Source organism: Pleurodeles waltl, chromosome 6, assembly GCF_031143425.1.
Source record: "Pleurodeles waltl isolate 20211129_DDA chromosome 6, aPleWal1.hap1.20221129, whole genome shotgun sequence".
NCBI classification, from domain to species: Eukaryota; Metazoa; Chordata; class Amphibia; order Caudata; family Salamandridae; genus Pleurodeles; species Pleurodeles waltl.
The window spans coordinates 1915641-2057722 of NC_090445.1; the positions used below are offsets into that span (position 1 = coordinate 1915641).

The window sequence follows — 142082 nt, forward strand, 5'->3', positions numbered from 1 at the left end:
TGGGATGTTTCCTAAAAAGGCCATTGAAGCACCTTTTTTCCTTGTTGAATGTGCCCTGGGAGTAATGGGCAGTTGTCTTTTTGCTTTAAGGTAGCAGATTTGGATGCATTTAACTATCCATCTGGCTATACCTTGTTTTGATATTGGGTTACCTGCATGAGGTTTTTGGAATGCAATAAATAGCTGTTTAGTTTTTCTGATGTTCTTTGTTCTGTCAATGTAGTACATTAATGCTCTTTTGACATCTAATGTATGTAGTGCTCTTTCAGCCACAGAATCTGGCTGTGGGAAAAATACTGGTAGTTCTACCGTTTGATTTAGATGGAATGGTGAAATAACTTTTGGTAAAAATTTTGGATTAGGTCGTAGGACGACCTTATTTTTATGTATTTGTATAAAAGGCTCTTGTGTTGTGAACGCTTGAATTTCACTTACTCTTCTTAGAGATGTAATGGCGATGAGAAAGGCAACTTTCCAGGTTAGGAATTGTATTCCGCAAGAGTGCATGGGTTCGAAAGGTGGGCCCATGAGTCTTGTTAGAACCACGTTTAGGTTCCATGAAGGAACAGGTGGTGTTCTTGGTGGTATAATTCTTTTAAGCCCTTCTATAAATGCTTTGATAACTGGTATCCTATACAAGGAAGTTGAATAGGTAGTTTGCAGGTATGCAGATATTGCTGCAAGGTGTATTTTAATAGAAGAGAAGGCTAGCTTTGCTTTTTGTAAATGGAGCAAGTAATTTACTATATGTTTTGGAGTTGCATCTAGCGGTTGTATCTGATTATGATGGCAGTACCAAACAAATCTTTTCCACTTACTTGCGTAGCAGTGTCTAGTGGATGGCCTTCTGGCCTGCTTTATGACTTCCATACACTCTTGGCTAAGTTGTAAGTGTCCGAATTCTAGGATTTCAGGAGCCAGATTGCTAGATTCAGCGATGCTGGGTCCGGGTGTCTGATCTGTTGGTTGTGTTGCGTTAACAGATCTGGTTTGTTGGGCAGTTTGATGTGTGGTACTACAGACAGATCTAGCAGTGTTGTGTACCAGGGTTGTCTTGCCCAAGTTGGTGCTATTAAAATGAGTTTGAGTTTGTTTTGACTCAATTTGTTTACTAGGTAAGGAAGGAGAGGGAGAGGAGGAAAAGCGTAAGCAAATATTCCTGACCAGTTCATCCATAGGGCATTGCCTTGGGATTGCTTGTGTGGGTATCTGGACGCGAAGTTTTGGCATTTTGCGTTCTCTTTTGTTGCAGATAAGTCTATTTGTGGTGTTCCCCAGAGTGTGAAGTAGGTGTACAGAATCTGTGGGTGGATTTCCCATTCGTGGACTTGCTGGTGATCTCGAGAGAGATTGTCTGCCAGCTGATTCTGGATCCCCGGAATAAACTGTGCTATTAGACCAATCTGATGGTGGATTGCCCACTTCCATATTTTTTGAGCTAACAAGCTTAACTGCGTTGAATGTGTTCCTCCTTGTTTGTTTAGATAATACATCGTTGTCATGTTGTCTGTTTTGACAAGGATGTATTTGTGGGTTATGATTGGTTGGAAAGCTTTTAGTGCTTGAAAAACTGCTAATAATTCTAGATGATTTATATGCAGTTTTGTTTGATGTATGTTCCATTGTCCTCTTATGTTGTGTTGATTGAGATGTGCTCCCCACCCTGTCATGGAAGCATCTGTTGTTATTACGTACTGTGGCACTGGGTCTTGGAAAGGCCGCCCTATGTTTAAATTTATACTGTTCCACCATAGAAGCGAGAGGTAAGTTTGGCGGTCTAGCAACACCAGATCTAGAAGGTGACCCTGTGCTTGAGACCACTGTGAGGCTAGGCACTGTTGTAAGGGCCTCATGTGCAGTCTTGCGTTTGGGACAATGGCTATGCATGAGGACATCATGCCTAGGAGCTGTAGTATTGTTCTTGCTTGTATTGTTTTGTTTGGAGACATGTGTTGAATGACCCTGTTGAAATTGTGGATCCTTTGTGGAGTTGGCGTTGCTACTCCTTTTGTCGTGTCTATTATGGCTCCTAGATATTGCTGTACTTTGCTTGGCAGAATGTTTGATTTTGCAAAGTTGACGGTGAACCCTAGTTTGTAGAGGGTTTGTATGACTTGATTTGTGTGGTTTGAGCATTGTGTGAGCGAACTGGTTTTGATTAGCCAGTCGTCTAGATACGGGAACACATGTATTTGCTGCCTTCTGATGTGTGCAGCGACTACTGCTAGGCATTTTGTGAATACTCTTGGAGCGGTTGTTAAACCAAAAGGCAATACTTTGAATTGGTAATGTATTCCTTTGAATACAAACCTTAGATATTTCCTGTGTGATTGATGTATTGGTATATGGAAATATGCGTCCTTGAGGTCTAGGGTTGTCATGTAGTCGTGTTTTTTGAGCAATGGTAACACTTCTTGTAGTGTGACCATGTGAAAGTGGTCTGATTTGATGAATGTGTTTACTACTCTGAGGTCTAGAATTGGTCTCAGTGTTTCGTCCTTTTTTGGTATCAAGAAGTACAGTGAATAAACTCCTGTGTTTATTTGTGTGCTTGGTACTAATTCTATTGCATTTTTTTGCAGTAGTGCTTGAACTTCTATCTCTAGAAGCTGTGAATGGTATTTTGTTAAATTTTGTGATTTTGGTGGTATGTCTGGAGGGAATTGCAGGAATTCTATGCAATAACCATGCTGGATAATTGCTAGGACCCATGTGTCTGTAGTTATTTTGTCCCATGCTTCGTAATATTGACGTATCCTCCCCCCCACTGGTGTTGTGTGGGAGGGGTGTGTGACATGTGAGTCACTGCTTGTTGGTAGTGGTTTTGGGGCTTTGAAATCTTCCCCTATTCCTAGGGAATTGCCCCCCTCTATACTGGCCCCGAAAACCTCCCCTGTACTGTCCCTGGTAGGTGGGCGGTGCGGACTGTGAGGTGCTAGCTTGTGTGGCCTGACCCCGAAACCCTCCTCTAAAAGGTGTTTTGCGGAAGGTGTTATAAGATCCTCTGCTCTGCGGGGAGTAGAGTGCGCCCATGGCCTTGGCAGTGTCAGTGTCCTTCTTGAGCTTTTCTATAGCTGTGTCGACCTCCGGACCGAACAGAAGTTTCTCGTTTACTGGCATGTTAAGCACTGCCTGTTGAATTTCTGGCTTGAATCCAGACGTTCTGAGCCATGCGTGCCTACGGATGGTAACCGACGTATTAATGGTTCTTGCGGCCGTGTCTGCTGCATCCATGGAGGAGCGTATTTGATTGTTGGAAATGTTTTGACCCTCCTCAACAACCTGTTTTGCTCTTTTTTGCAGATCTTTTGGGAGATGTTCAATGAGATGCTGCATCTCATCCCAGTGGGCTCTGTCGTATCGCGCTAGCAGCGCTTGTGAATTTGCGATGCGCCACTGGTTTGCTGCTTGGACAGCAACCCTCTTCCCGGCTGCATCGAACTTCCTACTTTCTTTATCTGGGGGAGGTGCATCCCCAGAAGTGTGTGAGTTTGCCCGTTTCCTGGCAGCCCCTACCACCACAGAGTCTGGTGGCAGCTGAGAGGTGATGAAGACAGGGTCCGTAGGAGGCGCCTTATACTTTTTGTCCACCCTAGGCGTCACTGCCCTACTTTTAACTGGCTCCTTGAAAATGTCCTTTGCATGGCGTAGCATGCCTGGGAGCATCGGCAGGCTTTGGTAGGAGCTGTGGGTTGAGGAGAGGGTGTTAAATAAAAAATCATCCTCTACTTGTTCCGAGTGTAGTTCCACATTATGGAATAGAGCTGCTCTAGCCACCACTTGCGAGTAGGCTGTGCTGTCTTCCGGTGGTGATGGCCTAGTTGGGTATGTGTCTGGGCTGTTATCAGACACTGGTGCGTCGTACAAGTCCCACGCATCCTGATCTTGGTCGTCGTGGCTCATGGCGGTGTGAGCTGGCGAATGTGACGGGGTGTAAGTTGGCGAAGCCGGAGTTACAGGTGGAGGCGAGGGAGGAGGTGTTACCTTTTGTGTTGTTTGTTGCTGAGGAGTAAACTGAAGCGTTCTCTTTCGTTTGACAGGTGGGAGGGTACTGATCTTCCCAGTCCCCTGCTGAATAAAGATACGCTTTTGCGTGTGATCCACGTCAGTGGATTGCAGTTCTTGTTCAAATCTATGTTTCTTCATTTGAGAAGACATAGAATGCTCTTCGGTATAGGAGCCAGAAACAGGGTCTGATGTCGCTTTTTTCGGCTCCGAAAGCCCTGTCGATTGTTTTTTCGGCTCCGAGGTAACCTTCCTCTTTTTCTGTGCCGAAAATTCTTGGCCTCTATGTTCTTCGGCGCCACTGTCTCGGCGTCGATCGGTGTCGACACCGAACTCTCGGTGTCGATGCTTCTGTTTAGCACTCTCTCGGTCCCGAGGAGGCTGCGTGCCGGTGTCTCGACCGAAGTCGGACGATCTCGACACTGAATGGGCCTTTTTCGGTGCCGATTGTTGGTCACCGAGAATTTGGGTGGAGCCATGGCCGGTTGGCAGTGGCGTCCCCTGGGCCTTCTTTCCTTTTTTAAGGTTTGATCTCGACGTCTTACTCACAGTTCTTGTAGAGTGTAGCTCGTCGGAGTCTGAATCCTGGATGGAAAAGGATTCCTCCTGTTCCTCTTCTGTCTCGAACTGTGGACGCTCTTTTGGCGTGGACGCCATCTGGAGTCTTCTCGCTCGACGGTCGCGCAGAGTTTTTCGGGACCGGAACGCCCGACAGGCCTCACAGGATTCTTCGCTGTGCTCGGGTGACAGGCACAGATTACAGACCGAGTGTAGGTCCGTATAAGGATATTTGTTGTGGCATTCGGGGCAGAATCGAAACGGGGTCCGATCCATCGGCGTTGTCCTCCACGCGGTCGGGCCGACTAGGCCCCGACGGGGTGCCGAAATCTACCCCGAAGGGCACCGAGGCGCTTCGATGTTGAACGCGTCGTCGTATGTGTCTATCTCTAACCGGATCGCAACGATACCGTCGAAAATCTTCCGTCTTCAGCTAACTTTCCGTTCCGAAACTCGGAGCGACAGGAACACGTCCGAACCCGATGGCGGAAAGAAAACAATCGAAGATGGAGTCGACGCCCATGCGCAATGAGCACAGAAGGTGGAGTCACTCGGTCCCGTGACTCGAAAACACTTCTTCGAAGAAAAACAACTTGTAACACTCCGACCCAACACCAGATGGCGAGCTCATGCATACCATGTGTATCTACAGCGACAGATGCCATCGAACGTAGGAGGCTAGGGAGTTGCAGAAGTCTTGGGATGGCGGGATGTCGTTCACGTTGAAGCTGGAGAGTTCCTTCACGACGTTGAAGAGCTCCTTGTGGCTTTCTGAGTTGTTGTGGATTCGGTCTTTGAAGGCGGCTCTTTTGGCGGCTCGGATGAGTTGGTGGTGTCTGCGGATGGTGTTTTTGAAGTCTGTGTGGTTGTCCAGAGTCTGATCTTGACGCCAGTTTCTTTTGAGTCTTCGGCAGCTTTGCTTAGATTCGTGGAGGATGGCGGTAAACCAGGCCTTTCTGTCGGTGCGTCTATTGGAGGGATTCTTGATTGGGACGAGAGTATTGGCACAGGTGTTGACCTATTGCCTGAAGTTGCGGGCAGCTACATCAGTGTCAGTGGTGTCGATGGGTGAGTTCTGGGAGAGGATCGCGACAAGTTGGTCTTTGGTGACCTTCTTCCAACTGCGGTGGGGGATCCGTTGTGGGTGGTGGTGTGTTGCGGGTTTCTTGAAGGAGACGTGGATGCAGCGGTGGTCTGTCCAGTGGAGTTCGATGGTGTGGCTGAAAAAGAAGTGATTGCTGGCAGAGAAAATAGGGTCGAGTGTGTGTCCTGCGGAGTGGGTTGGTCATGACAAGCTGTTTGAGGCCGAGGTTGGAGAGATTTGATTCAAAGTCCTGAACTTACCTATGCTAAGTACCTTACATTTAATGTACTTACCTGCAAACTGAATCTTGTGGTTCTAGAAATAAAATAATATATTTCTATATAAATACTTATTGGCCTGGAGTTAATTCACTGAGTATGTGTTTCTTCTATTGCCTGTGTGTGTGTACAACAAATGCTTAACACTACCCTCTGATAAACCTAACTGCTTGACCACAGTACCACAAATAGAGGATAAGTATTATCTATTATTGCCTCTGTCAAGGCTCTGGGGAGCCTCTGGACTGTGCACCTGGCGAACCCCTGGACTCTGTGCACACTATCTGATATAGTATATACAGAGCCAGCTTCCTATATCTAGCCTCCTTGTCTTTAATAAAATCACGATTCTCTAATCATAATTGCTTTGAGAATCTGCATTCTCCGTGTCGAAGACATGTCAGTAGCGAGTCAACAGTAGTATATTGTTTTATCAAATAATTAATGTTGAAAAGAAGAGAAGAAATTATGGAAAGCATTGAACGGAGCCTCAATCGTGGCGCTCTGGTCATCCCATACCAACTCAATGGGGGCAAAACAACAGTTTAACATTAGGGTAGGTGGCCATGCACAAAGCCAGCATATGGAGGACTCACCACATACCCCATGACTGAATATACTTCTCTGAAATAAAACAAGTTGCAAACATCTAAGCCCAGCAGTAGATGGCAGGAGTACGCAGAGCATGTGTTATCCACAGCAGAACATGCTTCAAACATTTTTTTATCACGTTAAACAGTTTGCAGCTTTTGAGGTTCCACCTGATGGCAAGAATTGCTCTACCGTATGAGTCTGGGAAGGATTACTTGGAGAAGAATCATTTATGATCATCAATGAAATCAGAACAAAGATCAATAACAATACATAGCGCTTTGAGACACGAGATAAAGGCAGACAGAGCTGAGTTGTTAAGTTGTTTAATACAGTTCTATGCCAAGATAACATGGTTTGGTTTTGCAGCTTGGAGTTAAAAGTAACAGGCAGGTTGTTAGGTTTTGCATTGATTCATCGCTGCAGTCTACAAATCCCTGGTCATTAGGCAACAACGGTTCGAAAGAGCAGCAAAGAGCAGGTTTACAGCTATTCTCTGACACAATCAAAGAGCAGGTATACAGCTATTCTCTGAAACACCACATCTCAAAATTCAAGCACTCCCAGGGAATCACCTCTCAGAGCCATAACACATTCACACAACCAATTATAAACACTGAAAAACTAGGGACACACAGGGAGAAGACATTCATCTAAGCCCCCAGTGACTGTGTCCAGTGCAGGAAAGTAAACATCGTTCTACGGCCTCCAAAGGATATGGAATAATTAAAGTGCAAAGTGTCCTGTGCTCAGTCAGAGGAGCTGGTCGCTGCTTCCTGCCTCCCTGAGACTCATTCCTTCCTCTCCACTGCCTGCTTTATGTCTGGCGAGGCCAGGACCAGATTCATTCTTGATGTTACTGTCCTGTGAAAGAATCTACCAGCGTGGGATATGCAGACAACACACTCCACGAACCCCATTACAGCCGCAGAGGCAAACACCAGCCTCAAGCTTATGAACATAAAACATTTCAGGGGAATTAGGAACAAGACACGTCAGTATATAAAATAACTTGAAATGAATTACTCTAAATAAATAGAAAATAAATACTCAGTAAAACCTGGCTCTGCTTAAATGGAATGTGCTGATCCCTTCAGTCTAGTAATGGTCCTTACTGACATTTCATTCTGCAATTGAAGGTATCCCCCTTGGAACAAAAAGAGGCGATCAGATGGGCATGGCAGACATCCACACCCCAACACATCAAACAATGCACTAGACACATTCTAGGGCCCAAGGGGCTTGTAGTACTGACCGGCCTCAGATCTGGCCCCAAAGCGAGCCTGTCTTCCACCTCCCTGGGCATACTGTCCGCACGCACCGTCTTCCCTCCACTCTGAGCAGATAGCTTTGAACTCATAACCTGCAGTCTTTGCCTGGGCACAGCATGAAGGGGGCAGACACTGCAACTGGGTGGGCCACGTACAGCATGTGAGTGAGAACTTTGGGAACTGGTCTCTTGGCATGGCCAGGGCAGAGCCGTGAGTGGATGCAGCATGGGCACAGGCTAGGAATGGGTCATGGCAGTGACTGGGCACGAGAGGGCAGGGCCAACCGCAGCATGTAAATGGGCATATGATAAACTAAGCCTGCAATAGGTCACAGTCTTTTCATGCGCACAGAATGGGTAGAGCACAAATGAGGCAGAAGCTGCGACTGGGTAATGCCAGCGACTCGGTACAAGAAGGGGGAGGCTGGGCCAGACAGCATGTGACTAACCACGAGTAACTGGTCTCTTGGCACCGCCTGGGCAGGGACCCTAACTGGACCCCTCAGACAGCAGAGGGGGACACAGCAGAATGGTTTGGGGACACCCAGTGAAAGGGCACATAGGTGAAAGACAACACTGTCTAGTGATGAGCACACTGGGGAACGGGGTGTGCCTTCTGTGACGGGGCACACAAAACCCACAGCTAGGGCCGAAACAAGGTCCACAACTATAGTGCAGGGATGCAAATGTCATCGCAACTGGAACTCCTTGAGGAATTAGAAACCTCCTTTAAATGTGCCAGGCTTCAGAAGGCAGATATTTAAGCATCAAAAATAGACTAAGATTGTCTGGTAGCCGTTCCAACAGGCTGCTGGGGCGATCACATGGCATCGATAGGAAGCCCTAATCACTTGAGGAAAGAACGCACTTGGCAGAACTGGGGTAAGGCGCCTTGCACCCACACCTTGCACTAGGGGGTACCTGGCCCAGGAGCGTCCCCAAGGGCTCTATGACAATCACCGGCTGCAGACAGTGGACCAGGAACGGTCGAACCCTGCCCACAGTGCATGTGCCCACGGATGCTCGGCTCACGGTCAGCCAATCTCACGCTTCTCTTGCTACATCAGTCTCACCCCGCGGAGGTCTCCCCCCAAACACACAGGACTGTCGTCCCACAACCTGCGGCAGTCTTGCCCGACTTCAGCCAATAACAGTGCATCAAGCCAAGGTTGGGAAGTCTGAGGACACTGCACAAGGGGCACAGGACGACGAAAACCCTGGGGTCACCAAGGCACCTTCACACCTAATGTGTCCACGGCAGCAGCACCTTTCAAAATGTTTTAAAATAACATTAACAACATGAAAACATTCTAAGACAACAACAAATGTAAACATAAGCAATAAATATCTGTTGGGACCTCTGTCCCTGAAATGCTCCACGTAGGCAGCAGATGTGTCAGAGCTGAGCGCCCATAGGGCATCAGATGAGGGCCCAGAGGGCACCAGATGAGGGGCATGGTGCGGGCAGCAGCAGAAGTGCCACACTAGAGAGCGCCCTTCCAGCTCCTTCGGCTCAGCGCTCAGTCACTTTAGTGTTCACGCATTCACAGAATGAGGCGGTATTCCATGGGCTTTGTCCACAGTAGGGGGCTCGTCTGGACCCTCACCGGGACTGCACTCCCAGAGATATCTTCAAGTTCTCATACACCACATAGCTGATGCTGACGGCCGGAATCACCTTCATGAAATTGGGGGCCAGGCCGCGGTACAGGCCGAATGCCCCTTCAGTCTTTAGGATATGCTTGAAAAGGCCGGTCATGGTGGCCTGGGGTGCTCCCTCGATGGAGGCTGCGAAGAAACAACACATGGTTAGAGGCCATGACTGAAGGAAGAGGGCTGGGTTCTCTCAGAAGGGTGCGCACCCTCACCTTGGGCCTGCATTCGCGTCCTCACCAGGGCCAGCGGGTAGCTGGCCAGCTGGCCACACGTGCTGGAGATGGTCCCACAGGCCAGGAGGACGAAGACCCCAGGGTCTGCGCTGTTTATGGCGAATCTCTGCAGCCAGGCGTTCTTTAGAGTCTGGAAGGTGAACAGACAACATCTGCTTGAATAACAGAACCGGGCTGAAGGTTAATCTGCCTCTGCACACTACCCCCGCCCCCAAAACAAAGCAGGAGGATCACCTGCCTCCACCCCCACCCCCCAGCAGGAGGATCTCTTTTGCAACTGGTACATCACTTTTTTTATTTACATTGGCACAGCTTTACTTGACAATAAATTGACCAGGGTCTTTTCCCAAGTCTAAGGCATTGTTTCAGAAAAATATTACTTACCTGTAAATCCTGCTTTCACAGTCCAACCACATCAGTTTCAACGTTTAGGGCCGTTAAGGCTCATTTTATTCAGAGCAATTAAAACAAACCAAGCAGTGTACTGAACAAAAAAAACCTCCAATCACGTTGAAAAACACACAAATGCACATTGTGAAGGATCTCCGTGCTCACATCTGGGTGCGGCACCACTCCACTGCCCTCCGTGTCCCAACTTATGTCCTGAAGCAAGAAGAGAGAGCAGTGCTCTGGGAGTGTGGGAGGCGGGCTCGCGTGTGGCCAAGCTAAGCAAGGAGGACACCTGTGGAGGGAATGAAAATGTCACTTACCCAGTGTACATCTGTTCGTGGCATCAGTCGCAGTAGATTCGCATGTTTTGCAATAGCTCGCCATCTGGTGTTGGGCCGGAGTGTTACAAGTTGTTTTTCTTCGAAGAAGTCTTTCGAGTCACGGGACCGAGTGACTCCTCCTTTTGTCTCCATTGCGCATGGGCGTCGACTCCATCTTCGATTGTTTTTCCCCGCAGAGGGTGAGGTAGGAGTTGAATTGTAGTAATAGTGCCCATGCAATGGAGTGACTAAGTATGCACCTATTTAAGGTTGAGATGATACATATATAAATAATTGAAGGTAACTTCCAAACTGCTACAGGCTCCCGGGGAGGCACATGCGAATCTACAGCGACTGATGCCACGAACAGATGTACACTGGGTAAGTGACATTTTCAGTTCGATGGCATCTGTCGCTGTAGATACGCATGTTTTGCATAGACTAGTAAGCAGTTATTTCCCCAAAAGCGGTGGATCAGCCTGTAGGAGTGGAAGTAGTCTGAAATAATGTCCTTAATACGGCTTGACCTACTGTGGCTTGTTGTGCGGATAACACGTCTACACAGTAGTGCTTTGTGAATGTGTGAGGCGTAGACCATGTGGCTGCCTTACATATTTCTTGCATTGGGATGTTTCCTAGAAAGGCCATGGTAGCACCTTTCTTTCTGGTTGAGTGTGCCCTTGGTGTAATGGGCAGCTGTCGTTTAGCTTTAAGGTAGCAGATTTGGATGCATTTAACTATCCATCTGGCTATACCTTGTTTTGAAATTGGGTTTCCTGCGTGAGGTTTTTGAAATGCAATAAAGAGTTGTTTAGTCTTTCTGATGTTTTTAGTTCCGTCAATGTAATACATCAATGCTCTTTTGACATCTAATGTATGTAGTGCCCTTTCAGCTACGGTATCTGGCTGTGGAAAGAACACTGGAAGTTCCACTGTTTGATTTAGATGGAACGGTGAAATAACCTTTGGCAAAAATTTAGGATTGGTCCTTAGGACGACCTTATTCTTGTGTAGTTGTATAAAAGGTTCCTGTATTGTAAACGCCTGAATCTCGCTTACTCTTCTTAGGGAAGTAATGGCGATGAGAAATGCCACCTTCCAGGTTAGGAACTGTATGTCGCAGGAGTGCATGGGTTCAAAAGGTGGACCCATAAGTCTAGTTAGGACAACATTTAGGTTCCATGAAGGAACAGGTGGTGTTCTTGGTGGTATAATTCTCCTAAGGCCCTCCATGAATGCTTTAATGACTGGTATCTTATATAGGGAAGTTGAATAGGTAGTCTGCAGGTATGCAGATATTGCTGCAAGGTGTATTTTAATGGAAGAGAAAGCCAGGTTAGATTTTTGTAAGTGAAGCAAGTAACCCACTACATGTTCTGGAGTTGTGTGTAATGGTTGTATTTGATTAATATGGCAGTAGCAAACAAACCTCTTCCATTTACTTGCATAGCAGTGCCTGGTGGATGGCCTTCTGGCTTGTTTTATGACTTCCATACATTCTTGGGTAAGTTGTAAGTGCCCGAATTCTAGGATTTCAGGAGCCAGATTGCTAGATTCAGCGATGCTGGATCTGGGTGTCTGATCTTTTGGTTGTGCTGTGTCAACAGATGTGGCCTGTTGGGCAATTTGATGCAGGGTACTACTGATAGGTCTAGCAGCGTTGTGTACCAGGGTTGCCTTGCCCAAGTTGGTGCTATCAATATGAGTTTGAGTTTGCTTTGACTGAGTTTGTTTACCAGGTAAGGAAGGAGAGGGAGAGGAGGAAAAGCGTAAGCAAATATCCCTGACCAGTTCATCCATAGGGCATTGCCTTGGGATTGTTCGTGTGGGTATCTGGATGCGAAGTTTTGGCATTTTGCGTTCTCCCTTGTCGCAAACAAGTCTATTTGAGGTGTTCCCCAGAGTTTGAAATAAGTGTTCAGAATTTGGGGGTGAATTTCCCATTCGTGGACCTGTTGGTGATCTCGAGAGAGATTGTCTGCGAGTTGATTTTGGATCCCTAGTATAAATTGTGCTATTAGGCGAATTTGGTTGTGAATTGCCCAACGCCAAATCTTTTGTGCTAGCAGGCTTAACTGCGTGGAGTGCGTCCCCCCCTGCTTGTTTAGATAATACATTGTTGTCATGTTGTCTGTTTTGACGAGAATGTATTTGTGAACTATTATTGGTTGGAAAGCTTTTAGTGCTTGAAAAACTGCTAGAAGTTCTAGGTGATTTATATGCAGTTTTGTTTGATGTACGTTCCATTGTCCTTGTATGCTGTGTTGATCGAGGTGTGCTCCCCACCCTGTCATGGAAGCATCTGTTGTTATTACGTATTGTGGCACTGGGTCTTGGAAAGGCCGCCCTTTGTTTAAATTTATGTTGTTCCACCATAGAAGCGAGAGGTAAGTTTGGCGGTCTATTAACACCAGATCTAGAAGGTGACCCTGTGCTTGTGACCACTGTGATGCTAGGCACTGTTGTAAGGGCCTCATGTGCAGTCTTGCGTTTGGGACAATGGCTATGCATGAAGACATCATGCCTAGGAGTTGTAGTACCATCTTTGCGTGTATCCTTTGTGTTGGATACATGCGTTGTATGATGGTGTTGAAATTTCGAATTCTTTGTGGACTTGGAGTGGCTACTCCTTTTGATGTGTCTATTATGGCTCCCACGTATTGTTGTACCTTGCGCGGCAGAATTTTGGATTTTGTGAAATTGACGGTGAACCCTAGTTTGAAGAGGGTTTGTATGATATGATTTGAGCACTGTATTAACGAATGGGCCTTGATTAGCCAGTCGTCTAGATATGGGAACACATGTATTTGCTGCCTTCTTATGTGTGCAGCGACTACCGCTAGGCATTTGGTAAAGACTCTTGGTGCGGTTGTTAATCCAAAAGGCAGTACCTTGAATTGGTAATGTATTCCTTTGAATACAAACCTTAGGTATTTCCTGTGCGATGGGTGTATTGGTATATGGAAATAAGCATCCTTGAGGTCTAAAGCTGCCATGTAGTCGTGTAGTTTTAGCAATGGCAATACTTCTTGTAGTGTGACCATGTGAAAGTGGTCTGATTTGATGAAAGTGTTCACTACTCTGAGGTCTAGGATTGGTCTCAGCGTTTTGTCCTTCTTTGGTATCAGAAAGTACAGTGAGTAAACTCCTGTGTTTATTTGTGTGTTTGGCACTAATTCGATTGCATTCTTTTGCAATAGTGCCTGCACTTCTATCTCCAGGAGATTGGAATGGTGTGTTGTCAAATTTTGTGCTTTTGGTGGTATGTTTGGAGGGAATTGTAGAAATTGTATGCAATAACCATGTTGGATAATTGCTAGAACCCAAGTGTCTGTAGTGATTTCCTCCCATGCTTTGTAATAATGACTTATTCTTCCCCCCCACTGGTGTTGTGTGGAGGGGGTGAGTGACATGTGAGTCACTGTTTAGTAGTAGGGGTTTTGGGGCTCTGAAATCTTCCTCTATTTCTAGGGAATTGCCCTCCTCTATATTGTCCCCGAAAACCTCCTCTATACTGTCCCTGGTAACTGGACGGTGTTGCTTGTGAGGTGCTGGCTTGTGTGCTCTGACCCCGAAACCCCCCTCTAAAGGGTGTTTTTCGGAATGTGCTGTAATTCCCTCTGCTCTGCGGGGAGTAGAGTGCGCCCATGGCTTTGGCAGTGTCCGTATCTTTTTTGAGTTTCTCAATCGCTGTGTCCACTTCTGGACCGAACAGTTCTTTTTCATTAAAAGGCATATTGAGAACTGCTTGTTGAATCTCTGGTTTAAATCCAGACGTTCGGAGCCATGCATGCCTTCTGATAGTTACAGATGTATTAATTGTCCGTGCAGCTGTATCTGCAGCGTCCATGGAGGAGCGGATCTGGTTGTTGGAAATGGTCTGTCCCTCCTCAACCACTTGTTTTGCCCTATTTTGTAAGTCCTTGGGCAGATGTTCAATGAGATGATGCATCTCGTCCCAGTGGGCTCTGTCATAGCGCGCAAGTAGTGCCTGGGAGTTCGCGATGCGCCACTGGTTTGCAGCTTGTGCTGCGACTCTTTTACCAGCTGCATCGAACTTGCGGCTTTCTTTATCTGGGGGTGGTGCATCTCCAGATGTGTGAGAGTTGGCCCTTTTCCTAGCTGCTCCTACAACGACAGAGTCTGGTGGCAGCTGTGTAGTGATGAAAACCGGGTCTGTAGGAGGCGCCTTATACTTTTTTTCCACCCTTGGTGTGATTGCCCTACTTTTGACCGGCTCCTTAAAGATTTCTTTCGCGTGCCGGAGCATACCAGGGTGCATAGGCAGGCTTTGGTATGAGCTGTGGGTGGAGGAGAGTGTGTTGAATAAAAAATCATCCTCGACCTGTTCTGAGTGGAGGCTTACGTTGTGAAATTGTGCTGCTCTAGCCACCACTTGAGAATACGCGGTGCTGTCTTCTGGTGGAGATGGCTTCGTAGGGTATGCCTCCGGACTGTTATCTGACACTGGGGCGTCGTATAGGTCCCATGCGTCTTGATCTTGGTCACCCTGGCTTATGGTGGTGTGAGCTGGGGAGTGTGATGGAGTTCGTGCTGGTGAGACGTTAATCACGGGCGGAGGAGAGGGTGGTGGGGTAACTCTTTTCACCACTTTTGGTTGTGGTGTCTGTTCAGTCTGGAACTCCAACCTTCTCTTTCTCCTAATGGGGGGAAGGGTGCTTATTTTTCCTGTCCCCTGCTGTATGAAGATACGCTTTTGCGTATGGTCCACATCAGTTGCTTGTAGCTCTTCCTCAAACCTATGCTTTTGCATTTGGGAGGTTAGCGAGTGCTCTTCTGTATAAGAGCCTGAAGCTGGGTCGCTTGCAGTTTGTTTCGGCATCGAAACCCTGTCTGCGTGTTTTTTCGGCTCCGAGGTGACTTTTTTCTTTTTCGGGGCCGAAACCTCTCGGCGTCGATCTTCTTCGGTGCCGCTGTCTCGGCGTCGAGCCGTGTCCACACCGGCATCTCGGTGTCGAGGCTTGTCTCCAGCACTTTCTCGGTCCCGAGAAGGCTGTGTGCCGGTGTCTCGACCGGAGTCGGACGACCTCGGCACTGTTTGGGCCTTTTTCGGTGCCGACGGTCGGTCACCGAATTTATGGGTGGAGCCATGGCCGGATGGCAGTGGCGTCCCCTGGGCCTTGTAAATCTTTCTCTGTGTGGTTTTCGACGTCTTACTCACGGTTTGTGTATCGTCGAATCCTTCGGAGTCCGATTCTTGGATCGAGAAGGTACCTTCCTCTTCCTGCTCCTCGAACTCTCGGTGGGCTGTCGGCGCGGACGCCATCTGAAGTCTTCTGGCTCGACGGTCTCGGAGTGTCTTTCGGGACCGGAACGCACGACAGGCCTCACAGGTGTCTTCACTGTGCTCAGGTGACAGGCACAGGTTACAGACCAAGTGTTGGTCTGTATAGGGGTATTTATTGTGGCATTTGGGGCAGAAACGGAACGGGGTCCGTTCCATCGGCGTTCTTCAGCACACGGTCGGGCCGACCAGGCCCCGACGGGGGATCGAAAAACTACCCCGAAGGGCACGGGAGCTCTTCGATGCGGTGTGGAATCTAAGTACGCCGATCCCGAACGCAACAATACCGACGAAAATCTTCCGAAATTAGCTAATTTTCCGTTCCGAAACTCGGAGCGACAGGAACACGTCCGAACCCGATGGCGGAAAAAAAACAATCGAAGATGGAGTCGACGCCCATGCGCAATGGAGACAAAAGGAGGAGTCACTCGGTCCCGTGACTCGAAAGACTTCTTCGAAGAAAAACAACTTGTAACACTCCGGCCCAACACCAGATGGCGAGCTATTGCAAAACATGCGTATCTACAGCGACAGATGCCATCGAACCTTCAGTTACCCCTCTCCCGAGGACGGACTCCACGTCTGGGTGTGAACAGACTTCCAGGTAGCTGCTTTACATACTACAGCAAAAGATCTAACTGTAAGCACTGTAGAAAAGTACCCTCTTTTCGCATGGTTATCCTCACGTTTTGCCTGTCCGTGGGTTTTGACTGGGATCCTGCTAGCCGGGACCAAAATGACTGTGCTCTCTCCCTCCCGCCTAGCCCAGAGGGCAGGGTGCAGGCACCTGTGTGTGAGGGGCCCCCCTGCATGAGCAGAGGTGCCCCTACGAACTCCAGCTCCATTACACTCTACTTCGTAAACGTAGGGAATCCATTTTTACCCATGTACTAGACACAGGTCACTGCCTGTGTCCAGCTATTTAATGGTTACTCTGAACCTAGGAATGTTTGGTATCAAACATGTTGGAATCATACCCGAAGGCTTTTGCAAGCATTGACTGTATGATTCCATGCACTCTGGGGGGCACCTTGAAGGACCCCCAGCATTGCTTCTACTAGTCTTCTGGAATTTTCTGGGCAGCCCGTGCTGCTGCCACCCCTCAGAGAGGTTTCTGCTCTCCTGCTCTTTGACCAGCTCAGGCAGAGGAAGGCAAACAAAGGATTTCCTTTGAGAGAGGGAGCTAACACCCTCTACCTTGGAAATAAGTGTTACATGGCTTCCCCAAGCCACCGGAATGCTTTGAAGGGCACATTTGATGCCCTCTTTGCATAAACCAGTTTGCACCAGACCAGACCCCCCCCCCGTCCTGCTCTGGCACGAAAATGGAAAAAGGAGAGTGACCACTCCCCTGTGCATCACCACACTAGGGGTGAGGCCTAGAGCTCATCCAGGTGGCCACTCGATTCTGCCATCTTGAATCCAAGGTGGGCAGAGTCCCTTGCGAGTATCTCAGTGGCCAGGTCAGGTAGGGGACCTCACAGCCCCCTCCTGAGGTGGTCCGCCTACTAGGTGACCAATTCCCCTTCCTGGGCTATTTAGGGTCTCTCTCTTGGGTGGATCCTAAGATTCGATGTGCAAGATTCCAGCAGGACTCCTCTGCATCGTTTACTTCATCTTCTGGCCACTGGAACCGTAACTGGACTTCACAGGAACCTACAATCTGCAGCTCCAGCGACGACTTCGCTCTGCAACATTGTTCCTCCGGCTCCTTCCAGCAACAACATTTCTCCGGGTGTGCATCCTCTGAGGGTGACGAGTCTTCAGTCTGCACCAAGAAGCAAGAAGGAATCTCCCTTGGAGTGAGAGAGTCACTCCCCCGCATCCGCAGGCACCTACTGCAACAGCCAGTGGCTGCGTGGATCTGTTCTCCTTCGGAACTGCGTCACAGGTGGTCTGGAGTGGTCCTCTTCGTCCTCTCTACCAGCTGTCTAACCTGGAAGACGGTAAGCCCTTGCCACTCCTTGCAGGACAGTACTCCTGTGCACCGCGACTCTTGTAGCTACCAAGGCTTGTTTGCTCCTGCTCCAAGGGATCTTCAGGCTTTGTGTAGCCCCGGCCACCAGCACTTCTTCCTGCCAACCAGTCTCCTCCCTGCTGCTCCTGAGTTGGCCTCTTTGAAACTGCTGTGCCTGCTGCCAGTGGGTGGTCTGTGGAGGCTGCCTCCTCCTCTTGTGACTATCCCGACTGCTTAGGGTCAGCCTGGGCCACCTTTCTTGGGTCGAGTACCCTGGGTCCTCTTCAGTCTTGCAACTCATCTACTTCTTTTGCATTTTCCCAGGCTTGTTGGTGGTCCTCTTGTACCACTGACCCACTGCAACCTGACAGCCAATGTAGGACACCGGATGCATCACTTCAGGGACTCTTCTTCAGCTCCAGTGCTGCACAGCTGGTCTTCATCCCCGTCAACCTGGTCCTGCATCCACAGAAGGGTGGGTGGTGGCTCCTGCCACAACTGAACACTCCATCGTGGACTGGACTCTGTCCCCTTCCTTTGCAGGTCCTCTTCTGCCAGAATACGCCTCTGGGTTCTTCCAGACTTTTTAGGTCTTGTACAATCCTTTTCCAAAGTCCTCCTGTTGGGTTTGGGGAAAACCCATGTACTTACCTTTGCTCTCCTAGTCCCTGGGGGTCACTCTGGTACTCGCCTCAACGAGTACCTAGTTTGTCCAGCTCCCCTCTAACGATTCCACATCCTTGGGTGAGGGGCTGTATCTCTCATTCCACTTATTTAGTATATGGTTTGGTCCTCCCCTGGGGCCTTCACTATTTTCTATTGCTTTTGCCAATGCTTAGTGCTTTTTATGCTCTGTTCTGATTGCTAATGTGTATATATTAGACGAGACACCCCACATTCTGTAAGGTGTAGTCTCAGGGCTGACGGGACACCCCACATTCTGTATACTCTAGTGTCAGGGCTTCTGATGGGGTGCCAGACATTCAGTCTAGGCAGGACAGTGCTGAAGCTTCCTACAAGACATCTCACATTCAGTAAGTACAGTCTGGCATTGGGTTTTTGATGGGGTGCCCCACATTCAGCATGGGCAGGTTTTGAGGCGTCCGATACGATGTCTCATATTAATCAGGAGCAGCAGTTTGGGCTTCGATTGCGACTTCCGAGGACTGTGTGTGATGACAGCGTGCCCAGTGCCCAGTGCCGCGTTCCTTTAGCTAGCAGCAGGAGGGCGCGAGTGTCACGTTGTTTTGGAAGGTATTACATCGCAGCCAGATCTGTTTCGATCAGGACTATTTTGCCCTGAAGGAGTGATAGGAATACGTTGAGAGCGCGAGGTGGTTTATGTGGTGTTGGTGGTGCTGAAGAGCCCACATTACCCGTATGGTCACGTGGTTGAGATGCTCTCCCCAGCTGGGTAGAGAGGTGTCCGTGGAGATGGTGACTTGTGAAAGGGGTTCCAGGAAAGGCCTGTATTGCAGCTGATTGCTGCTGTTCAATTACTGAAGAAAGTGATGGCTTCATCAAGACCAGATCTTCCCAGTGAACCCTTCACCTGCAACCACTGAGCTGAAGGACATCCCTGTGGTGGACGCATGCAGAGCTGGGAATGGAATACTGTGGTGATCAGAGAGGCCACGGTGTCTAAGAAACGCAGGAAAGGTATGACTGAGTCAACGACTGGACAGGAAGAGGTAAGAGCTGATGGACCGCTAACTGCCTCTGAACCCTGGGATAGGATTCCCCTGTGACCTCGTTCAGTAGCGCCTCTAGGAGGGTTGCAACTGCAGGCAGGATTTGGTGGCATTTATTGTAAAGCCAAGGCCGTGGAGTATGGAGATGGCAGCTTGGGTGTGGGCTAGGCACTGATGCTGGCTTGTGCTCACAATCTGCCAGTTCTCAAGGTCGGTAACAAGTGGCTGCTTCTCCCTCTGCTTGGCCCTCTCTGCAAGCGCTTGGAGAAGTGGCGACTCCGAAGGGATGCGCCCTGAATGGATCATGGAGGCCACTTACCTCAAAGTGTGGGTAGCACCAGTGGGCATGAGGGGGGCCTGGGGCTATGAGAGTAGGTATCCTAGATGTTGGGACAGGAAGTCTGCTGCATGTCTCTGGAGAGCATGCTTACCCTGCCTTATGCTGCTCTCCAGGCAGCTCACTTAAATGTTACTGTATGGTTTCTATGCATTATTGCGCTGCAAGTTCTAAAGCCACAATTGGAAGATGTTCCCTGCCTATCGGCACAGTTGGGCAAAGACTGGCATACGTGTCCAGAGGACAGTGCTTGACTGATGCCGTCTACAGCTTACCTCATACACCGCCAGGTCAATGCCCGCGTAGGGGATGATGCCCAACATGTTGGGCACATAGCCCTTGTAGAAAGCAGTCATGCCCTCCTTCAGGAGAATCTTCTTGCCACAGTCCCGCATGCCCACGTACTGCCCTGTCTTCCTCAGCGCCATCCGAGTCTTCAAAACCTGCAAGATATAAAGCAAAGAGTAAAGACACGTCTCTCCTTGCCAGAGGAGGGCACTGAGCAGGGTTTACTGCTGTCTTCATGCGCGACCCGCTAACAGGTGACAGGTGACAGGCCAGGAGTGATAGAGGACACTGCAGCCTAGGGCAGTGGCGTACACAAAGATCACATCCTACCACACTTGGGCAGGGGGTTAGAGGATACCGCAGCCTGGAGCGTGAGGTTGCACGGATGCCACCTCACTGTAAAGTCAGGAACTCACCTCCATTGGATAAATGCTGCTCTGTGCGATGGCCCCAGCAAGTGACCCAGCCACCAGTCGCTCGTGAATCCGCAGAGTCTCTTGGTCACTCCCAATGAGATGCTTTATCTGAAGAGGGGAAGGGGTGTGTAGCAGAGAGACGGGAAGACATGGGGAGAGAGATCAGTACGGAGGGATTTGAGGAAGCAGTCTATCTAAAGGTTGTTGGGGGAGTTAGCAGCTACAGACGCACTCGTATCACTGCTAAGGGAGTGGAGGCTACTTATACACCAGCACCATCACTGCTCAGGGAGCACAGAGCCTCCGTACACATCGGCACCATGACACCACCAACATAATCATTTCTATGGGAGGGTTTAAGGAAGAAACCAAGAGCGGAGCCTCCCCAAATACTTTCATGTGCCAAAGAAACTGTCAACCTGTCTATAGCAACCCACAACCCCTCCGCGAGATCTAATCAAGCTCCAACCTGTCCATGAAGATCTGAGACCCCACACGGCTGAATTATACAACCCGACAGCTGTCCAGTGGCACACTGCTTGTACTGCCGTTACCTGCTCATAGGCCATGAACTTGATAGCAGACTCTGGGGCGATTTTTAAAACATTTATGCCGTTCCCTCTCCAGAGGGACCGAATACCGCCTTCCCGGAGCATTTGACTGAAGCCGCCGACAATGCACATGTTGTTACTGCGCGTGGCATGAACCTGAAGGGAGGTGAAGAAAATAAGAAGACATTAAAAACGGTGATGTGGTCAGCCACAGCTGTGGAGGAGATCAGAGCAAAAACTGAACAGGCACAGTAGGTCCTGGGATGATCATAAGTACTTGAACTCACTGGCGCCAGAGGGAGGGCAGGAAGGAACGAGCCAACCATAATTGGGCACAATACACACACAAAGCACCAGAGTACACAGCCAAGACGGCCATATGGGCAGAGGAAACTCGAGAACCAGGATGAAAGAGGGCAGCAGAGCAGAAGGCTCTGTGACAGCGGCGTGAGCAGGGGCACAGGGAGTGTGCAGAGGGCCGTGACAGTGTGGGAAACAGTACAGCACCCACGGTAACACACTGGGCAGCAAAAAGCAAGGTGACTGAGTTGGAGTAGTAGTTTATTTTGTATGCAGTTAATTAAAACCATCACAAAAATGTATAATAAAACCAATGTGCAATGATTAAGCCGTTCAGAACTCAATACATAAGAAAACATTACAAATGCTGGCAGATCATTAGAATAATTTGAAAAATTCAAGAATAATGTATCTAAAGTTGGCATTATCCAGAAAATCTTCAGACGCATCCCCTGCGTGGCAGTGGGTAGTGCTGATGGCTGCCCATCGATACTGCTGTGCACCGGAACTGACGTGAGAGACATGGCGCCAGCCGAGAGCAGGGCGACAGTCGAAAGCCCAAGGGCCCAGAAGAGCAGGGCGCCAGCCGAGAGCAGGGCGAAAGTCCAAGGGCCCAGAAGAGCAGGGCGGCAGTCGAAAGCCCAAGGGCCCAGAAGAGCAGGGCGGCAGTTGAAAGGCCAAGGGCCCAGAAGAGCAGGGCGACAGTCGAAAGCACAAGGGCCCAGAACAGCAGGGAGCCAGCCAAGAGCACACCGTCAGGGTGACAGGCGAGAGTACAAGGGCCCAGAAGAGCAGGGCGACAGACGAAAGCAGGGCGACAGCCGAGAGCAGGGCGACAGCCGAGAGCACAAGGGCCCAGAAGAGCAGGGCGACAGACGAAAGCAGGGCGACAGACGAGAGCACAAGGGCCCAGAAGAGCAGGGCGACAGCCGAGAGCAGGGCGACAGCCGAGAGCAGGGCGACAGCCGAGAGCAGGGCGACAGCCGAGAGCACAAGGGCCCAGAAGAGCAGGGCGACAGTCGAAAGCAGGGCGACAGCCGAGAGCAGGGTGACAGCCGAGAGCACAAGGGCCCAGAAGAACGAGTTACTTACCTTCGGTAACGACTTTTCTGGTGGATACATTAGCTACCTGTGGATTCCTCACCTCATGAATACTCCCATGGCGCCAGCATTCTACGGAAATCTTCTTACTAGTCTCTGCACGTCGACGAGGACGTCACTGTCTCGCACGCGACGCCGTCTGACGTCATACAGGCAATAAGAGGTCCTCGACGACGTGCGGACGTCAGTACCAATCATTTTTTACGTGCATGAGAACAACCAGGCAATGCAATGAAAGAACAAAGCAACATCCATTATATTGTAAAAATACACCACATTGTATGAATAACTAAATCTTTTTTTTTTTTTTTTTTTTTTTTATGTACATATATATATATATATATATATATAAAACTCTTTCTTTTAAAAATATATACACACACCAAGTATATACATAAAGATATATACACATATACCTATATATATATATAAACATATTATATATATACATCTATTGCACCCTCAAAGATCAAGAGGAGCGCACTCAAGGATTACTTGGCAAGACCATAAAGGCAACGGGGAGGCGGGTGGGACCGTGAGGAATCCACAGGTAGCTAATGTATCCACCAGAAAAGTCGTTACCGAAGGTAAGTAACTCGTTCTTCTGATGGATACAACTACCTGTGGATTCCTCACCTCATGAATAGAGTCCCAAAGCAGTACCACGCCCGGCGGTGGGTGCCTAAATGGTCAAACCAAGAAATCCTGCAGCACTGACCGTGCAAAATGGCCGTCCCTTCTAACCTCAGAATCTAAACAGTAATGTTTTGCAAAAGTGTGAAGGGACGACCAAGTTGCGGCCTTGCAGATGTCGACCACAGGAACACCTCTGGCTAAGGCCGAAGTGGCCGACTTAGCTCTGGTGGAATGAGCTCTAATGCCCTCAGGAGGATCCTTCTTTGCCAAAGAGTAACATATTTTAATGCAAAGAACAACCCACCTGGATAGTGTTCTCTTGTGGACTGCCTTTCCTCTCCTCTTGCCCACGTATCCAATAAACAGCTGATCCTCCAGCCTGAAATCCTTTGTTCTATCGATAAAGAAACTCAACGCTCTCTTTGGATCCAGACGGTGCAGTCTTTCTTCCTCTTTGGAAGGATGAGGCGGAGGATAGAACGTGGACAAAGTAATTGCCTGAGCCAAATGGAAGGGTGAAACAACCTTCGGGAGGAAAGCAGCCTTGGTCCTCAACACCACCTTATCCCCATAAAAAGTTGTATAAGGGGGTTTTACTGATAAGGCCTGCAACTCACTCACTCTCCTTGCTGATGTTATAGCTATCAGGAAGACTGTTTTTAAAAACAAATACCTCAAGGGGCAAGAATGCATAGGTTCAAAAGGGGACCCCATAAGGAAAGTCAGGACTAAGGACAAATCCCATTGCGGCATAACGAATGGCTTTGGAGGATATTGATTTAGAAGACCTTTCAAGAATCTGATAACAATAGGGGATTTAAATAAAGATGGTTGGTCTGGAAGACATATGAAGGCTGACAAGGCCGATAAATAACCTTTAATGGTAGCCACTGCACAACCTTTCTGCGCCAGAGATAGAGCAAAAGACAAAACGTCCGATAGATGAGCTTGTAAAGGATCAATCTGCCTCTCTCCACACCACGCAACAAATTTAGACCACCTATTAGCGTAGATAGATTTAGTGGAGTGTCGCCTGGCCGCTAATATAACATCCACTACCTCAGGCGGGAGAGAGAAGGAACTCAGGTTGCCCCGTTCAATCTCCAGGCATGTAGGTGCAGACTCTGGAGGTTGGGGTGTAGAACCTGCCCCTGCGACTGCGAGAGGAGGTCTGCCCTGAAAGGGAGACGGAGCGGCGGGCACGTTGAGAGTTGGAGAAGGTCGGAGTACCACACCCTCCTTGGCCAATCCGGAGCTATTACGATTACTAGAGCCCGGTCTTGGCGAATCTTCCTCAATACTCGAGGAATCAAGGGTATGGGAGGAAACGCGTAAAGCAACTGGCCGCACCAGGTCATTTGAAACGCGTCCCCCAATGCTTCCTGCATCGGATACTGAAGGCTGCAGAACAACGGACAATGCGCGTTCTCTCGAGTGGCGAACAGATCTACCCGAGGAAACCCCCACTTCTGGAAGATTAAACGGACTTGATCTGGATGGAGACGCCACTCGTGGTCTGCCGAGAAGTGGCGACTGAGACTGTCCGCACGCACGTTCAAGACTCCGGCCAGATGGTTTGCTATCAAGCAAATCCGATGGTCCTTTGCCCAGGACCATAGTCGAAGAGCTTCTCTGCAGAGAAGGTACGACCCCACTCCTCCCTGCTTGTTTATGTACCACATCGTGGTAGTATTGTCCGTTAGGACCTGTACCGACTGACCACGAAGGGAAGGGAGGAAGGCCTTGAGAGCCAGACGTACAGCCCGTAACTCTAACAGATTGATGTGAAAAATCTGTTCCTCTGGAGACCAAAGACCTTTGATCTCCAGATCCCCCAGATGAGCTCCCCACCCTAGAGTGGAAGCATCCGTTATGACTGTGGCCACTGGTGGCGACTGCTGGAACGGTTTTCCTTGTGAAAGATTGTTGCTTGCAATCCACCACTTCAAATCCACAGCAGCATCTCTGGAGATCTTGACAGTACCCTCTAGATCCCCTCTGTGTTGAGACCACTGCCTTCGGAGGCACCACTGAAGAGCCCTCATGTGCCAGCGAGCATGCGTGACCAACAGAATGCAGGAGGCAAAAAGACCGAGCAGACGAAGGACCTTGAGGACTGGAACTACCGCTCCATTTCGAAACATTGGAACCAAATCCTGAATATCTTGAATCCGCTGAGGCGGAGGAAAGGCCCGACCCAATGTCGTATCCAGTACTGCCCCTATGAACAGGAGGCGCTGAGAGGGCTCCAGGTGAGATTTGGGCTCGTTCACCGAAAAGCCCAGGTCGAACAACAACTGGGTTGTTGACTGCAGATGACGCAACACAAGCTCCGGGGACTTGGCTTTGATCAACCAATCGTCCAAGTAAGGGAATACTGCTATCCCCTTCCTTCTGAGCTCTGCCGCAACCACCGACATCACCTTCGTGAAGACTCGAGGTGCTGAAGTAAGACCAAACGGAAGGACCGCAAACTGGTAGTGTTGCGATCCCACCACAAACCGGAGATACTTCCTGTGTGACTTGAGTATCGGGATATGAAAGTAAGCATCCTGCAAGTCGACAGACACCATCCAGTCTTCCATGTTCAACGCCAAAAGCACCTGTGCTAGGGTCAGCATCTTGAACTTTTCCTGCTTGAGGAACCAATTCAAGATCCTCAGGTCCAGAATTGGTCTCAAACGACCATCCTTCTTGGGAATCAGGAAATACCTTGAGTAAACTCCTTGACCCCTTTCCTGCTCCGGGACCAACTCCACCGCGCCCTTTAAAAGGAGGACTTCTACCTCCTGTTCTAGCAACAGGAGGTGTTCTTGTGAACAATACGAAGGGCGGGGCGGGATGAGGGGCAGAAACTCCCGAAAGGGAAGGGTGTAGCCTTTTCCCACAACACTGAGAACCCAAGTGTCCGACGTAACAGTCTCCCATTTGGTGAGAAAATGCTGTAATCTTCCCCCTACAGGAGAGGAGTGAGTGGGAAATGGTGGAAGCCTAAGGCTGCTTCCCCTGCTGCACCCCGCCAGAGGATGAGGAAGAGGCAGAGTGCTGCTGAGAGGCTCCCCTGGTGCGGACCCTACCCCTCCCCCTAAAAGATCTATAGGGATGGGAAGAGGCAGGTTGCTGATATCTTCCCCGAAAGGAAGAGGAGGAAGAGCCACGCCCAAATCCACGAAACCTCCTGAAGAATCTGGAAGAGGCCGTGGAAGAAGGAGCTTGGAGTCCCAACGACTTAGCCGTGGCCCTGCTCTCCTTAAAACGTTCCAAGGCCGAATCAGCCTTAGCCCCAAACAGTTTGTCCCCATCAAACGGGAGATCCAACAATGTGGACTGTACATCTGCCGAAAAGCCCGAGTTACGTAGCCAGGCCTGTCTCCTTTCCACCACAGTTGTGCCCATTGCTCTGGCTACCGAGTCGGTGGTATCCAGTCCCGTCTGGATAATTTGGGTCGCAGCAGCCTGGGCATCAGAGACAAGATCCAAAAGACCCTGGGGAAGCTCTGTAAACGAAGAGGAGATGTCATCCATCAGAGCATGAATATACCTCCCCAGGATACAGGTCGCATTAGTGGCTTTTAACGCCAGACTGCAGGACGAAAAAATCTTCTTCGACTGCGCCTCTAGCTTTTTTGAGTCTCTGTCCCCAGGCACCGTCGGGAAAGAACCAGGCGCTGATTTGGACGAACAGGAGGCCTGCACAACCAAGCTCTCCGGCGTAGGGTGCCTAGATAGGAAACCAGGATCAGTTGGAGCCGTCCGATACCTCCTGGCCACGGCTCTGTGAACTGCTGGGGAAGATGCCGGCTTCTTCCACACCTCTAAAACCGGATCCAGCAGAGCGTCATTAAAAGGTAATAGAGGCTCCGCCGCGGCTGAGGCCGGATGCAACACCTCTGTCAAAAGGTTTTGTTTCGCCTCCACCACCGGCAAAGGCAGGTCCAAAAAACTAGCTGCCTTCCGTACCACTGTATGAAAGGAAGCAGCTTCCTCGGTATATTCCCCCGGGGACGAAAGGTCCCACTCAGGGGAAGTGTCCAGCCCACTGGCCGACTCCAGTCCACGCAGCCCATCACCCGAGTCCTCTAGCTCTCCTTCCTCTAGGGCTCGTTGGTACTCCTGCTCCTCTAGTACCCGGAGAGCACGCCTCCTTGAATGCAGTCGTTGCTCAATCCGCGGAGTCGACAACACCTCCGCCGAAGTCGGAGATCGGCGCCGATCTTCCGAAGCCACCGACGCCGCATCCGGCGCCACAGGTAACTTCGGCGCCGACTGAAGAGCAGATGAAACGGATGGACCCACCGGAGTCACAGGCCGAAATCTCGACGTCGACGGGATGGAAATCCCTGGGGCCAATCCCTCCGAAGCCATCGGAGCGGCCACCGGCGCCGACACTGGCGCCGAGCCCACGTTCCCAAACGGGAGAAAGGGCATAAAGGGTGCCGGCCGAAGAGGCGCAGGATCACCCAAAGAAAAGGCCAAAGGCCCAGCCGGAGCACCCCCTGGAGCCATCTGTTGGAAGATGGCATACATCGCATTCAAGAATGCGGAACTATCGGCTCCAGGGGTGGGAAAAGCCGGATACTGGGGTGCCTGACTCGGAGGCGACCCCGACGCCGGCCTCGGCGTCTGCGCCGGAGAAAACACCTGAGGCTCCAATACCTCAATCACCGACGCCTGTCCAGGCGAAGTTGGAGACGTCGGAGAGAGCAACGGCGTCGAAGGATGCGGCGTCACCGTGGGGCTGACCTCCCATGTCCTCCGGCGCCGATCCGGAGACCTGGAACGAGCCTCCCTTGAATGACGCCGAGATTCTCTACGGCGCCGGGAGTCTCGATGACGCCGATATCTTGGAGAAGACTTTTTCTTGTGATGCTTCTCCTTTGACTTGGCCATAAACAGCTTCGCCTCGCGTTCTTTAATGGCCTTCGGATTCATGTGCTGACACGAATCACAAGTCGAGACGTCGTGGTCGGAGCTCAAACACCAAAGGCAATCGGAATGAGGATCCGTCACCGACATCTTGCCTCCACACTCACGACAAGGCTTAAATCCAGACTTTCTCTGCGACATTATTTCCACAGAGAAAGAGTACGCAGCAAGATATACACTGTAACCGCAAGAGTAACAGTTGCTCCCTCGAAGATAACCGTTTCGAATGCACGGAAAAAAGGGAACTGACGTCCGCACGTCGTCGAGGACCTCTTATTGCCTGTATGACGTCAGACGGCGTCGCGTGCGAGACAGTGACGTCCTCGTCGACGTGCAGAGACTAGTAAGAAGATTTCCGTAGAATGCTGGCGCCATGGGAGTATTCATGAGGTGAGGAATCCACAGGTAGTTGTATCCATCAGAAGAGCAGGGCGACAGACGAAAGCAGGGCGACAGCCGAGAGCAGGGTGACAGACGAGAGCACAAGGGCCCAGAAGAGCAGGGCGACAGACGAAAGCAGGGCGACAGACGAAAGCAGGGCGACAGCCGAGAGCACAAGGGCCCAGAAGAGCAGGGCGACAGACGAAAGCAGGGCGACAGCCGAGAGCAGGGTGACAGACAAAGAGCACAAGGGCCCAGAAGAGCAGGGCGACAGACGAAAGCAGGGCGACAGCCGAGAGCAGGGTGACAGACGAGAGCACAAGGGCCCAGAAGAGCAGGGCGACAGACGAAAGCAGGGCGACAGCCGAGAGCAGGGCGACAGCCGAGAGCAGGGCGACAGCCGAGAGCAGGGCGACAGCCGAGAGCACAAGGGCCCAGAAGAGCAGGGCGACAGTCGAAAGCCCAAGGGCCCAGAAGAGCAGGGAGCCAGCCAAGAGCACACCGTCAGGGTGACAGCCGAGAGTACAAGGGCCCAGAAGAGCAGGGCGACAGCCGAGAGCAGGGCGACAGCCGAGAGCACAAGGGCCCAGAAGAGCAGGGCGACAGACGAAAGCAGGGCGACAGCCGAGAGCAGGGTGACAGACGAGAGCACAAGGGCCCAGAAGAGCAGGGCGACAGCCGAGAGCAGGGCGACAGCCGAGAGCAGGGCGACAGCCGAGAGCAGGGGGACAGCCGAGAGCACAAGGGCCCAGAAGAGCAGGGCGACAGTCGAAAGCCCAAGGGCCCAGAAGAGCAGGGAGCCAGCCAAGAGCACACCGTCAGGGTGACAGCCGAGAGTACAAGGGCCCAGAAGAGCAGGGCGACAGCCGAGAGCAGGGCGACAGCCGAGAGCACAAGGGCCCAGAAGAGCAGGGCGACAGTCGAAAGCACACCATCAGGGTGACAGCCGATAGTACAAGGGCCCAGAAGAGCAGGGCGACAGTCGAAAGCACACCGTCAGGGTGACAGCCGAGAGTACAAGGGCCCAGAAGAGCAGGGCGACAGCCGAAAGCAGGGCGACAGCCGAGAGCAGGGCGACAGCCGAGAGCAGGGCGACAGCCGAGAGCACAAGAGCCCAGAAGAGCAGGGCGACAGTCGAAAGCACACCATCAGGGTGACAGCCGATAGTACAATGTTAGGGCGACAGGCGAGAGTGCAAGGGCCCAGAAGAGAGTGTACAACAGTCAGGATGGCACAGGGCCAGGATGGTCAGTGCGGACAGAGAGGACAGACTCACGACAAGAGTGTGGGTGACACAGCACGTACAATCTTAGGCACGTGCTAGGACACAGTGATCAGCAGAGTAAGCAACGCACTGCTGGTCAGAGGGGAGTGGCAGAGGCAGAAAAGACGTATCACTGAGAACAAAGTACAACATCGCTTATCAGGACAGCGGGCGGGCTGCGCCTCTTCTTAGAGTTACACTGAAGTGCTCCTCTCTACCAAGAGGGAACAGCGCACGTCATAGTCCAAATGTTATCTACATGCAGAAGCATAGACCGGGAGGGGGGAAGGGAGATGTAAGCACCTGATGGGACATGCAGGGGGGAGTAGACACTCGTCACATGCAGGTCATAAGACACTCTCGCCAGCACACCACACAGAGCCAAGCGCAGATTGCATTCCTATTGCAAAACGTGATTCACAACCTTCCAGCCCTTGGCACCTGGGACATCACCCCCACAAGCAGTGTTACTGAGCATAACTTGTGTGCCAAGCACCAAGACGTTGGAGTCACTGGTACACACCCTCACCAAGGCTCGAGGAGGTGAACGTGTGGTGGAGGGAGGTCAGTACCAGGCCACACGACCAAGGACCACCCTTCCAGCAGCAAAAGCAATGAGCCAGACAAACCAGTAAGCGGCTAGAGATCATCCAGGACTGAGGATCTGAAGGGCACCCCCCCCCTGCCAGCAGCTACCCACCATTCCCCCTCCCCCTGCATGAGTACCCACAGACCGTCCAGGGAGTGAGGAGACAAAAGGACACACCCCTCTCAGCAGGCGAAACCCCCTACAGGAGCCAGACAATGGGAGCGGGAATGAGAGGTCTCAGTCGGTCCAAGGATTTGGGGGGGGGGGGGGGGTGGGCGAAGAACACCCTCCCTTCTAGAAGGTGACTCGTCCACTCCCCAATGAACCGAACAATGGAAACGTGAGCATACAGAGCGTCCACCGAGTGAGAGGGGAGGCAGGGGAGACTTACTGGACAAGCCCTGCCAAAGAACACAACCTTTGATCAGTGGCTAACGTGCATCTGGGGAGCGGGTCGGGGTTTATCACACTGGGGGTACAGCAGCATGGGGGAGGGGGCTTCATCTACTTCCAGCCGGATCCTCACACAGCGAGGGGGTGCTTACTGGTGGGGGGCTCATCAGTCTCGGGGTACAGAAACACGGGGATGGGGGCTTCATCGTCCTCCAGCAGGATACTCACCTGCACACACACCTTCAAGAGGTGTTTACAGGTGGGGGCTCATCTGTGTGGGGGGGTACAAAAACAGAGGGGGGCTTCATCGGCTTCCAGCAGGATACCCACCTACACACGCATCTACAGCAATTCAGCAAGGGGTTTTACTATTGGGGGCTCATCAGTCTTGGGCTACAGAAATACGGGGGGGGGGAGCTTCATCACATGAGGCATGGTGGGAAGTAATCAGGGAATCAGCTCCTTCCAGCAGGATACTCACTTGCATCAGCACTTTCAGCCGGTCTAGGGGGGCCGTGCAGGTCCTTGACACTGCCCCAGCCCCGCCACCTGCCACCAGGTGTCTCCACAACATGCCCATCTGCTTTTCCTCTGCTGTGAACTCGTCGGGCACCGCCAGATTCTCACCAACGTCCAAAATCTAAAGGAAAAGCAGAAGAGGTCAGTGCAAGCCATGGATACAGCAAACTCTGCAAAAGCCTTATGTACACCCGAAGCAGACAGGACCCCAGAACACTGGGCATCGTGGTGCCCGTACCAGTCTACCAAAGCCTAAAGGGCCTGCTGGATGAGTCACGGGGGGAGGGGGCTAGGGGGGAGACAACACACCTTAAGACCTCCCAGGGGTGGGCAGCTCAGGGCGATGCTGCTAGTGTGTGGTACACTGGAGTGAGAGGGCACACACCTTCACACCTCCCAGGGGTGGTCAGCTCAGGGCGATGCTGCTGGTGTGTGGTACACTGGAGTGAGAGGGCACACACCTTCAGACCTCCCAGTAGTGGGCAGCTAAGGGCGATGATGTGGTGTGTGGTATACTGGAGTGAGGGCACACACCTTCAGACCTCCCAGTAGTGGGCAGCTCAGGGCGATGATGTGGTGTGTGGTACACTGGAGTGAGAGGGCACACACCTTCAGACCTCCCAGTAGTGGGCAGCTCAGGGCGATGATGTGGTGTGTGGTACATTGGAGTGAGGGGGCACACACCTTCAGACCTCCCAGGGGTGGTCAGCTCAGGGCAATGCTGTGGTGTGTGGTACACTGGAGTGAGAGGGCACACACCTTCACACCTTCAGATCTCCCAGGGGTGGTCAACTCAGGGCGATGCTGTGGTGTGTGGTACACTGGAGTGAGAGGGCCCACACCTTCACACCTCTCAGGGGTGGGCAGCTCAGAGTGATGATGTGGTGTGTGGTACATTGGCGTGAGGAGGCACACACCTTCAAACCTCCCAGGGATGGGCAGCTCAGGGTGACGATGCGGTGTGTGGTACACTGGAGTGAGGGGGCACACACCGTCAGACCTCCCAGGGGTGGTCAGCTCAGGGCAATGCTGTGGTGTGTGGTACACTGGAGTGAGAGGGCACACACCTTCAGACCTCCCAGGGGTGGTCAGCTCAGGGCGATGCTGTGGTGTGTGGTACACTGGAGTGAGAGGGCACACACCTTCAGACCTCCCAGGGGTGGGCAGCTCAGGGCGATGCTGCTGGTGTGTGGTACACTGGAGTGAGGGGGCACACACCTTCAGACCTCCCATAGGTGGGCAGCTCAGGGCGATGCTGCTAGTGTGTGGTACACTGGACTGAGGGGGCACACACCTTCAGACCTCCCATAGGTGGGCAGCTCAGGGCGATGCTGCTAGTGTGTGGTACACTGGAGTGAGGGGGCACACACCTTCAGACCTCCCATAGGTGGGCAACTCAGGGCGATGCTGCTAGTGTGTGGTACACTGGAGTGAGGGGGCACACACCGTCAGACCTCCCATAGGTGGGCAGCTCAGGGCGATGCTGCTGGTGTGTGGTACACTGGAGTGAGGGGGCACACACCTTCAGGACGATGCTGCTAGTGTGTGGTACACTGGAGTGAGGGGGCACACACCTTCAGACCTCCCATAGGTGGGCAGCTCAGGGCGATGCTGCTAGTGTGTGGTACACTGGACTGAGGGGGCACACACCTTCAGACCTCCCATAGGTGGGCAGCTCAGGGCGATGCTGCTGGTGTGTGGTACACTGGAGTGAGGGGGCACACACCTTCAGACCTCTCAGGGGTGGGCAGCTCAGGATGATGTGGTGTGTGGTACACTGGAGTGAGGAGGATCACACCTTCAAACCTCCCAGGGGTGGGCAGATCAGGGGGACGCTGCGGTGTGTGGTACAGTGGAGTGAGGAGGCACACCTTCAAACCTCCCAGGTGTGGGCAGCTCAGGGTGACGCTGCGGTGTGTGGTACAGTGGAGTGAGGGGATGTAAGAAACTGGCTCTCTAAATAGTGCACTAAATTGAAGTACACTGTGCAGAGTCCATTGGACCCCTAATTGGTATTGTAGAGGCAAAAGTAGATAGGCCGAAAGCACTATTTATGGTAGTGTGGGCAAGCAGTTAGGCTTATCAAAGAGTTGGCATTCGTTATACTCACAGAGGCAAGAAATGAGAGAAACTCAATGAATAAATCAGAGCCCAATCTAGAAAATGAAAATGTCACTTACCCAGTGTACATCTGTTCGTGGCATCAGTCGCAGTAGATTCGCATGTTCTGCAATAGCTCGCCATCTGGTGTTGGGCCGGAGTGTTACAAGTTGTTTTTCTTCGAAGAAGTCTTTCGAGTCACGGGACCGAGTGACTCCTCCTTTTGTCTCCATTGCGCATGGGCGTCGACTCCATCCTCGATTGTTTTTCCCCGCAGAGGGTGAGGTAGGAGTTGAATTGTAGTAATAGTGCCCATGCAATGGAGTGACTAAGTATGCACTTATTTAAGGTTGAGATGATACATATATAAATAATTGAAGGTAACTTCCAAACTGCTACAGGCTCCCGGGGAGGCGGGTGGGCACATGCGAATCTACTGCGACTGATGCCACGAACAGATGTACACTGGGTAAGTGACATTTTCAGTTCGATGGCATCTGTCGCTGTAGATACGCATGTTCTGCAATAGACTAGTAAGCAGTTATTTCCCCAAAAGCGGTGGATCAGCCTGTAGGAGTGGAAGTAGTTTGAAATAATGTCCTTAATACGGCTTGACCTACTGTGGCTTGTTGTGCGGATAACACGTCTACACAGTAGTGCTTGGTGAATGTGTGAGGCGTAGACCATGTGGCTGCCTTACATATTTCTTGCATTGGGATGTTTCCTAGAAAGGCCATGGTAGCACCTTTCTTTCTGGTTGAGTGTGCCCTTGGTGTAATGGGCAGCTGTCGTTTAGCTTTAAGGTAGCAGATTTGGATGCATTTAACTATCCATCTGGCTATACCTTGTTTTGAAATTGGGTTTCCTGCATGAGGTTTTTGAAATGCAATAAAGAGTTGTTTAGTCTTTCTGATGTTCTTTGTTCTGTCAATGTAATACATTAATGCTCTTTTGACATCTAATGTATGTAGTGCCCTTTCAGCTACGGTATCTGGCTGTGGAAAGAACACCGGAAGTTCCACTGTTTGATTTAGATGGAACGGTGAAATAACCTTTGGCAAAAATTTAGGATTGGTCCTTAGGACGACTTTATTTTTGTGTAGTTGTATAAAAGGTTCCTGTATAGTAAACGCCTGAATCTCGCTTACTCTTCTCAGGGAAGTAATGGCGATGAGAAATGCCACCTTCCAGGTTAGGAACTGTATGTCGCAGGAGTGCATGGGTTCAAAAGGTGGACCCATAAGTCTAGTTAGGACAACATTTAGGTTCCATGAAGGAACAGGTAGTGTTCTTGGTGGTATAATTCTCCTAAGGCCCTCCATGAATGCTTTAATGACTGGTATTTTATATAGGGAAGTTGAATAGGTAGTCTGCAGGTATGCAGATATTGCTGCAAGGTGAATCTTAATGGAAGAGAAAGCTAGGTTAGATTTTTGTAAGTGAAGCAAGTAACCCACTACATGTTCTGGAGTTGTGTGTAATGGTTGTATTTGATTAATATGGCAGTAGCAAACAAACCTCTTCCATTTACTTGCATAGCAGTGCCTGGTGGATGGCCTTCTTGCTTGTTTTATGACTTCCATACATTCTTGGGTAAGTTGTAAGTGCCCGAATTCTAGGATTTCAGGAGCCAGATTGCTAGATTCAGCGATGCTGGATCTGGGTGTCTGATCTTTTGGTTGTGCTGTGTCAACAGATCTGGCCTGTTGGGCAATTTGATGCAGGGTACCACTGATAGGTCTAGCAGCGTTGTGTACCAGGGTTGCCTTGCCCAAGTTGGTGCTATCAATATGAGTTTGAGTTTGCTTTGACTGAGTTTGTTTACCAGGTAGGGAAGGAGAGGGAGAGGAGGAAAAGCGTAAGCAAATATCCCTGACCAGTTCATCCATAGGGCATTGCCTTGGGATTGTTTGTGTGGGTATCTGGATGCGAAGTTTTGGCATTTTGCGTTCTCCCTTGTCGCAAACAAGTCTATCTGAGGTGTTCCCCAGAGTTTGAAATAAGTGTTCAGTATTTGGGGGTGAATTTCCCATTCGTGGACCTGTTGGTGATCTCGAGAGAGATTGTCTGCGAGTTGATTTTGTATCCCTGGTATAAACTGTGCAATTAGGCGAATTTGGTTGTGAATTGCCCAATGCCAAATTTTTTGTGCTAACATGCTTAACTGCGTGGAGTGCGTCCCTCCCTGCTTGTTTAGATAATACATTGTTGTCATGTTGTCTGTTTTGACGAGAATGTATTTGTGAACTATTATTGGTTGGAAAGCTTTTAGTGCTTGAAAAACTGCAAGAAGTTCTAGGTGATTGATATGCAGTTTTGTTTGATGTACGTTCCATTGTCCTTGTATGCTGTGTTGATCGAGGTGTGCTCCCCACCCTGTCATGGAAGCATCTGTTGTTATTACGTATTGTGGCACTGGGTCTTGAAAAGGCCGCCCCTTGTTTAAATTTATGTTGTTCCACCACAGAAGCGAGAGGTAAGTTTGGCGGTCTATTAACACCAGATCTAGAAGGTGACCCTGTGCTTGAGACCACTGTGATGCTAGGCATTGTTGTAAGGGCCTCATGTGCAGTCTTGCGTTTGGGACAATGGCTATGCATGATGACATCATGCCTAGGAGTTGTAATACCATCTTTGCTTGTATCTTTTGTGTTGGATACATGCGTTGTATGATGGTGTTGAAATTTTGAATTCTTTGTGGACTTGGAGTGGCTACTCCTTTTGATGTGTCTATTATGGCTCCCAGGTATTGTTGTACCTTGCGTGGCCGAATCTTGGATTTTGTGAAATTGACGGTGAACCCTAGTTTGAAGAGGGTTTGTATGATAGGATTTGTGTGATTTGAGCACTCTATTAACGAATGGGCCTTGATTAGCCAGTCGTCTAGATATGGGAACACATGTATTTGCTGCCTTCTGATGTGTGCAGCGACTACCGCTAGACATTTGGTAAAGACTCTTGGTGCGGTTGTTAATCCGAAAGGCAGTACCTTGAATTGGTAATGTATTCCTTTGAATACAAACCTTAGGTATTTCCTGTGCGATGGGTGTATTGGTATATGGAAATAAGCATCCTTGAGGTCTAAAGTTGCCATGTAGTCGTGCAGCTTTAGCAATGGCAATACTTCTTGTAGTGTGACCATGTGGAAGTGGTCTGATTTGATGAAAGTGTTGACTACTCTGAGGTCTAGGATTGGTCTCAGTGTTTTGTCCTTCTTTGGTATCAGAAAGTACAGTGAGTAAACTCCTGTGTTTATTTGTGTGTTTGGCACTAATTCGATTGCATTCTTTTGCAATAGTGCCTGCACTTCTATCTCTAGGAGATTGGAATGGTGTGTTGTTAAATTTTGTGCTTTTGGTGGTATGTTTGGAGGGAACTGTAGAAATTCTATGCAGTAACCATGTTGGATAATTGCTAGAACCCAAGTGTCTGTAGTGATTTTCTCCCATGCTCTGTAATAATGACCTATTCGTCCCCCCACTGGTGTTGTGTGGAGGGGGTGAGTGACATGTGAGTCACTGTTTAGTAGTAGGGGTTTTGGGGCTTTGGAATCTTCCTCTATTTCTAGGGAATTGCCCTCCTCTATATTGTCCCCGAAAACCTCCTCTATACTGTCCCTGGTAACTGGACGGTGTTGCTTGTGAGGTGCTGGCTTGTGTGCTTTGACCCCGAAACCCCCCTCGAAAGGGCGTTTTACGGAATGAGCTGTAATTCCCTCTGCTCTGCGGGGAGTAGAGTGCGCCCATGGCTTTGGCAGTGTCCGTATCTTTTTTGAGTTTCTCAATCGCTGTGTCCACTTCTGGACCGAACAGTTCTTTTTCATTAAAAGGCATATTGAGAACTGCTTGTTGAATCTCTGGTTTAAATCCAGACGTTCGGAGCCATGCATGCCTTCTGATAGTTACAGATGTATTAATTGTCCGTGCAGCTGTATCTGCAGCGTCCATGGAGGAGCGGATCTGGTTGTTGGAGATGGCCTGTCCCTCCTCAACCACTTGTTTTGCCCTATTTTGGAAGTCTTTGGGCAGATGTTCAATGAGATGTTGCATCTCGTCCCAGTGGGCTCTGTCATAGCGCGCAAGTAGTGCCTGGGAGTTCGCGATGCGCCACTGGTTTGCAGCTTGTGCTGCGACTCTTTTACCAGCTGCATCAAACTTGCGGCTTTCTTTATCTGGGGGTGGTGCATCTCCAGATGTGTGAGAGTTGGCCCTTTTCCTAGCTGCTCCTACAACAACAGAGTCTGGTGGCAGCTGTGTTGTGATGAAAGCCGGGTCTGTAGGAGGCGGCTTATACTTTTTTTCCACCCTTGGTGTGATTGCCCTACTTTTGACCGGGTCCTTAAATATGTCTTTTGCGTGCCGGAGCATACCAGGGAGCATAGGCAGGCTTTGGTAGGAGCTGTGGGTGGAGGAGAGTGTGTTGAACAGGAAATCATCCTCGACCTGTTCTGAGTGGAGGCTTACGTTGTGAAATTGTGCTGCTCTAGCCACCACCTGAGAGTACGCGGTGCTGTCTTCTGGTGGAGATGGTTTTGTAGGATATGCCTCTGGGCTGTTATCTGACACTGGGGCGTCGTATAGGTCCCATGCGTCCTGGTCTTGGTCACCCTGGCTCATGGTGGTGTGAGCTGGGGAGTGTGATGGCGTTTGTGCTGGTGAAACGTTAATCACGGTCGGAGGAGAGGGTGGTGGTGTAACTCTTTTCACCACTTTTGGTTGTGGTGCTTGTTCCGTCTGGAACTCCAACCTTCTCTTTCTCCTAATGGGGGGAAGGGTGCTTATTTTTCCTGTCCCCTGCTGAATGAAGATACGCTTTTGCGTATGGTCAGCATCAGTTGCTTGTAGCTCTTCCTCAAACCTATGCTTCTGCATTTGGGAGGTTAGCGAGTGCTCTTCTGTATAAGAGCCTGAAGCTGGGTCGCTTGCAGTTTGTTTCGGCGTCGAAACTGTGTCTGCGTGTTTTTTCGGCTCCGAGGTGACTTTTTTCCTTTTCGGGGCCGAAACCTCTCGGCGTCGATCTGTTTCGGTGCCGCTGTCTCGGCGTCGAGCCGTGTCCACACCGGCATCTCGGTGTCGAGGCTTGTCTGCAGCACTTTCTCGGTCCCGAGAAGGCTGCGTGCCGGTGTCTCGACCGGAGTCGGACGATCTCGGCACTGTTTGGGCCTTTTTCGGTGCCGACGGTCGGTCACCGATTTTATGGGTTGAGCCATGGCCTGGTGGCAGTGGCGTCCCCTGGGCCTTGTAAATGTTTCTTTGTGTGGTTTTCGACGTCTTACTCACGGTTTGTGTATCGTCGAATCCTTCGGAGTCTGAGTCTTGGATCGAGAAGGTACCTTCCTCTTCCTGTTCCTCGAACTCCCGTCGGGCTGTCGGTGCGGACGCCATTTGAAGTCTTCTGGCTCGACGGTCTCGGAGTGTTTTTCGGGACCGGAACGCACGACAGGCCTCGCAGGTGTCTTCGCTGTGCTCAGGTGACAGGCACAGGTTGCAGACCAAGTGTTGGTCTGTGTAGGGGTATTTATTGTGGCATTTGGGGCAGAAACGGAACGGGGTCCGTTCCATCGGCGTTCTTCAGCACGCGGTCGGGCCGACCAGGCCCCGACGGAGGATCGAAAAATTACCCCGAAGGGCACCGGAGCTCTTCGATCTTCGATGCGGTGTTGAATGTAAGTATGCCGATCCCGAACGCAACAATACCGACGAAAATCTTCCGAAATTAACTATTTTTTCTGTTCCGAAACTCGGAGCGACAGGAACACGTCCGAACCCGATGGCGGAAAAAAAACAATCGAGGATGGAGTCGACGCCCATGCGCAATGGAGACAAAAGGAGGAGTCACTCGGTCCCGTGACTCGAAAGACTTCTTCGAAGAAAAACAACTTGTAACACTCCGGCCCAACACCAGATGGCGAGCTATTGCAGAACATGCGTATCTACAGCGACAGATGCCATCGAACATAACATTTCTTTTTATATATGTTTCAAACACAAGACCGCATCAAACGTGCACCCTGAGCAGCATAGGGGCAGCTGGGCTGGGTGCAGAGTGGCAACATGGCGTTGGACGCCCAATCTTAACCAATGGAGACTGGATGTAACCGAAGATGCGCTGCTCACAGGTTTCAAAAGGCAGCACCAAACTTACACCCTCAGTGGCACAGGGGTGACCGGGTGCAGAGTGCCAACACAGTGTACGGGCACCCAATGCAAATCAATGGGGGAGATCAGTTTTGGAAAAAGGTTGCAACCTCAGGCCAGGAGGCTGCACAAAGAAGCTGCTCAGTTAAGTTCGGATGTTAGGGGACGTAGGGACACAGTCCAGCTCCCCAAGGCCCAGGGGCTCTGGGTGCAGGGGTGTACTTTGGCGTCGGGGCTTGCCGGGCAAGTCATGGTAACACCTCTGCTCATTACAGGCTTTTGTTTCTGGCCTCAAGAGCACTGGCTCTCACTGTAGGGGTTCAGAAACATGCCTGTGGTGGCTGAACTGATGCTTCATTGCGCCATATATCATCCTGTTGATTTTTCAGAAACCATCCCGGCCTATTACTTCATAGATGACTCCAACCATCCAGGCCTTTCTCACAGAGTGTACCCTTTATTCACTCACACGAGTAAGAAGTGATATTGTGAGCTATAAGACGACAGTGCAATAGATAGAGGTGCAATGTAATTTATCTGGACTTGTATATTTGTGTTCTCTACGGACTTATTATGGTCTGGGTCGGCACAAATATAATTTATACGTGTTAGTACGAAAAAAGTCTATTAATGTTTGTAGGTTGGAAATTGTTATTGACTGGTATTTACTTTTGGCAGACACCATAAGCTGAGCCAGCCTCTACAGGGGCATCCAGGAGAGAGCAGGGGTTTGCACCCAGCCAGTCACTGCATGTAGAGGAGAAGCCATGGCGGACCGGCTCTGCCGGGATTGCATCAGGAACAGCCAGTTCAGGCTGCACCAGACCAGCTGCGGAGAGTCACTGAGCACACATTGCATCAGTAAACATGCCGTGATCTGGCGACGGACTCTGCCCTGGCTGCTGAATCCGTGCCACTGCCAAGGGGGGGGGTACTGTGCCGCCCGGGGGCCCGAACAGGGCTCAGCAGGGAGGGTTCATCTGTCCTGAAAGCCCAGGCTCAGCAGGGAGGATTCATCAGCCCTGGAAGGGTTCATCAGCCCTGGAAGCCCAGGCTCAGCAGGGAGGGTTCATCAGCCCTGAAAGCCCAGGCTCAGCAGGGAGGGTTCATCAGCCCTGGAAGCCCAGGCTCAACAGGGAGGGTTCATCAGCCCTGAAAGCCCAGGCTATGCAGGGAGAGTTCATCAGCCCTGGAAGAACAGGCTCGGCAGAGAGGGTTCATCAGAACTGGAAACCCAGGCTCGGCAGGGAAGGTTCCGCAGGGAGGGTTTATCTGCCCTGGAAGCACAGGCTCAGCATGGAGGGTTCATCTGCCCTGGAAGCACAGGCTCAGCAGGGAGGGCTCATCAGTTCTGGAAGTACAGGCTCGGCAGGGAGGGCTCATCAGTTCTGGAAGCCCAGGCTCGGCAGAGATGGTTCATCTGCCCTGGAAGCCCTGGCTCGGCAGGGAGGGTTCATCTGCCCTGGAAGCACAAGCTCAGCAGGGAGGGTTCATCTGCCCTGGAAGCACAGGCTCAGCAGGGAGGGTTCATCTGCCCTCGAAGCACAGGCTCAGCAGGGAGGGTTCATCTGCCCTGGAAGCACAGGCTCAGCAGAGATGGTTCATCAGCCCTGGAAGCACGGGCTCAGCAGGGAGGGTTCATCAGCCCTGGAAGCACGGGCTCAGCAGGGAGGGTTCATCAGCCCTGGAAGCACAGGCTCAGCAGGGAGGGTCCGTCCATCAGCCCTGGAAGCACAGGCTCAGCAGGGAGGGTTCATCTGCCCTGGAAGCACAGGCTCAGCAGGGAGGGCTCATCTGCCCAAGAAGCACAGGCTCAGCAGGGAGGGCTCATCTGCCCAAGAAGCACAGGCTCAGCATGGAGGGCTCATCAGTTCTGGAAGTACAGGCTCGGCAGAGATGGTTCATCTACCCTGGAAGCCCTGGCTCGGCAGGGAGGGTTCATCTGCCCTGGAAGCCCTGGCTCGTCAGAGAGGGCTCATCTGCCCAGGAAGCACAGGCTCTGCAGGGAGGGTTTATCTGCCCTGGAAGCACAGGCTCAGCAGGGAGGGTACATCTGCATTGGAAGCACAGGCTCAGCAGAGATGGTTCATGTGCCCTGGAAGCCCTGGCTCAGCAGGGAGGGTTCATCTGCCCAGGAAGCACAGGCTCAGCAGAGAGGGCTCATCTGCCCAGGAAGCACAGGCTCTGCAGGGAGGGTTTATCTGCCCTGGAAGCACAGGCTCAGCAGGGAAGGTACATCTGCATTGGAAGCACAGGCTCAGCAGAGATGGTTCATGTGCCCTGGAAGCCCTAGCTCAGCAGGGAGGGTTCATCAGCGCCTTGAGACCCTCACAGGTGAGTAGTGCACTTTACAAATGCCAGGATTGATTGATCTGCCCCAGAAGCAGGGAGAGCCAAGGCTGCACCAGCAGCCAGTTACAGGGCAAGGGTCACAAGATTGCACAGAAGCTGCTGGATGCCGTAGTTCACCGAAGTCGGGTAATTTTGCTGCCGAGGCCCGTATACTGGTACTACCGAAATGGGATTTTAAAATAAAAATGAAGGCAGAGAGGACAGGCCTTAGCACTCGGGCCCATCCTGCAGCACTTCACAGCTAGGGCCGCACTGCGTGGATGCCTAGGGCAGGACCTGGGACCACCCTGCCGGGACTTCTGGGATGGGGTAGAGACCTAGGGCAGGAGCTGGGACCACCCTGCCGGGACTTCTGGGATGGTGTGGAGACCTAGGGCAGGAGCTGAGGTCCTGCTGCAGGGGCTTCTGGGACAGGATGGAGACCTATTCTACAGGGAGACCGAGGGCAGGAGCTGGGGCCCACTGCAGGGGCGTCTAGGACAGAATGGAAACCTATTCTACAGGGAGTCCGAGGGCAGGAGCTGGGGCCCCACTGCAGGGGCGTCTAGGACAGGATGGAGACCTATTCTACAGGGAGTCCGAGGGCAGCAGTTGAGGTGTTGCAGGGGCGTCTAGGACAGGATGGGGTTCTATTCTACAGGGAGTCCGAGGGCAGGAGCTGGGGCCCCACTGCAGGGGCGTCTAGGACAGGATGGAGACCTATTCTACAGGGAGACCGAGGGCATGAGCTGGGGCACTGCTGCAGGGGCTTCTGGGACAGGATGGAGACCTATTCTACAGGGAGACCGAGGGCAGGAGCTGGGGCCCACTGCAGGGGCGTCTAGGACAGGATGGAAACCTATTCTACAGGGAGTCCGAGGGCAGGAGCTGGGGCACTGCTGCAGGGGCGTCTAGGACAGGATGGAGACCTATTCTACAGGGAGTCCGAGGGCAGGAGCTGAGGTCCTGGCTGCAGGGGCGCCTAGGACAGGATGGAGACCTATTCTACAGGGAGTCCGAGGGCAGGAGCTGGGGCACTGCTGCAGGGGCTTCTGGGACAGGATGGAGACCTATTCTACAGGGAGTCCGAGGGCAGGAGCTGGGGCCCCACTGCAGGGGCGTCTAGGACAGGATGGAGACCTATTCTACAGGGAGTCCGAGGGCAGGAGCTGGGGCACTGCTGCAGGGGCGTCTAGGACAGGATGGAGACCTATTCTACAGGGAGTCCGAGGGCAGGAGCTGGGGTCCTGCTGCAGGGGCGTCTAGGACAGGATGGAGACCTATTCTACAGGGAGTCCGAGGGCAGGAGCTGGGGTCCAAGGGGAGGAGCAGCGGCCTTGCTGAAGGGGCTTCTAAGACGGGATGGAGACCTATTCTACAGGGAGTCCGAGGGCAGGAGCTGGGGCACTGCTGCAGGGGCGTCTAGGACAGGATGGAGACCTATTCTACAGGGAGTCCGAGGGCAGGAGCTGGGGTCCTGCTGCAGGGGCGTCTAGGACAGGATGGAGACCTATTCTACAGGGAGTCCGAGGGCAGGAGCTGGGGTCCAAGGGGAGGAGCAACGGCCTTGCTGAAGGGGCTTCTAGGACGGGATGGAGACCTATTCTACAGGGAGTCCGAGGGCAGGAGCTGGGGCACTGCTGCAGTGGCGTCTAGGACAGGATGGAGACCTATTCTACAGGGAGTCCGAGGGCAGCAGTTGAGGTGTTGCAGGGGCGTCTAGGACAGGATGGGGTTCTATTCTACAGGGAGTCCGAGAGCAGGAGCTGGGGCACTGCTGCAGGGGCTTCTGGGACAGGATGGAGACCTATTCTACAGGGAGTCCGAGGGCAGGAGCTGTGGTCCTGCTGCAGGGGCGTCTAGGACAGGATGGAGACCTATTCTACAGGGAATCCGAGGGCAGGAGCTGGGGTCCAAGGGGAGGAGCAGCGGCCTTGCTGAAGGGGCTTCTAGGACGGGATGGAGACCTATTCTACAGGGAGTCCGAGGGCAGGAGCTGGGGCACTGCTGCAGGGGCGTCTAGGACAGGATGGAGACCTATTCTACAGGGAGTCCGAGGGCAGGAGCTGGGGCCCCACTGCAGGGGCGCCTAGGACAGGATGGAGACCTATTCTACAGGGGGTCCGAGGGCAGGAGCTGGGGCACTGCTGCAGGGGCGTCTAGGACAGGATGGAGACCTATTCTACAGGGAGTCCGAGGGCAGCAGTTGAGGTGTTGCAGGGGCGTCTAGGACAGGATGGGGTTCTATTCTACAGGGAGTCCGAGAGCAGGAGCTGGGGCACTGCTGCAGGGGCTTCTGGGACAGGATGGAGACCTATTCTACAGGGAGCCCGAGGGCAGCAGTTGAGGTGTTGCAGGGGCGTCTAGGACAGGATGGGGTTCTATTCTACAGGGAGTCCGAGAGCAGGAGCTGGGGCCCCACTGCAGGGGCGTCTAGGACAGGATGGAGACCTATTCTACAGGGAGACCGAGGGCAGGAGCTGGGGCACTGCTGCAGGGGCGTCTAGGACAGGATGGAAACCTATCTACAGGGGGTCAGAGAGAAGGAGTGGAAAACTGTTCAACAGAGAAGCTTCTTTCTTTAAGTTGCATTTGGCAACAAGTACATTAAGTTCAACTTGGGCATCAACTCGGGCTTAAAGTAATGAGTTGTTTGAGACCTTGAAGTACCAACTTTAAAAGCCCCATTCAGAAGTTATCACAGTTTGTGTTCAGCAGGTAACTCTGTACTTGCCAAAGGGGCTACCAGTTTCTCTCCCAGTAAAAATACCAACTTCCTGATAAACAGCACCCTGCCTTAGGGCTCGATAGTCCTACCTTAGGGTTAACTTACACATTTAAAAAAACTGAGTTTGATCAGTGCCACTGATTAAAATGGTGAAGTCGAGTAAGCAGTTTTAAACTCCCCTCTGGTCTGCGGTGGCAATGGGGGCCATGACTTAGAATGTACCACTCAGGGTGGCACAACGGGGGCTGCAGTCCCGCGGGGGCACTAACTTGCAGGACCTGGTACCCCAGGTACCGTATAACAGGGAGTGAGAGGTAAGCTAGCTTATACCAACTGGGCACAAGTCAATTAATGAAAATGTCACTTACCCAGTGTACATCTGTTCGTGGCATCAGTCGCTGAGATTCACATGGTATGCATGAGCTCGCCATCTGGTGTTGGGTCGGAGTGTTACAAGTTGTTTTTCTTCGAAGAAGTGTTTTCGAGTCACGGGACCGAGTGACTCCTCCTTCTGTGCTCATTGCGCATGGGCGTCGACTCCATCTTCGATTGTTTTCCCCGCAGAGGGTGAGGTAGGAGTTGTACTATAGTAATAGTGCCCGCGCAATGAAAAATGTAAGTATGTACCTATTAAAGGATTAAGTAATATATATACAAATGTACAAAATTGAAGGTAACTTCTGAACTGCTACAGGCTTCCGGGGAGGTGGGTGGGTCCATGTGAATCTCAGCGACTGATGCCACGAACAGATGTACACTGGGTAAGTGACATTTTCAGTTCGATGGCATCTGTCGCTGTAGATACACATGGTATGCATAGACTAGTAAGCAGTTAGTTCCCCATAAGCGGTGGTTTAGCCTGTAGGAGTGGAAGTAGTCTGAAATAGAGTTCTTAATACAGCTTGACCTACTGTAGCTTGTTGTGCGGATAGCACATCTATACAGTAGTGTTTGGTGAATGTGTGAGGCGTAGACCAAGTGGCTGCCTTACATATTTCATGCATTGGGATGTTTCCTAAAAAGGCCATTGAAGCACCTTCTTTCCTTGTTGAATGTGCCCTGGGAGTAATGGGCAGTTGTCTTTTTGCTTTAAGGTAGCAGATTTGGATGCATTTAACTATCCATCTGGCTATACCTTGTTTTGATATTGGGTTACCTGCATGAGGTTTTTGGAATGCAAGAAATAGCTGTTTAGTTTTTCTGATGTTCTTTGTTCTGTCAATGTAGTACATTAATGCTCTTTTGACATCTAATGTATGTAGTGCTCTTTCAGCCACAGAATCTGGCTGTGGGAAAAAAACTGGTAGTTCTACCGTTTGATTTAGATGGAATGGTGAAATAACTTTTGGTAAAAATTTTGGATTAGGTCGTAGGACGACCTTATTTCTATGTATTTGTATAAAAGGCTCTTGTGTTGTGAACGCTTGAATTTCACTTACTCTTCTTAGAGATGTAATGGCGATGAGAAAGGCAACTTTCCAGGTTAGGAATTGTATTCCGCAAGAGTGCATGGGTTCGAAAGGTGGGCCCATGAGTCTTGTTAGAACCACGTTTAGGTTCCATGAAGGAACAGGTGGTGTTCTTGGTGGTATAATTCTTTTAAGCCCTTCTATGAATGCTTTGATAACTGGTATCCTATACAAGGAAGTTGAATAGGTAGTTTGCAGGTATGCAGATATTGCTGCAAGGTGTATTTTAATAGAAGAGAAGGCTAGCTTTGCTTTTTGTAAATGGAGCAAGTAATTTACTATATGTTTTGGAGTTGCATCTAGTGGTTGTATCTGATTATGATGGCAGTACCAAACAAATCTTTTCCACTTACTTGCGTAGCAGTGTCTAGTGGATGGCCTTCTGGCCTGCTTTATGACTTCCATACACTCTTGGCTAAGTTGTAAGTGTCCGAATTCTAGGATTTCAGGAGCCAGATTGCTAGATTCAGCGATGCTGGGTCCGGGTGTCTGATCTGTTGGTTGTGTTGCGTTAACAGATCTGGTTTGTTGGGCAGTTTGATGTGTGGTACTACAGACAGATCTAGCAGTGTTGTGTACCAGGGTTGTCTTGCCCACGTTGGTGCTATTAAAATGAGTTTGAGTTTGTTTTGACTCAATTTGTTTACTAGGTAAGGAAGGAGAGGGAGAGGAGGAAAAGCGTAAGCAAATATTCCTGACCAGTTCATCCATAGGGCATTGCCTTGGGATTGCTTGTGTGGGTATCTGGACGCGAAGTTTTGGCATTTTGCGTTCTCTTTTGTTGCAAATAAGTCTATTTGTGGTGTTCCCCAGAGTGTGAAGTAGGTGTTCAGAATCTGTGGGTGGATTTCCCATTCGTGGACTTGCTGGTGATCTCGAGAGAGATTGTCTGCCAGCTGATTCTGGATCCCCGGAATAAACTGTGCTATTAGACCAATTTGATGGTGGATTGCCCACTTCCATATTTTCTGAGCTAACAAGCTTAACTGCGTTGAATGTGTTCCTCCTTGTTTGTTTAGATAATACATCGTTGTCATGTTGTCTGTTTTGACAAGGATGTATTTGTGGGTTATGATTGGTTGGAAAGCTTTTAGTGCTTGAAAAACTGCTAATAATTCTAGATGATTTATATGCAGTTTTGTTTGATGTATGTTCCATTGTCCTCTTATGTTGTGTTGATTGAGATGTGCTCCCCACCCTGTCATGGAAGCATCTGTTGTTATTACATACTGTGGCACTGGGTCTTGGAAAGGCCGCCCTATGTTTAAATTTATACTGTTCCACCATAGAAGCGAGAGGTAAGTTTGGCGGTCTAGCAACACCAGATCTAGAAGGTGACCCTGTGCTTGAGACCACTGTGAGGCTAGGCACTGTTGTAAGGGCCTCATGTGCAGTCTTGCGTTTGGGACAATGGCTATGCATGAGGACATCATGCCTAGGAGCTGTAGTATTGTTCTTGCTTGTATTGTTTGGTTTGGAGACATGTGTTGAATGACTGTTGAAATTGTGGATCCTTTGTGGGGTTGGCGTTGCTACTCCTTTTGTCGTGTCTATTATGGCTCCTAGATATTGCTGTACTTTGCTTGGCAGAATGTTTGATTTTGCAAAGTTGACGGTGAACCCAAGTTTGTAGAGGGTTTGTATGACTTGATTTGTGTGGTTTGAGCATTGTGTGAGCGAACTGGTTTTGATTAGCCAGTCGTCTAGATACGGGAACACATGTATTTGCTGCCTTCTGATGTGTGCAGCGACTACTGCTAGGCATTTTGTGAATACTCTTGGAGCGGTTGTTAAACCAAAAGGCAATACTTTGAATTGGTAATGTATTCCTTTGAATACAAACCTTAGATATTTCCTGTGTGATTGGTGTATTGGTATATGGAAATATGCGTCCTTGAGGTCTAGGGTTGTCATGTAGTTGTGTTTTTTGAGCAATGGTAACACTTCTTGTAGTGTGACCATGTGAAAGTGGTCTGATTTGATGAATGTGTTTACTACTCTGAGGTCTAGAATTGGTCTCAGTGTTTCGTCCTTTTTTGGTATCAAGAAGTACAGTGAATAAACTCCTGTGTTTATTTGTGTGCTTGGTACTAATTCTATTGCATTTTTTTGCAGTAGTGCTTGAACTTCTATCTCTAGAAGCTGTGAATGGTATTTTGATAAATTTTGTGATTTTGGTGGTATGTCTGGGGGGAATTGCAGGAATTCTATGCAATAACCATGTTGGATAATTGCTAGGACCCATGTGTCTGTAGTTATTTTGTCCCATGCTTCGTAATATTGACGTATCCTCCCCCCCACTGGTGTTGTGTGGGAGGGGTGAGTGACGTGTGAGTCACTGCTTGTTGGTAGTGGTTTTGGGGCTTTGAAATCTTCCTCTATTCCTAGGGAATTGCCCCCCTCTATACTGGCCCCGAAAACCTCCCCTGTACTGTCCCTGGTAGGTGGGCGGTGCAGACTGCGAGGTGCTAGCTTGTGTGGCCTGACCCCGAAACCCTCCTCTAAAAGGTGTTTTGCGGAAGGTGTTATAAGATCCTCTGCTCTGCGGGGAGTAGAGTGCGCCCATGGCCTTGGCAGTGTCAGTGTCCTTCTTGAGCTTTTCTATGGCTGTGTCGACCTCCGGACCGAACAGAAGTTTTTCGTTGACTGGCATGTTAAGCACTGCCTGCTGAATTTCTGGCTTGAATCCAGACGTTCTGAGCCATGCGTGCCTACGGATGGTAACCGACGTATTAATGGTCCTTGCGGCTGTGTCTGCTGCATCCATGGAGGAGCGTATTTGATTGTTGGAAATGTTTTGACCCTCCTCAACAACCTGTTTTGCTCTTTTTTGCAGATCTTTTGGGAGATGTTCAATGAGATGCTGCATCTCATCCCAGTGGGCTCTGTCGTATCGCGCTAGCAGCGCTTGTGAATTTGCGATGCGCCACTGGTTTGCTGCTTGAACAGCAACCCTCTTCCCGGCTGCATCGAACTTCCTGCTTTCTTTATCTGGGGGAGGTGCATCCCCAGAAGTGTGTGAATTTGCCCGTTTTCTGGCAGCCCCTACCACCACAGAATCTGGTGGCAGCTGAGAGGTGATGAATACAGGGTCCGTAGGAGGCGCCTTATACTTTTTGTCCACCCTAGGCGTCACTGCCCTACTTTTAACTGGCTCCTTGAAAATGTCCTTTGCATGGCGTAGCATGCCTGGGAGCATCGGCAGGCTTTGGTAGGAGCTGTGGGTTGAAGAGAGGGTGTTAAATAAAAAATCATCCTCTACTTGTTCCGAGTGGAGTTCCACATTATGGAATAGTGCTGCTCTAGCCACCACTTGTGAGTAGGCTGTGCTGTCTTCCGGTGGTGATGGCCTAGTTGGGTATGTGTCTGGGCTGTTATCAGACACTGGTGCGTCGTACAAGTCCCACGCATCCTGATCTTGGTCATCGTGGCTCATGGCGGTGTGAGCTGGCGAATGTGACGGGGTGTAAGTTGGCGAAGCCGGAGTTACAGGTGGAGGTGAGGGAGGAGGTGTTACCTTTTGTGCTGTTTGTTGCTGAGAAGTAAACTGAAGCGTTCTCTTTCGTTTGACAGGTGGAAGGGTACTGATCTTCCCAGTCCCCTGCTGAATAAAGATACGCTTTTGCGTATGATCCACGTCAGTGGATTGCAGTTCTTGTTCAAATCTATGTTTCTTCATTTGAGAAGACATAGAATGCTCTTCAGTATAGGAGCCAGAAACAGGGTCTGATGTCGCTTTTTTCGGCTCCGAAAACCCTGTTGTTTGTTTTTTCGGCTCCGAGGTAACCTTCCTCTTTTTCTGTGCCGAAAATTCTTGGCCTCTATGGTCTTCGGCGCCACTGTCTCGGCGTCGATCCGTGTCGACACCGAACTCTCGGTGTCGATGCTTCTGTTTAGCACTCTCTCGGTCCCGAGGAGGCTGCGTGCCGGTGTCTCGACCGAAGTCGGACGATCTCGACACTGAATGGGCCTTTTTCGGTGCAGAGTGTTGGTCACCGAGAATTTGGGTGGAGCCATGGCCGGTTGGCAGTGGCGTCCCCTGGGCCTTCTTTCCTTTCTTAAGTTCTGATCTCGACGTCTTACTCACAGTTTTTGTAGAGTCTAGCTCGTCGGAGTCTGAATCCTGGATGGAAAAGGATTCCTCCTGTTCCTCTTCTGTCTCGAACTGTCGACGCTCCCTTGGCGTGGACGCCATCTGCAGTCTTCTCGCTCGACGGTCGCGCAGAGTTTTTCGGGACCGGAACGCCCGACAGGCCTCACAGGATTCTTCGCTGTGCTCGGGTGACAGGCACAGGTTACAGACCGAGTGTAGGTCCGTATAAGGATATTTGTTGTGGCATTCGGGGCAGAATCGAAACGGGGTCCGTTCCATCGGCGTTGTTCTCCACGCGGTCGGGCCGACTAGGCCCCGACGGGGTGCCGAAATCTACCCCGAAGGGCACCGAAGCGCTTCGATGTTCAACGCGTCGTCGTATGTGTCTATCTCGAACCGGATCGCAACGATACCGTCGAAAATCTTCCGTTTTCAGCTATCTTTCCGTTCCGAAACCCGGAGCGACAGGAACACGTCCGAACCCGATGGCGGAAAGAAAACAATCGAAGATGGAGTCGACGCCCATGCGCAATGAGCACAGAAGGAGGAGTCACTCGGTCCCGTGACTCGAAAACACTTCTTCGAAGAAAAACAACTTGTAACACTCCGACCCAACACCAGATGGCGAGCTCATGCATACCATGTGTATCTACAGCGACAGATGCCATCGAACACATACTTTATGGGCCAGGGCACTGGCACTAAGGTCTGGTTAGAAGGTCTCAGTGCACTATTTAAAAACCGGCAGCATCAGCCTAAAACTGTGGGGGCGACCATACAAAGAGAGGCATGTCCTTACAGGGGCCCATTCTGTGGCCTCTCAGAGAGCATACATTTTCTATGGCCTCTCTAGAGTCCAGGGGGACTTACCGTAGTATGCTTCCAGTACAAGATAATCTCTGGAATGTTCTCTGCTGGGTGCAAGAGGTGGTAATCACGCCACTCATTCCAGTTGATAGTCATCGTGCCATCCTTGTCCATGCTGCAAAAAGAGAGACTGAGTGTCAGTGGTGCCCACCGCAACCAGGCCCAACCCACAGCATTGGAGACGCCGGCACCCCACTGCAACAGCTTTGAACACGCATGCGTCCCATAGCAACAGCATCGGCGATGCCTAAACTGCATAGCAACAGCGGAGGCATCTGCAGCCCACAGTAACAGCACCGTTGATGCCTGCACCCCACAGCATCAGGGACGGAGATGCTGGTGCCCCACAGAATCAGAAAGGGGGCTACCTCCACCTCAGAGTAAAAGGTGACGCCTGCGCCCCACAGCAGAGAGGGAGGCAACTCCACCCCACAGCATCAGGGGTAGACTCCTGCACTTAACAGCACATGCGAGGGAGACATCTGCACTCCACAGTGGAGAAGGATACGCCCGCACCACAAGCTATCTGAGACGCCTGCACCCCACAGCATCGGAGGGAGGCGCCTTCTACCCACAGCACGAGACACTTGCGCCCCAAAGCATCAGATAAGACACCTGCACCACACAGCAGAGAGGGAGATAACTCACCCACATCACTTGAAAATCACACTGCGCACACTAAAGCGCACTGCCCTACAGATCAGTGAGAGAGATATCTGTGCTAGAAAGATTGATGGGAAGACACCAGTGGTAGACATCCCACAGCATCAGTGAGGGTGACGCTAGCACCCCACAGCATCAGACAGGGAGACATCTGAGCCCCACAGCTTCAGAGAGTGAGTCATTGCACACAACTACATCAGAGAAGGATCTGTTAGCGCTCACAGCATCAGAGAGAGAGATACGCGCCACACAACATCAGTAAGAGAGACAATGCGTGCAACTGCAGTGAGGGGGACACCTGCTCACACAGCACTAGAGAGGCTGATGTATGCACCCTAAAGCAGCCCCATAGACGCCTTGCCCCAGAGAGGGAGAAGGCACCCCACAGAAGGACATGCTGCACCCCATATCAGTTAGGGTGCCACTAGCACACAGTGAAGGAAATGCCTGCACTGTTCACGATCTGTAGGAAGACACTTGCACCCACAGGACTGGGGGGTAACACCAGTGTCCCACTGCATCAGCAAGGGAGATACCAGAGCCCTATAGCATCAATGTGCAAGATGGCAGAGCCCCACAGCATGAGGGAGAGATGTCAGAGCCCCACAGCATGAGGGAGAGATTTCAGAGCCCCACAGCATGAGGGAGAGATGTCAGAGCCCCACAGCATGAGGGAGAGATGTCAGAGCCCCACAGCATGAGAGAGAGAGGTCAGAGCCCCACAGCATAAGAGAGAGATGCCAGAGCCCCACAGCATCAGTTAGAGAGATGTCAGAGCCCCACAGCATCAGTTAGAGAGATGCCAGAGCCCCACAGCATCAGTTAGAGAGGTGCCAGAGCCCCAAACCTCTAGTTAGGGAGATGTCAGTGCCCCACAGCATCAGTTATGGAGACACCAGCACCCCACACCTTCAGCAATTGAGATGCCAGCGCCCAACAGCATCAGTGAGGGAGATGCCAGCGCCCAACAGCATCAGTGAGGGAGATGCCAGCGCCCAACAGCATCAGTGAGGGAGATGCCAGCGCCCAACAGCATCTCAGAGGGAGATGCCAGCGCCCCACAGCATCAGTGAGGGAGATGCCAGCGCCCCACAGCATCAGTGAGGGAGATGCCAGCGCCCCACAGCATCAGTGAGGGAGATGCCAGCGCCCCACAGCATCAGTGAGGGAGATGCCAGCGCCCCACAGCATCAGTGAGGGAGATGCCAGCGCCCCACAGCATCAGTGAGGGAGATGCCAGCGCCCCACAGCATCAGTGAGGGAGATGCCAGCGCCCCACAGCATCAGTGAGGGAGATGCCAGCGCCCCACAGCATGAGGGAGAGATGTCAGAGCCCCATAGCATATGAGAGAGATGTCAGAGCCCCACAGCATGAGAGAGAGATGTCAGAGCCCCACAGCATGAGAGAGAGATGTCAGAGCCCCACAGCATGAGAGAGAGATGTCAGAGCCCCACAGCATGAGAGAGAGATGTCAGAGCCCCACAGCATGAGAGAGAGATGTCAGAGCCCCACAGCATGAGAGAGATGTCAGAGCCCCACAGCATCAGTTAGATATGCCAAAGCCCCATACCTCTAGTTAGGGAGATGTCAGTGCCGCACAGCATCAGTTATGGAGACACCAACGCCCCACAGCATCAGTTATGGAGACACCAGCGCCCCACACCTTCAGCAATTGAGACGCCCGCGCCCCACACCTTCAGCAATTGAGACGCCCGTGCCCCACAGCTTCAGCAAGGGAGCTGCCCGCGCCCCACAGCTTCAGCAAGGGAGATGCCCGCGCCCCACAGCTTCACCATGGGAGACGCCAGTGCCCCACAGCTTCACCATGGGAGACGCCCGCGCCCCACAGCTTCAGCAAGGGAGACGCCCGCGCCCCACAGCTTCAGCAAGGGAGACGCCCGCGCCCCACAGCTTCAGCAAGGGAGACGCCCGCGCCCCACAGCTTCAGCAAGGGAGACGCCCGCGCCCCACAGCTTCAGCAAGGGAGACGCCCGCGCCCCACAGCTTCAGCAAGGGAGACGCCAGTGCCCCACAGCTTCAGCAAGGGAGACGCCCGCGCCCCACAGCTTCAGCAAGGGAGACACCAGTGGCCCACAGCTTCACCAAGGGAGACGCCAGTGCCCCACAGCATAACATCAGTTTGGGAGATGCAGAGCCCCACATCATCAGTTAGGACAATGCCAGAGGCCCCCAGCATCAGATAGGGAGATGTCAGAGCCCCACAGCACCAGCAAGGGGGATGCCAGTGCCCCACAGCTTCAGCAAGGGAGGGGTCTGTTTCGCACCCTTATAGGGTTCAGCAAGACCAATTCAAGAAAAAAAATGAAAAGTGACAGACTAAAAGCAATCCTATACTTACTAGGTCACAGGACCCCAGAAATATCCCATCCTAATTCTGAGAGACGGACGGGAAAGCAAAAACAAGAGGGAGAGAACAGTACATGAGAGAGGCACACAAAACTTCAACCCAGAGCCCTCCACCACAGTAGCAGAGCAGACACAAGCACCCCGCACTGTTGCACATGCAGAGCTATGTAAACAAGAGCAGCCCACCCCCACCCCCACCCCCCAAAAGAAAAGAGGACCAGTAACCCAAGTCCACAAGATGACCACACACTAGCTATGCCCATCCTGAACACACAAACTGCCCACAGGCTGGAAAACAATCTCCAAAACTTGGCAAACAAACTAAACAGTTTTGTCCAAATATATAGTGCAGGGCTACAGCTGTCAGAGTACCCCCTGATCCCCAGAGAGATCAAGAACCACTGTTGCCAAAAGCTGCCACCACTGAAGGTAACAAGCCCCGTTTGCCCCACACTTGAAAATAACCACCTCTTCCCTGAAGTTGTCAGACTAGCAAAATAAAAATGAATAAGAAACCCCTGCTTCCCACAATCTACCCTGAAAGGTAGGCCAAAAACCATATCTGCCTACAAACGTTCCCCAGAGACTAGCAAACGTCCTCTGCCCACAAGCTACCCCCAAAGAGAAGACAAAATCTCAGCCGTCCACGAGCTGCCCCAACAGATTAAAAGCCAGTTCTGCCCACAGACCAACAAAATACCACCTCTCCTGACAACCTACCCCCTTAAATACCTTCAACCCACCTGTGTCCCATCCCTCCTCCACAGCCACATCTCTCCATAACTCGTCCACAGACACGCCAGGGGCCCCAGGCACGGGACATGGCAGGACCACTCACCTCTTGAGAATCTTCTCAGCCTGCTGCTCGGAGATGCTCACACCAAGGTCTCGAAGAGACTGCATGATCTCCTGGGCATCGATGCGGCCTGTGGACAGAAGAGGGGGTCAGTGGTTTCTGGATCAGACAGGGAAGAATGGGTAACCCTCCACTAGGAGGGGCCAGACCCTCAGCAGAAGTTCAGTCTCCCCTCTGCTCTGTACTCAGGGGCCCAGAAGCACCAGCCTAAGGGCACGCTGCTGCCGCCTGAGCTCAAGACGGCCCTCAAAGTAAAAGCACATTTATATTCACCTAAGCTCCAGTTATTACTAACAAACAGGGGCACTAAATATACTTTTAGTTGCTTCAGTATTAGAAGTATTTCTCTATTTGTAGAAAGAATACTTCACTCTCTACTTTCAGAAGTACAGCCTTTAACTGTGAAATGATACAAGAAGCCCCCTGATCCCCACTAATATAAACTCCCAATAACATGAAATCTCCAAAGCCAGGTATTACTTGAAGCCCCACAATCAGCTGAAACTCACCAGCTCCACTGTAGCCCTCCCACTGACCAGAGGCTCCGGGGCACACGTTTACCTGAGGCCTCCGCTCACTTGAAGCTCAAGCACATACCTGAGGGCCCTGCTCATCTGAAGCCCTCCATTGCCCGGAGCCACTGACACACCTGTAGCTCACCTGAGGACCCCGCTCACCTGGAGACCTTAAGCGATACATTACCGGGAGTCGCTCACTCACCTGGAGATCCCTCTGCAGAGCCCCAAAGCTTATCACCTGAAGCTCCTACACACACCTTAGGGCCCCGCTTCCCTAAAGACCCACATTACCCGGAGCCACTGACTCACCTATCAATCCAGCACATGGAGACACCAGAGCCTATCACCTGAAACCCCTGCACACCTGGAGCTCCACACACATGAAGCTCCAGCGGTCACCTGGAGCTCCAGTCATTACCCGGAGCTGCTCGCTCCCCTGTAGCTCCAGCGCTCACCTGGAGAACCCAGCCCCCCCCCCCATTACCCAGAGCTGCTCACCTGGAGAACCCAGCCCCCCCCCCCCCCCATTACCCAGAGCTGCTCACCTGGTGAACCCAGCCCCCCATTACCCAGAGCTGCTCACCTGGAGAACCCAGCCCCCCCCCCCCCATTACCCAGAGCTGCTCACCTGGAGAACCCAGGCCCCCCCCCCCCCATTACCCAGAGATGCTCGCTCACCTGTAGCTCCAGCGCTCACCTGGAGAACCCATTACCCAGAGCTGCTCACCTGGAGAACCCAGCCCCCCTCCCCCCCCCAATTACCCAGAGCTGCTCGCTCACCTGGAGAACCCAGCCCCCCCCCATTACCCGTAGCTGCTCGCTCACCTGTAGCTCCAGCGCTCACCTGGAGAACCCAGCCCACCCCCCCTCCCCCCATTACCCGGAGCTGCTCGCTCACCTGTAGCTCCAGCGCTCACCTGGAGAACCCAGCCTCCCCCCCATTACCCGGAGCTGCTCGCTCACCTGTAGCTCCAGCGCTCACCTGGAGAACCCAGCCCCCCCATTACCCAGAGCTGCTCGCTCACCTGTAGCTCCAGCGCTCACCTGGAGAACCCATTACCCAGAGCTGCTCACCTGGAGAACCCAGCCCCCCCCATTACCCAGAGCTGCTCACCTGGAGAACCCAGCCCCCCCCCCCCCCCCATTACCCAGAGCTGCTCACCTGGAGAACCCAGCCCCCCCCCCCCCCCCCCCCATTACCCAGAGCTGCTCACCTGGTGAACCCAGCCCCCCCCATTACCCAGAGCTGCTCACCTGGAGAACCCAGGCCCCCCCCCCCATTACCCAGAGATGCTCGCTCACCTGTAGCTCCAGCGCTCACCTGGAGAACCCATTACCCAGAGCTGCTCACCTGGAGAACCCAGCCCCCCTCTCCCCTCCCCCCCCCCCATTACCCGGAGCTGCTCGCTCACCTGGAGAACCCAGCCCCCCCCATTACCCGGAGCTGCTCGCTCACCTGTAGCTCCAGCGCTCACCTGGAGAACCCAGCCCACCCCCCCTCCCCCCATTACCCGGAGCTGCTCGCTCACCTGTAGCTCCAGCGCTCACCTGGAGAACCCAGCCCCCCCCCCCCCATTACCCGGAGCTGCTCGCTCACCTGTAGCTCCAGCGCTCACCTGGAGAACCCAGCCCCCCCCCCATTACCCGGAGCTGCTCGCTCACCTGTAGCTCCAGCGCTCACCTGGAGAACCCTTTACCCAGAGCTGCTCACCTGGAGAACCCAGCCCCCCCCATTACCCAGAGCTGCTCACCGGGAGAACCCAGGCCCCCCCATTACCCAGAGCTGCTCACCTGGGGAACCCAGGCCCCCCTCCCCATTACCAGGAGCTGCTCACCGGGAGAACCCAGGCCCCCCTCCCCATTACCCAGAGCTGCTCACCAGGAGTCCCCAAGTCCCCCCATTACCCGGAGCTGCTCGCTCACCTGTAGCTCCAGCACTCACCTGGAGTCCCCAAGTCCCCCCCCCCCCCCCCAATGCCCGGAGCTGCTCACCTGGAGAACCCAGGCCCCCCCATTACCCAGAGCTGCTCACCTGGAGAACCCAGGCCCCCCCATTACCCAGAGCAGCTCACCGGGAGAACCCAGGCCCCCCCCATTACCCAGAGCTGCTCACCTGGGGAACCCAGGCCCCCCCATTACCCAGAGCTGCTCACCGGGAGAACCCAGGCCCCCCCATTACCCAGAGCTGCTCACCTGGGGAACCCAGGCCCCCCTCCCCATTACCAGGAGCTGCTCACCGGGAGAACCCAGGCCCCCCTCCCCATTACCCAGAGCTGCTCACCAGGAGTCCCCAAGTCCCCCCATTACCCAGAGCAGCTTACCGGGAGAACCCAGGCCCCCCCATTACCCAGAGCAGCTCACCGGGAGAACCCAGGCCCCCCCCCATTACCCAGAGCTGCTCACCCGGAGTCCCCAAGTCCCCCCATTACCCGGAGCTGCTCGCTCACCTGTAGCTCCAGCACTCACCTGGAGTCCCCAAGTCCCCCCCCCCCCCAATGCCCGGAGCTGCTCACCTGCAGAACCCAGGCCCCCCCATTACCCAGAGCTGCTCACCTGGAGAACCCAGGCCCCCCCATTACCCAGAGCTGCTCACCGGGAGAACCCAGGCCCCCCCCCATTACCCAGAGCTGCTCACCTGGAGAACCCAGCCCCCCTCTCCCCCCCCCCCCATTACCCGGAGCTGCTCGCTCACCTGGAGAACCCAGCCCCCCCCCATTACCCGGAGCTGCTCGCTCACCTGTAGCTCCAGCGCTCACCTGGAGAACCCAGCCCACCCCCCCTCCCCCCATTACCCGGAGCTGCTCGCTCACCTGTAGCTCCAGCACTCACCTGGAGAACCCAGCCCCCCCCCCATTACCCGGAGCTGCTCGCTCACCTGTAGCTCCAGCGCTCACCTGGAGAACCCATTACCCAGAGCTGCTCACCTGGAGAACCCAGCCCCCCCCCCATTACCCAGAGATGCTCGCTCACCTGTAGCTCCAGCGCTCACCTGGAGAACCCATTACCCAGAGCTGCTCACCTGGAGAACCCAGCCCCCCTCCCCCCCCCCCTCCCATTACCCGGAGCTGCTCGCTCACCTGGAGAACCCAGCCCCCCCCCCATTACCCGGAGCTGCTCGCTCACCTGGAGAACCCAGCCCCCCCCCCCATTACCCGGAGCTGCTCGCTCACCTGTAGCTCCAGCGCTCACCTGGAGAACCCAGCCCACCCCCCCTCCCCCCATTACCCGGAGCTGCTCGCTCACCTGTAGCTCCAGCACTCACCTGGAGTCCCCAAGTCCCCCCCCCCAATGCCCGGAGCTGCTCACCTGGAGAACCCAGGCCCCCCCATTACCCAGAGCTGCTCACCTGGGGAACCCAGGCCCCCCCATTACCCAGAGCTGCTCACCGGGAGAACCCAGGCCCCCCTCCCCATTACCAGGAGCTGCTCACCGGGAGAACCCAGGCCCCCCTCCCCATTACCCAGAGCTGCTCACCGGGAGAACCCAGGCCCCCCCATTACCCAGAGCTGCTCACCTGGAGAACCCAGCCCCCCCCCCCCCATTACCCGGAGCTGCTCACCGGGAGAACCCAGGCCCCCCCCATTACCCAGAGCTGCTCACCTGGAGAACCCAGGCCCCCCCATTACCCAGAGCTGCTCACCTGGAGAACCCAGGCCCCCCCCATTACCCAGAGCTGCTCACCTGGGGAACCCAGGCCCCCCCATTACCCAGAGCTGCTCACCTGGAGAACCCAGGACCCCCCATTACCCAGAGCTGCTCACCTGGAGAACCCAGGCCCCCCCATTACCCAGAGCAGCTCACCGGGAGAACCCAGGCCCCCCCCATTACCCAGAGCTGCTCACCGGGAGAACCCAGGCCCCCCCCATTACCCAGAGCTGCTCACCTGGGGAACCCAGGCCCCCCCATTACCCAGAGCTGCTCACCGGGAGAACCCAGGCCCCCCCATTACCCAGAGCTGCTCACCTGGGGAACCCAGGCCCCCCTCCCCATTACCAGGAGCTGCTCACCGGGAGAACCCAGGCCCCCCTCCCCATTACCCAGAGCTGCTCACCGGGAGTCCCCAAGTCCCCCCATTACCCAGAGCTGCTCACCTGGAGAACCCAGGCCCCCCCATTACCCAGAGCTGCTCACCTGGAGAACCCAGCCCCCCCCCCCCCCATTACCCGGAGCTGCTCGCTCACCTGTAGCTCCAGCGCTCACCTGGAGAACCCATTACCCAGAGCTGCTCACCTGGAGAACCCAGCCCCCCTCTCCCCCCCCCCTCCCATTACCCGGAGCTGCTCGCTCACCTGGAGAACCCAGCCCCCCCCCCCCCCCTCCCATTACCCGGAGCTGCTCGCTCACCTGGAGAACCCAGCCCCCCCCCATTACCCAGAGCTGCTCACCTGGAGAACCCAGCCCCCCCCCATTACCCAGAGCTGCTCACCTGGAGAACCCAGGCCCCCCCATTACCCAGAGCTGCTCACCTGGAGAACCCAGCCCCCCCCCCCCCCCCATTACCCGGAGCTGCTCACCGGGAGAACCCAGGCCCCCCCCATTACCCAGAGCTGCTCACCTGGAGAACCCAGGCCCCCCCATTACCCAGAGCTGCTCACCTGGAGAACCCAGCCCCCCCCCATTACCCAGAGCTGCTCACCTGGGGAACCCAGGCCCCCCCATTACCCAGAGCTGCTCACCTGGAGAACCCAGGACCTCCCATTACCCAGAGCTGCTCACCTGGAGAACCCAGGCCCCCCCATTACCCAGAGCAGCTCACCGGGAGAACCCAGGCCCCCCCCATTACCCAGAGCTGCTCACCGGGAGAACCCAGGCCCCCCCCATTACCCAGAGCTGCTCACCTGGGGAACCCAGGCCCCCCCATTACCCAGAGCTGCTCACCTGGAGAACCCAGCCCCCCCCCCCCATTACCCGGAGCTGCTCACCGGGAGAACCCAGGCCCCCCCCATTACCCAGAGCTGCTCACCTGGAGAACCCAGGCCCCCCCATTACCCAGAGCTGCTCACCTGGAGAACCCAGGCCCCCCCCATTACCCAGAGCTGCTCACCTGGGGAACCCAGGCCCCCCCATTACCCAGAGCTGCTCACCTGGGGAACCCAGGCCCCCCCATTACCCAGAGCTGCTCACCTGGAGAACCCAGGACCCCCCATTACCCAGAGCTGCTCACCTGGAGAACCCAGGCCCCCCCATTACCCAGAGCTGCTCACCTGGAGTCCCCAAGCCCTCACTACCCAGAGTCGCTTGAGTACATGCGCCCCCCTGCCCTCCCCGGGGGCTCACCGTCGTTCTTCCGGTCCAGACTCTTAAAGACCAGCCGCAGCTTCTTCTCGTGGTCGTGCAGGTAGTGGACGAACTCCTCGAAGTCCAGCTGTCCGTCCAGGTCCTTGTCTCCCGCCTTCACGATTTTCTGCAAGAAAACAAAAAAACTCAGCGTCACATGTGCTGAGCCTGGCGTGATAGCTTCACAGCGCTACATCCATGAAATAGGAAGAGAGCACCGAGACTACAGCTCACAGGAGCTGCAGCACCCTGCAGGCACCACTGCCAGAGTCACGTGGCTGCCAAGTGCAACTCAGTGGGTTAATGTCACTGCTGGGTTAATCCGTCTGCAACCAGCAGGTCAAAGAACCAAACCCAAGCAGCTCGGCTGTGCACTCCTGGGAGGTCCAGACACCTCCACCACTGTGTGCACGCATCATCACTGCGGAGCTGTGTGCACGGATCATCACTGCAGAGCTGTGTGCACGGATCATCACTGCAGAGCTGTGTGCACCAAACATCACTGCAGAGCTGTGTGCACCAAACATCACTGCAGAGCTGTGTGCACCAAACATCACTGCAGAGCTGTGTGCACCAAACATCACTGCAGAGCTGTGTGCACCAAACATCACTGCAGAGCTGTGTGCGAGGATCATCACTGCAGAGCTGTGTGCACCAAACATCGCTGCAGAGCTGTGTGCACCAAACATCGCTGCAGAGCTGTGTGCACCAAACATCACTGCAGAGCTGTGTGCACCAAACATCACTGCAGAGCTGTGTGCACCAAACATCACTGCAGAGCTGTGTGCACCAAACATCACTGCAGAGCTGTGTGCACCAATCACTGCAGACCTGTGTGCAGGCCCCTGCAGAGCTGTGTGCACCAAACATCACTGCAGAGCTGTGTGCACCAAACATCACTGCAGAGCTGTGTGCACCAAACATCACTGCAGAGCTGTGTGCACCAAACATCACTGCAGAGAATGTGTGCACCAAACATCACTGCAGAGAATGTGTGCACCAAACAACGCTGCAGAGCTGTGTGCGAGGATCATCACTGCAGAGAATCACTGCAGAGAATGTGTGCACCAAACATCACTGCAGAGAATGTGTGCACCAAACAACACTGCAGAGCTGTGTGCGAGGATCATCACTGCAGAGCTGTGTGCACCAAACATCACTGCAGAGAATGTGTGCACGGATCATGACTGCAGAGCTGTGTGCACCAAACGTCACTGCAGAGCTGTATACAAGCCTCCACAGCCCCCACCAGATGGCAGACTCATTGCCCCCGTGAGGTCTGCGGTGACATTTACAGTCACAAGACTCGTCTCACAGGACAGGCCGTCCCCCTGGAGGGCTCCAGATATAAGGTCTGAGGTAAAGATAGTCTATTAACACCCCCCACCCCCGGCTAAAACTGGTGGGTCTACCGCCCTGGCCTCGGGGCACATCCCTCCGGGGGTGGGGCACTGGGGGTGGGGTGGGGGTTGCATTACCCAGTACAGGCCTCGACTAGTCCAAACATTCACAGGGCCCCCACACCACAACAGCCCCTAGAGTAACATGGGCAACCTTCCGAGCCCCCAATATGACACCTCATGCCACCCACCTCTCCCCACTGCCGGTAGGTGGTCACCTCCTGCGCCCCACCCATGCCACCGCTCAAGCCACCCACCTTTCTACTGACGGTAGTTGGTCACCTGACCCCACCACCCATGCCACCCCCTCTCCATTTCCTGTATGTGGTCACCTGCGCCCCACCATGGCACCTCATGCCACCCTCTCTCTCTAATGCCGGCAGGTGGTCACCCGACCCGCCCCGTCCATGGCACCGCTAAAGTGACCCACCTCTCCCCACTGCTGGTAGGTGGTCACCTCCTGCGCCCCACCATGGCACCTCATGCCACCCCCTCTCTCTAATGCCGGCAGGTGGTCACCTCCTGCGCCCCACCATGGCACCCCATGCCACCCACCTCTCTCCACTGCTGGTAGGTGGTCACCTCCTGCGCCCCACCATGGCACCTCAGGCCACCCAACTCTCCCCACTGCCGGTAGGTGGTCACCTCCTGCGCCCCACCATGGCACCCACCTCTCTCCACTGCCGGTAGGTGGTCACCTCCTGCGCCCCACCATGGCACCTCAGGCCACCCACCTCTCCCCACTGCCGGTAGGTGGTCACCTCCTGCGCCCCACCATGGCACCCCATGCCACCCACCTCTCTCCACCGCCGGTAGGTGGTCACCTCCTGCGCCCCACCATGGCACCCACCTCTCTCCACCGCCGGTAGGTGGTCACTTCCTGCGCGGGCACGAAGAGGCTCAGCTTGAAGATGGACTTGAGCCCCGAGGGAAGCCCCTGGGATTCGAAGTACTGGAACTCGGGCTGGCAGCCGTGTGCCACGGGCACGGAGAGGCAGAGGCAGAGCATGGCCGGGCTGGCACCGGTGACAGAGTGAGGGCTCAGGGCCGGGCCTCACTCTATAAGGAGTGCCCGGGCCACGCCTGGCACCGATCACGGGCTCGAAGTGCCAGGAGCCTGACTGGCTCTTGCACAAGAGGCACCGGTCACACTGGGGGCAAAGTCCAGCGCTGTCCACGTCAAGGGGGCGAGGGGGCTGTCGTCACCAGCCCCAGGGGGCAGAGGCCACCCACACAAGGACCATTCGGAGTAAAGGTACAGACTCACAGGCCTGGCCGGAATGCACAAGTGGATAGCGCCTCGAAGGGGCACAGGCCAGGCTTCTAGTGGCTGCACAGGGAGCCCACATACACTGCACCCAGCACTAGAGGTGCACCAGTGGGCAGCGCCTCGAAGGGCCACAGAACGGGCTTCTTGGGGCTGTACAGGGAGCCCACTTACACTGCACCCTGAACTAGATGCGCAGAAGTGGACAGCGCCCTGAAGGGCAACAGAACGGGCTTCTAGGGGCAGTACTCGCACTAATAGCTTTCACTGTCCCCTCCTGCAACCAACCCGCATTTAAATCATAAACACTAAGAATGTTTTTCAGCTGCTTCTTTTTTTAAAGAAATACCTGTTTTATCCTTCATCCCACGTCTGACCCCAACCCATGTCCTATCCACGAACCTAACCCTCACCCAGGCCTACCCTCAACCATCACCGAGGCCTACCCTTACCCCAGGACTACCCTCAACCCTCACCCCAGGACTACCCCATCCTCACCCCAGGCCTACCCACTGCTCAACCCAGGCCTACCCTATCCTCACCCCAGGCCTACCCACTGCTCAACCCAGGCCTACCCTACCCTCACCCCAGGCCTACCCACTGCTCAACCCAGGCCTACCCTACCCTCACCCCAGGCCTACCCACTGCTCAACCCAGGCCTACCCTACCCTCACCCCAGGCCTACCCTACCCTCACCCCAGGCCTACCCTACCCTCACCCCAGGCCTACCCTACCCTCACCCCAGGCCTACCCTACCCTCACCCCAGGCCTACCCTACCCTCACCCCAGGCCTACCCTACCCTCACCCCAGGCCTACCCTATCCTCACCCCCTCGAGGCCTACCCCCTGCTCAACCCAGGCCTACCCTCAACCCAGGCCTACCCTCAACCCAGGCCTACCCTATCCTCACCCCAGGCCTACACTATCCTCACCCCAGGCCTACCCTATCCTCACCCCAGGCCTACCCCCTGCTCAACCCAGGCCTACCCCCTGCTCAACCCAGGCCTACCCTATCCTCACCCCAGGCCTACCCTATCCTCACCCCAGGCCTACCCCCTGCTCAACCCAGGCCTACCCTCAACCCTCACCGAGGCCTATACTCACCCAGGCCTACCCTCAACCCTCACCGAGGCCTATCCTCACCCAGACCTACCCTACCCTCACCCCAGGCCTACCCTATCCTCACCCCAGGCCTACCCCCTGCTCAACCCAGGCCTACCCTACCCTCACCCCAGGCCTACCCTACCCTCACCCCAGGCCTACCCTATCCTCACCCCAGGCCTACCCCCTGCTCAACCCAGGCCTACCCTCAACCCAGGCCTACCCTATCCTCACCCCAGGCCTACCCTATCCTCACCCCAGGCCTACCCCCTGCTCAACCCAGGCCTACCCCCTGCTCAACCCAGGCCTACCCTATCCTCACCCCAGGCCTACCCTATCCTCACCCCAGGCCTACCCTATCCTCACCCCAGGCCTACCCCCTCCTCAACCCAGGCCTACCCCATCCTCACCCCAGGCCTACCCTATCCTCACCCCAGGCCTACCCTATCCTCACCCCAGGCCTACCCTATCCTCACCCCAGGCCTACCCCCTGCTCAACCCAGGCCTACCCTACCCTCACCCCAGGCCTACCCTACCCTCACCCCAGGCCTACCCCCTCCTCAACCCAGGCCTACCCTACCCTCACCCCAGGCCTACCCTATCCTCACCCCAGGCCTACCCCCTGCTCAACCCAGGCCTACCCTACCCTCACCCCAGGCCTACCCTACCCTCACCCCAGGCCTACCCTATCCTCACCCCAGGCCTACCCCCTGCTCAACCCAGGCCTACCCTCAACCCAGGCCTACCCTCAACCCAGGCCTACCCTATCCTCACCCCAGGCCTACCCTATCCTCACCCCAGGCCTACCCTATCCTCACCCCAGGCCTACCCCCTCCTCAACCCAGGCCTACCCCCTCCTCAACCCAGGCCTACCCCCTCCTCAACCCAGGCCTACCCTATCCTCACCCCAGGCCTACCCTATCCTCACCCCAGGCCTACCCCCTGCTCAACCCAGGCCTACCCCCTGCTCAACCCAGGCCTACCCTCAACCCTCACTGAGGCCTATACTCACCCAGGCCTACCCTCAACCCTCACCGAGGCCTATCCTCACCCAGACCTACCCAACCCTCACCCCAGGCCTATCCTCACCCAGACCTACCCAACCCTCACCCCAGGCCTACCCTCAACCCTCACCCCAGGCCTACCCTCAACCCTCACCCCAGGCCTACCCCCTGCTCAACCCAGGCCTACCCTCAACCCAGGCCTACCCTATCCTCACCCCAGTCCTACCCTATCCTCACCCCAGGCCTACCCTATCCTCACCCCAGGCCTACCCTATCCTCACCCCAGGCCTACCCTATCCTCACCCCAGGCCTACCCTATCCTCAACCCAGGCCTACCCCATCCTCAACCCAGGCCTACCCCCTCCTCAACCCAGGCCTACCCTATCCTCACCCCAGGTCTACCCTATCCTCACCCCAGGCCTACCCCCTGCTCAACCCAGGCCTACCCTCAACCCTCACCGAGGCCTATACTCACCCAGGCCTACCCTCACCGAGGCCTATCCTCACCCAGACCTACCCAACCCTCACCCCAGGCCTACCCTCAACCCTCACCCCAGGCCTACCCTCAACCCTCACCGAGGCCTATACTCACCCAGGCCTACCCTCAACCCTCACCGAGGCCTATCCTCACCCAGACCTACCCAACCCTCACCCCAGGCCTACCCTCAACCCTCACCCCAGGCCTACCCTCAACCCTCACCCCAGGCCTACCCTCAACCCTCACCCCAGGCCTACCCTCAACCCAGGCCTACCCTACCCTCAACCGTCACCCCAGGCCTACCCTCAACCCTCACCGAGGCCTATCCTCAACCCAGGCCTACCCCCTGCTCAACCCAGGCCTACCCTCAACCCAGGCCTACCCTATCCTCACCCCAGGCCTACCCTATCCTCACCCCAGGCCTACCCCCTGCTCAACTCAGGCCTACCCTCAACCCTCACCGAGGCCTACCCTCACCCAGGCCTACCCTCAACCCTCACTGAGGCCTATCCTCACCCAGACCTACCCAACCCTCACCCCATGCCTACCCTATCCTCACCCCAGGCCTACCCTCAACCCAGGCCTACCCTCAACCCTCACCCCAGGCCTACCCTCAACCCTCACCCCAGGCCTACCCTACCCTCAACCGTCACCCCAGGCCTACCCTCAACCCTCACCCCAGGCCTACCCTACCCTCACCCCAGGCCTACCCTATCCTCACCCCAGGCCTACCCCATCCTCACCCCAGGCCTACCCCATCCTCACCCCAGGCCTACCCCATCCTCACCCCAGGCCTACCCTACCCTCACCCCAGACCTACCCTATCCTCACACCCTATCCTCACCCCAGCATACCCTATCCTCAACCCTCACCCCAGGCCTACCCTACCCTCAACCCAGGCCTACCCTATCCTCAACCCTCGCCCCAGGCCTACCCTACCCCCAACCCTCACCCCAGGCCTACCCTATCCTCAACCCTCACCCCAGGCCTACCCTATCCTCAACCCTCACCCCAGGCCTACCCTATCCTCAACCCTCACCCCAGGCCTACCCTACCCTCAACCCAGGCCTACCCTACCCTCAACCCAGGCCTACCCTAGACTATCCTCAACCCAGGCCTACCCCACCCTACCCTCAACCCTCACCCGAGGCCTACCCTATCCTCAACCCTCACCTCAGGGTTACCCTACCCTCAACCCAGGCCTACCCTACCCTCAACCCAGGCCTACCCTATCCTCACCCCAGGCCTACCCTACCCCCTCAACCGTCATCCCACCCCAGGCCTACCCTATCCTCAACCCTCACCCCAGGCCTACCCTACCCTATCCCTCAACCCCCACCCCAGGCCAACCCCACCCTACCCCTCAACCCCCACCCCAGGCCTACCCCCACCCTATCCTCAACCCAGGCCTACCCCCTCCTCAACCCTCAGCCTCCCCTCAACCTCTCCCTACATGAGGTGGGTGTAGTTATTACTGGTGGGCGTACATACAGGGAGGTGAGGGATGGCTAATACTGGTAGGCTTACACACAGGATATGGGGTTTAGTTAATAATGGTGGGCTTACACAGGAGGAGGTAGGGGATGGTTACTACTGGTGGGTTTACACAGGGGGAGAGGTAAAGGATGGTTAATACTGCTGAGTTTAGACAGGGAGGCGGGTGTAGTTAGTACTGGTGGACTTACAGGGAGGTGGGGGATGGTTAATACTGGTGGGCTTACACACAGGGAGGTGGGGGTGGTTAATACTGGTGGGTTACACACAGGGAGGAGGGGTATGGTTAATACTGGTGGGTTACACACGGAGGAGGGGTATGGTTAATACTGGTGAGTTACACACAGGGAGGTGGTGGATGGTTAATACTGGTGGGTTACACACAGGGAGGTGGGGGATGGTTAATACTGGTGGGCTTACACACAGGGAGGCGGGGGTAGTTAATACTAGTGGGTTACACACAGGGAGGTTGGGGCTGATTAATACTGGTGGGTTACACACAGGGAGGTGGGGGCTGAATAATACTGGTGGGTTTAAACACAGGGAGGTGGGGGATGGTTAATACTGGTGGGTTTAAACACAGGGAGGTGGGGGATGGTTAATACTGGTGGGTTTAAACACAGGGAGGTGGGGGATGGTTAATACTGGTGGGTTACACACATGAGGAGGTGGAGATGGTTAATACTGGTGGGCTTACACACATGAGGTGGGGGATAGTTAATACTGGTGGGCTTACACACGAGGTGGGGGGTGGTTAATACTAGTGGGTTACGCACATGAGGAGGTGGGGGTGGTTAATACTGGTGGGTTACACACAGGGAGGTGGGGGATGGCTAATACTGGTGGGTTACACACACAAGTAGGTGGGGGATGGCTAATACTGGTGGGTTACACACACGAGTAGGTGGGGGTGGTTAATACTGGTGGGTGTACACACACGAGTAGGTGGGGGGTGGTTAATACTGGTGGGTGTACACACACGAGTAGGTGGGGGGTTGTTAATACTGGTGGGTGTACACACACAAGTAGGTGGGGGTGGTTAATACTGGTGGGTTACGCACATGAGGAGGTGGAGATGGTTAATACTGCTGGGTTACACACAGGGAGGTGGGGGATGGTTAATACTAGTGGGTTACACACAGGGAGGTGGGGGATGGTTAATACTAGTGGGTTACACACAGGGAGGTGGGGGATGGTTAATACTAGTGGGTTACACACAGGGAGGTGGTTAATACTAGTGGGTTACACACAGGGAGGTGGGGGATGGTTAATACTAGTGGGTTACACACAGGGAGGTGGTTAATACTAGTGGGTTACACACGAGTAGGTGGGGTGGTTAATACTGGTGGGTGTACACACACGAGTAGGTGGGGTGGTTAATACTGGGGGGCTTACACACGAGGAGGAAGGGGATGGTTGATACTGGGGGTCATACACAGAGTTGGGGGGTAGTTATTGAGGGCGAGCTTACACTAGAGAGGTGAGGGATGATTAACATGTGTTTGCCTACAGAGGGAGGTAGAGTTAAAGGGTAAAGGAGGGGGGGGCGAAGCAGGTTGAGTGACTGAAGCACCGGAGGGGCAGGGGGTGTCACATGTTGGGGTGTTGAGGAGCACTGGTGGGCTTGTGCTGAAAGGGAGGGTGGGGTTACTTACACACAGGGAGTGGTACGCTGTAACAATACCTGCGGGTTGTCTGATTAAAAAACAGTCTGCAACCAGGGCAGTCACCACCTGACGTCAGAAGCCCGACTCTCGGAACAGCGGCATTAAAAGCAGCCATACACATGAGACTCCGAACAAAGTTGTGTGGCCACAAGTACTCTAAGCAGACCTATATGAACCCCACCCCCTCTCAATAACCCCCAATGGATCAGACCCACAGATGGCCCACGGCACTGCCCCTTGTGACTTTCCAAAGTGCCCAGGAGCCTGACCTGCCAACTTGTGAGCAGAAAGGGATGTGCGAGGACCCTGGCACACCCTGGGGGGGGGTGGGTGGGGGCACACGAGGCGCCGGTGAACCATGGGGGAGCAGAGATGCCTTCCAAGGAAGCAGACACTCGGGGTTAAGGACACAGTCTGTGCCAAGTAATGGGGGGCTGCACAGTAGAACACGCACCCACACCTGTGCCAGCCCAGGCGGGGGCAGAGTCCAGCTGGATGGCCTGGTCCGAGGTTGGGCACGAGGACACAACAGTTGTGTCATCAGCTGCTGACGGGCTCTGTGGCCCCCAAAGCGACTATTGTGGGCTCGTTGCCACTTTCGCACCATCTTGTGACATCAGAGTCAGTGCCAGGTGGTGAGGGCATCAGTCACACGACAGGCGCACCCTGGGGCTGGAGGCCAGGAGCACCAGGAGTGACTATGCACCGGCAGCGCCATCTCAGGCTTCAAAGAGGAGCTGCTGGGGGGGCCAGGATGGCGAGGCGCCCCCACACTTCAGACCCCAGAACCAAGACCAACTGAGGAGACCTACCCCATGCTGGGGAGACTGAAGGCGAGGTGGTCCTCACACCTGCTTATCATGACCCGGTAACCCACCCCGGTACCAGCGCCCGGCAACCCACACCGGTACCCACCCCGGTACCAGCGCCCGGCAACCCACACCGGTACCAGAGCCCAGCAACCCACACCGGTACCCACCCCGGCAACCCACACCGGTACCCACCCCGGTACCAGCGCCCGGCAACCCACCCCGGTACCAGCACCCGGCAACCCACACCGGTACCCACCCCGGTACCAGAGCCCGGCAACCCACACCCAGTACCCACCCCGGTACCAGCGCCCGGCAACCCACACCGGTACCCACCCCGGTACCAGAGCCCAGCAACCCACACCCGGTACCCACCCCGGCAACCCACCCCGGTACCAGCGCCCGGCAACCCACATCCGGTACCCACCCCGGTACCAGAGCCCGGCAACCCACACCGGTACCCACCCCGGTACCAGCGCCCGGCAACCCACACCGGTACCCACCCCGGTACCAGCGCCCAGCAACCCACACCGGTACCCACCCCGGTACCAGAGCCCGGCAACCCACACCGGTACCCACCCCGGTACCAGAGCCCGGCAACCCACACCCGGTACCCACCCCGGCAACCCACCCCGGTACCAGCGCCCGGCAACCCACACCGGTACCCACCCCGGTACCAGAGCCCGGCAACCCACACCCAGTACCCACCCCGGTACCAGCGCCCGGCAACCCACACCGGTACCCACCCCGGTACCAGAGCCCGGCAACCCACACCCGGTACCCACCCCGGCAACCCACCCCGGTACCAGCGCCCGGCAACCCACATCCGGTACCCACCCCTGTACCAGAGCCCGGCAACCCACACCGGTACCCACCCCGGTACCAGCGCCCGGCAACCCACACCGGTACCCACCCCGGTACCAGCGCCCGGCAACCCACACCGGTACCAGAGCCCAGCAACCCACACCAGTACCCACCCCGGTACCAGAGCCCGGCAACCCACACCGGTACCCACCCCGGTACCAGCGCCCGGCAACCCACACCGGTACCCACCCCGGTACCAGCGCCCGGCAACCCACACCGGTACCAGAGCCCAGCAACCCACACCGGTACCCACCCCGGTACCAGCGCCCGGCAACCCACACCGGTACCCACCCCGGTACCAGAGCCCGGCAACCCACACCCAGTACCCACCCCGGTACCAGCGCCCGGCAACCCACCCCGGTACCCACCCCGGTACCAGAGCCCGGCAACCCACACCGGTACCAGCGCCCGGCAACCCACATCCGGTACCCACCCCGGTACCAGAGCCCGGCAACCCACACCGGTACCCACCCCGGCAACCCACACCGGTACCCACCCCGGTACCAGCGCCCGGCAACCCACACCGGTACCCACCCCGGTACCAGCGCCCGGCAACCCACACCGGTACCCACCCCGGTACCAGCGCCCGGCAACCCACACCGGTACCCACCCCGGTACCAGCGCCCGGCAACCCACACCGGTACCAGAGCCCAGCAACCCACACCGGTACCCACCCCGGTACCAGCGCCCGGCAACCCACACCGGTACCCACCCCGGTACCAGAGCCCGGCATCCCACACCCAGTACCCACCCCGGTACCAGCGCCCGGCAACCAACACCCGGTACCCACCCCGGTACCAGAGCCCGGCACCAGAGCCCGGCAACCCACACCCGGTACCCACCCCGGTACCAGCGCCCGGCAACCAACACCCGGTACCCACCCCGGTACCAGAGCCCGGCAACCCACACCGGTACCCACCCCGGTACCAGAGCCCGGCAACCCACACCCGGTACCCACCCCGGCAACCCACATCCGGTACCCACCCCGGTACCAGCGCCCGGCAACCCACATCCGGTACCCACCCCGGTACCAGCGCCCGGCAACCCACACCGGTACCCACCCCGGTACCAGAGCCCGGCAACCCACACCGGTACCCACCCCGGTACCAGCGCCCGGCAACCAACACTCGGTACCCACCCCGGTACCAGAGCCCGGCAACCCACACCCGGTACCCACCCCGGTACCAGAGCCCGGCAACCCACACCCGGTACCCACCCCGGCAACCCACATCCGGTACCCACCCCGGTACCAGCGCCCGGCAACCCACATCCGGTACCCACCCCGGTACCAGCGCCCGGCAACCCACACCGGTACCAGAGCCCGGCAACCCACACCGGTACCCACCCCGGTACCAGAGCCCGGCAACCCACATCCGGTACCCACCCCGGTACCAGAGCCCAGCAACGCACACCGGTACCAGAGCCCAGCAACCCACACCGGTACCCACCCCGGCAACCCACACCGGTACCCACCCCGGTACCAGAGCCCGGCAACCCACACCCGGTACCCACCCCGGTACCAGAGCCCGGCAACCCACACCCGGTACCCACCCCGGTACCAGCGCCCGGCAACCCACATCCGGTACCCACCCCGGTACCAGAGCCCAGCAACCCACACCGGTACCCACCCCGGTACCAGAGCCCGGCAACCCACACCGGTACCCACCCCGGTACCAGAGCCCGGCAACCCACACCGGTACCCACCCCGGTACCAGAGCCCGGCAACCCACACCGGTACCCACCCCGGTACCAGAGCCCGGCAACCCACACCGGTACCCACCCCGGTACCAGAGCCCGGCAACCCACACCGGTACCCACCCCGGTACCAGAGCCCGGCAACCCACACCCAGTACCCACCCCGGCAACCCACACCGGTACCCACCCCGGTACCAGAGCCCAGCAACCCACACCGGTACCCACCCCGGTACCAGAGCACAGCAACCCACACCGGTACCCACACCGGTACCCACCCCGGTACCAGAGCCCGGCAACCCACACCCGGTACCCACCCCGGCAACCCACACCGGTACCCACCCCGGTACCAGAGCTCGGCAACCCACCCCGGTACCAGCGCCCGGCAACCCACACCGGTACCCACCCCGGTACCAGAGCCCGGCAACCCACACCGGTACCCACCCCGGTACCAGAGCCCGGCAACCCACACCGGTACCCACCCCGGTACCAGCGCCCGGCAACCCACACCCGGTACCCACCCCGGTACCAGAGCCCGGCAACCCACACCGGTACCCACCCCGGTACCAGAGCTCGGCAACCCACCCCGGTACCAGAGCCCGGCAACCCACACCGGTACCCACCCCGGTACCAGAGCCCGGCAACCCACACCGGTACCCACCCCGGTACCAGAGCCCGGCAACCCACACCGGTACCCACCCCGGTACCAGAGCCCGGCAACCCACACCGGTACCCACCCCGGTACCAGCGCCCGGCAACCCACACCCGGTACCCACCCCGGTACCAGAGCCCGGCAACCCACACCGGTACCCACCCCGGTACCAGAGCCCGGCAACCCACACCCGGTACCCACCCCGGTACCAGAGCCCGGCAACCCACACCCGGTACCCACCCTGGTACCAGAGCCCGGCAACCCACACCCGGTACCCACCCCGGTACCAGAGCCCGGCAACCCACACCCGGTACCCACCCCGGTACCAGAGCCCGGCAACCCACACCGGTACCCACCCCGGTACCAGAGCCCGGCAACCCACCCCGCTACCAGAGCCCGGCAACCCACACCCGGTACCAGAGCCCGGCAACCCACACCCGGTACCAGCGCCCAGCAACCCACACCGGTACCCACCCCGGTACCAGAGCCCGGCAACCCACACCCGGTACCCACCCCGGTACCAGAGCCCGGCAACCCACACCGGTACCCACCCCGGTACCAGCGCCCGGCAACCCACATCCGGTACCCACCCCGGTACCAGATCCCAGCAACCCACACCGGTACCCACCCCGGTACCCACCCCGGTACCAGAGCCCTGCAACCCACACCGGTACCCACCCCGGTACCAGAACCCGGCAACCCACACCCGGTACCAGAGCCCGGCAACCCACACCGGTACCCACCCCGGTACCAGAGCCCGGCAACCCACACGGGTACCCACCCCGGTACCAGCGCCCGGCAACCCACATCCGGTACCCACCCCGGTACCAGAGCCCGGCAACCCACACCGGTACCCACCCCGGTACCAGCGCCCGGCAACCCACATCCGGTACCCACCCCGGTACCAGAGCCCAGCAACCCACACCGGTACCCACCCCGGTACCAGAGCCCGGCAACCCACACCGGTACCCACCCCGGTACCAGAGCCCGGCAACCCACACCCGGTACCCACCCCGGTACCAGAGACCGGCAACCCACACCCGGTACCCACCCTGGTACCAGAGCCCGGCAACCCACACCGGTACCCACCCCGGTACCAGAGCCCGGCAACCCACACCGGTACCCACCCCGGTACCAGCGCCCGGCAACCCACACCCGGTACCCACCCCGGTACCAGAGCCCAGCAACCCACACCGGTACCCACCCCGGTACCAGAGCCCAGCAACCCACACCGGTACCCACCCCGGTACCAGAGCCCAGCAACCCACACCGGTACCCACCCCGGTACCAGAGCCCGGCAACCCACACCCGGTACCCACCCCGGCAACCCACACCGGTACCCACCCCGGTACCAGAGCCCGGCAACCCACACCGGTACCCACCCCGGTACCAGAGCCCGGCAACCCACACCGGTACCCACCCCGGTACCAGCGCCCGGCAACCCACACCCGGTACCCACCCCGGTACCAGAGCCCGGCAACCCACACCGGTACCCACCCCGGTACCAGAGCTCGGCAACCCACCCCGGTACCAGAGCCCGGCAACCCACCCCGGTACCAGAGCCCGGCAACCCACACCGGTACCCACCCCGGTACCAGAGCCCGGCAACCCACACCGGTACCCACCCCGGTACCAGAGCCCGGCAACCCACACCGGTACCCACCCCGGTACCAGCGCCCGGCAACCCACACCCGGTACCCACCCCGGTACCAGAGCCCGGCAACCCACACCGGTACCCACCCCGGTACCAGAGCCCGGCAACCCACACCCGGTACCCACCCCGGTACCAGAGCCCGGCAACCCACACCGGTACCCACCCCGGTACCAGAGCCCGGCAACCCACACCCGGTACCCACCCCGGTACCAGAGCCCGGCAACCCACACCCGGTACCCACCCCGGTACCAGAGCCCGGCAACCCACATCCGGTACCCACCCCGGTACCAGAGCCCGGCAACCCACACCGGTACCCACACCGGTTCCAGAGCCCGGCAACCCACCCCGCTACCAGAGCCCGGCAACCCACACCCGGTACCAGAGCCCGGCAACCCACACCCGGTACCAGCGCCCAGCAACCCACACCGGTACCCACCCCGGTACCAGAGCCCGGCAACCCACACCCAGTACCCACCCCAGTACCAGAGCCCGGCAACCCACACCGGTACCCACCCCGGTACCAGCGCCCGGCAACCCACATCCGGTACCCACCCCGGTACCAGATCCCAGCAACCCACACCGGTACCCACCCCGGTACCAGAGCCCGGCAACCCACACCGGTACCCACACCGGTACCCACCCCGGTACCAGAACCCGGCAACCCACACCCGGTACCAGAGCCCGGCAACCCACACGGGTACCCACCCCGGTACCAGAGCCCGGCAACCCACACGGGTACCCACCCCGGTACCAGCGCCCGGCAACCCACATCCGGTACCCACCCCGGTACCAGAGCCCAGCAACCCACACCGGTACCCACCCCGGTACCAGCGCCCGGCAACCCACATCCGGTACCCACCCCGGTACCAGAGCCCGGCAACCCACACCCGGTACCGGCGCCCGGCAACCCACGCCCGGTACCGGCGCCCGGCAACCCACGCCCGGTACCGGCGCCCGGTACCGGCGCCCGGCAACCCACACCCGGCAACCCACACCCAGTACCAGCGCCCGGCAACCCACACCCAGTACCAGCGCCCGGCAACCCACACCCAGTACCAGCGCCCGGCAACCCACACCCAGTACCAGCGCCCGGCAACCCACGCCCGCTACCAGCGCCCGGCAACCCACGCCCGCTACCAGCGCCCGGCAACCCACGCCCGCTACCAGCGCCCGGCAACCCACGCCCGCTACCAGCGCCCGGCAACCCACACCCGGCAACCCACACCCGCTACCAGCGCCCGGCAACCCACGCCCGCTACCAGCGCCCGGCAACCCACCCCCGGCAACCCACACCCGGTACCAGCGCCCCGGCAACCCACGCCCGGTACCAGCGCCCCGGCAACCCACGCCCGGCAACCCACGCCCGGTACCAGCGCCCCGGCAACCCACGCCCGGTACCAGCGCCCCGGCAACCCACGCCCGGTACCAGCGCCCGGCAACCCACGCCCGGCAACCCACGCCCGGCAAACCCACGCCCGGCAAACCCACGCCCGGCAAACCCACGCCCGGCAAACCCACGCCCGGTACCAGCGCCCGGCAACCCACCCCCGGCAACCCACGCCCGGTACCAGCGCCCCGGCAACCCACGCCCGCTACCAGCGCCCGGCAACCCACGCCCGCTACCAGCGCCCGGCAACCCACGCCCGCTACCAGCGCCCGGCAACCCACACCCGGCAACCCACACCCGCTACCAGCGCCCGGCAACCCACGCCCGCTACCAGCGCCCGGCAACCCACCCCCGGCAACCCACACCCGGTACCAGCGCCCCGGCAACCCACGCCCGGTACCAGCGCCCCGGCAACCCACGCCCGGCAACCCACGCCCGGTACCAGCGCCCCGGCAACCCACGCCCGGTACCAGCGCCCCGGCAACCCACGCCCGGCAACCCACGCCCGGTACCAGCGCCCCGGCAACCCACGCCCGGTACCAGCGCCCGGCAACCCACGCCCGGCAACCCACGCCCGGCAAACCCACGCCCGGCAAACCCACGCCCGGCAAACCCACGCCCGGCAAACCCACGCCCGGCAAACCCACGCCCGGTACCAGCGCCCGGCAACCCACCCCCGGCAACCCACGCCCGGTACCAGCGCCCGGCAACCCACGCCCGGCAACCCACGCCCGGCAACCCACGCCCGGCAAACCCACGCCCGGCAAACCCACGCCCGGTACCAGCGCCCCGGCAACCCACCCCCGGCAACCCACGCCCGGCAACCCACGCCCGGCAACCCACGCCCGGCAAACCCACGCCCGGCAAACCCACGCCCGGTACCAGCGCCCCGGCAACCCACCCCCGGCAACCCACACCCGGTACCAGCGCCCCGGCAACCCACGCCCGGTACCAGCGCCCGGCAACCCACGCCCGGCAACCCACGCCCGGCAACCCACGCCCGGCAAACCCACGCCCGGCAAACCCACGCCCGGTACCAGCGCCCGGCAACCCACCCCCGGCAACCCACACCCGGTACCAGCGCCCCGGCAACCCACGCCCGGTACCAGCGCCCCGGCAACCCACCCCCGGCAACCCACACCCGGCAACCCACACCCGGTACCAGCGCCCCGGCAACCCACGCCCGGTACCAGCGCCCCGGCAAACCCACGCCCGGTACCAGCGCCCGGCAAACCCACGCCCGGTACCAGCGCCCGGTACCAGCGCCCGGCAACCCACACCCGGCAAACCCACGCCCGGCAAACCCACGCCCGGCAAACCCACGCCCGGTACCAGCGCCCGGCAACCCACCCCCGGCAACCCACACCCGGTACCAGCGCCCCGGCAACCCACGCCCGGTACCAGCGCCCCGGCAACCCACCCCCGGCAACCCACCCCCGGCAACCCACGCCCGGTACCAGCGCCCGGTACCAGCGCCCGGCAACCCACACCCGGCACTCATGCCGGGTAACACACACCGGTACTCTCACCTGGTAACCCACGCCTAGTACAGTCCTAATAATCATGCCCGGTACTCACATTCAATAATCACACATGGTAACCACAAACGGTACCCACACCTAATTATCACAGCTGGTACTTGCACCCGGTACTCATGCCCGGTAACCCCATGCTGCGCTACATCTGACAAGTCCAGTTCACCCATCCAACTGGCCCTCCTGCCCAAGCTCAGACTCCGCCCCTCTGAATCCACACGTCAGGAAGAGCTGGGCCTGCTGCACCCCCAACCCAGAGCCATCAGCACCCCTGGACGTGCCACAAGGGGACCATGACTGGAGAGGGTGCCATGGGCTAGATCTGCTGAGGGGGCACTAGGCTGGGGTCACCTGAGGCTTCTGCACCCCAAAGGGTAGTGGACGGACAGTGCAGCAGGCAGGGCTTAGGGCGAGAGGACAGAGCGCACCTGCTGAGAATGCTTGTCACTATCGCGACAGTGTGCGACTTTAGGTCAATGTCCAGACTTGGCCTTGCATCGGGAAACAGTAAGTGGAATCTGCCCCAAGCCCACGGGGTATGAACACCGGGGTAACAGGACGTCCCCAGCTTGTACAGCGCCCATCCTAGGGCCTCTTGGCGCCAAGAGCGACAAGGGGCTGCCCCCACCCCAGTACCTGCACACGGCCCTGGTCCGGCTGAAGCACCAATATCACAGTGGCTCTGTCGCCAGGAGGGTCCGGCACTGCCGGGGGGTGGGGAGCCTCCGATCCAGAGTCTAGTCCTGGCGCACCGCGAAGGTGGACGGCCCCAGTGCCTGGTGCTCCCTGGGGGTGGACGGCCCCAGTGCCTGGTCCTGCTGCGCCCTGGAGGTGGACGGCCCCAGTGCCTGGTGCTCCCTGGGGGTGGAGGGTCGCAGCGCCTGGTGCTCCCTGGGGGTGGAGAGCCTCCGATCCAGAGTCTAGTCCTGGCGCACCGCGATGGTGGACGGCCCCAGTGCCTGGTCCTGGTGCGCCCTGGAGGTGGACAGCCCCAGTGCCTGGTGCTCCCTGGGGGTGGAGAGCCCCTGGTCCTGGTGCTCCCTGGAGGTGGACGGCCCCAGTGCCTGGTCCTGCTGCGCCCTGGAGGTGGACGGCCCCAGTGCCTGGTGCTCCCTGGGGGTGGAGGGTCGCAGCGCCTGGTGCTCCCTGGGGTTGGAGAGCCTCAGATCCAGAGTCTGCCGCACCCTGGGCACAGGAGTATTTGCCTCCAGAACCCCCTTGTCTAGGTTCTCGAATTTGGGGTTCGCTTGCACCATTCTCTTCTTGGACTTCGGCCCCCTGGAAGGGGCCCCGCACTGGAGGTGTGAACAGAAAATGCCAAAGAAGCTGCAACATGCCCTGGACTACCATGTGCCCCCTTACAGGTGCCAGCCCCGTAGCGAGGGTCGTCTCTGCCGCCTCCGGAGCGGCCAGTATAGCGCCCACGGCGCAGAGCCGCTTCAGTCTGGTGTGCGCCCCCTCCCGTCCAGGAGGGTCTCCCCCAGTGATGTGTGCCCTTCTATCAGTACTGGGGGAAAAGGGGGTCTCCCTTGCTGCCCCCAGTGATGTGTGCCCCCCTCTGCCCCCAGTGATGTGTGCCCCCTCTATCAGTACCGGGGCGGTCTCCCCTACTGCCCCCAGTGACGTGTGCCCCCTCTATCCTCAGTGATGTATGCCCCCTCTATCAGTACCGAGGGGGGTCTCCCCTACTGCCCCCAGTGATATGTGCCCCCTCTTTCAATACGGGGGGGTCGGCGCAGGGAGGCCCCTTCTTGCCAGAGCATCTCTTCCCAAGCCTCACATCTGCATCCTCCCTGCAGCACAGGCCGACCAATCACAACCACCGAACCAACACCCATGGCTGGAGCTGGGAGCAGCATCCAACCAGGTGAGAGCAGGAGGGGGCAGAGCTCATCCACACAGACAGGGTAGGGGGCCAGGGCCGTTGCTGTCACCCCCAGCACTAGTACCGCGAAGCCAGTACCCTCAGCAGAACCACCCCAGATCCACCAGAAGGGTGGGGACCAAGGAGAAACACTGCCACCAACGGACACAAAAACCCTGTCACCTGTGGAAGAAGAAACCCACTGCCACCCACTGACAATACACCCGCAGCCACCAACAGAAAGAACAACCCCACTCCCTCCCATGACCACACAACTGCAGCCATCAACAGGGAGAACAACCCCACTACCTCCCATGAAAGCACCCCCGGCCACAAACAAAGAACACAAACCCACTGCCACCCATGAAAACACCCCAGCCACAAAGAGCACAAACCCACTGCCACCCATGAAAACACCCCCAGCCACAAAGAACACAAACCCACTGCCACCCATGAAAACACCCCCAGCCACAAAGAGCACAAACCCACTGCCACCCATGAAAACACCCCCAGCCACAAAGAGCACAAACCCACTGCCACCCATGAAAACACCCCCAGCCACAAAGAGCACAAACCCACTGCCACCCATGAAAACACCCCCAGCCACAAAGAGCACAAACCCACTGCCACCCATGAAAACACCCCCAGCCACAAAGAGCACAAACCCACTGCCACCCATGAAAACACCCCCAGCCACAAAGAGCACAAACCCACTGCCACCCATGAAAACACCCCCAGCCACAAAGAGCACAAACCCACTGCCACCCATGAAAGCACCCCCAGCCACAAAGAGCACAAACCCACTGCCACCCATGAAAGCACCACCAGTCACAACACAAACCCACTGCCACCCATTGGCAATACACCCGCAGCCACCATCAGGGAAAACCCACCCGTAGCCACCAACAGGGAGAACATATAAACCCACTGCCACAAATGGAAAGAAAAAAAATGCAGCTGCCACAAGAGGGAGAACAAACGCTCATCTGTGGAGGAACAAACCAGCTGACACAAACAGGGGGAAGAAAAAAAACATTGTAAACCATGGAAGAACACACAGCCACACTTGGGAGAACAAACCTGCTATTGCCACTTGGGAGAACAAATCTTGAGCAGTCAAGGGGAGGAACAATTCCACTGTCAAATATGAAATAAACCCACTGCCACTCATGGGCAGAACAAACCCACTGCCACCAATGAGAACAAAACTTCCTATAACTACAGGAAGAACAAACCCACCGCTGCCACCAACAGCGAGAGAACACTCGCCCACAACCAACAGACAGAAGAAATCCAATGTGAAGTACAAACAAACCTGCTGCCACAAACAGCGAGAGAACACTCACCCGCAGCCACCGACAGACAGAAAAAACCCACAGAACAGAACAAAGCTACTGCCACCAACAGTCAGAAGAACACACTGAAGTACAAACAAACTTACTGCCACCAACGGGGAGAACAAACTCACTCTCAACTATGACAAACCTAAGGCCACAACAGGAAGAACAAAAGAAACCCTCTGCTACCAACAAACAACAAACCTACTACTGCCATCCAGGAGAACAAAGAAATTGTCAACTACAAAAGAAGAAACGCTTTGCCAACAGTGAACCCAGCCAAGGTATGTGTGGTAGTTAACTAGGGACAGGGGGCAGTTAGAAAATCCAAAGGGAAGTACACCAAGTGACCCAGCAAACAGGAGTAAGGTAGTTACCCACCCAGTTGTCAAACAGAACAACCGAGAGTGGTGGTTGGAGTTTTTGGTATTCATGACCCCTCCCAGTGCACAAGCAGGAAAGCAGTAGACAAGAGGATGGATGGAGTGTGCCCCACCACAGGATACCCAGACCTGGCATCCGGATGCAGAGGGGAGATGGTACTCTCTGAAATCAGTGGATGCCTCCGATTATCCAGCTGATAAGCCTAAGGATTGGGCACAGCCTCCCCCCCCCCCCCACCCCCCCACACACAAAAAAAGGCCTCCTCGGGAGACTCTCCTCTCCAAGGATATACCTCTTCCCAGGGACCCCAGATGTGCGCACAGATTGACCCCTCCACCACCTCCCTCTCCAGAGCGCCTGGAGGCCCAAAGAGGGCGGGCGCTGGCACAGGTGAGCCGTGTCATCTGCAGCAGACGCCCCCTCCCACCTTGTGAAACACCGCAGGAGTTTACAGAAAGCCTGTTGTGAACCCGCCCTTTGAAGGTGCCAAGTACCCTGTCCTAGGACAGGATGTACCGCACCAGGAATGTGCCAGGAGCGTCACCCTCCCATGGTAACCTGCCCACACCTGCCCGTGGAGTGTGGCAGGAAGTCAAGCCAAGCCCCTAACTGAGGAGGGCGGCCAGAGAGAGGGCCCTAGAGGCAGAGAGGGACAGGGGCTTAGAGCAAAGAGAGAGGGCCCTAGAGGCAGAGAGGGACAGGGGCTTAGAGCAAAGAGAGAGGGCCCTAGAGGCAGAGAGGGACAGGGGCTTAGAGCAAAGAGAGAGGGCCCATAGAGGCAGAGAGGGACAGGGGCTTAGAGCAAAGAGAGAGGGCCCTAGAGGCAGAGAGGGACAGGGGCTTAGAGCAAAGAGAGAGGGCCCTAGAGGCAGAGAGGGACAGGGGCTTAGAGCAAAGAGAGAGGGCCCTAGAGGCAGAGAGGGACAGGGGCTTAGAGCAAAGAGAGAGGGCCCTAGAGGCAGAGAGGGACAGGGGCTTAGAGCAAAGAGAAAGGGCCCATAGAGGCAGAGAGGGACAGGGGCTTAGAGCAAAGAGAGAGGGCCCTAGAGGCAGAGAGGGACAGGGGCTTAGAGCAAAGAGAGAGGGCCCTAGAGGCAGAGAGGGACAGGGGCTTAGAGCAAAGAGAGAGGGCCCTAGAGGCAGAGAGGGACAGGGGCTTAGAGCAAAGAGAGAGGGCCCTAGAGGCAGAGAGGGACAGGGGCTTAGAGCAAAGAGAGAGGGCCCATAGAGGCAGAGAGGGACAGGGGCTTAGAGCAAAGAGAGAGGGCCCATAGAGGCAGAGAGGGACAGGGGCTTAGAGCAAAGAGAGAGGGCCCTAGAGGCAGAGAGGGACAGGGGCTTAGAGCAAAGAGAGAGGGCCCATAGAGGCAGAGAGGGACAGGGGCTTAGAGCAAAGAGAGAGGGCCCATAGAGGCAGAGAGGGACAGGGGCTTAGAGCAAAGAGAGAGGGCCCTAGAGGCAGAGAGGGACAGGGGCTTAGAGCAAAGAGAGAGGGCCCATAGAGGCAGGGAGGGACAGGGGCTTAGAGCAAAGAGAGAGGGCCCTAGAGGCAGAGAGGGACAGGGGCTTAGAGCAAAGAGAGAGGGCCCTAGAGGCAGAGAGGGACAGGGGCTTAGAGCAAAGAGAGAGGGCCCATAGAGGCAGAGAGGGACAGGGGCTTAGAGCAAAGAGAGAGGGCCCTAGAGGCAGAGAGGGACAGGGGCTTAGAGCAAAGAGAGAGGGCCCTAGAGGCAGAGAGGGACAGGGGCTTAGAGCAAAGAGAGAGGGCCCATAGAGGCAGAGAGGGACAGGGGCTTAGAGCAAAGAGAGAGGGCCCATAGAGGCAGAGAGGGACAGGGGCTTAGAGCAAAGAGAGAGGGCCCTAGAGGCAGAGAGGGACAGGGGCTTAGAGCAAAGAGAGAGGGCCCATAGAGGCAGAGAGGGACAGGGGCTTAGAGCAAAGAGAGAGGGCCCATAGAGGCAGAGAGGGACAGGGGCTTAGAGCAAAGAGAGAGGGCCCTAGAGGCAGAGAGGGACAGGGGCTTAGAGCAAAGAGAGAGGGCCCTAGAGGCAGAGAGGGACAGGGGCTTAGAGCAAAGAGAGAGGGCCCTAGAGGCAGAGAGGGACAGGGGCTTAGAGCAAAGAGAGAGGGCCCTAGAGGCAGAGAGGGACAGGGGCTTAGAGCAAAGAGAGGGCCCTAGAGGCAGAGAGGGACAGGGGCTTAGAGCAAAGAGAGAGGGCCCATAGAGGCAGAGAGGGACAGGGGCTTAGAGCAAAGAGAGAGGGCCCTAGAGGCAGAGAGGGACAGGGGCTTAGAGCAAAGAGAGAGGGCCCTAGAGGCAGAGAGGGACAGGGGCTTAGAGCAAAGAGAGAGGGCCCTAGAGGCAGAGAGGGACAGGGGCTTAGAGCAAAGAGAGAGGGCCCATAGAGGCAGAGAGGGACAGGGGCTTAGAGCAAAGAGAGAGGGCCCTAGAGGCAGAGAGGGACAGGGGCTTAGAGCAAAGAGAGAGGGCCCTAGAGGCAGAGAGGGACAGGGGCTTAGAGCAAAGAGAGAGGGCCCATAGAGGCAGAGAGGGACAGGGGCTTAGAGCAAAGAGAGAGGGCCCATAGAGGCAGAGAGGGACAGGGGCTTAGAGCAAAGAGAGAGGGCCCTAGAGGCAGAGAGGGACAGGGGCTTAGAGCAAAGAGAGAGGGCCCTAGAGGCAGAGAGGGACAGGGGCTTAGAGCAAAGAGAGAGGGCCCTAGAGGCAGAGAGGGACAGGGGCTTAGAGCAAAGAGAGAGGGCCCTAGAGGCAGAGAGGGACAGGGGCTTAGAGCAAAGAGAGAGGGCCCTAGAGGCAGAGAGGGACAGGGGCTTAGAGCAAAGAGAGAGGGCCCTAGAGGCAGAGAGGGACAGGGGCTTAGAGCAAAGAGAGAGGGCCCTAGAGGCAGAGAGGGACAGGGGCTTAGAGCAAAGAGAGAGGGCCCATAGAGGCAGAGAGGGACAGGGGCTTAGAGCAAAGAGAGAGGGCCCTAGAGGCAGAGAGGGACAGGGGCTTAGAGCAAAGAGAGAGGGCCCTAGAGGCAGAGAGGGACAGGGGCTTAGAGCAAAGAGAGAGGGCCCTAGAGGCAGAGAGGGACAGGGGCTTAGAGCAAAGAGAGAGGGCCCATAGAGGCAGGGAGGGACAGGGGCTTAGAGCAAAGAGAGAGGGCCCTAGAGGCAGAGAGGGACAGGGGCTTAGAGCAAAGAGAGAGCGAGAAAGAGAGACAGTGGCCTAGAGCGAGAGAGAGACAGTGGCCTAGAGCAAGAGAGAGACAGTGGCCTAGAGCGAGAGAGAGACAGTGGCCTAGAGCGAGAGAGAGACAGTGGCCTAGAGCGAGAGAGCGAGAGAGAGACAGTGGCCTAGAGCGAGAGAGAGAGAGAGAGACAGTGGCCTAGAGCGAGAGAGAGAGAGACAGTGGCCTAGAGCGAGAGAGAGACAGTGGCCTAGAGAGAGAGAGAGAGAGAGAGAGAGAGAGAGAGAGAGACAGTGGCCTAGAGCGAGAGAGAGAGAGACAGTGGCCTAGAGCGAGAGAGAGCGAGAGAGAGACAGTGGCCTAGAGCGAGAGAGAGCGAGAGAGAGACAGTGGCCTAGAGCGAGAGAGAGCGAGAGAGAGACAGTGGCCTAGAGCGAGAGAGAGCGAGAGAGAGACAGTGGCCTAGAGCGAGAGAGAGCGAGAGAGAGACAGTGGCCTAGAGCGAGAGAGAGACAGTGGCCTAGAGCGAGAGAGAGAGAGACAGTGGCCTAGAGCGAGAGAGAGAGAGACAGTGGCCTAGAGCGAGAGAGAGAGAGACAGTGGCCTAGAGCGAGAGAGAGAGAGAGACAGTGGCCTAGAGCGAGAGAGAGAGAGAGACAGTGGCCTAGAGCGAGAGAGAGAGAGAGACAGTGGCCTAGAGCGAGAGAGAGAGAGACAGTGGCCTAGAGCGAGAGAGAGAGAGACAGTGGCCTAGAGCGAGAGAGAGAGAGACAGTGGCCTAGAGCGAGAGAGAGAGAGACAGTGGCCTAGAGCGAGAGAGAGAGAGACAGTGGCCTAGAGCGAGAGAGAGAGAGAGACAGTGGCCTAGAGCGAGAGAGAGAGAGAGACAGTGGCCTAGAGCGAGAGAGAGAGAGACAGTGGCCTAGAGCGAGAGAGAGAGAGACAGTGGCCTAGAGCGAGAGAGAGAGAGACAGTGGCCTAGAGCGAGAGAGAGAGAGACAGTGGCCTAGAGCGAGAGAGAGACAGTGGCCTAGAGCGAGAGAGAGACAGTGGCCTAGAGCGAGAGAGAGACAGTGGCCTAGAGCGAGAGAGAGACAGTGGCCTAGAGCGAGAGAGAGACAGTGGCCTAGAGTGAGAGCTAGAGCCAGAGAGAGGGGCCTAGAGCCAGAGGGAGGACTAGAGCCAGAGAGAGAAGGGGGGGGCTAGAGCCAGAGAGGGGGTGGGACCTAGAGCCACAGAGAGAGAAGAGGGGGGGGCACTAGAGCCAGACAGAGAGCGGGGCTAGAGCCACAGAGAGAGAGAGGGGGGCCTAGAGCCAGAGAGAGAGGGCCGTAGAGAAAATGAGAGAGAGAAGGGCCTATAGGCAGAGAGAGAGAGACCTAGAGCCAGGGAGAGGGGCCTAGAGCCAGGGAGAAAGAGCCAAAGAGGGAGAGAGAGGGGCGTAGAGCCAAAGAGAGAGAGAGAGAGAGGCCTAGAGTCAGGGAGAAAGAGCAAGAGAGAGGGGCCTAGAGCCAAAAAGAAAGAGGGGCCTAGAGCGAGAGAGAGACCTAGAGTGAGCGAGAGAGAGAAAAGGGGGGGCCTAGAGCCAGAGAGAGAGAGAAAAGGGGGGGGCCTAGAGCCAGAGAGAGAAAGGGGGGGCCGAGAGAGAGAGAGAGAGAGAGAGAGAGAGAGAGAGAGAGAGAGAGAGAGAGAGAGAGAGAGAGAGAGAGAGAGAGAGAGAGAGAGGGGGGGCCTAGAGCCAGAGAGAAGGGCCTTCTGTCCAGCACGGGCACAAGTTAGTGGCATAGAGGAGAGTGGCGTGGAATGGTAAAGAATGGAGTGGAGTGTTGTGGAGTGGCAGAGAGTGTTGTGTATTGGAGTTGAATAGTGTGGAGCCTTGCAGAGTGGCATACACTGGAGTGGCGTAGAGTAGGCTGGTGTAGGGTGCATTGGCATCGTGTTGCGGAATATGGTGGTGTAGAGTGCAGTGGATTGAATGCAGTGCGTACAATGCAGCTGCATATATGAGAGTGGTTTGCAGAGTAGAGTGATGCAGGGTGCAGTGGATTGAATGCAGTGCGTACAATGCAGCTGCGTAAATGGGAGTGGTTCGCAGAGTAGAGTGATGCAGGGTGCAGTGGATTGAACGCAACCTTCGCAGAGTAGAGTGATGCAGGGTGCAGTGGATTGAATGCAGTGCGTACAATGCAGCTGCGTATATGGGAGTGGTTCGCAGAGTAGAGTGACGCAGGGTGCAGTGGATTGAATGCAGCGCGTACAATGCAGCTGCGTATATGGGAGTGGTTCGCAGAGTAGAGTGATGCAGGGTGCAGTGGACTGAACGCAACGGCGTATATGGGAGTGGTTCGCAGAGTAGAGTGATGCAGGGTGCAGTGGACTGAATGCAGCGCGTACAATGCAGCTGCGTATATGGGAGTGGTTCGCAGAGTAGAGTGATGCAGAGTGCAGTGGACTGAACGCAACCTTCGCAGAGTAGAGTAACGTAGAGTGCAGTGGACTGAATGCAACGGCGTATATGGGAGTGGTTCGCAGAGTAGAGTGATGCAGGGTGCAGTGGACTGAATGCAACGGCGTATATGGGAGTGGTTCGCAGAGTAGAGTGATGCAGGGTGCAGTGGACTGAACGCAACCTTCGCAGAGTAGAGTGATGCAGGGTGCAGTGGATTGAATGCAGCGCGTACAATGCAACGGCGTATATGGGAGTGGTTCGCAGAGTGGAGTGACGCAGGGTGCAGTGGACTGAATGCAACGGCGTATATGGGAGTGGTTCGCAGAGTGGAGTGACGCAGGGTGCAGTGGACTGAATGCAACGGCGTATACGGGAGTGGTTCGCAGAGTAGAGTGACGCAGGGTGCAGTGGACTGAATGCAGTGCGTACAATGCAGCTGCGTATATGGGAGTGGTTCGCAGAGTAGAGTGATGCAGAGTGCAGTGGACTGAATGCAACGGCGTATATAGGAGTGGTTCGCAGAGTAGTGATGCAGTGCATTGAATGCAGCCGAGCGCATACAATGCAGCTGCGTATATGGGAGTGGTTCGCAGAGTAGAGTGATGCAGGGTGCAGTGGACTGAACGCAACCTTCGCAGAGTAGAGTAACGTAGAGTGCAGTGGACTGAATGCAACGGCGTATATAGGAGTGGTTCGCAGAGTAGTGATGCAGTGCATTGAATGCAGCGCATACAATGCAGCTGCGTATATGGGAGTGGTTCGCAGAGTAGAGTGATGCAGGGTGCAGTGGACTGAACGCAACGGCGTATATGGGAGTGGTTCGCAGAGTGGAGTGACGCAGGGTGCAGTGGACTGAATGCAACAGCGTATATGGGAGTGGTTCGCAGAGTAGAGTGATGAGGGTGCAGTGGATTGAATGCAGTGCGTACAATGCAGCTGCGTGTATGGGAGTGGTTCGCAGAGTAGAGTGATGCAGAGTGCAGTGGACTGAACGCAACCTTCGCAGAGTAGAGTAACGTAGAGTGCAGTGGACTGAATGCAACGGCGTATATAGGAGTGGTTCGCAGAGTAGTGATGCAGTGCATTGAATGCAGCGCATACAATGCAGCTGCGTATATGGGAGTGGTTCGCAGAGTAGAGTGATGCAGGGTGCAGTGGACTGAACGCAACGGCGTATATGGGAGTGGTTCGCAGAGTAGTGATGCAGGGTGCAGTGGACTGAACGCAACCTTCGCAGAGTAGAGTAACGTAGAGTGCAGTGGACTGAATGCAACGGCGTATATGGGAGTGGTTCGCAGAGTAGTGATGCAGGGTGCAGTGGAGTGAACGCAACCTTCGCAGAGTAGAGTAACGTAGAGTGCAGTGGACTGAATGCAACGGCGTATATGGGAGTGGTTCGCAGAGTAGAGTGACGCAGGGTGCAGTGGACTGAATGCAACGGCGTATATGGGAGTGGTTCGCAGAGTGGAGTGACGCAGGGTGCAGTGGACTGAATGTAACGGCGTAACAGGAGTGGTTCGCAGAGTAGAGTGATGCAGGGTGCAGTGGATTGAATGCAGTGCGTACAATGCAGCTGCGTATATGGGAGTGGTTCGCAGAGTAGAGTGATGCAGGGTGCAGTGGACTGAACGCAACCTTCGCAGAGTAGAGTAACGTAGAGTGCAGTGGACTGAATGCAACGGCGTATATGGGAGCGGTTCGCAGAGTAGTGATGCAGGGTGCAGTGGAGTGAACGCAACCTTCGCAGAGTAGAGTAACGTAGAGTGCAGTGGACTGAATGCAACGGCGTATATGGGAGTGGTTCGCAGAGTAGAGTGATGCAGGGTGCAGTGGAGTGAACGCAACCTTCGCAGAGTAGAGTAACGTAGAGTGCAGTGGACTGAATGCAACGGCGTATATGGGAGTGGTTCGCAGAGTAGTGATGCAGTGCATTGAATGCAGCGCATACAATGCAGCTGCGTATATGGGAGTGGTTCGCAGAGTAGAGTGATGCAGGGTGCAGTGGACTGAACGCAACCTTCGCAGAGTAGAGTAACGTAGAGTGCAGTGGACTGAATGCAACGGCGTATATGGGAGCGGTTCGCAGAGTAGTGATGCAGGGTGCAGTGGAGTGAACGCAACCTTCGCAGAGTAGAGTAACGTAGAGTGCAGTGGACTGAATGCAACGGCGTATATGGGAGTGGTTCGCAGAGTAGAGTGATGCAGGGTGCAGTGGAGTGAACGCAACCTTCGCAGAGTAGAGTAACGTAGAGTGCAGTGGACTGAATGCAACGGCGTATATGGGAGCGGTTCGCAGAGTAGTGATGCAGGGTGCAGTGGAGTGAACGCAACCTTCGCAGAGTAGAGTAACGTAGAGTGCAGTGGACTGAATGCAACGGCGTATATGGGAGTGGTTCGCAGAGTAGAGTGATGCAGGGTGCAGTGGAGTGAACGCAACCTTCGCAGAGTAGAGTAACGTAGAGTGCAGTGGACTGAATGCAACGGCGTATATGGGAGTGGTTCGCAGAGTAGTGATGCAGTGCATTGAATGCAGCGCATACAATGCAGCTGCGTATATGGGAGTGGTTCGCAGAGTAGAGTGATGCAGGGTGCAGTGGACTGAACGCAACCTTCGCAGAGTAGAGTAACGTAGAGTGCAGTGGACTGAATGCAACGGCGTATATGGGAGTGGTTCGCAGAGTAGTGATGCAGGGTGCAGTGGAGTGAACGCAACCTTCGCAGAGTAGAGTAACGTAGAGTGCAGTGGACTGAATGCAACGACGTATATAGGAGTGGTTCGCAGAGTAGTGATGCAGTGCATTGAATGCAGCGCATACAATGCAGCTGCGTATATGGGAGTGGTTCGCAGAGTAGAGTGATGCAGGGTGCAGTGGACTGAACGCAACGGCGTATATGGGAGTGGTTCGCAGAGTAGTGATGCAGGGTGCAGTGGACTGAACGCAACCTTCGCAGAGTAGAGTAACGTAGAGTGCAGTGGACTGAATGCAACGGCGTATATGGGAGTGGTTCGCAGAGTAGTGATGCAGGGTGCAGTGGAGTGAACGCAACCTTCGCAGAGTAGAGTAACGTAGAGTGCAGTGGACTGAATGCAACGACGTATATAGGAGTGGTTCGCAGAGTAGTGATGCAGTGCATTGAATGCAGCGCATACAATGCAGCTGCGTATATGGGAGTGGTTCGCAGAGTAGAGTGATGCAGGGTGCAGTGGACTGAACGCAACGGCGTATATGGGAGTGGTTCGCAGAGTAGTGATGCAGGGTGCAGTGGACTGAACGCAACCTTCGCAGAGTAGAGTAACGTAGAGTGCAGTGGACTGAATGCAACGGCGTATATGGGAGTGGTTCGCAGAGTAGAGTGATGCAGGGTGCAGTGGAGTGAACGCAACCTTCGCAGAGTAGAGTAACGTAGAGTGCAGTGGACTGAATGCAACGACGTATATAGGAGTGGTTCGCAGAGTAGTGATGCAGTGCATTGAATGCAGCGCATACAATGCAGCTGCGTATATGAGAGTGGTTCGCAGAGTAGAGTGATGCAGGGTGCAGTGGACTGAACGCAACCTTCGCAGAGTAGAGTAACGTAGAGTGCAGTGGACTGAATGCAACGGCGTATATGGGAGTGGTTCGCAGAGTAGTGATGCAGGGTGCAGTGGAGTGAACGCAACCTTCGCAGAGTAGAGTAACGTAGAGTGCAGTGGACTGAATGCAACGGCGTATATGGGAGTGGTTCGCAGAGTAGAGTGATGCAGGGTGCAGTGGACTGAACGCAACCTTCGCAGAGTAGAGTGATGCAGGGTGCAGTGGATTGAATGCAGCGCGTACAATGCAACGGCGTATATGGGAGTGGTTCGCAGAGTGGAGTGACGCAGGGTGCAGTGGACTGAATGCAACGGCGTATATGGGAGTGGTTCGCAGAGTAGAGTGATGCAGAAGGCAGGGCATGGAGTGTCGTAGAGTGAAGAGTTCATGATGTGGTAACACACTGCCACTACAGACATCAAACTTTCAATTGAAATGGCCATTACATTTACGCAGTATTTGCTTTCAGCACACTTCAGAAATAACAAAAAAATGTTCATTTGTACGCTCATTTTGATATTTTCTGAAATAGAGTTAATTTAAATGTTGGTCCGTGTTAGTAAAAAAAAAAAAAAAAAACTATTTCCTATCCACAGTAACCAGCAATAATTTCACAAATTATCTTACTTTGAAGTCAGAAACAAATCTCTGAATACACAGAAAATGTGACAAGATAACAAGATTTAAAGGCCCGTTCACAAAAAGGGAGTTTGTGGAAGGATACAGTAAACACGGTTTAGGCAACAGGAGGGACGAACTGAACGTGGAGACCTAAAGCACAAAGGCAGCGAATGGAAAGCCAGAAAGTGTAAGCTATTATTCAACAAGTGGAATCTTTTCTGAAAGCCTCCACGCTGTCTTCAACAAACTAGACAGCCGTCGGGTAGGCTGCGACCTTACAAGCACTACCCCAGCTTCAGGGACTGACAGCCCAACAACAAAGGTTGTAATTCTGGGTAGAAAAACATAGCAGGTACCACAAAGGAGGACATAAAATCCACAAGAGAACAGATCGCCTCGACGCAGGCCAATAGTTCACTGAAGCAGCGCCTCGCATCGCAATGTACAAGAAAAGGAGTTGTGGCAAGAAGTCCACAAATGTAGCTACTAGAATAAACCACACTGAAAGGTGTTCGACAAAGATTACTGAAAACAAATGTACATTTTCAAGGGAACGGGTTATTGGTTACTCCGAAATTAAGCAGAAACTATCTTTGAGGGAGCGTTTTCTCACACAGCCCCTTTCACTTTCTAGTGCTTTACAGACTCTACAGAATTAGGTTTATTTGCGAGGCGCTGTGTGAGTTCACCAGTATTTAGCCAGAAGTGGTTGCAGCTGTTAGAGTTGCAGATGCATCCACTGAACTCTCCGACTCCTCCGGACACCCCCTACCCAGCTACACCCCCTGGCTACCAGTCTGCAGAACCGACAGACCCTTGCTGGCAATTCCCTCAGTGTCCAGAGGCCCTCCTGCCCCTGTGTGACCCCCCCTCAGTGTCCAGAGGCCCTCCTGCCCCTGTGTGACCCCCCCTCAGTGTCCAGAGGCCCTCCTGCCCGTGTGACCCCCCCTCACTGTCCAGAGACCCTCCAGCCCCTGTGTGACCCCCCTCAGTGTCCAGAGGCCCTTCTGCCCCTGTGTGACCCCCCTCAGTGTCCAGAGGCCCTCCTGCCCCTGTGTGACCCCCCCACCACAGTGTCCAGAGGCCCTGCTGCCCCTGTGTGACCCCCCCCCACCACAGTGTCCAGAGGCCCTGCTGCCCCTGTGTGACCCCCCCCCACCACAGTGTCCAGAGGCCCTGCTGCCCCTGTGTGACCCCCCCCCACCACAGTGTCCAGAGGCCCTCCTGCACCTGTGTGACCCCCCTCAGTGTCCAGAGACCCTCTTGCCCGTGTGTGCCCCCCCCCCGAGTGCCCAGAGGCCCTCCTGCCCCTGTGTGACCCCCCTCAGTGTCCAGAAACCCTCCTGCCCTGTGTGAGCCCCCCTCAGTGTCCAGAGGCCCTCCTGCCCCTGTGTGACCCCCCTCAGTGTCCAGAGGCCCTCCTGCCCCTGTGTGACCCCCCCTCAGTGTCCAGAGGCCCTCCTGCCCCTGTGTGACCCCCCTCAGTGTCCAGAGGCCCTCCTGCCCGTGTGACCCCCCCTCAGTGTCCAGAGGCCCTCCTGCCCCTGTGTGACCCCCCCTCACTGTCCAGAGACCCTCCAGCCCCTGTGTGAGCCCCCTCAGTGTCCAGAGGCCCTCCTGCCCCTGTGTGACCCCCCCACCACAGTGTCCAGAGGCCCTCCTGCCCCTGTGTGACCCCCCTCAGTGTCCAGAGGCCCTCCAGCCCCTGTGTGACCCCCCCTCACTGTCCAGAGGCCCTCCTGCCCCTGTGTGACCCCCCCACCACAGTGTCCAGAGGCCCTGCTGCCCCTGTGTGACCCCCCCCACCACAGTGTCCAGAGGCCCTCCTGCCCCTGTGTGACCCCCCTCAGTGTCCAGAGACCCTCTTGCCCGTGTGTGCCCCCCCCCCAGTGCCCAGAGACCATCTTGCCCGTGTGTGCCCCCCCCCAGTGCCCAGAGGCCCCCCTGCCCCTGTGTGACCCCCCTCAGTGTCCAGAAACCCTCCTGCCCTGTGTGAGCCCCCCTCAGTGTCCAGAGACCCTCCTGCCCCTGTGTGACCCCCCCACCACAGTGTCCAGAGGCCCTCCTGCCCCTGTGTGACCCCCCCTCAGTGTCCAGAGGCCCTCCTGCCCGTGTGTGAGCCCCCCTCAGTGTCCAGAGACCCTCCTGCCCCTGTGTGACCCCCCCCCACAGTGTCCAGAGACCCTCCTGCCCTGTGTGACCCCCCTCAGTGTCCAGAGACCCTCCTGCCCCTGTGTGAGCCCCCTCAGTGTCCAGAGACCCTCCTGCCCCTATGTGACCCCCCCACAGTGTCCAGAGACCCTCCTGCCCCTGTGTGACAACCCTCAGTGTCCAGAGACCCTCCTGCCCTGTGTGACCCCCCTCAGTGTCCAGAGACCCTCCTGCCCCTGTGTGACCCCCCCCACAGTGTCCAGAGACCCTCCTGCCCCTGTGTGACCCCCCTCACTGTCCAGAGGCCCTCCAGCCCCTGTGTGAGCCCCCTCAGTGTCCAGAGACCCTCCAGCCCCTGTGTGACCCCCCCTCAGTGTCCAGAGGCCCTCCTGCCCCTGTGTGACCCCCCCTCACTGTCCAGAGACCCTCCAGCCCCTGTGTGAGCCCCCCTCAGTGTCCAGAGGCCCTTCTGCCCTGTGTGAGCCCCCTCAGTGTCCAGAGGCCCTCCTGCCCCTGTGTGAGCCCCCTCAGTGTCCAGAGACCCTCCTGCCTCTGTGTGACCCCCCTTCAGTGTCCAGAGGCCCTCCTGCCCCTGTGTGACCCCCCCCCCCACAGTGTCCAGAGACCCTCCTGCCCCTGTGTGAGCCCCCCTCAGTGTCCAGAGGCCCTTCTGCCCTGTGTGAGCCCCCTCAGTGTCCAGAGGCCCTCCTGCCCCTGTGTGAGCCCCCTCAGTGTCCAGAAACCCTTCTGCCCTGTGTGACCCCCCCTGCAGTGTCCAGAGGCCCTCCAGCCCGTGTGTGACCCCCCCCCCTCACTGTCGAGAGACCCTCCAGCCCCTGTGTGAGCCCCCTCAGTGTCCAGAGGCCCTCCTGCCCCTGTGTGACCCCCCTCAGTGTCCAGAGGCCCTCCTGCCCCTGTGTGACCCCCCTCAGTGTCCAGAGGCCCTCCTGCCCCTGTGTGAGCCCCCTCAGTGTCCAGAGACCCTCCAGCCCCTGTGTGACCCCCCTCAGTGTCCAGAGGCCCTCCAGCCCCTGTGTGACCCCCCTCAGTGTCCAGAGGCCCTCCTGCCCCTGTGTGAGCCCCCTCAGTGTCCAGAGACCCTCCAGCCCCTGTGTGACCCCCCTCAGTGTCCAGAGACCCTCCTGCCTCTGTGACCCCCCCTCAGTGTCCAGAGGCCCTCCTGCCTCTGTGTGACCCCCCCTCAGTGTCCAGAGGCCCTCCTGCCCCTGTGTGACCCCCCCACCACAGTGTCCAGAGGCCCTCCTGCCCCTGTGTGACCCCCCCTCAGTGTCCAGAGGCCCTCCTGCCCGTGTGTGAGCCCCCCTCAGTGTCCAGAGACCCTCCTGCCCCTGTGTGACCCCCCCCCCAGTGTCCAGAGACCCTCCTGCCCTGTGTGACCCCCCTCAGTGTCCAGAGACCCTCCTGCCCCTATGTGACCCCCCCACAGTGTCCAGAGACCCTCCTGCCCCTGTGTGACAACCCTCAGTGTCCAGAGACCCTCCTGCCCTGTGTGACCCCCCTCAGTGTCCAGAGACCCTCCTGCCCCTGTGTGACCCCCCCCCACAGTGTCCAGAGACCCTCCTGCCCCTGTGTGACCCCCCCCCACAGTGTCCAGAGACCCTCCTGCCCCTGTGTGACCCCCCTCACTGTCCAGAGGCCCTCCAGCCCCTGTGTGAGCCCCCTCAGTGTCCAGAGACCCTCCAGCCCCTGTGTGACCCCCCCTCAGTGTCCAGAGGCCCTCCTGCCCCTGTGTGACCCCCCCCACTGTCCAGAGACCCTCCAGCCCCTGTGTGAGCCCCCCTCAGTGTCCAGAGGCCCTTCTGCCCTGTGTGAGCCCCCTCAGTGTCCAGAGGCCCTCCTGCCCCTGTGTGAGCCCCCTCAGTGTCCAGAGACCCTCCTGCCTCTGTGTGACCCCCCTTCAGTGTCCAGAGGCCCTCCTGCCCCTGTGTGACCCCCCCCCCCACAGTGTCCAGAGACCCTCCTGCCCCTGTGTGAGCCCCCCTCAGTGTCCAGAGGCCCTCCTGCCCCTGTGTGAGCCCCCTCAGTGTCCAGAAACCCTTCTGCCCTGTGTGACCCCCCCTGCAGTGTCCAGAGACCCTCCTGCCCTGTGTGACCCCCCCTGCAGTGTCCAGAGACCCTCCAGCCCCTGTGTGAGCCCCCTCAGTGTCCAGAGACCCTCCTGCCCCTATGTGACCCCCCACAGTGTCCAGAGACCCTCCTGCCCCTGTGTGACAACCCTCAGTGTCCAGAGACCCTCCTGCCCTGTGTGACCCCACTCAGTGTCCAGAGACCCTCCTGCCCCTGTGACCCCCCCCTCAGTGTCCAGAGACCCTCCTGCCCGTGTGACCCCCCCCCCACAGTGTCCAGAGACCCTCCTGCCCCTGTGTGACCCCCCTCAGTGTCCAGAGACCCTCTTGCCCGTGTGTGCCCCCCCCCCGAGTGCCCAGAGGCCCTCCTGCCCGTGTGACCCCCCTCAGTGTCCAGAAACCCTCCTGCCCTGTGTGAGCCCCCCTCAGTGTCCAGAGGCCCTCCTGCCCCTGTGTGACCCCCCTCAGTGTCCAGAGGCCCTCCTGCCCCTGTGTGACCCCCCCTCAGTGTCCAGAGGCCCTCCTGCCCCTGTGTGACCCCCCTCAGTGTCCAGAGGCCCTCCTGCCCGTGTGACCCCCCCTCAGTGTCCAGAGGCCCTCCTGCCCCTGTGTGACCCCCCCTCACTGTCCAGAGACCCTCCAGCCCCTGTGTGAGCCCCCTCAGTGTCCAGAGGCCCTCCTGCCCCTGTGTGACCCCCCCACCACAGTGTCCAGAGGCCCTCCTGCCCCTGTGTGACCCCCCTCAGTGTCCAGAGGCCCTCCAGCCCCTGTGTGACCCCCCCTCACTGTCCAGAGGCCCTCCTGCCCCTGTGTGACCCCCCCACCACAGTGTCCAGAGGCCCTGCTGCCCCTGTGTGACCCCCCCCACCACAGTGTCCAGAGGCCCTCCTGCCCCTGTGTGACCCCCCTCAGTGTCCAGAGACCCTCTTGCCCGTGTGTGCCCCCCCCCCAGTGCCCAGAGACCATCTTGCCCGTGTGTGCCCCCCCCGAGTGCCCAGAGGCCCCCCTGCCCCTGTGTGACCCCCCTCAGTGTCCAGAAACCCTCCTGCCCTGTGTGAGCCCCCCTCAGTGTCCAGAGACCCTCCTGCCCCTGTGTGACCCCCCCACCACAGTGTCCAGAGGCCCTCCTGCCCCTGTGTGACCCCCCCTCAGTGTCCAGAGGCCCTCCTGCCCGTGTGTGAGCCCCCCTCAGTGTCCAGAGACCCTCCTGCCCCTGTGTGACCCCCCCCCACAGTGTCCAGAGACCCTCCTGCCCTGTGTGACCCCCCTCAGTGTCCAGAGACCCTCCTGCCCCTGTGTGAGCCCCCTCAGTGTCCAGAGACCCTCCTGCCCCTATGTGACCCCCCCACAGTGTCCAGAGACCCTCCTGCCCCTGTGTGACAACCCTCAGTGTCCAGAGACCCTCCTGCCCTGTGTGACCCCCCTCAGTGTCCAGAGACCCTCCTGCCCCTGTGTGACCCCCCCCACAGTGTCCAGAGACCCTCCTGCCCCTGTGTGACCCCCCTCACTGTCCAGAGGCCCTCCAGCCCCTGTGTGAGCCCCCTCAGTGTCCAGAGACCCTCCAGCCCCTGTGTGACCCCCCCTCAGTGTCCAGAGGCCCTCCTGCCCCTGTGTGACCCCCCCTCACTGTCCAGAGACCCTCCAGCCCCTGTGTGAGCCCCCCTCAGTGTCCAGAGGCCCTTCTGCCCTGTGTGAGCCCCCTCAGTGTCCAGAGGCCCTCCTGCCCCTGTGTGAGCCCCCTCAGTGTCCAGAGACCCTCCTGCCTCTGTGTGACCCCCCTTCAGTGTCCAGAGGCCCTCCTGCCCCTGTGTGACCCCCCCCCCCCCACAGTGTCCAGAGACCCTCCTGCCCCTGTGTGAGCCCCCCTCAGTGTCCAGAGGCCCTTCTGCCCTGTGTGAGCCCCCTCAGTGTCCAGAGGCCCTCCTGCCCCTGTGTGAGCCCCCTCAGTGTCCAGAAACCCTTCTGCCCTGTGTGACCCCCCCTGCAGTGTCCAGAGGCCCTCCAGCCCGTGTGTGACCCCCCCCCTCACTGTCGAGAGACCCTCCAGCCCCTGTGTGAGCCCCCTCAGTGTCCAGAGGCCCTCCTGCCCCTGTGTGACCCCCCTCAGTGTCCAGAGGCCCTCCTGCCCCTGTGTGACCCCCCTCAGTGTCCAGAGGCCCTCCTGCCCCTGTGTGAGCCCCCTCAGTGTCCAGAGACCCTCCAGCCCCTGTGTGACCCCCCTCAGTGTCCAGAGGCCCTCCAGCCCCTGTGTGACCCCCCTCAGTGTCCAGAGGCCCTCCTGCCCCTGTGTGAGCCCCCTCAGTGTCCAGAGACCCTCCAGCCCCTGTGTGACCCCCCTCAGTGTCCAGAGACCCTCCTGCCTCTGTGTGACCCCCCCTCAGTGTCCAGAGGCCCTCCTGCCTCTGTGTGACCCCCCCTCAGTGTCCAGAGGCCCTCCTGCCCCTGTGTGACCCCCCCACCACAGTGTCCAGAGGCCCTCCTGCCCCTGTGTGACCCCCCCTCAGTGTCCAGAGGCCCTCCTGCCCGTGTGTGAGCCCCCCTCAGTGTCCAGAGACCCTCCTGCCCCTGTGTGACCCCCCCCCAGTGTCCAGAGACCCTCCTGCCCTGAGTGACCCCCCTCAGTGTCCAGAGACCCTCCTGCCCCTATGTGACCCCCCCACAGTGTCCAGAGACCCTCCTGCCCCTGTGTGACAACCCTCAGTGTCCAGAGACCCTCCTGCCCTGTGTGACCCCCCTCAGTGTCCAGAGACCCTCCTGCCCCTGTGTGACCCCCCCCCCACAGTGTCCAGAGACCCTCCTGCCCCTGTGTGACCCCCCCCCACAGTGTCCAGAGACCCTCCTGCCCCTGTGTGACCCCCCTCACTGTCCAGAGGCCCTCCAGCCCCTGTGTGAGCCCCCTCAGTGTCCAGAGACCCTCCAGCCCCTGTGTGACCCCCCCTCAGTGTCCAGAGGCCCTCCTGCCCCTGTGTGACCCCCCCCACTGTCCAGAGACCCTCCAGCCCCTGTGTGAGCCCCCCTCAGTGTCCAGAGGCCCTTCTGCCCTGTGTGAGCCCCCTCAGTGTCCAGAGGCCCTCCTGCCCCTGTGTGAGCCCCCTCAGTGTCCAGAGACCCTCCTGCCTCTGTGTGACCCCCCTTCAGTGTCCAGAGGCCCTCCTGCCCCTGTGTGACCCCCCCCCCCACAGTGTCCAGAGACCCTCCTGCCCCTGTGTGAGCCCCCCTCAGTGTCCAGAGGCCCTCCTGCCCCTGTGTGAGCCCCCTCAGTGTCCAGAAACCCTTCTGCCCTGTGTGACCCCCCCTGCAGTGTCCAGAGACCCTCCTGCCCTGTGTGACCCCCCCTGCAGTGTCCAGAGACCCTCCAGCCCCTGTGTGAGCCCCCTCAGTGTCCAGAGACCCTCCTGCCCCTATGTGACCCCCCCACAGTGTCCAGAGACCCTCCTGCCCCTGTGTGACAACCCTCAGTGTCCAGAGACCCTCCTGCCCTGTGTGACCCCACTCAGTGTCCAGAGACCCTCCTGCCCCTGTGACCCCCCCCCTCAGTGTCCAGAGACCCTCCTGCCCCTGTGTGACCCCCCCCCCCCACAGTGTCCAGAGACCCTCCTGCCCCTGTGTGACCCCCCTCACTGTCCAGAGGCCCTCCAGCCCCTGTGTGAGCCCCCTCAGTGTCCAGAGACCCTCCAGCCCCTGTGTGACCCCCCCTCAGTGTCCAGAGGCCCTCCTGCCCCTGTGTGACCCCCCCTCAGTGTCCAGAGGCCCTCCTGCCCCTGTGTGACCCCCCCTCACTGTCCAGAGACCCTCCAGCCCCTGTGTGAGCCCCCCTCAGTGTCCAGAGGCCCTTCTGCCCTGTGTGAGCCCCCTCAGTGTCCAGAGGCCCTCCTGCCCCTGTGTGAGCCCCCTCAGTGTCCAGAGGCCCTCCTGCCCCTGTGTGAGCCCCCTCAGTGTCCAGAGGCCCTCCAGCCCCTGTGTGAGCCCCCTCAGTGTCCAGAGGCCCTCCTGCCCCTGTGTGACCCCCCTTCAGTGTCCAGAGGCCCTCCTGCCCCTGTGTGACCCCCCCTCAGTGCCAAGAGGCCCTCCTGCCCCTGTGTGACCCCCCTTCAGTGTCCAGAGGCCCTCCAGCCCCTGTGTGAGCCCCCTCAGTGTCCAGAGACCCTCCAGCCCCTGTGTGAGCCCCCTCAGTGTCCAGAGGCCCTCCTGCCCCTGTGTGACCCCCCTCAGTGTCCAGAGGCCCTCCTGCCCCTGTGTCAGCCCCCTCAGTGTCCAGAGGCCCTCCAGCCCCTGTGTGAGCCCCCTCAGTGTCCAGAGGCCCTCCTGCCCCTGTGTGACCCCCCTTCAGTGTCCAGAGGCCCTCCTGCCCCTGTGTGACCCCCCCTCAGTGCCCAGAGGCCCTCCTGCCCCTGTGTGACCCCCCTTCAGTGTCCAGAGGCCCTCCAGCCCCTGTGTGAGCCCCCTCAGTGTCCAGAGACCCTCCAGCCCCTGTGTGAGCCCCCTCAGTGTCCAGAGGCCCTCCTGCCCGTGTGACCCCCCCTCACTGTCCAGAGGCCCTCCTGCCCCTGTGTGACCCCCCCTCAGTGTCCAGAGGCCCTCCTGCCCCTGTGTGACCCCCCCTCACTGTCCAGAGACCCTCCAGCCCCTGTGTGAGCACCCCTCAGTGTCCAGAGGCCCTTCTGCCCTGTGTGAGCCCCCTCAGTGTCCAGAGGCCCTCCTGCCCCTGTGTGACCCCCCCTCAGTGTCCAGAGGCCCTCCTGCCCCTGTGTGACCCCCCCTCAGTGTCCAGAGGCCCTCCTGCCCGTGTGACCCCCCCTCACTGTCCAGAGACCCTCCAGCCCCTGTGTGAGCCCCCTCAGTGTCCAGAGGCCCTCCTGCCCCTGTGTGACCCCCCTCAGTGTCCAGAGGCCCTCCTGCCCCTGTGTGACCCCCCCACCACAGTGTCCAGAGGCCCTGCTGCCCCTGTGTGACCCCCCCACCACAGTGTCCAGAGGCCCTGCTGCCCGTGTGACCCCCCCCACCACAGTGTCCAGAGGCCCTGCTGCCCCTGTGTGACCCCCCCCCACCACAGTGTCCAGAGGCCCTCCTGCCCCTGTGTGACCCCCCTCAGTGTCCAGAGACCCTCTTGCCCGTGTGTGCCCCCCCCCCCCGAGTGCCCAGAGGCCCTCCTGCCCGTGTGACCCCCCTCAGTGTCCAGAAACCCTCCTGCCCTGTGTGAGCCCCCCTCAGTGTCCAGAGGCCCTCCTGCCCCTGTGTGACCCCCCTCAGTGTCCAGAGGCCCTCCTGCCCCTGTGTGACCCCCCCTCAGTGTCCAGAGGCCCTCCTGCCCCTGTGTGACCCCCCTCAGTGTCCAGAGGCCCTCCTGCCCGTGTGACCCCCCCTCAGTGTCCAGAGGCCCTCCTGCCCCTGTGTGACCCCCCCTCACTGTCCAGAGACCCTCCAGCCCCTGTGTGAGCCCCCTCAGTGTCCAGAGGCCCTCCTGCCCCTGTGTGACCCCCCCACCACAGTGTCCAGAGGCCCTCCTGCCCCTGTGTGACCCCCCTCAGTGTCCAGAGGCCCTCCAGCCCCTGTGTGACCCCCCCTCACTGTCCAGAGGCCCTCCTGCCCCTGTGTGACCCCCCTCAGTGTCCAGAGACCCTCTTGCCCGTGTGTGCCCCCCCCCCAGTGCCCAGAGACCATCTTGCCCGTGTGTGCCCCCCCCGAGTGCCCAGAGGCCCCCCTGCCCCTGTGTGACCCCCCTCAGTGTCCAGAAACCCTCCTGCCCTGTGTGAGCCCCCCTCAGTGTCCAGAGACCCTCCTGCCCCTGTGTGACCCCCCCACCACAGTGTCCAGAGGCCCTCCTGCCCCTGTGTGACCCCCCCTCAGTGTCCAGAGGCCCTCCTGCCCGTGTGTGAGCCCCCCTCAGTGTCCAGAGACCCTCCTGCCCCTGTGTGACCCCCCCCCACAGTGTCCAGAGACCCTCCTGCCCTGTGTGACCCCCCTCAGTGTCCAGAGACCCTCCTGCCCCTGTGTGAGCCCCCTCAGTGTCCAGAGACCCTCCTGCCCCTATGTGACCCCCCCACAGTGTCCAGAGACCCTCCTGCCCCTGTGTGACAACCCTCAGTGTCCAGAGACCCTCCTGCCCTGTGTGACCCCCCTCAGTGTCCAGAGACCCTCCTGCCCCTGTGTGACCCCCCCCACAGTGTCCAGAGACCCTCCTGCCCCTGTGTGACCCCCCTCACTGTCCAGAGGCCCTCCAGCCCCTGTGTGAGCCCCCTCAGTGTCCAGAGACCCTCCAGCCCCTGTGTGACCCCCCCTCAGTGTCCAGAGGCCCTCCTGCCCCTGTGTGACCCCCCCTCACTGTCCAGAGACCCTCCAGCCCCTGTGTGAGCCCCCCTCAGTGTCCAGAGGCCCTTCTGCCCTGTGTGAGCCCCCTCAGTGTCCAGAGGCCCTCCTGCCCCTGTGTGAGCCCCCTCAGTGTCCAGAGACCCTCCTGCCTCTGTGTGACCCCCCTTCAGTGTCCAGAGGCCCTCCTGCCCCTGTGTGACCCCCCCCCCCCACAGTGTCCAGAGACCCTCCTGCCCCTGTGTGAGCCCCCCTCAGTGTCCAGAGGCCCTTCTGCCCTGTGTGAGCCCCCTCAGTGTCCAGAGGCCCTCCTGCCCCTGTGTGAGCCCCCTCAGTGTCCAGAAACCCTTCTGCCCTGTGTGACCCCCCCTGCAGTGTCCAGAGGCCCTCCAGCCCGTGTGTGACCCCCCCCCTCACTGTCGAGAGACCCTCCAGCCCCTGTGTGAGCCCCCTCAGTGTCCAGAGGCCCTCCTGCCCCTGTGTGACCCCCCTCAGTGTCCAGAGGCCCTCCTGCCCCTGTGTGACCCCCCTCAGTGTCCAGAGGCCCTCCTGCCCCTGTGTGAGCCCCCTCAGTGTCCAGAGACCCTCCAGCCCCTGTGTGACCCCCCTCAGTGTCCAGAGGCCCTCCAGCCCGTGTGACCCCCCTCAGTGTCCAGAGGCCCTCCTGCCCCTGTGTGAGCCCCCTCAGTGTCCAGAGACCCTCCAGCCCCTGTGTGACCCCCCTCAGTGTCCAGAGACCCTCCTGCCTCTGTGTGACCCCCCCTCAGTGTCCAGAGGCCCTCCTGCCTCTGTGTGACCCCCCCTCAGTGTCCAGAGGCCCTCCTGCCCCTGTGTGACCCCCCCACCACAGTGTCCAGAGGCCCTCCTGCCCCTGTGTGACCCCCCCTCAGTGTCCAGAGGCCCTCCTGCCCGTGTGTGAGCCCCCCTCAGTGTCCAGAGACCCTCCTGCCCCTGTGTGACCCCCCCCCCAGTGTCCAGAGACCCTCCTGCCCTGTGTGACCCCCCTCAGTGTCCAGAGACCCTCCTGCCCCTATGTGACCCCCCCACAGTGTCCAGAGACCCTCCTGCCCCTGTGTGACAACCCTCAGTGTCCAGAGACCCTCCTGCCCTGTGTGACCCCCCTCAGTGTCCAGAGACCCTCCTGCCCCTGTGTGACCCCCCCCCCACAGTGTCCAGAGACCCTCCTGCCCCTGTGTGACCCCCCCCCACAGTGTCCAGAGACCCTCCTGCCCCTGTGTGACCCCCCTCACTGTCCAGAGGCCCTCCAGCCCCTGTGTGAGCCCCCCTCAGTGTCCAGAGGCCCTCCTGCCCCTGTGTGACCCCCCCCACTGTCCAGAGACCCTCCAGCCCCTGTGTGAGCCCCCCTCAGTGTCCAGAGGCCCTTCTGCCCTGTGTGAGCCCCCTCAGTGTCCAGAGGCCCTCCTGCCCCTGTGTGAGCCCCCTCAGTGTCCAGAGACCCTCCTGCCTCTGTGTGACCCCCCTTCAGTGTCCAGAGGCCCTCCTGCCCCTGTGTGACCCCCCCCCCCACAGTGTCCAGAGACCCTCCTGCCCCTGTGTGAGCCCCCCTCAGTGTCCAGAGGCCCTCCTGCCCCTGTGTGAGCCCCCTCAGTGTCCAGAAACCCTTCTGCCCTGTGTGACCCCCCCTGCAGTGTCCAGAGACCCTCCTGCCCTGTGTGACCCCCCCTGCAGCGTCCAGAGACCCTCCAGCCCCTGTGTGAGCCCCCTCAGTGTCCAGAGACCCTCCTGCCCCTATGTGACCCCCCCACAGTGTCCAGAGACCCTCCTGCCCCTGTGTGACAACCCTCAGTGTCCAGAGACCCTCCTGCCCTGTGTGACCCCACTCAGTGTCCAGAGACCCTCCTGCCCCTGTGACCCCCCCCCTCAGTGTCCAGAGACCCTCCTGCCCCTGTGTGACCCCCCCCCCCCCCCCCCACAGTGTCCAGAGACCCTCCTGCCCCTGTGTGACCCCCCTCACTGTCCAGAGGCCCTCCAGCCCCTGTGTGAGCCCCCTCAGTGTCCAGAGACCCTCCAGCCCCTGTGTGACCCCCCCTCAGTGTCCAGAGGCCCTCCTGCCCCTGTGTGACCCCCCCTCAGTGTCCAGAGGCCCTCCTGCCCCTGTGTGACCCCCCCTCACTGTCCAGAGACCCTCCAGCCCCTGTGTGAGCCCCCCTCAGTGTCCAGAGGCCCTTCTGCCCTGTGTGAGCCCCCTCAGTGTCCAGAGGCCCTCCTGCCCCTGTGTGAGCCCCCTCAGTGTCCAGAGGCCCTCCTGCCCCTGTGTGAGCCCCCTCAGTGTCCAGAGGCCCTCCAGCCCCTGTGTGAGCCCCCTCAGTGTCCAGAGGCCCTCCTGCCCCTGTGTGACCCCCCTTCAGTGTCCAGAGGCCCTCCTGCCCCTGTGTGACCCCCCCTCAGTGCCAAGAGGCCCTCCTGCCCCTGTGTGACCCCCCTTCAGTGTCCAGAGGCCCTCCAGCCCCTGTGTGAGCCCCCTCAGTGTCCAGAGACCCTCCAGCCCCTGTGTGAGCCCCCTCAGTGTCCAGAGGCCCTCCTGCCCCTGTGTGACCCCCCTCAGTGTCCAGAGGCCCTCCTGCCCCTGTGTCAGCCCCCTCAGTGTCCAGAGGCCCTCCAGCCCCTGTGTGAGCCCCCTCAGTGTCCAGAGGCCCTCCTGCCCCTGTGTGACCCCCCTTCAGTGTCCAGAGGCCCTCCTGCCCCTGTGTGACCCCCCCTCAGTGCCCAGAGGCCCTCCTGCCCCTGTGTGACCCCCCCTTCAGTGTCCAGAGGCCCTCCAGCCCCTGTGTGAGCCCCCTCAGTGTCCAGAGACCCTCCAGCCCCTGTGTGAGCCCCCTCAGTGTCCAGAGGCCCTCCTGCCCGTGTGACCCCCCCTCACTGTCCAGAGGCCCTCCTGCCCCTGTGTGACCCCCCCTCAGTGTCCAGAGGCCCTCCTGCCCCTGTGTGACCCCCCTCTCACTGTCCAGAGACCCTCCAGCCCCTGTGTGAGCACCCCTCAGTGTCCAGAGGCCCTTCTGCCCTGTGTGAGCCCCCTCAGTGTCCAGAGGCCCTCCTGCCCCTGTGTGACCCCCCCTCAGTGTCCAGAGGCCCTCCTGCCCCTGTGTGACCCCCCCTCAGTGTCCAGAGGCCCTCCTGCCCGTGTGACCCCCCCTCACTGTCCAGAGACCCTCCAGCCCCTGTGTGAGCCCCCTCAGTGTCCAGAGGCCCTCCTGCCCCTGTGTGACCCCCCTCAGTGTCCAGAGGCCCTCCTGCCCCTGTGTGACCCCCCCACCACAGTGTCCAGAGGCCCTGCTGCCCCTGTGTGACCCCCCCACCACAGTGTCCAGAGGCCCTGCTGCCCGTGTGACCCCCCCCCACCACAGTGTCCAGAGGCCCTGCTGCCCCTGTGTGACCCCCCCCCACCACAGTGTCCAGAGGCCCTCCTGCCCCTGTGTGACCCCCCTCAGTGTCCAGAGACCCTCTTGCCCGTGTGTGCCCCCCCCCCGAGTGCCCAGAGGCCCTCCTGCCCCTGTGTGACCCCCCTCAGTGTCCAGAAACCCTCCTGCCCTGTGTGAGCCCCCCTCAGTGTCCAGAGGCCCTCCTGCCCCTGTGTGACCCCCCTCAGTGTCCAGAGGCCCTCCTGCCCCTGTGTGACCCCCCCTCAGTGTCCAGAGGCCCTCCTGCCCCTGTGTGACCCCCCTCAGTGTCCAGAGGCCCTCCTGCCCGTGTGACCCCCCCTCAGTGTCCAGAGGCCCTCCTGCCCCTGTGTGACCCCCCCTCACTGTCCAGAGACCCTCCAGCCCCTGTGTGAGCCCCCTCAGTGTCCAGAGGCCCTCCTGCCCCTGTGTGACCCCCCCACCACAGTGTCCAGAGGCCCTCCTGCCCCTGTGTGACCCCCCTCAGTGTCCAGAGGCCCTCCAGCCCCTGTGTGACCCCCCCTCACTGTCCAGAGGCCCTCCTGCCCCTGTGTGACCCCCCCACCACAGTGTCCAGAGGCCCTGCTGCCCCTGTGTGACCCCCCCCACCACAGTGTCCAGAGGCCCTCCTGCCCCTGTGTGACCCCCCTCAGTGTCCAGAGACCCTCTTGCCCGTGTGTGCCCCCCCCCAGTGCCCAGAGACCCTCTTGCCCGTGTGTGCCCCCCCCCAGTGCCCAGAGGCCCCCCTGCCCCTGTGTGACCCCCCTCAGTGTCCAGAAACCCTCCTGCCCTGTGTGAGCCCCCCTCAGTGTCCAGAGACCCTCCTGCCCCTGTGTGACCCCCCCCACCACAGTGTCCAGAGGCCCTCCTGCCCCTGTGTGACCCCCCCTCAGTGTCCAGAGGCCCTCCTGACCGTGTGTGAGCCCCCCTCAGTGTCCAGAGACCCTCCTGCCCCTGTGTGACCCCCCCCACAGTGTCCAGAGACCCTCCTGCCCTGTGTGACCCCCCCTCAGTGTCCAGAGACCCTCCTGCCCCTGTGTGAGCCCCCTCAGTGTCCAGAGACGCTCCTGCCCCTATGTGACCCCCCCACAGTGTCCAGAGACCCTCCTGCCCCTGTGTGACAACCCTCAGTGTCCAGAGACCCTCCTGCCCTGTGTGACCCCCCTCAGTGTCCAGAGACCCTCCTGCCCCTGTGTGACCCCCCCCACAGTGTCCAGAGACCCTCCTGCCCCTGTGTGACCCCCCTCACTGTCCAGAGGCCCTCCAGCCCCTGTGTGAGCCCCCTCAGTGTCCAGAGACCCTCCAGCCCCTGTGTGACCCCCCCTCAGTGTCCAGAGGCCCTCCTGCCCCTGTGTGACCCCCCCTCACTGTCCAGAGACCCTCCAGCCCCTGTGTGAGCCCCCCTCAGTGTCCAGAGGCCCTTCTGCCCTGTGTGAGCCCCCTCAGTGTCCAGAGGCCCTCCTGCCCCTGTGTGAGCCCCCTCAGTGTCCAGAGACCCTCCTGCCTCTGTGTGACCCCCCTTCAGTGTCCAGAGGCCCTCCTGCCCCTGTGTGACCCCCCCCCCCCACAGTGTCCAGAGACCCTCCTGCCCCTGTGTGAGCCCCCCTCAGTGTCCAGAGGCCCTTCTGCCCTGTGTGAGCCCCCTCAGTGTCCAGAGGCCCTCCTGCCCCTGTGTGAGCCCCCTCAGTGTCCAGAAACCCTTCTGCCCTGTGTGACCCCCCCTGCAGTGTCCAGAGGCCCTCCAGCCCGTGTGTGACCCCCCCCCTCACTGTCGAGAGACCCTCCAGCCCCTGTGTGAGCCCCCTCAGTGTCCAGAGGCCCTCCTGCCCCTGTGTGACCCCCCTCAGTGTCCAGAGGCCCTCCTGCCCCTGTGTGACCCCCCTCAGTGTCCAGAGGCCCTCCTGCCCCTGTGTGAGCCCCCTCAGTGTCCAGAGACCCTCCAGCCCCTGTGTGACCCCCCTCAGTGTCCAGAGGCCCTCCAGCCCCTGTGTGACCCCCCTCAGTGTCCAGAGGCCCTCCTGCCCCTGTGTGAGCCCCCTCAGTGTCCAGAGACCCTCCAGCCCCTGTGTGACCCCCCTCAGTGTCCAGAGACCCTCCTGCCTCTGTGTGACCCCCCCTCAGTGTCCAGAGGCCCTCCTGCCCCTGTGTGACCCCCCCACCACAGTGTCCAGAGGCCCTCCTGCCCCTGTGTGACCCCCCCTCAGTGTCCAGAGGCCCTCCTGCCCGTGTGTGAGCCCCCCTCAGTGTCCAGAGACCCTCCTGCCCCTGTGTGACCCCCCCCCAGTGTCCAGAGACCCTCCTGCCCTGTGTGACCCCCCTCAGTGTCCAGAGACCCTCCTGCCCCTGTGTGAGCCCCCTCAGTGTCCAGAGACCCTCCTGCCCCTATGTGACCCCCCCACAGTGTCCAGAGACCCTCCTGCCCCTGTGTGACAACCCTCAGTGTCCAGAGACCCTCCTGCCCTGTGTGACCCCCCTCAGTGTCCAGAGACCCTCCTGCCCCTGTGTGACCCCCCCCCCACAGTGTCCAGAGACCCTCCTGCCCCTGTGTGACCCCCCCCCCACAGTGCCCAGAGACCCTCCTGCCCCTGTGTGACCCCCCTCACTGTCCAGAGGCCCTCCAGCCCCTGTGTGAGCCCCCTCAGTGTCCAGAGACCCTCCAGCCCCTGTGTGACCCCCCCTCAGTGTCCAGAGGCCCTCCTGCCCCTGTGTGACCCCCCCCACTGTCCAGAGACCCTCCAGCCCCTGTGTGAGCCCCCCTCAGTGTCCAGAGGCCCTTCTGCCCTGTGTGAGCCCCCTCAGTGTCCAGAGGCCCTCCTGCCCCTGTGTGAGCCCCCTCAGTGTCCAGAGACCCTCCTGCCTCTGTGTGACCCCCCCTTCAGTGTCCAGAGGCCCTCCTGCCCCTGTGTGACCCCCCCCCCCCCCACAGTGTCCAGAGACCCTCCTGCCCCTGTGTGAGCCCCCCTCAGTGTCCAGAGGCCCTCCTGCCCCTGTGTGAGCCCCCTCAGTGTCCAGAAACCCTTCTGCCCTGTGTGACCCCCCCTGCAGTGTCCAGAGACCCTCCTGCCCTGTGTGACCCCCCCTGCAGTGTCCAGAGACCCTCCTGCCCTGTGTGACCCCCCCTGCAGTGTCCAGAGACCCTCCAGCCCCTGTGTGACCCCCCTCAGTGTCCAGAGACCCTCCTGCCCCTGTGTGAGCCCCCCACAGTGTCCAGAGACCCTCCTGCCCCTGTGTGACAACCCTCAGTGTCCAGAGACCCTCCTGCCCTGTGTGACCCCACTCAGTGTCCAGAGACCCTCCTGCCCCTGTGTGACCCCCCCCCCTCAGTGTCCAGAGACCCTCCTGCCCCTGTGTGACCCCCCCCCCCACAGTGTCCAGAGACCCTCCTGCCCCTGTGTGACCCCCCTCACTGTCGAGAGGCCCTCCAGCCCCTGTGTGAGCCCCCTCAGTGTCCAGAGACCCTCCAGCCCCTGTGTGACCCCCCCTCAGTGTCCAGAGGCCCTCCTGCCCCTGTGTGACCCCCCCTCAGTGTCCAGAGGCCCTCCTGCCCCTGTGTGACCCCCCCTCACTGTCCAGAGACCCTCCAGCCCCTGTGTGAGCCCCCCTCAGTGTCCAGAGGCCCTTCTGCCCTGTGTGAGCCCCCTCAGTGTCCAGAGGCCCTCCTGCCCCTGTGTGAGCCCCCTCAGTGTCCAGAGGCCCTCCTGCCCCTGTGTGAGCCCCCTCAGTGTCCAGAGGCCCTCCAGCCCCTGTGTGAGCCCCCTCAGTGTCCAGAGGCCCTCCTGCCCCTGTGTGACCCCCCTCAGTGCCAAGAGGCCCTCCTGCCCCTGTGTGACCCCCCTTCAGTGTCCAGAGGCCCTCCAGCCCCTGTGTGAGCCCCCTCAGTGTCCAGAGACCCTCCAGCCCCTGTGTGAGCCCCCTCAGTGTCCAGAGGCCCTCCTGACCCTGTGTGACCCCCCTCAGTGTCCAGAGGCCCTCCTGCCCCTGTGTCAGCCCCCTCAGTGTCCAGAGGCCCTCCAGCCCCTGTGTGACCCCCCTTCAGTGTCCAGAGGCCCTCCTGCCCCTGTGTGAGCCCCCTCAGTGTCCAGAGGCCCTCCTGCCCCTGTGTGACCCCCCCTCAGTGCCCAGAGGCCCTCCTGCCCCTGTGTGACCCCCCTTCAGTGTCCAGAGGCCCTCCAGCCCCTGTGTGAGCCCCCTCAGTGTCCAGAGACCCTCCAGCCCCTGTGTGAGCCCCCTCAGTGTCCAGAGGCCCTCCTGCCCCTGTGTGACCCCCCCCTCACTGTCCAGAGGCCCTCCTGCCCCTGTGTGACCCCCCCTCAGTGTCCAGAGGCCCTCCTGCCCCTGTGTGACCCCCCCTCACTGTCCAGAGACCCTCCAGCCCCTGTGTGAGCACCCCTCACTGTCCAGAGGCCCTTCTGCCCTGTGTGAGCCCCCTCAGTGTCCAGAGGCCCTCCTGCCCCTGTGTGAGCCCCCTCAGTGTCCAGAGGCCCTCCTGCCCCTGTGTGAGCCCCCTCAGTGTCCAGAGGCCCTCCAGCCCCTGTGTGAGCCCCCTCAGTGTCCAGAGGCCCTCCTGCCCCTGTGTGACCCCCCTTCAGTGTCCAGAGGCCCTCCTGCCCCTGTGTGACCCCCCCTCAGTGCCAAGAGGCCCTCCTGCCCCTGTGTGACCCCCCTTCTGTGTCCAGAGGCCCTCCAGCCCCTGTGTGAGCCCCCTCAGTGTCCAGAGACCCTCCAGCCCCTGTGTGAGCCCCCTCAGTGTCCAGAGGCCCTCCTGCCCCTGTGTGACCCCCCTCAGTGTCCAGAGGCCCTCCTTCCCCTGTGTGACCCCCCCTCAGTGCCAAGAGGCCCTCCTGCCCCTGTGTGACCCCCCTTCAGTGTCCAGAGGCCCTCCAGCCCCTGTGTGAGCCCCCTCAGTGTCCAGAGACCCTCCTGCCCTGTGTGACCCCCCCTCAGTGTCCAGAGGCCCTCCTGCCCTGTGTGACCCCCCCTCAGTGTCCAGAGGCCCTCCTGCCCCTGTGTGACCCCCCTTCAGTGTCCAGAGGCCCTCCTGCCCCTGTGTGACCCCCCTCAGTGTCCAGAGGCCCTCCTGGCCCTGTGTGACCCCCCTCAGTGTCCAGAGGCCCTCCTGCCCCTGTGTGAGCCCCCTCAGTGTCCAGAGGCCCTCCTGCCCCTGTGTGAGCCCCCTCAGTGTCCAGAGGCCCTCCTGCCCCTGTGTGAGCCCCCTCAGTGTCCAGAGACCCTCCTGCCCCTGTGTGAGCCCCCTCAGTGTCCAGAGGCCCTCCTGCCCCTGTGTGACCCCCCTCAGTGTCCAGAGGCCCTCCTGCCCCTGTGTGAGCCCCCTCAGTGTCCAGAGGCCCTCCTGCCCCTGTGTGAGCCCCCTCAGTGTCCAGAGACCCTCCAGCCCCTGTGTGAGCCCCCTCAGTGTCCAGAGGCCCTCCTGCCCCTGTGTGACCCCCCTCAGTGTCCAGAGGCCCTCCTTCCCCTGTGTGACCCCCCCTCAGTGCCAAGAGGCCCTCCTGCCCCTGTGTGACCCCCCTTCAGTGTCCAGAGGCCCTCCAGCCCCTGTGTGAGCCCCCTCAGTGTCCAGAGGCCCTCCTGCCCCTGTGTGAGCCCCCTCAGTGTCCAGAGGCCCTCCTGCCCCTGTGTGACCCCCCCTCAGTGCCAAGAGGCCCTCCTGCCCCTGTGTGACCCCCCTTCTGTGTCCAGAGGCCCTCCAGCCCCTGTGTGAGCCCCCTCAGTGTCCAGAGACCCTCCAGCCCCTGTGTGAGCCCCCTCAGTGTCCAGAGGCCCTCCTGCCCCTGTGTGACCCCCCTCAGTGTCCAGAGGCCCTCCTTCCCCTGTGTGACCCCCCCTCAGTGCCAAGAGGCCCTCCTGCCCCTGTGTGACCCCCCTTCAGTGTCCAGAGGCCCTCCAGCCCCTGTGTGAGCCCCCTCAGTGTCCAGAGACCCTCCTGCCCTGTGTGACCCCCCTCAGTGTCCAGAGGCCCTCCTGCCCTGTGTGACCCCCCCTCAGTGTCCAGAGGCCCTCCTGCCCCTGTGTGACCCCCCTTCAGTGTCCAGAGGCCCTCCTGCCCCTGTGTGACCCCCCTCAGTGTCCAGAGGCCCTCCTGGCCCTGTGTGACCCCCCTCAGTGTCCAGAGGCCCTCCTGCCCCTGTGTGAGCCCCCTCAGTGTCCAGAGGCCCTCCTGCCCCTGTGTGAGCCCCCTCAGTGTCCAGAGGCCCTCCTGCCCCTGTGTGAGCCCCCTCAGTGTCCAGAGACCCTCCTGCCCCTGTGTGACCCCCCTCAGTGTCCAGAGGCCCTCCTGCCCCTGTGTGAGCCCCCTCAGTGTCCAGAGGCCCTCCTGCCCCTGTGTGAGCCCCCTCAGTGTCCAGAGGCCCTCCTGCCCCTGTGTGACCCCCCTCAGTGTCCAGAGGCCCTCCTGCCCCTGTGTGACCCCCCTCAGTGTCCAGAGGCCCTCCTTCCCATGTGTGACCCCCCTCAGTGTCCAGAGGCCCTACAGCCCCTGTGTGAGCCCCCTCAGTGTCCAGAGACCCTCCAGCCCCTGTGTGACCCCCCCTCAGTGTCCAGAGACCCTCCTGCCCCTGTGTGACCCCCCCTCACTGTCCAGAGGCCCTCCAGCCCCTGTGTGACCCCCCCTCAGTGTCCAGAGACCCTCCTGCCCCTGTGTGACCCCCCCTCACTGTCCAGAGGCCCTCCAGCCCCTGTGTGACCCCCCCTCAGTGTCCAGAGGCCCTCCTGCCCCTGTGTGACCCCCCCCGTGCCCCCCCGGACTGACCCGGAGCTCCCCCCCCCCGCGGTGCCCCCCCCCGGACTCACCCGGAGCTCCCCCCCGTGCGGTGCCCCCCCCGGACTCACCCGGAGCTCCCCCCCCCCGCGGTGCCCCCCCCGGACTCACCCGGAGCTCCCCCCCCCGCGGTGCCCCCCCCCCCCCCGGACTCACCCGGAGCTCCCCCCCCCCGCGGTGCCCCCCCCCCGGACTCACCCGGAGCTCCCCCTCCGAGCGGTGCACCCCCCGGACTCACCCGGAGCTCCCCCCCCCGCGGTGCCCCCCCCGGACTCACCCGGAGCTCCCCCCCCCGCGGTGCCCCCCCCCCGGACTCACCCGGAGCTCCCCCCCCCGCGGTGCCCCCCCCCCCGGACTCACCCTGAGCCCCCCCCCCCGCGGTGCCCCCCCCGGACTCACCCGGAGCTCCCCCTCCGAGCGGTGCACCCCCAGCCGCCGCAGCCCGATGCTCAGGTCGCTGACGCAGAGGCCGCCGTCCCGGTTGACGTCCAGCTGCTGGAAGAGGCGCTGCAGCCGCTGCTCCTGCTCGGGGCCCCCGCACTGGGCCCCCCCGCAGGGGGCGAGGGGGGCCCCGGGGGGGCCCCCGGGCTCGCACTGACACAGCACCCCGCCCAGGAGGGGGGGCAGGGAGGGCCGCAGCGGCATCAAGGGGGGGTCCGTCCGTCACTTCCGCTCCTAGACGCGCGCGCCGCGATCTCGAGACGCTAAATGCCGGTAAATGGCGCCGCCGCCGCCGCCGCCGACTGTCCCCTGACCGGAAGTGCGTCACTGACGCGGCCCCCCCCCCCCCCGACGTGGCCGCCCTGCCCTCGGCTCGAGCCGCGACCGACCAATCACAGGGGCGGCAGCCGTGACGCACTCACGTGACGCCCGCTCATTGGACACCGCTGTCACACCCGCGAGGCGGACGCGAAACTATCCGTCGATACGCTATTGGGCGTTGTTCGATGATTGACCTCGAGAGCAGCCAATAGCAGTGCGGATCCCCGAGCGCCAATATTTAAACACCTCGGGCGAGTGCGTCTGGAATTCTATGTCAGGACCGAGGCTCAGATTATGCTTCTCTTTCTAGCTTTATCTTCCACAGCAGCCAATGAGAGAAGAACAATATCAAAACTACATATCCCATAAGTCCAAACATACCAAATGATCATAGAGACCATACTATAAAACATCAAGAGGCCAAAACACTTCCTCTTTCTTTGCTGCTTCCGCAGTCAGCCAAGTACTCTTTTGTGTCCTTGATACTGTGATTTATTTCTGATTGTTATTACGGTTATTATTCTCAGCGCGCGCCGCTTCTTTGATCCTTTCAGTGGAGCGGGAGCGGGAGTGTCGGCTCGCCCGACTTTTGGGGGCTCCGGTGAGGCGTTTGTCGGCAGCCGCTTTGCGCGCTCGCGGCCCGTTGCGCGCGTTTTCCCTCACGCGCCCGCGTTTTTTCTGGTTGTCCTGACGACCGTCCTTATTGGACGCGCTGTCAGTACAACGGAAAGACGCGATCGGGCGAGTGTCTTCGGACATACCCTGCGCTCGTATTTTCTTCCATTTATTGCCGCCTCGCCCTTCCGGAGCACCTTTTGTATACTCCCTGACGCCCTGCGATCCCCGGACCAGGGCTGTACAATTAAATTAGGCGCTGCCTAGAGTGCTGCAGGCTGGCTCCCTCCACATTCAAACAAATTACATTTCAGCAGTTTTGAAAGATTTCTCTACTGCTTTCAGCCTGCTGGGGTGCGCACTCCCCCTTACTGTAGTCTTTGGCTACCCTTATTCACGTGTTTTGCGTGTGTGAATTTTTCCCCTGAATCCACGTTCCCGGCGTGGCAGTGTAAAGATGGCCCATTCATATGAGTATGAAGAGGAAGAATATTTTGGGGACCAGTTTCCCTTGTATGATGAAACGCTGGCTGGCGCTTTGGGCAATACGGTACAGATGTCCATAAATAATGCTTTGGAGAGGGCTTTGGGCCCCCTCTCGGTGCATTTTGAGAAGTTTGCGCGCCAGAAGGGCTGGTTGCCCCCTATTGCGTCATCTGAGGAGGCCCTCTCAGACCAACCTTCTACCTCTAAGGGTAAGGCGAAGGCAAAATCTTGGCCTCATTCTGAGATTTTCAAGAAATTGGCGTCGTCCATTCATGAAGACCATGGGTATAGTTTTTCCCAGGCTCAAGAAGCTTTCAGTTCGGATTCCGAACGGTCTCCTGCAAAATCTTCAGGATCTGACTCTGAGGAGGATCTTGGTCCCAAGTCTAGCGCGGGTAAGCGCAAAAAGTCGGAGTCTTCCAGCGCACCTCCTTCCAAGGCTCCTAAAGTGCTGACTTTCAGCCCAGAAGAGATAGTCCATCCTCGCTCTTCGAGCTGGGTCCCTCCGCCCGAGGTGGCTGAATATCTCCAGAAACATCTCAGGGCTAGTTTCGACAAGGAGGTAAGATCCCGGCTTCGGTCGGAATGCCCCCGCCCTGATCTGGAGGGAAGGGTTACGGATACGCCGGAGGTGGACCCTACGATGATCACCTTTTTAAAAAAATGGGCGAAAGATCCAAAGAAAGGGCTTGACCGAGCGTGGCGCGCTTGTCAGGACAAGCTTCTCGACCTCTCGGGCCCTTTAGCCAAAATTTTGGAGATGGCTTATGTGGCCAAGGAGTCGCAGTCCCCGATTGACCCGGACATTCTAGTTGGATGGGCCCAACGGGCCATCTGCCACTTGGGTAATGCCAATGTGGCTTTGTCTACAGAGAGGAGGCGTTCCATCCTCATGCGGATTGACCCTCAACTTACGGAGCTCGCATCCTCAGAGGGGGGTCCGGTGGCCCAGGGACTTCTGTTTGGGGCCCCTTTCATCAAAGATCTGGCCAAATTTGCGGCGACTTTCAACACCATGGACAAAGCCCAGTTGTCGTTAAAAAAGGTGTTTAAAGAGGCTCTTTTTCGGACGGCCGGGCGCCTGCGGGGGCGTTCGTCTGGCCGCTCCTTCTATCAAGGCCCTCGACGCGAGGCCCTCTCCAGAGGGCGTGGTTTCTACAGGGAGCAACAAACAAGCTCTACCTTCTACCCCACGCGTCCCTGTGGAGGTAGAGGGTGCTTCCGCAAGTCCTTCTCCAGGGCCCAACAGGGAGACGCTCAGGATCACGCCACTTCAGGTGAGACTAATACAACCGTCAGAAGTGGTTCTTGGGGGCAGGGTTCAATCTTGCTTAACAGAATGGCAAAAGTTATCCAGAGACCCGTGGCTGTTGCAGACCGTGCAAGGGTTTCGATTGGAATTTTACCAGACCCCTATTCAAGACAGTCCCCCTCTCCTTCCCCGTTTTTCCCATCAAGATATCGGCATCATAGACTCCGAGGTTCAAGCTCTCCTCAAAAAAGGGGCTATTTGCAGAACTGTTCCCCATCCCAGGGGTTTCCTGAGTCCTATCTTCCTCGTAGACAAGAAAGGGGGAGGTTCGCGTTTAGTCCTGAACCTCAAGGAATTCAACGCCTGGTTAGTTTACAGACACTTCAAGATGGAAGGTATCCATCTTCTCAGGGACATCCTGCAGGAAGCGGATTGGTTAGTGCGTCTAGATTTAAAGGACGCTTACCTAAGTATCCCTATTTTTCCCCCTCATCGGCGTTTCCTTCAGTTTCTGTGGCAAGACCAGTGTTTCGAGTTTCAGGTTCTTCCCTTCGGGCTTTCCTCCGCGGTGCTTCACCAAGGTTATGAGGCCTGTGGTGGAATCCCTTCGAGCAAGAGGTGTGCGCTTAATAGTATATCTCGACGACCTGATAATTATGGCGCAGGATCCCCTTCGCCTGCAGGTCCACTTATCCTGGACGATTCAGTTACTCCAAGATCTGGGGTTCATAACCAATTAACCCAAATCTTGTCTCCATCCTTCCCAACAGATCGAGTTTCTCGGGTTCAGGATAGACTCGGTGTCAGCTCAGTTATTCCTTCCTCCTCAGAAAATTCGCAATATCAAGAAGGAGTTGCGCCTCCTTCTGTTCAGACAGATGGTGTCCTTGAGGAGCTTAGCCAGGATGGTGGGTCTCATCATCGTCGATCCAGGCTATTTTCCCGGGTCCCCTGCACTACAGAGCCCTTCAACGGCTCAAGATCTCTCATCTTCAGAAGGGCTTATCTTACACAGATCTGGTTCCGCTGAATCCGGAAGCTCGCTCAGAGATAACCTGGTGGTTGGAGCACATGGAGGCTTGGAATGGTCGAGCCATCTTCGGTTCTGCCCCAGATGTCATTCTGGAATCAGATGCCAGCAGATGGGGCTGGGGAGCCCGATGCGGGGAAGTGACCACCGGAGGCCGTTGGTCGGAGGAGGAACTTCACCTCCACATCAACTGCCTGGAACTTCTGGCCGGTTCCTTTGCAATACGCAGTGTGTCCCCTCTGAAAGCGGATTGTTGCATTCTTCTGAGGATGGACAACATATCCGCGGTCAGGTATGTAAACAAGCTGGGGGGTACCAGGTCTCCGACCTTAGCCCGCATCGCCAAGGATTTCTGGCAGTATTGCCTTCAGCATCGGATATCGGTGATTGCGGAGTACCTTCCTGGAACTCGCAACACAGTGGCCGATTGGAATTCCAGATTTCTCCGGGATTCCAGCGATTGGATGCTGCTCCCCAAAGTGTTTGCCTCTCTCAACCTCAGATGGGGCCCTCTGTCGATAGATCTCTTTGCTTCAAGATTGAATCGGCAGCTTCCTCTATTCTTCAGTTGGAGACCAGATCCGGAAGCGATGGCCACCGACGCCTTCCTCCAGGACTGGTCTCCCCATCGAGCATATGCGTTCCCACCGTTCAGTATGATCCCTCGAGTTCTTGCCCAGGTGCGACGGCTGGGAATAGAGATTGTGTTGATCGCTCCTCTTTGGAGGGCTCAGGCATGGTTTCCTTTGGCGCTCGATCTCCTGTGCGATTTCCCTCTCCTAATTCCTCCTCTTCAGGATCTTCTCCGGGACCCTCTGGGGTCTCCACATCCGTTGATAGCACAGGGCAAGCTTCGTCTTGTAGCTTGGAAAATCTCAGGCGTCTTTGGTTCCTGCCAGGCATTTCAGAACAAGCTGCAAACTTCATCCTCCAAGCCTGGTCCCCTGGGACCCTCAAACGATATGCTTCGGCTTGGAAACGATGGAGTCATTGGTGTGCGGAACGGAGTTCCGATCCCTTTAGTGCGGATGTCAGTCTAGTCGTCAATTTCCTGGCTTCTCTGGCGGCTTCAGGCCTAGCTTTCAGGTCTATCAATAATTACAGATCTGCCATTTCCGCCGGTCATTTCCCGGTTCAAGGCAAACCGATTGGTGAGCACAATATTGTCTGTAAACTCATGAGGGGCATTCGACTGTCGAATCCTCCGCGTCCCAGGTATACTTCTTTGTGGGGCGTCAATGTGGTTCTTACATTCATTTCCTCTTGGCCAGATAACGAATTGCTGTCCCGTAAGCAACTCTCGGCCAAACTCACCCTCCTGTTATGCCTCATCTCATGCAAAAGAGTTTCGGATGTTCGTTCCCTTGATTTGCAAGGCAGGATGTTTTCTCCTTCGGGAGTCATTTTTTCTATCTCCAAACGGACAAAGACGGGTACCAGGTCAGCTTCGTATCCGGCTTTCCCGCATAACCCCAAATTGTGCGTGGTGCAATGTTTGAAAGCCTACGAAATGGCTACAGAGAAATTGCGTGCAGACCGGGCAGGTCAATTGCTAATTGCTATTCAAAAACCCTTTAAACCTGTGTCATCCGCTACTCTAGCCAGATGGATCAGGTGGCTTCTCTCTGAAGCGGGAATTGATGTCTCCAGGTACGGAGCTCATTCAGTTCGGGGTGCTATGGCTTCAAAATCCTTTAGCTTGGGCATGAGGTTGGAGGATATTATGAGGGCGGCAGACTGGTCGTCTGAATCTACGTTTAAGACCTTCTATCATAAACCCATTGTTGACATTGCATCAATTGTGGTGGATCAGCTTTGAACGAGCATAATCTGAGCCTCCGGTCCTGACAGAATAAAAATTTTTCAAGCTTACGCGTTAAGAATTTTCAATTCTATTAAGGACACGGAGGCGAGGATTATCCCTCCCAAGGCAATAAGACTTCTGCTTACGAGTTAAGTACTCTTTTCATTTGATGTCTCATTGTTTGCCCACCCTGTAATTTTATGAATACTTGTAATAGTGTATTCAATGTTTCTTTAACACATACTATTATTAGTTTTATTTGTTTTTCCTCTTAGGAGGGGATCAGAACTGAAATTCTTCGCTCTAGGAAGGTTCAGAGCAGGATGGCTACATCTACCCAGTTCCGGAGATTCTTCGGTGGATTTGGATTGTTTGTTCGATTGGATCAAGTTGTTTTTAGTGACTTTTACTGACTCTATTATCGCAAAGAAAGAGGAAGTGTTTTGGCCTCTTGATGTTTTATAGTATGGTCTCTATGATCATTTTGTATGTTTGGACTTATGGGATATGTAGTTTTGATATTGTTCTTCTCTCATTGGCTGCTGTGGAAAATAAAGCTAGAAAGAGAAGCATAATCCTCGCCTCCGTGTCCTTAATAGAATTGAAAATTCTTAACGCGTAAGCTTGAAATGTTTTTATCTTTCCGCACCAGAGGGTCACCAGACCCCGGAAGTGCGTCGGGTGACCCGGAACCCGACAGTGTGAGTACCGTGGGATCCGCCCCCACCGTGGAGGGAGCGGGCGTCTCTTTCTCCTGAAACCCTTGGGACTTAGAGGGGCCATGAGTGAGCCTTCACTGCTGCCTCGAGTCAACTCACTCCTATTTATCACTCACAAGAGCCTTTCGTGAACTCACTTCTATTTATCACTCACAAGTGCATCTAGTGAACTCACTCCTATTTATCACTCACAAGAGCCTTTCGTGAACTCACTCATATTTATCACTCACAAGAGCATCTAGTGAACTCACTCCTATTTATCACTCACAAGTGCCTTTAGTGAACTCACTCGTATTTATCACTCACAAGTGCATCTAGTGAACTCACTCCTATTTATCACTCACAAGAGCCTTTCGTGAACTCACTCCTAGTTATCACTCACAAGTGCATCTAGTGAACTCACTCCTATTTATCACTCACAAGTGCCTTTAGTGAACTCACTCGTATTTATCACTCACAAGTGCATCTAGTGAACTCACTCCTATTTATCACTCACAAGAGCCTTTAGTGAACTCACTTCTATTTATCACTCACAAGAGCCTCTAGTGAACTCACTCCTATTTATCACTCACAAGAGCCTCTAGTGAACTCATTCCTATTTTTCACTCACAAGAGCCTTTAGTGAACTCACTCATGTTGATCACTCACAAGAGCCTTTAATGAACTCACCCTTAATTATCACTCACAAGTGCCTTTAGTGAACTCACTCGTATTTATCACACACAAGTGCCTTTAGTGAACTCACTCGTATTTATCACTCACAAGAAGCTTTAGTGAACTCACTCGTATTTATCACTAACAAGTGCCTTTAGTGAACTTACTCCTATGTATCACTCACAAGTACCTCTAGTCAACTCACTCCTATTTATCACTCACAAGAGCCTCTAGTCAACTCACTCCTATTTATCACTCAGAAGAGCCTCTAGTGAACTCACTCCTATTTAGCATTCACAAGTGCCTTTAGTGAACTCACTCCTATTTATCACTCACAAGAGCCTTTAGTGAACTCTCATATTTATCACTCACAAGAGCCTCTAGTGAACTCACTCCTATTTATCACTCACAAGTGCTAGTGAATTCACTCATATGTATCACTCACAAGTGCCTCTAGTGAACTCATTCATATTTATCACTCACAAGTGCCTCTAGTGAAGTCACTTCTATTTATCACTAACTAGTGCCTCTAGTGAACTAACTCCTTGTATTTATCACTCCCAAGTGCCTCTAGTTAACTCACTCATATTTGTCACTCACAAGTGCCTCTAGTGAACTCACTTCTATTTATCACTCACAAGTGCCTCTAGTGAACTCACTCCTATTTATCACTCACAAATGCCTCTGGTAAACTTACTCCTTGTATTTAGTTATCACTCACAAGTGACTCCAGTGAATTCACTGGTATTTATCACAAGTGCCTCTAGTAAGCTCACTCCAATTTATCACTCACAAGTGCCTCTAGTGAACTCACTCCTTGTATTTATTCATTTATCACACACAAGTGCCTCTAGTGAACTCACTCCCTGTATTTATTCATTTATCACACACAAGTGCCTCTAGTGAACTCACTCCCTGTATTTATTCATTTATCACGCACAAGTGCCTCTAGTGAATCACTCCTTGTATTTACTTATCACTCACAAGGGCTTTTAGTGAACTCACGCCTGCATTTATTAATTTATCACTCACAATTCTGTCAGGACCGGAGGGTTCGGATTATGCTTTTCCTTCTTTGCTGTTTATTGTTACGAAATACAGAGCAGCCAATCAAAATACACGTTTTTTAATGAAACTACATATCCCAGCAACACAGCATCATGTCCACTGCGCCAATGACGGGCCTCGCCGTATATATAAGTTTGAACCAGTGCCATGTTCCTCCTCTTCCATTGCTGCTACCGCGGAAAGAAAATTACCATCATCTCTTTTCAAATGTTATATACTGCATGTACGATTGTGTTTTCACTTTCACACAGCTGAGCGCTCCGTTCGCTGAGTCGCTGACGACAACCGACATGGGCGGCTGGGAGCGGGAGACGGCGCTCACTAGCGCAAGGGCTGCTTAGTCCTATTTCTAGCTCGCCCTGCACGTTCTCCTCGCGCTGACGTGACGTGTCCTCGCGCTGACGTGACGTGTCCTCGCGCTGACGTGTCCTCAGGGCGTATCGGGACGCAAGCTCCACGTTTCGGCTCAACAAGTCCAAGTGCGCTGCAGAACTTGTGAACTTACCCTTGGCAGTTTGAAAACGTCTCCCATATGCCCAACTCCAGGGGCAGGTGTCCTATAAGCCTGCATCAATGTTCAGCTTCTTCCCTCATTTCCTCCAAAGCAACCTATTTTTAAGTGGGCTGCCCTCCCCTTGATAGTTTTGGCGCACTTTCTTGCCAGTCACAATTCCTGTGAACATAGCCCAAAAAAACCTAACAGGAATGGTTCCTCAAGATGACAAAGACCTGCTTCTGGCAGGCGACCTCGTCCGCGCCATGGACGCCTCCGCCATGCAATCTGTAACTAGAGTTACGCGCTTTCTGTACCTCCTTATAACGGTAACCCCATCGCCTCTCCCCTTTCCTCAACAGGGAGGCGAAGTTCCCTAACCCTCTAACGGGCCCCACAAAACGACCATGGCACTTATCTTCCAGGCCTTCGCCTCAGACCACGCTTATTCCACGCTAAGCGTCTACCAGCTCCACCCTCCCTGACATTCTACTACCAGACAGCGACTCAGCGGCCCCAAACTCCTACAATCCAGACTCGTACGACAATGACTCGTACAAAGCCCTCAAACGTCAAAGACACAACCCACAAGGCCACACCCCATCCCCCTCAAACTCTCATCATCCTCAAGGGTCCTCTCTGGACTTCCACCCAGACAATATTGTCCACCTGCGTTCCTCAGACTGGTCACCCCTTCTCCCTGTAGCTGACTTTGCCCACGACAGATTACACAAAGCATTTGCCGAAGAAGTCCGAAATAGACTCAGATAGGAATGCCCACACCCTGACATTAAACACAAGGTCGCTGAGACCCCAGAGCTGGACACAGACCTGGTCACTTTCCTCAAATGCTCTTCCAAGGACTCTAAGAAGGGGATTGACAGATCCTGGAAAGCTTGCCAGGATAAACTGTTATATATTTCTGGTCCCTTATGTAATATCCTGGACATGGTGGTGACGGCCAAACAATGATACGCCTGTTCACCCTAACACACTAGCAGGCTGGGCACAACGTGCTCTATGCCTCTTAGGCAATGCAAACCGTATTATCTGTGGAGCGCAGAAGATCGCTTCTCATGCGCATAGACCCCAAGTTGACTGAACTAGCCCATGCAAAACCCAGACCCTTACAAATGGGTTGCTCTTTGGTGAAAAATTTGTGAAGCATCAAAGGAAATTTGTACACATCTTTACAACCTTGGACAAGGCTCAGAGCTCCACACAAAAGGTATTGAACCAACGCCTTTTTGCCAAGGCCGGTCATTTCAGCCCACCCACTTCGCCAACTGCGGCCCCCTCCCCTACAGCTCTTCTGTACTGTAATAGTATTTATATAGCGCTTCCTACCCCTGACGAGGTATCAAATCGCTTTTTGGCGAGGAGCATATTACTCCGGAACCCAAAAGGAATTAGTGGTGGATTACTATAGGCAAATATGAGTACACTTTTTGTATTATTAGGAGTTAATTTGAGCTGCGGATATGTGGGTTTGTTAGTTGGACTGACTGTGAGGTCGTGGCTACTACAACCAGGGCAAAGATACTTTCCACCTGCCAGGAATTGTGGGGGGGTCAACCCAGTTACAACAGAGGCTCTTTCCGAGCCCACGCTGGATATAATTCCGGAGAGAATACCCAAAGTAAGCTTAATTTCACCAACTTTTGTGGGGTGGGGGGTGGGGGGGGGGGCAGGACACAGTTTTTCCTGAACGAATGGTCTTTTCTGACCTCAGACCCATGGGTTTTAGAGACCGTAAGGGGTTTCAGACTAATATTCTACAGAGTTCCCCAACAAAGTCTTAGTCCTACCTCTCTCCATTTTTCCCAAGCAGATCAAACTTTTATCCAACAAGAGATAGATCAGCTTCTTCTGAAAGATAAAATATGCCTTCCAGAAGCTTCCGGTTTCTGCAGCAATATTTTCGTAGTAACAAAAAAAGGAGGCGGCTCTTGACTTGTCATAAATCTGAGGGACTTCAACAGCTGGATTCTCTGCCACCATTTTACAATGGAGGGAATCCATCTTTTGAGGGATAGCCTTCGGAAAGGCGATTGGATGGTCTGGCTGGGTCTGAAGGATGCGTATCTCTTGATTCCAATTTGGCAAACCCACCGAAAATTCCTATCATTTCAATGGAGAGACCAGTGGTTTCATTTCAAAGTTCTTCCTTTCGGCCTATCTTCTGCCCCATGGTCTTTCACCAAGTTAATGCGCCTGGTGGTGGAGTCTTTCCGCTCCAGGGGCGTCCATCTCATTTACTTAGACGACTTCCTCATGTCCAACAGTTTCATACTCTCTTGATCCATTTGGAATGGACAGTTCAACTGTTACAAGATCTAGGCTTCATTATCAACAATAATAAATCAATTTTTTCTCCCTCCCGCTGCTTAATGTTTCTAGGATTCCAGATCAACTCTCTGTCCTCCCTTTTATCTCTTCCGACCCAGAAATTGAAAATAGTTTGGAAAGAAATAAAGTCTGTTCTACACAAAAATCAGATTTCCGTCAGATTCCAAGCCAGGATTGTAGGTCTCCTGGCATCCTGGATCCAAGCATTCTTTCCTGCCCCTCTGCATTACAGACATGTAGGAAGTTGGCTCTGTATGTACTATCTCAAAGTGAGAGATAGTGTGCACAGAGTCCAACGGTTCCCTTTAGAGGATAATAGTGTCAAAATTAGATAATTCTAATGCTCTATTTTGTGGTTGTGTAGTCGAGCAGTAGGCTTATCAGAGGGTAGTGTTAAGCATTTGTTGTATACACACAGGCAATAAATGAGGAACACACACTCAGAGACAATTCCAGGCCAATAGGTTTTTATATAGAAAAATATATTTTCTTAATTTATTTTAGAACCACAAAATTCAAGATTTGAAGTAAATGCATAAAATGCAAAGTACTCCACACAGGTAAGTCAGGAACTTTGAATTAGAGCAGTATCATACACAGTTTTGGTTAAAATGGCAATAAGCTATTTTAAAAGTGGACACAGTGCAAAAATCAACAGTTCCTGGGGGAGTTAACTAAAGGTTAGTTTTTCAGGTAAGTAATGCACTTACAAGTTCAAGTTCCTGGGCACAGGCAGCCCACCGCTGGGGTTTCAAGGCAACCCCAAAGTCACCACACCAGCAGCACAGGGCCGGTCAGGTGCAGAGGTCAAAGAGGAGCCCAAAACATAAAGGTGCCTATGAAGAACAGGGGTGCTCCGGTTCCAGTCTGCCAGGAGGTAAGTACCTGCGTCTTCGAAGGGCAGACCAGGGGGGGTTTGTAGAGTACTTGGGGGGGGGACACAAGTAGGCACACAAAACATACCCTCAGCAGCACAAGGGCGGCCAGGTGCAGTGTGCAAAGCAGGCATCACGTTTGTAATGGAAATCAATAGAGGGACACTGGGTAACTCTAGCGGTGCAGGCAGGGCACGGGGGCTTCTAGGGCCAGCCACCGACTGGGCTAGGCAGAGGGTCGCCTGAGGGTCACTCCTGCACTGGAGTTTGGTTCCTTCTGGTCCAGGGGGCTGCGGGTGCAGTGCTTGGTCCAGGCATCAGGTTCCTTGTTACAGGCAGTCACGGTCAGGGGAAGCCCCTGGATTCTCTCTGCATGTGTCGCTGTGAGGGTCCAGGGGGGTCATCTCGGGTTACTCACGAGGTCGCAGTCGCCTGGGAGTCCTCCCTGTAGTGTTAGTTCTCTGGAGCTCGAGCCGGGGGCGTCGGATGCAGTGTGTGAAGTCTCACGCTTCTGGCGGGAAGAGTGAGGTCTTTAAAAGTTGCAAAAATGTTGCTGTAGGTGAACAGTGCTGCTGTTCTCGGGAGTTTCTTGGTCCTTTGGATTTCAGGGCAGTCGTCTGAGGCTTCAGAGGTCACTGGTCCCTGTCGGATGCGTCGCTGTGCAGTTTTCTTTGTCTGGAGACAGGCCAGTAGGGCTGGGGCCAAAGCAGTTGTTGTCTCTGCCGTCTCTGCAGGGCTTTCAGGTCAGCAGTCCTTCTTGTTTCAGTCAATCAATCATAAAATTTCTTACGCGCGCTACTCACCCGGTAAAGTCTCAAGGTGCTTGGGGTCGGGGTGGGGGAGGTTACTGCCAAAAAAGCCATGTTTTGAGGTGCTTTCTGAAAGTTAGGAGGTCCTGGGTCTTGCGTAGGTTGGTGGGGGGGGGGGGGGAGTTCCAGGTTTTGGCGGCGAGGTGGGAGAAGGATCTGCCGCCGGAGGTGGTGCATTGGATGCGGGGGACTGTTGCGAGGGCGAGGTTGGAGGAGCGGAGCTGTCTAGTCAGGTTGTGGAAATTGATTCGTTCATTAAGGTAGGCCGGTCCGGTGTCGTGGAGGACTTTGTGAGTGTGGATTAGGATTTTGAAAACAATCCTTTTGTTCATGGGCAGCCAGTGTAGGTATCTGAGGTGGGCGGAGATGTGTTCGTGGCGAAGGAGGTTGAGGATGAGATGTGCGGCTGCGCTCTGGAGTTTTCTTTGAAGCTTGGCTGTTTCTAAAGGAATCCATTTGAAAGTATTGCGTTGCATGCGAAGGGTGTTGAAGCAGGAGGATGATATGGCATTGATTTGCTGAGTTATGGAGAGAGATAAGTCCAGTATGATGCTGAGATTGCGTGCATGCGTGGTGGGTGTTGGGGGTGGTCCGAGGGTGGTGGGCTACCAGGAGTCATTCCATGCTGTCTTGTTGGGGCAATTTGAGCTGGTGGGCGGAGCCATGTAGATATTGAAAAGGGTGGGGCTGAGTGAGGATCCTTGGCAAACTCTTTGGGTTCTTTCAGAGAGGAAGGAGGTGAGCCAGTTTAGGGCTTTGTGGCGAATTCCAGCGTCGAAGAGGCGTGTGCGAAGGGTTTGGTGGCATACGGTGTTGAATACTGAGGAGAGATCTAGGAGGGTGAGGGTGATGGTTTCGCCATTGTCCAACCTGGTCCTGATGTCATCTGTGCAAGCGATGAGGGCGGTCTCGGTGCTGTGGTTTTTGCGAAATCCAGACTGGGAGACGTTGAGTATGCTGTTGTCCTCCAGGAAACGAGACAGTTGTTTGCCTTGTTTCACGTTGCAGGAATCTGATTTCCTGTGTTCAGGGCTGCCCCTAAATACTGAATTTAGGGGGGTGTTTAGGTCTGGGGGCAGTAGCCAATGGCTACTGTCCTTGAGGGTAGCTACACCCTCTTTGTGCCTCCTCCCTGAGGGTAGGGGGCACATCCCTATTCCTATTGGGGAAATCCTCCAAAACCAAAATAGAGGATTTGTAAAGGCAGGGGTCACCTCAGCTCAGGGCACCTTAGGGGCTGTCCTGACTGGTCGGTGACTCCTTGTTTTTCTCATTATCTCCTCTGGACTTGCCGCCAAATGTAGGGGATATGTCCAGGGGGCGGGCATCTCCACTAGCTAGAGTGCCCTGGGGCATTGTAACACGAAGCTTGAGCCTTTGAGACTCACTGCTAGGTGTTACAGTTCCTGTAGGGGGGAGGTGTTAAGCACCTCCACCCAGTGCAGGCTTTGTTTCTGGCCTCAGAGAGCACAAAGGCTCTCACCCCAAGGGGGACAAACCCATCAAACCCATCTCAGTGGCAGGCTGGCACAGACCAGTCAGTCCTGTACTGAAGGATTGGGTAAAATACAGGGGGCATCTTAGAAGATGCCCTCTGTGTGCATTTTGTAATGAATCCAACACTGGCATCATTGTGGGTTTATTATTCTGAGAAGTTTGATACCAAACTTCTCAGTATTCAGTGTAGCCATTATGGAGCTGTGGAGTTCGTTTTCGACAAACTCCCAGACCATATTCTTAATATGGCCACACTGTACTTACAATGTCTAAGAATAGACTTAGACACTGTAGGGGCATATTGCTCATGCAGCTATGCCCTCACCTGTGGTATAGTACACCCTGCCTTAGGGCTGTAAGGCCTGCTAGAGGGGTGACTTATGCCACAGGCAGTATTTTGTGTGCATAGCATCCTGAGGGGGATGCCAAGTCGACTTTGCCTTTTTCTCCCCACCAACACACACAATCTGTAATGGCAGTGTGCATGTGTTAGGTGAGGGCTACCTTAGGGTGACACAACACATGCTGCAGCCCTTAGGGACCTTCCCTGGTCACAGGGCCCTTGGTACCACTGGTACCTTTTACAAGGGACTTATCTGTGTGCCAGGGGTGTGCCAATTGTGGAAACAATGGTACATTTTTAGTGAAAGAACACTGGTGCTGGGGCCTGGTTAGCAGGGTCCCAGCACACCTCTCAGTCAAGTCAGCATCAATACCCAGCAAAAAGTGGGGGGGTAACTGCAACAGGGAGCCATTTTCCTACAAGACACTTCAATGATTAAAGATTCAGCACCTCCAGAAGGGAGTAGGATACTCTGACCTCATATCTCTCAACCCCGAGACAACCCACTCCTTGTATTTATTTATCCATATTTATAATCAGTGAGCCAGGAGCTGTGCGCAAATATGCCCTTTGGATCTAGAGTTACGCCACTTCAAGGGCTGGTCAGATGAGAACTAGGGCGCTCTGGTGGGAGGTTCCTGAAGTCCCTTGACTGGACTGTTTCCAGTCCTTTTTCAGCCACAGGGTGGTTTTCCTGGTGTCCGACCAGTACCCAGCTAGCAGTCGGTTTGCACCTTGTCCAAGTAGGTACCCTCACTCTAGTCAGGATAAGGGCGATACCTGCTCAGATAACCCCTGCTCACCCCCTTGGTAGCTTGGCACGAGCATTCAGGCTTATTTCAGAAGCAATGTGAAAAGCATTTGTGTAGGAAGTTGGCTCTGTATGTACTATTTCAAAGTGAGAAATAGCATGCACAGAGTCCAAGGGTTCCCCTTAGAGGTAAGATAGTGGCAAAAAGAGATAATTCTAATGCTCTATTTTGTGGTAGTGTGGTCGAGCAGTAGGCTTATCAGAGGAGTAGTGTTAAGCATTTGTTGTACACACAAAGGCAATAAATGAGGAACACACACTCAAAGACTCTTTCCAGGCCAATAGGTTTTTATATAGAAAAATAACATTTCTTAGTTTATTTTAAGAACCACAGGTTCAAGATTTACAATCAATACTTTAAATGAAAGGTACTTCACTCAGGTATCATAGGAACTTTGAATTAGCAAAATAGCATGTACAGTTTTGGAAAAGATGGCAATAAGCTATTTTAAAACTAGACAGTGCAAATTTCAACAGTTCCTGGGGGAGGTAAGTATTTGTTAGTTTTGCCGGTAAGTAAACCACCTACAGGGTTCAAAGTTGGGTCCAAGGTAGCCCATCGTAGGGGGTTCAGGGCAACCCCAAAGTTACCACACCAGCAGCTCAGGGCTGGTCAGGTACAGATGTCAAAGTGGTGCCCAAAACGCATAGGCTTCAATGTAGAAGGGGGTGCCCTGGTTCCAGTCTGCCAGCAGGTAGGTACCCGCGACTTCGGAGGGCAAACCGGGGGGGTTTTGTAGGGCACCGGGGGGTGGGGGGCGGGGACACAAGTCAGCACGAAAAGTACACCCTCAGCGGCACGGGGGCAGCCGGGTGCAGAGTGCAAACAGGCGTCAGGTTTGCAATAGACTTCAATGGGAGACCCAGGGGTATCTTCAGCAAAGCAGGCAGGCAAGGGGGGGCTCCTCGGGGTAGCCACCACCTGGGCAAGGGAGAGGGCCACCTGGGGGTCGCTTCTGCACTGGAGGTCGGATTCTTCAGGTCCTGGGGGCTGCAGGTGCAGTGTCTTTACCAGGCGTCGGGTTCTTGGAAGCAGGCAGTCGCGGTCAAGGGGAGCCTCGGGATTCCCTCTGCAGGCGTCGCTGTGGGGGCTCAGGGGGGTCAACTCTGGCTACTCACGGGGTCGCAGTCGCCGGGGAGTCCTCCCTGTAGTGTTGTTTCTCTGCAGGTCGAGCCGGGGGCGTCGGGTGCAGAGTGGAAAGTCTCACGCTTCCGGCGGGAAACGTGGAGTCCTTTAAAAGTTGTTTCTTTGTTGCAAGTTTTGGTTTCTTTGGAACAGGGCCGCTGTCCTCTGGAGTTCTTGGTCCTTTTAGATGCAGGGTAGTCCTCTGAGGCTTCAGAGGTCGCTGGACCCTGGGGAACGCGTCGCTGTTGCAGTTTTTCTTGAAGTGAGGAGACAGGCCGGTAGGGCTGGGGCCAAAGCAGTTGGTGTCTCCGTCTTTTCTGCAGGGCTTCAGGTCAGCAGTCCTTCTTCGTCTTAGGTTGCAGGAATCTGTTTTCCTAGGTTCTGGGGGACCCTAAATACTCAATTTAGGGGTGTGTTTAGGTCTGGGGGGGTTAGTAGCCAATGGCTACTAGCCCTAAGGGTGGATACACCCTCTTTGTGCCTCCTCCCTGAGGGGAGGGGGCACATCCCTAATCCTATTGGGGGAATCCTCTATCTGCAAGATGGAGGATTTCTAAAAGGCAGTCACCTTAGCTCAGGACACCTTAGGGGTTGTCCTGACTGTCCAGTGACTCCTCGTTTTTCTCATTATCTCCTCCGACCTTGCCGCCAAAAGTGGGGCCATGGCCAGAGGGGCGGGCAACTCCACTAGCTGGAGTGCCCTAGGGTGCTGTAACAAAGGGGGTGAGCCTTTGAGGCTCACCGCCAGGTGTTACAGTTCCTGCAGGGGGAGGTGAGAAGCACCTCCAAGCCCTTGGACAATTTTCTTAAGCAGGACACACATCAAAGTTCACCGTTTGCACTCTTTTCAGGCAGAAGCAGCAACTGAAGGTTAGTCCATCAAAGCAGCACAGCAAAGGGACAGTACTCCTCCTCCAGATCCTCTCCTTGGCAGAGGTTCCTCTTGATTCCAGAAAGATTCTAAATGTCTGGGGGTTTGGGTCTTCTTCTTATACCCCTTTCTGCCTTTGAAGTTGGCAAACTTCAAAGCAAAGACTCAAGTGTTTGCCAGATCCTTCCTTGTCCAGGCCAGGCCCAGACACACACCAGGGGGTCGGAGACAGCATTTTGTGAGGGGAGGCACAGTCCTTCCAGGTGTGAACGACTACTCCTCCCTCCCCCCTAGCTCAGATTGCTCATCAGGGTATGCAGGCTACACCCAGCCCCCTTTTGTGTCACTGTCTTGAGAGGTGCAAAACAGGTCAACTGTCAAACTGACCCAGACAGACAATCCACAAACAGGCAGTCACAGGATGATTTAAGAAAGAAAATGTATACTTTCTAAAAGTAAAGCAAACACAAATGATGGACGGAATGCGGAACCAATCAAACGTTCACCCCCAGTCATAGATCTGGGTTTAATCCATCAATTCTTTTGTTCACCATGTGTAGGATGCTGGCCTGGCTTATAGTGGGTATCTTGGGGTACTTACACCTTGTGCCAGGTGTAGTTATCCCTTATTAGTAGATTAGAGGTGCTCTAGCAGCTTAGGCTGATAGAGGTAGCTATAGCAGAGCAGCTTAGGCTGAACTAGTAGACATGCACAGCTCCTACTATACCACTTATATCACTTAGCACTATATCATAAGAAAACACAATACACAGAAGTACTAAAAAATAAAGGTACTTTATTTTAGTGACAATATGCCAAAAGTATCTCAGAGGATATACTCCCTTAGGAGGTAAGTAAAATACACAAAATAAACACACACAAATCAAAATCAGGTAAGTAACAGTTAGAAAAGTAGTGCAAACAATGTAGAACACAATAGAATGCAATAGGGAGAAATAGGCCTAGGGGCAACACAAACCATATACTCCAAAAGTGGAATGCGAACCACGAATGGACCCCAGGCCTAGTGTAGTGTGTAGAGGGTCGCTGGGAGTGTAAGAAAACACTAAGGGTGTCCAAGATACCCCACCCCAAGACCCTGAAAAGTAGGAGTAAAGTTACCCTACTACCCCAGAAAGACAGTAAAGTCGAGATAGGGGATTCTGCAAGGACAACAACTGACTGCAAAGCACTGAAGACGGATTCCTGGACCTGAGGACCAGTAAAGGAAGGGGACCAAGTCCAAGAGTCACACAAGTGTCAGGGGGGGCGCCGGAGCCCACTAAACCCCGGATGAAGTTGCAAAAGGGCTGCCTCCGGGTGGAAGAAGCCAAAGATTCTGCAACAACGGAAGATGCCAGGAACTTCTCCTTTGGTCAGAAGATGTCGCACGGCGTGCTGGAGGATGCAGAGTTGTTTCCACACGGAAAGACTGCAAACAAGCCTTGCTAGCTGCAAGAGTCACGGTGGAGGATTTTGGGTACTGCCAGGGCCCAGGAAGGACCAGGAGGTCGCCCCTTGGAGGAGTAGACAGAGGGGGCGCTAGCAACACAGAAAGCCCACGCAGAAGAAGGCAGCACCAGCAGAAGCATCTGAAAAGGCACTTAGAAGATCTGAGGACAACGGTCGACTGACAGCCACAAAAGAGGGTCCCACGATGTCGGAGTCCAACTCACGATGTTGGGCAATGCAGGACGGGCAGCTGCAGTTCACATAGTACACAGGATTACTGTCTGGCGTGGGGAGGCAAGGACTTACCTCCACCAAATTTGGACAGAAGGGCCTCCGGACTGTCGAAGACACTTGGACCCAGCTCCTGTGTTCCAGGGACCACGCTCCTCAGGATGAGAGGGGAACCAGAGGACCGGTGATACAGAAGTTTGGTGCCTGAGTTAGCAGAGGGAAGATTCCGTCGACCCACAGGAGATTTCTTCTTGGCTTCCAGTGCAGGGTGAAGGCAGACAGCCCTCAGAGCATGCACCACAAGGAATCAGTCGAGAAAGCCGGCAGGATGAGGTGCTACAATGTTGTTGGTAGTCTTCTTGCTACTTTGTTGCGGTTATGCAGGCGTCCTGGAGCAGTCAGCGGTCGATCCTTGGCAGAAGAGGGAAGTGCAGAGGAAATCTGGTGAGCTCTTGCGTTCGTTATCTGGTGAGATGCCCACAGGAGAGACCCTACATAGCCCACAGAGGAGGACTGGCTACAGAGAAAGGTAAGCACCTATCAGGAGGGGTCTCTGACGTCACCTACTGGCACTGGCCACTCAGAGCTGTCTATTGTGCCCTCACACCTCTGCATCCAAGATGGCAGAGGTCTCGGACACACTGGAGGAGCTCTGGGCACCTCCCTTGGGAAGTGCTGGTCAGGGGAGTGGTCACTCCCCTTTCCTTTGTCCAGTTTCGCGCCAGAGCAGGGCTGGGGGGATCCCTGAACCAGTGCAGACTGGCTTATGCAAGGAGGGCACCATCTGTACCCTTCAAAGCATTTCCAGAGGCCAGGAGAGGCTACTCCTCCCAGGCCCTTCACACCTATTTCCAAAGGGAGAGGGTGTAACACCCTCTCTCAGAGGAAATCCTTTGTTCTGCCTTCCTGGGACCAGGCTGCCCAGGGGGGCAGAAACCTGTCTGAGGGGTTGGCTTCAGCGGTAGCTGCAGAGGAGAACCCAGAAAGTTAGTTTGGCAGTACTTGCATGGAATTGTCTCCCAAACACCAGAATGGTATTGGGGTGACAATTCCATGATCCTAGACATGTTACATGGCCATGTTCGGAGTTACCCTGAAACTGGTCCTAGGATGCTTGTTTCCAGTCCAGGGAGGACCTGGCTTGGCAGTTCGGGCTGGACTGTTCCCATGGGGAACAGGGTCAAGACTGATTTGCATATGGCTGGGTCCAAACTGGAATGGCAAAAAACAATGGATTTAGGCCCAGATCTCTGTACTGAAGGTGAATGTTTGACATTGTTCAACATTCCATCCATCACTTGTTCTTTTTGCATTTGCTGCCCCAAGTGGGAAGGGTATGCCCAGACGTCGGTCCCTTGTTCCCCATGCCACTGGAGTCAAGCTAGCCTGGCTGATGAAGGGTGATACCCTGAAACCGGTCCCAGGATGCTTGTTTCCAGTCCATGGAGGAGCTGGCTTGGCAGTTCGGGCTGGACTGTTCCCATGGGGAACAGGGTCAAGACTGATTTACATATGGCTGGGTCCAAACTGGAATGGCATGGGTGGCAAAAATAACGATGGATTTAGGCCCAGATCGCTGTACTGGGGAGAATGTTTGACGTTGTTCAGCATACCGTCCATCAATTGTTCTTTTTGCATTTACTTTCTAAAAGTGGCATTTCCGAACAGACAATTTAAAAACCAACTTCACTAAGAAATATATTTTTAAATTGTGAGTTTAGAGACCTTAAACTCCACATTTGTATCTGCTCTGAAAAGGGAATCTTCACTTTAAGGCTATTTAACCCCTTCGCTGCCAGGCCTTTTCCCCCTCCTATGCCGAGCCTTTTTTTGGCTATTTAGAGCAGTTCGCGCTTAGGCCCTCATAACGTTTTGTTCACATAAGCTACCCACGCCAAATTTGCGTCCTTTTTTTCCAACATCCTAGGGATTCTAGAGGTACCCAGACTTTGTGGGTTCCCCAGAAGGAGGCCAAGAAATTAGCCAAAATACAGTGAAAATTTCGTTTTTTTAAAAAAAATGGGAAAAAGGGGCTGCAGAAGAAGGCTTGTGTTTTTTTCCCTGAAAAGGGCATCAACAAAGGGTTTGCGGTGCTAAAATCACCAGCTTCCCAGCTTTCAGGAACAGGCAGACTTGAATCAGAAAACCCAATTTTTCAACACAATTTTGGCATTTTACTGGGACATACCCCATTTTTACGATTTTTTGTGTTCAGCCTCCTTCCAGTCAGTGACAGAAATGGGCATGAAACCAACGCTGGATCCCAGAAACCGCAACATTTCTGAAAAGTAGACAAAATTCTGAATTCAGCAATGGGTAATTTGTGTAGATCCTACAAGGGTTTCCTACAGAAAATAACAACTGAAAAAGAAAATATTGAAATTGAGGTGAAAAAAACACAAATTTTTCTCTACGTTTTACTCTGTAACTTTTTCCTGCAATGTCAGATTTTCGAAAGCAATATACCGTTACGTCTGCTGGACTCTTCTGGTTGCAGGGATATATAGGGCTTGTAGGTTCATCAAGAACTCTAGGTACCCAGAGCCAATAAATGACCTGCACCCTGCAGTAGGTTTTCATTCTATGCCGGGTATACAGCAATTCATTTGCTGAAATATAAAGAGTAAAAATTAGCTATCAAGAAAACCTTTGTATTTCCAAAATGGGCACAAGATAAGGTGTTGAGAAGCAGGGGTTATTTGCACATCTCTGAATTCCGGGGTGCCCATAGTAGCATGTGAATTACAGGGCATTTCTCAAATAGACGTCTTTTTTACACACTGTCTTACATTTGGAAGGAAAAAATCTAAAGACAAGGGGCAATAACACTGGTTTTGCTATTCTATGTTCCCCCAAGTCTCCTGATAAAAATGATACCTCACTTGTGTGGGTAGGCCTAGCGCCCGCGACAGGAAACGCCCAAAGCGCAAAGTAGACACATCACATTTTTTCATAGAAAACAGTGCCTACCTGTGGATTTTGGCCTCTAGCTCAGCCGGCACCTGGGGAAACCTAGCAAACCAGCGCATTTTTGAAAACTAGAAGCCCAGGGGAATCCAAGATGGGGTGATTTGTGGGGCTCTGACCAGGTTATGTTACCCAGAATCCTTTGCAAACATCAAAATTTGGCCAAAAAACTATTTTTCCTCTCATTTCGGTGACAGAAAGTTCTGGAATCTGAGAGGAGCCACAAATTTCCTTCCACCCAGCGTTCCCCCAAGTCTCCCGATAAAAATGATACCTCACTTGTGTGGGTAGGCCTAGCGCCCGCGACAGGAAACGCCCCAAAGCGCAACGTGGACACATCCAAATTTTTTAAAGAAAACAGAGGTGTTTTTTGCAAAGTGCCTACCTGTAGATTTTGGCCTCTAGCTCAGCCGGCACCTAGGGAAACCTACCAAACCTGTGCATTTCTGAAAACTAGAGACCTAGGGGAATCCAAGATGGGGTGACTTGTGAGGCTCGGACCAGGTTCTGTTACCCAGAATCCTTTGCAAACCTCAAAATTTGGCTAAAAAAAACACGTTCCTCACATTTCTGTGGCAGAAAGTTCTGGAATCTGAGAGGAGCCACAAATTCCCTTCCACCCAGCATTCCCCCAAGTCTCCCAATAAAAATTATACCTCACTTGTGTGGGTAGGCCTAGCGCTCGCGACAGGAAATGGCCCAAAACACAACGTGGACACATCACATTTTTTCATAGAAAACAGTGCCTACCTGTGGATTTCGGCCTCTAGCTCAGCCGGCACCTGGGGAAACCTAGCAAACCAGCGCATTTTTGAAAACTAGAAACCCAGGGGAATCCAAGATGGGGTGATTTCCGGGGCTCTGACTAGGTTATGTTACCCAGAATCCTTTGCAAACATCAAACTTTGGCCAAAAAACACTTTTTCCTCTCATTTCGGTGACAGAAAGTTCTGGAATCTGAGAGGAGCCACAAATTTCCTTCCACCCAGCGTTCCCGTAAGTCTCTCGATAAAAATGGTACCTCACTTGTGTGGGTAGGCCTAGCGCCCACGAAAAGAAATGGCCCAAAACACAACGTGGACACAACATATTTTTTCACAGAAAACAGAGGTGTTTTTTGCAAAGTGCCTACCTATGGATTTTGGCCTCTAGCTCAGCCGGCCCCAGGGGTGGTGGGGGGGGGGGGGGGCAGAAATGCCCTAAAATAAATTTGACCCCCCCTGCCCGGGAGCGACCCTTGCCTACGGGGTCAGTCCCCGTGCATGACATTGGCGCCAAAAAACTAATCCCCCAGTGCCTAATGGTTTCTGCCCCCTTGGGGGCAGATTGACCTAAAATCGGCCAATCTGCCCCCAAAGGGGGCAGAAATGGTCTAAATACAATTTGCCACCCAGGGGAGCGACCCTTGCCTGATGGGTCGCTCCCCATCTCTAAAAAATCAAACAAACAAAAAAAAACACACACAAAAAAAATTTGCCCTGGCGCCTAGAGGTTTCTGCCCCCCCTGGTGGCAGATCGGCCTAATAATAGGCCGATCTGCCCCTAGGGGGGCAGAAATGGCCTAAAATAAATGTGCATCCCCAACCCCCACCAGGAGCGACCCTTGCCTACGGGGTCGCTCCCCCTGCGTGACATTGGCACCAAAAAACAAATCCCCGGTGCCTAGTGGTTTCTGCCCCCTTGGGGGCAGATTGACCTAAAATCGACCAATCTGCCCCCAAGGGGGGCAGAAATGGTGTAAACACAATTTGCCCCCTAGGGGAGCGACCCTTGCCTAAGGGGTCGCTCCCCACCTAAAAAAAGAAAGAAAACATAACAAAAAGAAAAAAAAAAAAGAAATGATCCCTGGTGCCTAGAGGTTTCTGCCCCCGGGGGGGGCAGAAAAGGCCTTCCCAAAAAAATGCCCCCCCTGGGAGCGACCCTTGCCCAAGGGGTCGCTCCCTTTTGACAGTTTCAGGGGGGAAAAAAAATCCCTGGTGTCTAGTGGGGTTTCAAAAGCCGGATTGTAAGCAATCCAGCTTTTGAAACCCTGTGAGAGACTTCAAAGGGAAGGAAATACATTTCCTTCCCTTTGAAGCCCCTCCGGGCCTCCCCAATGGGATTGAAAGAGAAATGCTTTGCATTTCTCTTTCAATCGCGCTGGAAGCAGAGCTTCCAGCACGATGGGGGAGACCCTGTGACTAATCAGCGCGTGCTGACGTCACGGGGGGGGTCGGGTGGGAGGGGAAGGGCTTCCCCTTCCATCCCTGACTTGTGGGGGTGGGCGGGACCCCCACAGAGGGAGCGCTAGCGCTCCCTCTGGGCTCTGTGCACAGGACGTAATGGTTACGTCCTGGGCACAGCAGCACTGTGCCTCAGGACGTAACCATTATGTCCTGGGCACAGAAGGGGTTAAAGGCATCCCCCATGTTAAACTATGAGAGAGATATGCCTTGCACAGTGAAAACCAAATTTGGCAGTATATCACCATCAGGACATATAAACACTGCACCCTGCCCCTGGGGCTACCTAGGGCCTACTGGGGGGTGGGGGGGCGGGGGCCTGACATGTAGTAAAAGGGAAGGTTTAGGCCTGACAAGTGGGTCAATTTGCCAAGTCGAATTGGCAGTTTAAAACTGCACACACAGACGCTGCAGTGGCAAGTCTGAGCCATGGTTACAGGGCTACTAATGTGGGTGGCACAACCAGTGCTGCAGGCCCACTAGTAGCATTTGATTTACAGGCACTGGGCACCTCTAGTGCACTTTACTACGGACTTAACAGTAAATTAAATATGCCAATCATGGATAAACCAATCAACAGTACATTTTCAATAGGGAGCAGTTGCATTTTAGCACTGATTAGCAGTGGTAAAGTGCAGAGACAAACCAGCAAAAAGAGTCCAGTACACCATAAACCAGGTCAGAAGGCCAGAAGACAGGGAAGACACACCAAAAAGCTGCCAGGTCTAACACCAGGGATTTGGCAAAGTTCAACCACTGGAGGGCGCAGTTAGCAGCTCATCAGTGAAGTGACCCTCACTGGTACATTGGTTTTTCTTGTTTCAGAATGGTACCTCCGCTCTGGAGGGAGTTCTTGGGCGATTTGCGAAGCCTGGTGGTCCTCTGAGGTTCTTAATGGTAGTCCAGTTGCCTAGCAGTTCTGCAGCCGTGATTGTCGGGTCCTGAGTGCAGCAGGGTTTGGCGCCTTTAATTTGTGCAGCAGGTCCACAGTTCTCGTGCCCTGGATCTTCTTGGTGCTGGTCTTCTTCTCCTTCAAATCTTATTACCTGGTCTAGGGGTGCCCACAAAATACTGAATTTAGTGGGCGTTTTAGGGGAAACCTGGTAGTGTCCAATGGGACACTTACCCTTGGGTGGCTACACCCACTATAGTGTCCACTTCCTGTGGGAAGGGTCACTTCCCTATTCCTGATTGGCTATTTTCCTTTTATCAAAGATGGAGGAAAATGAAATGGAGGGTCCATATCACAGGCAACACCTTAGGGGTGGTGCATGCTAGGCGGACCACTCCTCCTACGCTTTGTGTAGTTTCCCACCAAAAGTCCGGGTTTGCAAAGGGGTTGACCATCTGCTGCTAGCAATAGGCCTGGGGGTCGAGTTTCAAAGCCGGTTAGCCCTTTGCAGCTTGCTGCCAGGGCAGTGTACATTCCTGAGGAGGGGGTGTTAGCTCCTCCACCCAGGAAGGGCATTGTCTTACAGAGAGACAGGGCTCTCCCACAGGGTTTGTGTATTGACTGTCTGGAGGTGGCTGGCTGGAACCAGTCAGCAACCATGCCAGGGTAGTTAGCTTTTGCAGGAGGCACCTCTAAGGTGACCCCTGGGTATATTCAAAGATAAATCCAATACTGGTACCAGTTTGGATTTATCATTCTGAGTTGTTTGATACCAAACAACCCAGGGTTCAGAGTGGCCATCATGTAGCTGGGAAACTCGTGTTGACCAGTGTCCAGCACATGTATTAAAATGGTTGCTCTATTCTGTGTAAGGAAATGCCTCCTTGGCATGGTTACCCCCCTGACTTTTTGCCTTTGCTGATGCCAAGTTATGATTTGAAAGTGTGCTGAGGCCTGATAACCAGGCCACAGCACCAGTGTTCTTTCCCTAACCTGTACCTTTGTTTCCACAATTGGCACACCCTGGCATCCAGGTAAGTCCCTTGTAACTGGTACCCCTGGTACCAAGGGCCCTGATGCCAGGGAAGGTCTCTAAGGGCTGCAGCATGTCTTATGCCCCCCTGGGGATCCCTCACTCAGCACAGACACACTGCTTGCCAGCCTGTGTGTGCTAGTGGGGATAAAACGACTAAGTCGACATGGCACTCCTCTCAGGGGGCCATGCCAACCTCACACTGCCTACAGGTATAGATAAGTCACCCCTCTAGCAGGCCTTACAGCCCTAAGACAGGGTGCACTATACCATAGGTGAGGGCATAAGTGCATGAGCACTATGCCCCTACAGTGTCTAAGCAAAACCTTAGACATTGTAAGTGCAGGGTAGCCATAAGAGTATATGGTCTGGGAGTCTGTCAGACACGAACTCCACATATGACTACACTGAAAACTGTGAAGTTTGGTATCAAACGTCCCAGCACAATAAATGCACACTCATGCCACTGTACATTTTATTGTAACATACACCCCAGAGGGCACCTTAGAGGTGCCCCCTGAAACCTTAACCGACTACCAGTGTAGGCTGACTAGTTTTAGCAGCCTGCCACACTCCAGACATGTTGCTGGCCACATGGGGAGAGTGCCTTTGTCACTCCGTGGCTAGTAACAAAGCCTGTACTGGGTGGAGGTGCTTCTCACCTCCCCCTGCAGGAACTGTAACACCTGGCGGTGAGCCTCAAAGGCTCACCCCCTTTGTTACAACACCCCAGGGCACTCCATCTAGTGGAGTTGCCCGCCCCCTTTGGCCACGGCCCCACTCTTGGCGGCAAGGCCGGAGGAGATAATGAGAAAAACAAGGAGGAGTCACTGGCCAGTCAGGACAGCCCCTAAAGTGTCCTGAGCTGAGGGGACTCTGACTTTTAGAAATCCTCAATCTTGCAGATGGAGGATTCCCCCAATAGGAATAGGAATGTGCCCCCCTCCACTCAGGGAGGAGGCACAAAGAGGGTGTAGCCACCCTCCGGGCTAGTAGCCATTGGCTACTAACCCCCCAGACCTAAACACACCCCTAAATTGAGTATTTAGGGGCTCCCAGAACACAGCAAGAGAGATTCCTGCAACCTAAGACGAAGGACTGCTGAGCTGAAAAACCTGCTGAGAAGACGGAGACACCAACTGCTTTGGCCCCAGCTCTACCGGCCTGTCTCCCCACTTCTAAAGACACTGCTCCAGCGACGCGTTCCACAGGGTCCAGCGACCTCTGAAGCCTCAGAGGACTACCCTGCATCTAGAAGGACCAAGAACTCCCGAGGACAGCGGCTCTGCTCCACAAAGACTGCAACTTTGCAACAAAGAAACAACTTTGAAACAAAATACGTTTCCCGCCGGAGGCGTGAGAGTTGCACTCTGCACCAGACGCCCCCGGCTCGACTTGTGGAGAACAAACACCACAGGGAGGACTCCCCGGCGACTACGAGACCGTGAGTAGCCAGAGTTGGCCCCCCTGACCCCCCACAGCGACGCCTGCAGAGGGAACCCCAAGGCTCCCACTGACCGTGACTGCCTGCTTCAAAGACCCGACCCCTGGTAAAGACACTGCACCCGCAGCACCCAGGACCTGAAGGATCCGACCTCCAGTGCAGGAGCGACCCCCAGGTGGCCCTCTCCCTTGCCCAGGTGGTGGCTACCCCGAGGAGCCCCCCCCCTTGCCTGCATCGCTGAAGAGACCCCTTGGTCTCCCATTGAAACCTACTGTGAATCCGACGCCTTTTTGCACACTGCACCTGGCCGCCCCCGTGCCGCTGAGGGTGTACTTTTTATGCTGACTTGTGTGTCCCCCCCAGTGCCCTACAAAACCCCCCTGGTCTGCCCTCCAAAGACGCGGGTACTTACCTGCTGGCAGACTGGAACCGGGGCACCCCCTTCTCCATTCAAGCCTATGTGTTTTTGGTCACCACTTTGACCTCTGCACCTGACCGGCCCTGAGCTACTGGTGTGGTAACTTTGGGGTTGCCCTGAACTCCCGACGGTGGGCTACCTTGGACCCAACTTTGAACCCTGTAGGTAGTTTACTTACCTGCAAAACTAACAAACACTTACCTCCCCCAGGAACTGTTGAAAATTGAACTGTGTCTAGTTTTAAAATAGCTATTTGCCATTTGTGTGAAAACTGTATATGCTATTTTGCTAATTCAAAGTTCCTAAGTGAAGTACCTTTCATTTAAAGTATTGTTTGTAAATCTTGAACCTGTGGTTCTTAAAATAAACTAAGAAAATATATATTTTTCTATACAAAAACCTATTGGCCTGGAATTGTCTCCGAGTGTGTGTTCCTCATTTATTGCCTGTGTGTGTACAACAAATGCTTAACACTACCCTCTGATAAGCCTACTGCTCGACCACACTACCACAAAATAGAGCATTAGAATTATCTCTTTTTGCCACTATCTTACCTCTAAGGGGAACCCTTGGACTCTGTGCATGCTATTTCTTACTTTGAAATAGTACACACTGAGCCAACTTCCTACAACTATGTTCCAGGTTTGGCAAGGACACAGTGGGGGCATATTGCTCATTCAGCTATTCCCTCACATATAATATGGAACACCCTGCCTTAGGGCTGTAAGGTCTGCCAGAGGGGTGTCTTACCCATAATAAATGCAGTGTATGGTGGACAGGGCAATCGGAGTATGCCATGTCGAGTGTGTGTTAGGTGTACACCAGGACAACCAGCCTGCAATGGCAGAGCGGAGTGTATACACCGGGCAAAAAGTGGGGGGTCAATGATGCAAAAAAATAGGCCTTTTCTCACTCTCTAGTGAACTCCATTGTTGTATTTACCACTCACAAGTGCCTCTAGTGAACTCCATCCTTGTATGCATTTATCACTCACAAGTGCCTCTAGAGCACTCCATCCTTGTATTTACCACACACAAGTGCCTCTAGTGAACTCCATCCTTGTATGCATTTATTTACCATGCACACATCTCTAGTGAACTCCATCATTGTATTTACCACAAGTGCCTTTAGTGAACTCACTCCTTGTATTTACCACTCACAGCTGCCTCTAATGAACTCCATCCTTGTATTTACCACTCAAAAATGCTTCTAGTGAACTCCATCCTTGTATCTACCACTCACAAATGCTTCTAGTGAACTCCATCCTTGTATTTACCTCTCACAAGTGCCTCTAGTGAACTCCATCCCTGTATGCATTATTTACCATGCTTTTTGCAGTTAGATATGCACCGCGCCCTGCCACTGCCAAGCTAGGCCAGATTGCACCTCCTTTCTGTGACAGAGTTTCAGTGTACTCACTTTCTCCTCCTGACATGTTTCTTCACTTTACCTCACTCACCCTCTGCAGATCCTGCTTCCTGAACTCCATGTTTGCATCATCACAGATAGGTTCATCTCCTAAGGTAGTGACCCATGATACCTATCCCTAGTCTTTCTCGAGACATGCCAGGGTTGTTCACTGTCTGTGATGGAGATCTGAGTGTGGTTTCAGTCTTACTGAATTTCTGCATTCACAACCTTCTATTTCCATCTTCTCCATGTCCCTGTCCAGCCCGGGTCACCAATGCATTTCTTTCATTCTTTTTTAGGTCTTTAATATTCCCAAATCTACTTTGTGAACTATCCATAAGGTTCTTTCCCTTTAATTTTCTGTAGCCATAACACTACTGTTTAACGGCATGCCATTGTATATTGTTCGGTCATTTTGTGTCTCCCTAAAAAACTTGTAAACTCATTTCAGCATATTTTTTCCTTTGGTGATGATCCTTTGGAACTCTTCTTTTCTTACCTTGCATATGGATTAATCTGCCATCAATCACTCTTTCCATTCCTTTTCACCAATGTTGTTCCTTTCTTCATTCCATAGCTCTGTTACACAACAACCATTCCACATGCTTACTAACACAAGCTCTGTGTCCTTTATGGGCTAACGCAGTGGTTCTTAACCTTGATTTCTGTGGACCCCACCTAATCATTATTGGTATCCAGGGACCCAGCCTAAGCATTTTCATGACTTGGACAGCAAAACATGTTATTTATTAGTTTTATAGAGCTTTCCATCACCAAAGGGTGTCCTTACCCTCACACAAAAATACAGAAACAAGCATTCATCAAATATACAAACGGGGAGATTTTTTCCCCCCAC

At 56.0% G+C, this 142082-nt stretch overlaps 1 protein-coding gene across 4 annotated transcripts; it reads right to left on the bottom strand.

Moving 5' to 3' along the window:
- Window positions 1–6826: 6826 nt before the first annotated feature.
- Window positions 6827–112349, bottom strand: SLC25A25 (solute carrier family 25 member 25). 4 transcript variants are annotated; one of them, XM_069236925.1, is made up of 11 exons: window positions 111992–112349; window positions 60447–60573; window positions 54634–54721; window positions 53788–53823; window positions 50768–50879; window positions 31002–31160; window positions 20934–21086; window positions 20380–20487; window positions 19951–20118; window positions 9655–9805; window positions 6827–9574 (listed from the first exon to the last, which is right to left on the bottom strand). In XM_069236925.1, the coding sequence occupies exons 1-11, from the start codon at window positions 112235–112237 to the stop codon at window positions 9390–9392; spliced, it is 1533 nt and encodes a 510-aa protein (XP_069093026.1). In that variant the 5' UTR covers window positions 112238–112349; the 3' UTR covers window positions 6827–9389. The 4 variants fall into 4 exon arrangements, with proteins under 4 accessions (XP_069093026.1, XP_069093028.1, XP_069093027.1 ...); XM_069236927.1 differs by lacking the exon at window positions 111992–112349 and adding an exon at window positions 62697–62891; XM_069236926.1 differs by lacking the exon at window positions 53788–53823 and having other exon boundaries at window positions 111992–112343.
- Window positions 112350–142082: the final 29733 nt, after the last annotated feature.

Excerpts from the sequence above, each read along its gene's own strand:
- SLC25A25 (XM_069236925.1), bottom strand. The coding sequence starts at position 112,237 with ATGCCGCTGCGGCCCTCCCTGCCCCCCCTCCTGGGCGGGGTGCTGTGT. Across the intron at positions 50,880-53,787 it reads TTCTGGGGTCCTGTGACCTA|CATGGACAAGGATGGCACGA; the intron begins GTAAGTATAGGA and ends CTCTTTTTGCAG. Across the intron at positions 31,161-50,767 it reads TGTACTGGAAGCATACTACG|ATTTTGGACGTTGGTGAGAA; the intron begins GTAAGTCCCCCT and ends CTTTTCCTTTAG.